Source organism: Taurulus bubalis (genome assembly GCF_910589615.1).
Source record: "Taurulus bubalis genome assembly, chromosome: 1".
In the NCBI taxonomy this organism is placed as follows: domain Eukaryota; kingdom Metazoa; phylum Chordata; class Actinopteri; order Perciformes; family Cottidae; genus Taurulus; species Taurulus bubalis.
The window spans coordinates 1,370,067-1,507,566 of NC_136589.1; the positions used below are offsets into that span (position 1 = coordinate 1,370,067).

General features: G+C 45.1%; 6 protein-coding genes across 6 annotated transcripts in view; 4 read left to right on the plus strand and 2 right to left on the minus strand.

Moving 5' to 3' along the window:
• Positions 1 to 11,836: 11,836 nt before the first annotated feature.
• Positions 11,837 to 18,940, plus strand: eaf2 (ELL associated factor 2; the record flags this gene model as incomplete). The annotated part of the gene is made up of 6 exons (XM_079222608.1): positions 11,837 to 11,960; positions 12,781 to 12,875; positions 12,950 to 13,086; positions 17,888 to 18,066; positions 18,196 to 18,462; positions 18,897 to 18,940. The coding sequence occupies exons 1-6, from the start codon at positions 11,858 to 11,860 to the stop codon at positions 18,938 to 18,940; spliced, it is 825 nt and encodes a 274-aa protein (XP_079078734.1). The 5' UTR covers positions 11,837 to 11,857.
• An 11,353-nt stretch (positions 18,941 to 30,293) lies between these two features.
• Positions 30,294 to 41,308, plus strand: cyp27a3 (cytochrome P450 family 27 subfamily A member 3). Its single transcript, XM_079218518.1, has 9 exons — positions 30,294 to 30,430; positions 31,781 to 31,971; positions 33,966 to 34,165; positions 35,646 to 35,843; positions 36,879 to 37,042; positions 39,385 to 39,551; positions 39,885 to 39,966; positions 40,056 to 40,262; positions 41,063 to 41,308. Exons 1-9 carry the CDS (start codon positions 30,317 to 30,319, stop codon positions 41,195 to 41,197), a joined length of 1,458 nt encoding a protein of 485 aa, XP_079074644.1. The 5' UTR covers positions 30,294 to 30,316; the 3' UTR covers positions 41,198 to 41,308.
• Positions 41,309 to 43,426: 2,118 nt separating this feature from the next.
• Positions 43,427 to 64,269, plus strand: slc15a2 (solute carrier family 15 member 2). Its single transcript, XM_079215508.1, has 22 exons — positions 43,427 to 43,524; positions 45,849 to 45,936; positions 47,844 to 47,985; positions 49,683 to 49,775; positions 50,138 to 50,237; positions 50,914 to 51,004; positions 51,080 to 51,157; positions 54,359 to 54,441; positions 54,592 to 54,675; positions 55,143 to 55,232; positions 55,792 to 55,836; positions 56,157 to 56,192; positions 57,040 to 57,128; positions 57,347 to 57,428; positions 59,012 to 59,137; positions 59,977 to 60,135; positions 60,863 to 60,909; positions 60,986 to 61,093; positions 61,765 to 61,864; positions 61,969 to 62,112; positions 62,483 to 62,587; positions 63,724 to 64,269. Exons 1-22 carry the CDS (start codon positions 43,516 to 43,518, stop codon positions 63,946 to 63,948), a joined length of 2,124 nt encoding a protein of 707 aa, XP_079071634.1. The 5' UTR covers positions 43,427 to 43,515; the 3' UTR covers positions 63,949 to 64,269.
• Positions 64,270 to 64,478: 209 nt separating this feature from the next.
• On the minus strand, positions 64,479 to 69,909 carry hspbap1 (hspb associated protein 1; the record flags this gene model as incomplete). Its single annotated transcript, XM_079225321.1, has 8 exons — positions 64,479 to 65,593; positions 65,741 to 65,842; positions 66,109 to 66,192; positions 66,646 to 66,817; positions 67,193 to 67,329; positions 68,625 to 68,809; positions 69,018 to 69,199; positions 69,830 to 69,909. 8 exons carry the CDS (start codon positions 69,907 to 69,909, stop codon positions 65,096 to 65,098), a joined length of 1,440 nt encoding a protein of 479 aa, XP_079081447.1. The 3' UTR covers positions 64,479 to 65,095.
• A 302-nt stretch (positions 69,910 to 70,211) lies between these two features.
• On the plus strand, positions 70,212 to 101,021 carry slc49a4 (solute carrier family 49 member 4; the record flags this gene model as incomplete). The annotated part of the gene is made up of 9 exons (XM_079220525.1): positions 70,212 to 70,521; positions 74,546 to 74,639; positions 76,217 to 76,482; positions 78,415 to 78,544; positions 83,254 to 83,362; positions 85,031 to 85,098; positions 92,758 to 92,885; positions 94,281 to 94,463; positions 100,125 to 101,021. The coding sequence occupies 9 exons, from the start codon at positions 70,212 to 70,214 to the stop codon at positions 100,238 to 100,240; spliced, it is 1,404 nt and encodes a 467-aa protein (XP_079076651.1). The 3' UTR covers positions 100,241 to 101,021.
• A 15,429-nt stretch (positions 101,022 to 116,450) lies between these two features.
• sema5ba (sema domain, seven thrombospondin repeats (type 1 and type 1-like), transmembrane domain (TM) and short cytoplasmic domain, (semaphorin) 5Ba) overlaps positions 116,451 to 137,500 on the minus strand; it is a gene marked incomplete at both ends in the record, with an annotated part of 86,212 nt that continues 65,162 nt past the window's right edge. Inside the window, 11 exons of the mRNA XM_079231688.1 lie at positions 116,451 to 116,627; positions 122,161 to 122,366; positions 122,785 to 122,829; positions 123,844 to 123,981; positions 126,222 to 126,392; positions 127,124 to 127,336; positions 128,866 to 129,091; positions 129,603 to 129,750; positions 130,299 to 130,442; positions 130,634 to 130,818; positions 131,176 to 131,293. Coding sequence (XP_079087814.1) covers positions 116,451 to 116,627; positions 122,161 to 122,366; positions 122,785 to 122,829; positions 123,844 to 123,981; positions 126,222 to 126,392; positions 127,124 to 127,336; positions 128,866 to 129,091; positions 129,603 to 129,750; positions 130,299 to 130,442; positions 130,634 to 130,818; positions 131,176 to 131,293 — 1,771 coding nt within the window. The remainder of the gene's footprint in view (positions 116,628 to 122,160; positions 122,367 to 122,784; positions 122,830 to 123,843; positions 123,982 to 126,221; positions 126,393 to 127,123; positions 127,337 to 128,865; positions 129,092 to 129,602; positions 129,751 to 130,298; positions 130,443 to 130,633; positions 130,819 to 131,175; positions 131,294 to 137,500) is intronic.

The window sequence follows — 137,500 nt, forward strand, 5'->3', positions numbered from 1 at the left end:
TCACTGACTGAGTCCCTGCTGAGATCAGAGAAGATCTGTGAGATTCTACAACATCATTCTGTCTTTAAAAGTTGAATTATTAATACATTTCTAAAAATCATGTTTTCCCTCAGTAAACATTGTAAACATGAGTTTATGTCTCAGTCTCTGGTTGTATAGAAGTATATGCTTCATGTGTTAAAGCTGGATTCTCTCTCCTGACCACCAGGGGGCGACTCCTCTGGTTGTATAGAAGTCTATGCAAAAAAAACAAGATGGACGGACAGAACGTTGAACTAAAGGCTTCAAAACGTCCACAGACCAACGAGAGATCTAATTCATGTTATGTTTCATTCTATATATATATATAATATATATATACACTCACTTAAAGGATTATTAGGAACACCACACTAATACTGTGTTTGACCCCCTTTGGCCTTCAGAACTGCCTTAATTCTACGTGGCATTGACTCAACAAGGTGCTGAAAGCATTCTTTAGAAATGTTGGCCCATATTGATAGGAGAGCATCTTGCAGTTGATGGAGATTTGTGGGATGCACATCCAGGACACGAAGCTCCAGTTCCACCACATCCCAAAGATGCTCTATTGGGTTGAGATCTGGTGACTGTGGGGGCCATTTTAGTACAGTGAACTCATCGTCATGTTCAAGAAACCAATTAGAAATGATTGGAGCTTTGTGACATGGTGCATTATCCTGCTGGAAGTAGCCATCAGAGGATGGGTACATGGTGGCCATAAAGGGATGGACATGGTCAGAAACAATGCTCAGGTAGGCCGTGGCATTTAAACCATGCCCAATTGGCACTAAGGGGCCTAAAGTGTGCCAAGAAAACATCCCCACACCATTACACCACCACCAGCCTGCACAGTGGTAACAAGGCATGATGGATCCATGTTCTCATTCTGTTTACGCCAAATTCTGACTCTACCATCTGAATGTCTCAACAGAAATCGAGACTCAGACCAGGCAACATTGTTCCAGTCTTCAACTGTCCAATTTTGGTGAGCTCTTGCAAATTGTAGCCTCTTGTTCCTATTTGTAGTGGAGATGAGTGGAACCCGGTGGGGTCTTCTGCTGCTGGAGCCCATCCGCCTCAAGGTTGTGCGTGTTGTGGCTTCACAAATGCTTTGCTGCATACCTCGGTTGTAACGAGTGGTTATTTCAGTCAAAGTTGCTCTTCTATCAGCTGGAATCAGTCGGCCCACACCAACAACCATGCCACGCTCAAAATTGCTTAAATCACCTTTCTTTCCCATTCTGACATTCAGTTTGGAGTTCAGGAGATTGTCTTGACCAGGACCACACCCCTAAATGCATTGAAGCAACTGCCATGTGATTGGTTGATTAGATAATTGCATTAATGATAAATTGAACAGGTGTTCCTAATAATCATTTAGGTGAGTGTATATATATATATATATATATATATATATATATATATATATATATATATATATATATATACATATATATGTATATATATATATATATATATATATATATATATATATATATACGTATATATATACATATATATATATATATACGTATATATATACGTATACATATATATATATATATATATATATATATATATATATATATATATATATATATATATGTATATATACATATATATATATATATATATATATATATATATATATTCTCTGGAACACATTCTCTCCATGAGGAAGATTCCTGGTGATATCTATTAGTTAAATGTAGCTAACGTGACTTCACATATATCCCTGAAAATAACCATGAAATTGTTTGTCCTTGAATGCATCACATGCCAATGTGCTGACTTCAAATAGCAGAGAGAGAGAGAGATAGAGAGATAGAGAGAGAGAAAGAGAGAGAAAAAAGAGAGAGAGAGAGAGAGAGAGAGAGAGAGAGAGACCTTGGTGAAACTCTTCCATCCTTCAGAAGGTTCTCAGGTCGAGACCTAGTCTCTGTTTTCATCAACTATTCATGTTTCTCCTGGAAAATAACACAAACTGCTCTAGAGAATAAAACTCCTCTACACACATGTTCACTAACATGATGAGATCACTCCTCTACACACACATGTTCACTAATATGATGAGATCACTCCTCTACACACACATGTTCACTAACATGATGAGATCACTCCTCTACACACATGTTCACGAACATGATGTGATGTCAGAACTCCCATCAGCCTCGGAGGTGCTTCAGTCACGGCTCTGGTTCACCTGCCTGTCTGCATCTGGTGAGTGAACTACTGGTTGTGTTACTGTGTTTACATCTGCAGTCGTATTTAATCACAAACAGCCACAGCTCTGTTGCTGCTGGTCCGCCTCTCTCCCCTCCAGCTGCTGGAGATGTCTTGTGTGTGCAGAGTTTTAGTGCCGCGGTTTTGTTGGATTGTTTTGTTTGAACTAAATGTGACTGTTGTTGCTTTGGACAACGGGCATTGTCCGTTAATGACGCAGCAGCCCGACGGGGTTGGGCTGGTCAGGTGGGTCAGCCGGGATGCACATCATCGCGGGGCGAGGTTGGAGGCATCCGACCGAGAAGCAATGTTAATAAAGCGCCTTTTTTTCTCGTCATAGTGGTTAAAATATCTCCGCAGGCCGGTCCACCCGTGTGACCTCCATGCCGTAATAGTGCACACAAATCGTCCGTACAGCAGAGTGAGCGTCTGCGTCGTACATGACCGTTTGGATGAACGTGTAGAGAGTGGGTCGGTCTGACAGAAACTCACGGGACTCTTTTCCCCCCAGTCCATCCCTGATGTGGACTACCGGAAAAGTCGGGTGACAAGCCGCTACTACCTTCTGTCCCCGCTTGCTCCCCGCTGTAGCCAGCTGGTGCTTATGCTAGTTCCCCCGCTAACCTCCGCTAGCTCCCAGACAACCACCGAAGCTAGCGGGACCAGCCGTGACTCGAGACCCGACTCGGGCAGAGGGGACACGGGCAGTAGCAGCAGCAGCGGGGAGATAGCAGCAGGAGCAGGAGCTAGCAGCAGTGCTAGCTAGCTCCTAGCTTGCTTTTACGTTATATGGCACTGAAGGCCTAGGTAGAAAACGCACGGCCCGCCACTGAGTCTGAGGGACGTTTAGTCTGAGGGACGTTTAGTCTGAGAGACGTTTAGTCTGAGAGACATTTAGTCTGAGACATTTAGTCTGAGGGACGTTTAGTCTGAGGGACGTTTAGTCTGAGAGACATTTAGTCTGAGACATTTAGTCGGAGAGACATTTAGTCTGAGACATTTAGTCTGAGACATTTAGTCTGAGGGACGTTTGGTCTGAGAGACATTTAGTCGGAGGGACATTTAGTCTGAGGGACATTTAGTCTGAGAGACATTTAGTCTGAGACACATTTAGTCTGAGACATTTAGTCTGAGAGACATTTAGTCTGAGGGACATTTAGTCTGAGGGACATTTAGTCTGAGAGACATTTAGTCTGAGACACATTTAGTCTGAGACACATTTAGTCTGAGACATTTAGTCTGAGACATTTAGTCTGAGACATTTAGTCTAAGGGACGTTTGGTCTGAGAGACATTTAGTCTGAGAGACATTTAGTCTGAGGGACATTTAGTCTGAGAGACATTTAGTCTGAGGGACGTTTGGTCTGAGAGACATTTAGTCTGAGAGACATTTAGTCTGAGGAACATTTAGTCTGAGACATTTAGTCTGAGGGACATTTAGTCTGAGGGACATTTAGTCTGAGAGACATGTAGTCTGAGGGACATTTAGTCTGAGAGACATTTAGTCTGAGAGACATGTAGTCTGAGACACATTTAGTCTGAGGGACATTTAGTCTGAGGGACATTTAGTCTGAGACATTTAGTCTGATGGACATTTAGTCTGAGGGACATTTAGTCTGAGACATATAGTCTGAGGGACATTTAGTCTGAGGGACATTTAGTCTGAGACACATTTAGTCTGAGGGACATTTAGTCTGAGACATTTAGTCTGAGGGACATTTAGTCTGAGACACATTTAGTCTGAGACATTTAGTCTGAGGGACATTTAGTCTGAGGGACATTTAGTCTGAGACACATTTAGTCTGAGACACATTTAGTCTGAGACACATTTAGTCTGAGACATTTAGTCTGAGGGACATTTAGTCTGAGGGACATTTAGTCTGAGACATTTAGTCTGAGGGACATTTAGTCTGAGGGACATTTAGTCTGAGACACATTTAGTCTGAGGGACATTTAGTCTGAGACATTTAGTCTGAGACATTTAGTCTGAGGGACATTTAGTCTGAGGGACATTTAGTCTGAGAGACATTTAGTCTGAGACATTTAGTCTGAGACACATTTAGTCTGAGGGACATTTAGTCTGAGACATTTAGTCTGAGACACATTTAGTCTGAGGGACATTTAGTCTGAGACACATTTAGTCTGAGGGACATTTAGTCTGAGACACATTTAGTCTGAGACATTTAGTCTGAGACACATTTAGTCTGAGACACATTTAGTCTGAGACATTTAGTCTGAGACACATTTAGTCTGAGACACATTTAGTCTGAGGGACATTTAGTCTGAGACACATTTAGTCTGAGGGACATTTAGTCTGAGACATTTAGTCTGAGGGACATTTAGTCTGAGACACATTTAGTCTGAGACATTTAGTCTGAGGGACATTTAGTCTGAGGGACATTTAGTCTGAGACACATTTAGTCTGAGACACATTTAGTCTGAGACACATTTAGTCTGAGACATTTAGTCTGAGGTACATTTAGTCTGAGGGACATTTAGTCTGAGACATTTAGTCTGAGGGACATTTAGTCTGAGGGACATTTAGTCTGAGACACATTTAGTCTGAGGGACATTTAGTCTGAGACATTTAGTCTGAGACATTTAGTCTGAGGGACATTTAGTCTGAGGGACATTTAGTCTGAGAGACATTTAGTCTGAGACATTTAGTCTGAGACACATTTAGTCTGAGGGACATTTAGTCTGAGACATTTAGTCTGAGACACATTTAGTCTGAGGGACATTTAGTCTGAGACACATTTAGTCTGAGGGACATTTAGTCTGAGACACATTTAGTCTGAGACATTTAGTCTGAGACACATTTAGTCTGAGACACATTTAGTCTGAGACATTTAGTCTGAGACACATTTAGTCTGAGACACATTTAGTCTGAGACACATTTAGTCTGAGGGACATTTAGTCTGAGACACATTTAGTCTGAGACATTTAGTCTGAGACACATTTAGTCTGAGACATTTAGTCTGAGACACATTTAGTCTGAGACATTTAGTCTGAGACACATTTAGTCTGAGACACATTTAGTCTGAGGGACATTTAGTCTGAGACACATTTAGTCTGAGGGACATTTAGTCTGAGACATTTAGTCTGAGACACATTTAGTCTGAGAGACATTTAGTCTGAGACATTTAGTCTGAGGGACATTTAGTCTGAGACATTTAGTCTGAGACATTTAGTCTGAGGGACATTTAGTCTGAGACATTTAGTCTGAGGGACGTTTAGTCTGAGACATTTAGTCTGAGACATTTAGTCTGAGGGACATTTAGTCTGAGACATTTAGTCTGAGGGACATTTAGTCTGAGACATTTAGTCTGAGACATTTAGTCTGAGGGACATTTAGTCTGAGACACATTTAGTCTGAGGGACATTTAGTCTGAGACACATTTAGTCTGAGGGACATTTAGTCTGAGACACATTTAGTCTGAGGGACATTTAGTCTGAGACATTTAGTCTGAGGGACATTTAGTCTGAGACACATTTAGTCTGAGACATTTAGTCTGAGGGACATTTAGTCTGAGACACATTTAGTCTGAGACACATTTAGTCTGAGACACATTTAGTCTGAGACATTTAGTCTGAGGGACATTTAGTCTGAGGGACATTTAGTCTGAGACATTTAGTCTGAGGGACATTTAGTCTGAGGGACATTTAGTCTGAGACACATTTAGTCTGAGGGACATTTAGTCTGAGACATTTAGTCTGAGACATTTAGTCTGAGGGACATTTAGTCTGAGGGACATTTAGTCTGAGAGACATTTAGTCTGAGACATTTAGTCTGAGACACATTTAGTCTGAGGGACATTTAGTCTGAGACATTTAGTCTGAGACACATTTAGTCTGAGGGACATTTAGTCTGAGACACATTTAGTCTGAGGGACATTTAGTCTGAGACACATTTAGTCTGAGACATTTAGTCTGAGACACATTTAGTCTGAGACACATTTAGTCTGAGACATTTAGTCTGAGACACATTTAGTCTGAGACACATTTAGTCTGAGGGACATTTAGTCTGAGACACATTTAGTCTGAGACATTTAGTCTGAGACACATTTAGTCTGAGACATTTAGTCTGAGACACATTTAGTCTGAGACATTTAGTCTGAGACACATTTAGTCTGAGACACATTTAGTCTGAGGGACATTTAGTCTGAGACACATTTAGTCTGAGGGACATTTAGTCTGAGACATTTAGTCTGAGACACATTTAGTCTGAGAGACATTTAGTCTGAGACATTTAGTCTGAGGGACATTTAGTCTGAGACATTTAGTCTGAGACATTTAGTCTGAGGGACATTTAGTCTGAGACATTTAGTCTGAGGGACGTTTAGTCTGAGACATTTAGTCTGAGACATTTAGTCTGAGGGACATTTAGTCTGAGACATTTAGTCTGAGGGACATTTAGTCTGAGACATTTAGTCTGAGACATTTAGTCTGAGGGACATTTAGTCTGAGACACATTTAGTCTGAGGGACATTTAGTCTGAGACACATTTAGTCTGAGGGACATTTAGTCTGAGACACATTTAGTCTGAGGGACATTTAGTCTGAGACACATTTAGTCTGAGACATTTAGTCTGAGACACATTTAGTCTGAGGGACATTTAGTCTGAGACACATTTAGTCTGAGGGACATTTAGTCTGAGACATTTAGTCTGAGACATTTAGTCTGAGGGACATTTAGTCTGAGACACATTTAGTCTGAGACATTTAGTCTGAGACACATTTAGTCTGAGGGACATTTAGTCTGAGAGACATTTAGTCTGAGACACATTTAGTCTGAGACATTTAGTCTGAGACATTTAGTCTGAGACATTTAGTCTGAGGGACGTTTGGTCTGAGAGACATTTAGTCTGAGACATTTAGTCTGAGGGACATTTAGTCTGAGACACATTTAGTCTGAGGGACATTTAGTCTGAGAGACATTTAGTCTGAGAGACATTTAGTCTGAGAGACATTTAGTCTGAGACATTTAGTCTGAGGGACATTTAGTCTGAGACACATTTAGTCTGAGAGACATTTAGTCTGAGGGACATTTAGTCTGAGACATTTAGTCTGAGGGACATTTAGTCTGAGAGACATTTAGTCTGAGAGACATTTAGTCTGAGGGACATTTAGTCTGAGACATTTAGTCTGAGGGACATTTAGTCTGAGACACATTTAGTCTGAGCGACATTTAGTCTGAGAGACATTTAGTCTGAGACACATTTAGTCTGAGACATTTAGTCTGAGACATTTAGTCTGAGACATTTAGTCTGAGGGACGTTTGGTCTGAGAGACATTTAGTCTGAGACATTTAGTCTGAGAGACATTTAGTCTGAGAGACATTTAGTCTGAGACATTTAGTCTGAGACATTTAGTCTGAGAGACATTTAGTCTGAGGGACATTTAGTCTGAGAGACATTTAGTCTGAGAGACATTTAGTCTGAGAGACATTTAGTCTGAGGGACATTTAGTCTGAGAGACATTTAGTCTGAGGGACATTTAGTCTGAGAGACATTTAGTCTGAGAGACATTTAGTCTGAGACATTTAGTCTGAGACACATTTAGTCTGAGAGACATTTAGTCTGAGGGACATTTAGTCTGAGAGACATTTAGTCTGAGACATTTAGTCTGAGAGACATTTAGTCTGAGAGACATTTAGTCTGAGACACATTTAGTCTGAGGGACATTTAGTCTGAGAGACATTTAGTCTGAGGGACATTTAGTCTGAGGGACATTTAGTCTGAGACACATTTAGTCTGAGGGACATTTAGTCTGAGAGACATTTAGTCTGAGGGACATTTAGTCTGAGACATTTAGTCTGAGGGACATTTAGTCTGAGACACATTTAGTCTGAGGGACATTTAGTCTGAGGGACATTTAGTCTGAGAGACATTTAGTCTGAGAGACATTTAGTCTGAGACACATTTAGTCTGAGGGACATTTAGTCTGAGGGACATTTAGTCTGAGGGACATTTAGTCTGAGGGACATTTAGTCTGAGACACATTTAGTCTGAGGGACATTTAGTCTGAGAGACATTTAGTCTGAGACACATTTAGTCTGAGGGACGACATCAAAAAGACATTTCATTCATTTTAAATAACCGTTGTTTAAAAAAGAGCAAACATTAACAACCGTTTCACTTCCTGTCTGTGTAACCGTGAGGCTGACTGAATAATCCAGAATAAACCCTTGAGGCGCTCTGGAGCTTTCACTCACAGCACATGGGCTTCCTCATACCGACAAGGAGCCGTACATTCATGTTCCACCTGCTGTCCATTCAACGCTGAGATGAAAGGAAAATATCACAAAATATCATAAAATGTGTCAAAGCTTGTCCACAAAAGAGACGCAGACGTTCTCCTCTCTGGTCAATAAGAGCTCCACGCTGGAGTATTATGGGATGTGTATCAGATGTAAAGACATTGATGATGCTGTGCGTTGCAGAGAGGAGAGGAGATGCTGCGCGGCCGCTTCAGGGACACCCGTACAGCAGAGCCTCCATGGAGCAGCGCGTCTCTGATGCTACCCCATTATAACACACTGAGAGCGGGTCTACTCACTCAGAGGCTGCAGGTCTCTCTCCTCCAGCAGTCCGGGAGGCTCCGCTGGGTCCGGGGGGCTCCGCTGGGTCCGGGGGGCTCCGCTGGGTCCGGGAGGCTCTGCTGGGTCCGGGGGGCTCTGCTGGGTCCGGGAGGCTCCGCTGGGTCCGGGGGGCTCCGCTAGGTCCGGGGGGCTCTGCTGGGTCCGGGAGGCTCCGCTGGGTCCGGGAGGCTCCGCTGGGTCCGGGTCCTGTCCCTCAGAGACCGGATGCGAGCTGCAGACCGGGATCGAACCCCCGACACGCAGCGCCGCTCCTCCGGGTCTCTGCACCGCCTCGTGCAGGTCTGAGGTTCTGAGGATCCCGGATGCGCGACCTCGTTCCGTTGCGGGGTTCTCCTTGGGAACTGTGCTGCCTTCACGTGTGGCTCGTAAATTCAACACTTACGGGTCCACATTGTGGAATATTCCTCTTCTGCCTTCACGTCGTCGTCTGATGATTTATTGTGTTGGAGATTTTAATATAAATATAATAATACATATTCACAAAGATGTGTTTCTATTTAGTTTTTGTCTTTTTGTCTTTTTATCTTTTTACTTTGTTTGTTGGTCAGTTACAGAAAGCTTCTCCTTATTATTAAATATTAACTCAGTTTTCAGATTCTATCTCAATACATGGAGATATTAACTCCAAATATTAACTTAACTCAACATATTAAGATATTAAATGATTATTTGTCCAATATGAACTCTTCATATCTGTTATTATCATTTGCATCGTTGTCTAGTTCCATTCAGAATATATTTGAGTTTTTTATTTGTATTTATTTGTTTGCACAATAAAACAAAATAAACACAACAACAAAAGAAAAGAAGTGAGTTGTGGCGAAGAGATTTATTTATTATTGGAAGAATCTCACCTCAAATAAATGAACAAGTCATATTCAACAAGAGTAACACTAATCTAAATAAAGTAAGCAACAGGAACACATAGTAATACTAATATATAATACATAACTTTATTTATAAAGCAACGCTCAACAAACTGCTCTGACAGACAAAGCAAAACAAAACAAAATATTCAGTGATATTCATATTTCCGACAGCAAGTGAAGGCAGCACTCACATAGCACCATCGCTCTCGCGCTGCTCCTGATTGGCTCAGACTGAAGACCCCGAAGAGCCCGGATCATGGTGGTCTTCATCACTTTTTCTTTTTGTGCAGAAAACTAAACAAAAGAAAAGAGATGAAATAAACAATAATAATAAAGTAATACGCAGATAGAATATGTTATTCATCCCATAATGTTTAACTAATAATAATCACATCTAAACAAACACAGCAACAGGTGTGAAACCGATTATAATACAATATAAATATCAAATTATAATATTTATCAGTATTAAGGATTAAAAGGTGATGCTACGTAGCGTTGAATTAAAATTATTTATCGTCCATAAATATTAAATGTGGTGGACAAAATAGTAGAAACACCTTTTTGGTAGAACGCAGTTCAGAAAAAAAATTATAATTAACAACAACTTTTGAGAAGTTGAGACTCAGATAAATAAATAAATATCAATAAATAAATCTGTGATCAGAGACCTGAACTTTGAACTTGAGACTGAAAGAAAGAATGAAGCAGAATATCTTTATGAGATAATAAAGAGATTCTAAAGAGATTATAACGATAATAAAGAGATTCTAAAGAGATTATAACGGTAATAAAGAGATTCTAAAGCGATTATGAGGACATTATAATGATGTCATAATGAGATAATAAAGAGATTATAAAGAGATTGTAATGACATTATAAAGATATCATAATGAGATAATAAAGAGATTATAAAGAAGACCCTGTGGGGCTCGGGTGCAGAACCAGAGACGTTCTGTTGGGTTCTCTGGTGTTGAGTGACCTGTGGACGGTTGCTAGGTGAACGGTTGCTAGGGGAACCTGACCCCTCCAGAGACAGACGATACCTCAGAAACGACTCCTGCAGGTCTCCTCCACACCAGAGGCCGGAAACAGGACCCGGTCCCTTCCTGGGATCTGGTCCCTTCATGGGATCCGATCTCTTCCTGGGATCCGACCCGGTCCCTTCTGGATCCGGTCCCTTCATGGGATCCGACCCGGTCCCTTCTGGATCCGGTCCCTTCATGGGATCCGACCCGGTCTCTTCTGGATCCGGTCCCTTCATGGGATCCGACCCGGTCCCTTCTGGATCCGGTCCCTTCATGGGATCCGACCCGGTCCCTTCATGGGATCCGTCTGAGTCAAAGCACAAAATTCCCCCCAAAATAATGAAATCCCGTTATGGTGGTGGTGACACAACATTCTGCTGTTTCCTCCTTCACTCGTCTGCTTTACTTCTGGAGGGAAATGAAACATTTATTTTATTTATTTGTCTGTTTGCGTTATTCCTGTGTCATTACTGCGTTATTACCACACACCACGAGCTCAGAGGATCAGGTTCACTGCTCGGCCTCGTGGGGTTGAGCTCCATGTCAGCGCTCAGGTTCACGGCTCAGGGACCGTCAACGTCAAGTCGTTAAATATGAAATACAATATGACAGAAACAACTAAAGCATGTCAAATATTACATGATAATCAAAAACATTTGAAGGAAAATTTAAATATAGGAAAAAGAGAGAAATGTTAGTGAGTTTCAGGCTCATTCGTGTTTAACATAAACTCTAATAATAATAATAATAATAATAATAACACATATTTAGGTAACACAAAAGAGCTATCAAATATAATTTATAAAACAAAACATTCACAACTAAATAATCCGAAAGTAAAACATGAATGGATTTATTTCTGAATAAATATAAATATTAAGTCATTTCTGGTTTATTATTAAAAGAAACACGACATTATTTTATGAGAAAACATGACGATTCCCTTCTGGCGCATCGTCACTGAAGATTCCTTGATTGACAGCCGTCGAACTAATCAAACAAGGGGACAGAGCGCTCGACCAATGATAACAAAGAGGAGGCGGGACTAGGCTCTGCCGTACATGGTGGTCGAATAAAGACGAGCAGCATAAAGTTTACGGCTCGTGGAACTCTCAGAATGAATGGGACCGCGTACTCCAACTTCGACAACCAAGAACACGTCTTGAAACTCGGAGACACGTTCGAGAAACACCCGAAAAGCGGATTCCACACGGTGCGATGTGAGTAGCGGGCTTCTGGAGCCCCGTCTGGCTCTTCACCGGAGCTAGCAGCAGCTAGCTAGCTGTAGCATGTAGCCTGCCTCACGTTACGTTAGCCAGGGTTACTCTATGGCAGCCGTCCTGCTTTACGTTAGTCAGCGTTACGTTAGCCAGCCTGCTTTACGTTAGACAGCCAGCTTTACGGCAACTCCAAACTAAAACGAACCGTTGATGAGCCAGCTGTAAAATGTAAGGCCCTCTGGTGGTATCGGCAGGGAACTGCACCACTAAACTAATATTGAGCATATATTATATTATGTATTGCGCATAATATATAGTATATGCGCAATATTAATGTAATTGTATATTATATAATGTACAAATACAACAATATTTGTAATTATAAATACAACAATGTTACTATTGTTAATATTGATCATATACTATATATATATATATATATATATATATATATATATATATATATATATATATACACAACAATACTATTGTTAATATTACGGACATCAAATATATTTAAATGTGTATAATATTTATAAATACAACTAAGCTACAGTTGTTAATATTGAGTATATCATATTTAAATATGTATAATAAAAAAAAAAATGCGACCGTGGTTAATAATGCGTGTTTATATATATATCAATTATTATTATTTTTTTTTTATGTGTACAATGTTACTGTTGTCATTATTGAGCCAATGATCTATATTTATATGCATGTATAAAACATAGAACAATGCTCTAGCTGTTAATATTGAGTGTCATACATATTTAATTGAGTGTAACGTTCATAACGTTTCTTTGTTTTCTTGGTGCAGATGACTTCAAGCCGGCCTCCATCGACACGGCCTGTGAAGGGGAGCTGGAAGTGGGCAAAGGAGAGCAGGTCACCATCACGCTGCCCAACCTGGAGGTCAGGAGGCCGCACACCGCTGACGTTCCTCCGCTCCCTGGGGAACGTTCTCTGACCCGTCCCTTCTGTTCTAGGGTTCCAGCGCTCCGGTCACGGTCTTCAAGGGCTCCAAGAGGCCGTACATGAAGGAATGCATCCTCATCGTGAACCACGACACGGGCGAGTACCGGCTGGAGAAGCTCAACAGCAACATCGCCGTGAAGAAGACCAGGTGGGCGACTGAGAGCCAGGAATCACCTCCTGTTGGAGGAGGAGGAGGATTGACACGCAGGGATTTGAGCAGATTTAAAGGACACTAGTCGCTATAGTCGGCTTTATTGATATTTTTGCGCAGCCCAGTGTTTCCCCTACCATCATATTAGGCCCCGCCCCCTACTATCATATTAGGCCCCACCCCCTACGGTTATATTAGGCCCCGCCCCCTACGGTTATATTAGGCCCCGCCCAAGGTCTTTTCTGCTGTTGCCTCTCAAACAGAATACAGATCTCGGCTCAACATTGAGCATGAATTGAAAGTGTTTTTAAAAAGATGTGTAGAGGAAAGCAGCTCATCACAGCCACTAATACTGATTCAACCTGATGCTCACACATCTGCTCTCATTGTTTTATTAGCTTATTGTTTTCCACAATAATCTATTTAGTACTAACTAAATATAACACAATGTTGTTAGTGCAATACAAATTCAGCGTGGTGGGGCGTGAACATTTTTCTGGTTGTGTGTCCGTCTCTCGTGTAACTGGTTGTGTGTAACTGGTTGTGTGTAACTGGTTGTGTGTCTCTCGTGTAACTGGTTGTGTGTCTCTCGTGTAACTGGTTGTGTGTCTCTCGTGTAACTGGTTGTGTGTCTCTCGTGTAACTGGTTGTGTGTCTCTCGTGTAACTGGTTGTGTGTCTCTCGTGTAACTGGTTGTGTGTAACTGGTTGTGTGTCTCTCGTGTAACTGGTTGTGTGTCTCTCGTGTAACTGGTTGTGTGTAACTGGTTGTGTGTCTCTCGTGTAACTGGTTGTGCGTCTCTCGTGTAACTGGTTGTGTGTAACTGGTTGTGCGTCTCTCGTGTAACTGGTTGTATGTAACTGGTTGTGTGTCTCTCGTGTAACTGGTTGTGTGTCTCTCGTGTAACTGGTTGTGTGTAACTGGTTGTGTGTCTCTCGTGTAACTGGTTGTGTGTCTCTCGTGTAACTGGTTGTGTGTCTCTCGTGTAACTGGTTGTGTGTCTCTCGTGTAACTGGTTGTCTGTAACTGGTTGTGTCTCTCGTGTAACTGGTTGTGCGTCTCTCGTGTAACTGGTTGTGTGTCTCTCGTGTAACTGGTTGTGTGTAACTGGTTGTGTGTCTCTCGTGTAACTGGTTGTGTGTAACTGGTTGTGTGTCTCTCGTGTAACTGGTTGTGTGTAACTGGTTGTGTGTCTCTCGTGTAACTGGTTGTGTGTCTCTCGTGTAACTGGTTGTGTGTCTCTCGTGTAACTGGTTGTGTGTAACTGGTTGTGTGTCTCTCGTGTAACTGGTTGTGCGTCTCTCGTGTAACTGGTTGTGTGTAACTGGTTGTGTGTCTCTCGTGTAACTGGTTGCGTCTCTCGTGTAACTGGTTGTGCGTCTCTCGTGTAACTGGTTGTGTGTAACTGGTTGTGTCTCTCGTGTAACTGGTTGTGTCTCTCGTGTAACTGGTTGTGTGTAACTGGTTGTGTGTCTCTCGTGTAACTGGTTGTGTGTCTCTCGTGTAACTGGTTGTGTGTAACTGGTTGTGTGTCTCTCGTGTAACTGGTTGTGTGTAACTGGTTGTGTGTCTCTTGTGTAACTGGTTGTGCGTCTCTCGTGTAACTGGTTGTGTGTAACTGGTTGTGCGTCTCTCGTGTAACTGGTTGTGTGTAACTGGTTGTGTGTCTCTCGTGTAACTGGTTGTGTGTCTCTCGTGTAACTGGTTGTGTGTAACTGGTTGTGTGTCTCTCGTGTAACTGGTTGTGTGTCTCTCGTGTAACTGGTTGTGTGTCTCTCGTGTAACTGGTTGTGTGTCTCTCGTGTAACTGGTTGTCTGTAACTGGTTGCGTCTCTCGTGTAACTGGTTGTGTGTAACTGGTTGCGTCTCTCGTGTAACTGGTTGTGTGTAACTGGTTGTGTGTCTCTCGTGTAACTGGTTGTGCGTCTCTCGTGTAACTGGTTGTGTGTAACTGGTTGTGTGTCTCTCGTGTAACTGGTTGTGTCTCTCTCGTGTAACTGGTTGTGTGTAACTGGTTGTGTGTCTCTCGTGTAACTGGTTGTGTGTCTCTCGTGTAACTGGTTGTGCGTCTCTCGTGTAACTGGTTGTGTGTAACTGGTTGTGTGTCTCTCGTGTAACTGGTTGTGCGTCTCTCGTGTAACTGGTTGTGTGTAACTGGTTGTGCGTCTCTCGTGTAACTGGTTGTGTGTAACTGGTTGTGTGTCTCTCGTGTAACTGGTTGTGTGTCTCTCGTGTAACTGGTTGTGTGTAACTGGTTGTGTGTCTCTCGTGTAACTGGTTGTGTGTAACTGGTTGTGTGTCTCTCGTGTAACTGGTTGTGTGTCTCTCGTGTAACTGGTTGTGTGTCTCTCGTGTAACTGGTTGTCTGTAACTGGTTGTGTCTCTCGTGTAACTGGTTGTGCGTCTCTCGTGTAACTGGTTGTGTGTCTCTCGTGTAACTGGTTGTGTGTCTCTCGTGTAACTGGTTGTGTGTCTCTCGTGTAACTGGTTGTGTGTAACTGGTTGTGTGTCTCTCGTGTAACTGGTTGTGCGTCTCTCGTGTAACTGGTTGTGTGTAACTGGTTGTGTGTCTCTCGTGTAACTGGTTGTGTGTAACTGGTTGTGTGTCTCTCGTGTAACTGGTTGTGTGTCTCTCGTGTAACTGGTTGTGTGTCTCTCGTGTAACTGGTTGTGTGTAACTGGTTGTGTGTCTCTCGTGTAACTGGTTGCGTCTCTCGTGTAACTGGTTGTGCGTCTCTCGTGTAACTGGTTGTGTGTAACTGGTTGTGTGTCTCTCGTGTAACTGGTTGTGTGTCTCTCGTGTAACTGGTTGTGTGTAACTGGTTGTGTGTCTCTCGTGTAACTGGTTGTGTGTAACTGGTTGTGTGTCTCTCGTGTAACTGGTTGTGCGTCTCTCGTGTAACTGGTTGTGTGTAACTGGTTGTGCGTCTCTCGTGTAACTGGTTGTGCGTCTCTCGTGTAACTGGTTGTGTGTAACTGGTTGTGTGTCTCTCGTGTAACTGGTTGTGTGTCTCTCGTGTAACTGGTTGTGTGTAACTGGTTGTGTGTCTCTCGTGTAACTGGTTGTGTGTCTCTCGTGTAACTGGTTGTCTGTAACTGGTTGCGTCTCTCGTGTAACTGGTTGTGTGTAACTGGTTGTGTGTCTCTCGTGTAACTGGTTGTGTGTAACTGGTTGTGTGTCTCTCGTGTAACTGGTTGTGTGTAACTGGTTGTGTGTCTCTCGTGTAACTGGTTGTGTGTCTCTCGTGTAACTGGTTGTGTGTAACTGGTTGTGTGTCTCTCGTGTAACTGGTTGTGCGTCTCTCGTGTAACTGGTTGTGTGTAACTGGTTGTGTGTCTCTCGTGTAACTGGTTGCGTCTCTCGTGTAACTGGTTGTGCGTCTCTCGTGTAACTGGTTGTGTGTAACTGGTTGTGTCTCTCGTGTAACTGGTTGTGTCTCTCGTGTAACTGGTTGTGCGTCTCTCGTGTAACTGGTTGTGTGTAACTGGTTGTGTGTCTCTCGTGTAACTGGTTGTGTCTCTCTCGTGTAACTGGTTGTGTGTAACTGGTTGTGTGTCTCTCGTGTAACTGGTTGTGTCTCTCTCGTGTAACTGGTTGTGCGTCTCTCGTGTAACTGGTTGTGTGTAACTGGTTGTGTGTCTCTCGTGTAACTGGTTGTGCGTCTCTCGTGTAACTGGTTGTGTGTAACTGGTTGTGTCTCTCGTGTAACTGGTTGTGTCTCTCGTGTAACTGGTTGTGTGTAACTGGTTGTGTGTCTCTCGTGTAACTGGTTGTGTGTAACTGGTTGTGTGTCTCTCGTGTAACTGGTTGTGCGTCTCTCGTGTAACTGGTTGTGTGTAACTGGTTGTGCGTCTCTCGTGTAACTGGTTGTGTGTAACTGGTTGTGTGTCTCTCGTGTAACTGGTTGTGTGTCTCTCGTGTAACTGGTTGTGTGTAACTGGTTGTGTGTCTCTCGTGTAACTGGTTGTGCGTCTCTCGTGTAACTGGTTGTGTGTAACTGGTTGTGTGTCTCTCGTGTAACTGGTTGCGTCTCTCGTGTAACTGGTTGTGTGTAACTGGTTGCGTCTCTCGTGTAACTGGTTGTGTGTAACTGGTTGCGTCTCTCGTGTAACTGGTTGTGTGTAACTGGTTGTGTGTCTCTCGTGTAACTGGTTGTGCGTCTCTCGTGTAACTGGTTGTGTGTAACTGGTTGTGTCTCTCGTGTAACTGGTTGTGTCTCTCGTGTAACTGGTTGTGCGTCTCTCGTGTAACTGGTTGTGTGTAACTGGTTGTGTGTCTCTCGTGTAACTGGTTGTGTCTCTCGTGTAACTGGTTGTGCGTCTCTCGTGTAACTGGTTGTGTGTAACTGGTTGTGCGTCTCTCGTGTAACTGGTTGTGTCTCTCGTGTAACTGGTTGTGCGTCTCTCGTGTAACTGGTTGTGTGTAACTGGTTGTGTGTCTCTCGTGTAACTGGTTGTGTCTCTCTCGTGTAACTGGTTGTGTGTAACTGGTTGTGTGTCTCTCGTGTAACTGGTTGTGTGTCTCTCGTGTAACTGGTTGTGTGTCTCTCGTGTAACTGGTTGTGTCTCTCGTGTAACTGGTTGTGTGTCTCTCGTGTAACTGGTTGTGTGTAACTGGTTGTGTCTCTCTCGTGTAACTGGTTGTGTGTAACTGGTTGTGTGTCTCTCGTGTAACTGGTTGTGTGTAACTGGTTGTGTGTCTCTCGTGTAACTGGTTGTGTGTCTCTCGTGTAACTGGTTGTGTCTCTCTCGTGTAACTGGTTGTGTGTCTCTCGTGTAACTGGTTGTGCGTCCGCAGGGCCGAGGGCAGCAGTAAGGTCCAGTCTCGCCTGGAGCAGCAGACTAGCCGCCTGAGCCAGCAGGTGAAGGTCACCACCAGCACCCCCAGCAGCACCAGTAAGACCCCCACCAGCTCCAAGAGCCCGCCCCCCAAGGAGAAGACGCCGCCTGCGTCCCCCATGGACGACATCGAGAGAGGTAACGCACTTCATCGTCCTTTCACGAACGGTGCTGATCAGACCTCCTCTCTTACCGCTGTTGTGCGTCCGTTGTGCGTCCGTTGTGCGTCTGTTGTGCGTCTGTTGTGCGTCTGTTGTGCGTCCTCAGAGCTGATGGCAGAAGCTCGCGTCATGGACCAGCTGAGCAGCGGCGACAGCTCCTCCGACTCCAACAGCTCCTCTTCCTCCAGCAGCGGCGACAGCTCCAGCAGCGACTCTGAAGACGAGCGAGCTTCTTCTTCTGTGGCTCCGCCCCCGGCTCCGCCCCCGGTTCCGGTTCCGGCCACGACCAATCACAGCATGCCTATCCTCACCAGCAGCGCCAGTAGCACCAGCCGCCAGCAGGAGAGCGGAGGAGGACTCATGAACACGCTGAGTGAGTCCAGACCGGAAGTTTAATCAGTATTAGATCATATTGATGTGACTAATATGTCTGTTTTATTTCGCCCTGATATTATTATTATTATAATAATAATACTAATAATAATATATCGACACACGTCACAGCGTACAGAAACAGGTTTTATTAACGATGTTTAGTTTCAATACAGAGAAAAGAATCTCGTGATCTTGAAGCTGCATCCATTACAGAAAAGAGCCTCCTCTGGGGGGATGAAATATCACAATTTAAAACGTGTAGTTTCGTCTGTGTTTTCTAATGGAAGCGCTTGGCACGCGCGTTGTGTTCAGGGACCTTCGGAAAGATGACAACCCGATAATCATGACGGTATTTACAGCTTCTGTGTGTGATGAACGATGGCGCTTTGGTTAAAGAAAACATTCTTGTGTGTTGTGTGTTGTGTGTTGCAGAGAGCGACCTCCAGCTCAGTGAGTCCGGCAGTGAAAGCGACTGAACCCGAGGACGCCGGCCTCATGAAGGAAGCCAGCGGCGTCTTCTTCCTCCTCTTCCTCCTCTTCGTCTTCTTCTTCCTCCTCTTCGTCTTCTTCTTCCTCCTCTTCGTCTTCTTCTTCCTCCTCTTCGTCTTCTTCCTCCTCTTCCTCCTCTTCGTCTTCTTCTTCCTCCTCTTCGTCTTCTTCCTCCTCTTCCTCCTCTTCGTCTTCTTCTTCTTCCTCCTCTTCGTCTTCTTCCTCCTCTTCCTCCTCTTCGTCTTCTTCTTCCTCCTCTTCGTCTTCTTCTTCCTCCTCTTCGTCTTCTTCCTCCTCTTCCTCCTCTTCGTCTTCTTCCTTCTCTTCGTCTTCTTCCTCCTCTTCCTCCTCTTCCTCCTCTTCGTCTTCTTCCTCCTCTTCCTCCTCTTCAGATTTGATGTTTCTGCAGTTCAGCTTCGCCAGGTGATGAACTTTACATCGTGCCTTAGCAGCTTTGAGTTGAGCTGCGTTAGTTTCCGGTGGAACAGAAAGTTTTAGTTTGAGGACGAGCCGTCGAGTCTTGCTTTGAGTTCTGAACCCAGCTACTGCAGGACCACGCGTTCCTTAAAGCTGCTTCATCAACAACAGCAGAGCAGCTGGACGCTAGCTGGACGCTAGCTGGACGTTAGCTGGACGTTAGCTGGACGTTAGCTGGACGCTAGCTGGACGCTAGCTGGACGTTAGCTGGACGTTAGCTGGACGCTAGCTGGACGCTAGCTGGACGTTAGCTGGACGTTAGCTGGACGTTAGCTGGACGCTAGCTGGACGCTAGCTGGACGTTAGCTGGACGTTAGCTGGACGCTAGCTGGACGTTAGCTGGACGCTAGCTGGACGTTAGCTGGACGTTTGGTCAGCAGACAGAAGTCGCAGCTCAGATCCTGATGAAGACGTCTGCAGCTGCTGTTTGACACCAAACCAGAAACTACAGAGCTGAAAGAAACTCCAATGTTGTGCAGCTCCTTAAAGGGACAGCAGCGTGTATGAGGTACTTCTACACGGTCTGTGTACTAGTACAATAGATGGAGTTCCTCACCAGAAAGGTCAAGAGGTGAAGATATTGTAAACATAGTCACTCATTATGGACTTGTTCTAATTAAGAAGCTCATGCAGCATCACTTCTGAAGACCTCTCCCTTTAAGGCTGCAGCTGGGTGATTATTGATTATTGATTTTTGATTATTGATTTTTGCAGCTTTTTCATTGTGATGTTTGAGTTGGAGCGTGGCTCAGTGAGGGTCATGGTTTGTAGCTTTAAACCTGCAATACTTGAATCAAATTATTTATATTTAGAAATATACTCGACCAACGGTGAATTGCTTAATATATTTGATATATAAATATATAAATATATATATATATATATTAATAGCCAAGCATCTGGATGTGAGTCTGAACTCGATGTGCCTTTTGTGAGCTGGAACACGGATCTACTTCCTGTTTGTCACGACACGGCTCGGCCTGAAGGACGGCGGTCCACTTGCTATGTGTCGAACAAAATAAAGATTTTAAATAATTTGTGTGCTTTTACATTCATTATTTTGAGCCATTGTTTGTGTAGGATTTTAATATTCTGAACACAAAGTACATTTTAGTTTAGAAAAATAGAGAAAGAAGTTTAGAATGTTTGAGATAAAAGACGTACATTCATGTGAAATCTGAATTTACGTTTCTTGAAAGTCCGTTAGCTGTTAGCCGTTAGCTGTTAGCTGTTAGCTGAGAAGATTCTGCGGTTTCCTTCCTGGAATCTGACTAAAAGTTTGATTTGATGGCGTCGTCCACAGAAAAGAGTGAAGCCAAAACCCACAAAAGCAAACAGACTTTCTGGAGCGTTTACTCCTAAATCTGTGACCTTATAATCTCAAAGATAATTCTATTTTTTTTTTTTTTTTTTTCTCCTAAATTTTGTTTTTTTTGGACATAATTTTCAAAAGCCTTCTCCAAGTGCACACAGCACATGCAGGCTGGTGGGGAGGACCTCCAGCTGCTCCTCCACCAGAACCCTCACGGCTCGCCTGGAGTCTGAGGATCCTCACGTTGAAGCATTGAAAAGACGTTTCGGCCCAGAGAGCCCAACAGATCCTTCGGCGCCTCAGGGCGGACCTCATCCCCCGGCGCCACCAAGGAGCTTCTTGTAACCACGAACCCAAACCCAACCCTCTCCACTGCCCGGTGGCCACCGGCGCCCCATCTGACCCGGCGCCCACAGGCGCGGACAGATGTGCTGCTCGTGTCCAAGACAACGGATCAGATGATGGCAAAGTGGAGCATGGTGTTCTGGTACCAGGTCACCCGTGTTTAGTGATTCATTGATCTTTTAGTTATTATCTGGTTTTATAGAAGTGATTGATCAGTAAAATGTGTTTGTGTTGCAGTTATTCTTTTTATTAACAATCTGGTTGAATAGTTTCAGTTAAACGTCAGTAGAGTTTCTGACTCGACGTCTTGTCTTTTCTTGTGTTCTCAGTCATACAAGAAGCATTTTCTGCCCCATCAGTTGGTGCTCATGTTAGCTGTCTGAAGTTTTGTTGGTGGCACACACACTCACACACACACACTCACACTCACACACTCACACACTCGCCCAAAGCCTCGCTGCTCTCTGTTTGTTTCTGCCTCCTTCCCAATGAAAGGAGAGAGGATGGAGGCGGTTCCTGGTTGAGTAGAACCCACTGTGACTCACATTTCTACCGGCCAGAGCAAAGTGTCCCATGGTGTCCTCTGCTCCCCGAAGGCAAACAGGCTTCAAGGTCGGGTTCTTTATCAAACTAGTTCAAGGTCACAGGCACTTCTGCAGACCACTGGTCTCAGTGCTGCATTGACACGCCGATCACGTCACATTTAAAGGTTTGACACGCGGTTCCCTAGGCGACACAATACACACCACTACTGCTCTACAATGCACACCACTACTGCTCTACAATACACATCACTACTGCTCTACAATACACACCACTACTGCTCTACGGTACACACCACTGCTGCTCTACAATACACACCACTGCTGCTCTACAATACACGCCACTGCTGCTCTATAATACACGCCACTGCTGCTCTGCAATACACACATCACTGCTGCTCTACAATGCACATCGCTGCCGCTCTGCAATACACACCACTGCTGCTCTACAATGCACATCACTGCTGCTCTACAATACACACCACTACTGCTCTGCAATACACACCACTACTGCTCTACAATGCACATCACTATTGCTCTACAATGCACATCACTATTGCTCTACAATGCACACCACTGCTGCTCTACAATACACACCACTGCTGCTCTACAATACACACCGCTACTGCTCTACAATGCACATCGCTACTGCTCTACAATGCACATCACTGCTGCTCTACAATACACACCACTGCTGCTCTACAATGCACACCACTGCTGCTCTACAATGCACACCACTGCTGCTCTGCAATACACACCACTACTGCTCTACAATGCACATCACTACTGCTCTACAATGCACACCACAACTGCTCTACAATGCACATCACTACTGCTCTACAATACACACCACTACTGCTCTACAATGCACATCACTACTGCTCTACAATGCACACCACTACTGCTCTACAATGCACACCACTACTGCTCTACAATGCACACCACTACTGCTCTGCAATGCACACCACTACTGCTCTACAATGCACACCACTACTGCTCTACAATACACACCACTACTGCTCTACAATGCACACCACTACTGCTCTACAATGCACATCACTACTGCTCTACAATGCACACCACTACTGCTCTACAATGCACATCACTACTGCTCTACAATGCACATCACTACTGCTCTACAATGCACACCACTACTGCTCTACAATGCACATCACTACTGCTCTACAATGCACACCACTACTGCTCTACAATGCACACCACTGCTGCTCTACAATGCACACCACTGCTGCTCTACAATGCACACCGCTACTGCTCTACAATGCACACCACTACTGCTTTACAATGCACACCACTACTGCTTTACAATGCACACCACTACTGCTCTACAATACACACCACTACTGCTCTACAATGCACACCACTACTGCTCTACAATGCACACCACTACTGCTCTACAATACACATCACTACTGCTCTACAATGCACATCACTACTGCTCTACAATGCACACCACTACTGCTCTACAATACACATCACTATTGCTCTACAATGCACATCACTATTGCTCTACAATGCACATCACTACTGCTCTACAATACACACCACTACTGCTCTACAATACACATCACTACTGCTCTACAATACACATCACTACTGCTCTACAATGCACACCACTACTGCTCTACAATGCACATCACTACTGCTCTACAATGCACACCACTACTGCTCTACAATACACACCACTACTGCTCTACAATGCACACCACTACTGCTCTACAATGCACATCACTACTGCTCTACAATGCACACCATTGCTGCTCTACAATGCACACCACTACTGCTCTACAATGCACACCACTGCTGCTCTACAATGCACACCACTACTGCTCTACAATGCACATCACTACTGCTCTACAATGCACACCACTACTGCTCTACAATGCACACCACTGCTGCTCTACAATGCACACCACTGCTGCTCTACAATGCACACCACTGCTGCTCTACAATGCACACCACTGCTGCTCTACAATGCACATCACTGCTGCTCTACAATGCACATCACTGCTGCTCTACAATACACACCACTGCTGCTCTACAATGCACACCACTACTGCTCTACAATGCACATCACTACTGCTCTACAATGCACACCACTACTGCTCTACAATGCACACCACTACTGCTCTACAATGCACACCACTACTGCTCTACAATGCACACCACTACTGCTCTACAATGCACATCACTACTGCTCTACAATGCACACCACTGCTGCTCTACAATGCACACCACTACTGCTCTACAATGCACACCACTGCTGCTCTACAATGCACACCACTACTGCTCTACAATGCACATCACTACTGCTCTACAATGCACACCACTACTGCTCTACAATGCACACCACTGCTGCTCTACAATGCACACCACTGCTGCTCTACAATGCACACCACTGCTGCTCTACAATGCACACCACTGCTGCTCTACAATACACACCACTGCTGCTCTACAATGCACATCACTGCTGCTCTACAATGCACATCGCTGCTGCTCTACAATACACACCACTGCTGCTCTACAATGCACACCACTACTGCTCTACAATGCACATCACTACTGCTCTACAATGCACACCACTACTGCTCTACAATGCACACCACTACTGCTCTACAATGCACACCACTACTGCTCTACAATGCACATCACTACTGCTCTACAATGCACACCACTACTGCTCTACAATGCACACCACTACTGCTCTACAATGCACACCACTACTGCTCTACAATGCACACCACTACTGCTCTACAATACACACCACTACTGCTCTACAATACACATCACTACTGCTCTACAATACACATCACGTGTGTTGTTGTGATGTTTGCATCAGTGACCGTTGACTCCTGAACCCAAACCAACGTCAGTTGCACTTTGACCTCTGGCTCCCTGACTGAGTCAGTTTACCGGATCGACCCCAGAAGCAGACGCAGGTCTGGACGTTCTTCTGTTGACCCTTCAGCCAAAACCCACAGCTGTGACTCGCTAATCATTACCTCTGCTTTCATATCGGAGAGGCTGGTCTTAGAGGTGAAGTTTCAGGACGTAGTCTTTGGTCTTTGATCTTTGATCTTTGTGGAAGTCGAATATTTGTTCTGTTTTTCTGATTGAAGTCATAAAAGTCTATGTTTAAGTCAGTGAGCTTTTTCACTGAACTCACCTGATCTGAACCCCAATAACCTGCTGAAGCATGAGCTCATTCTTGTGTGTACTCAGCACTAGGGGGTGTAATCTGTCCTGAGGGGTTCATTATGGCCTCGGCCCCTTTAGCCGGGTATACACTCACTTTCACATGACACTTCATTCCGTGTACTTTATTTTAATTTTAACTTTAATTTGAATATTCTGTATATTATTATTGCACTCTGTTTTATGTTCTTCCTTAAATGTTAAATGTTGTGCACCTCAGGACACATTCCTTGTATGTGTGAACATACTTGTCAATAAATGCTTCTGGTTCTGGTTCTGGTTCACAGGAGGCTGCGGCCCTCAGACAGCTCTGTCCTGAGGAACCGGCTCTGTGTTACTCACGGCTTCCTTTGTTCTGAAATAAGATCTGGTGCTACAAGTCACATACTTAGTGAAGTCCAGCTGTGTGTCACATGACCGGTCACATGATCTCAGGCTTCATTAAATCCATTAGAACAAAAAGAGCAAACCTTCTTACTGAGGACCAACACTTCTGTAAATCAGTCAACAAAGAGAGCAAAGGTGAACCATGAAGCGCCTCCTCACGCGAGCAGGTCCTTCACATACAAGCCAAATTACACATTTTAATTCCAGGCTGTAATGTAACATTAGTAAATCTGCAAATTTATCCAATTTAACATTCAATACTCGTCAGCATGTCCAAAGAAATAGGGCAAATATAGTTTTATACACATTAAACTTAGTTTTATTAAATGTCAGGTCTCTGTCAGGAAAAACATTTTTAATCAATGATTTCATTATTAGGCACAAACTTGATTTTTTGTTTTTAACCGAAACGTGGTTAGACCAAGATAACAGTGCAGCTGTTCTTATTGAAGCAACACCTCCCAACTTAAGTTTCATGAGTGAAACAAGAGCGCATAAGAAAGGAGGTGGAGTTATATTTTATATAATGAGTCTCTTCAATGCTAGCAGATGTCTTTTGGTCATTTTACTTCCTTTGAATATGTGGCTCTCAATTCCACGCAAGTTTTATTCCTCAACATTTACAGACCACCTAAATACTATGCAACCTTCTCTGATGAGTTTACTGAACTGCTGTCAAATCAGTCAACAAAGAGAGCAAAGGTGAACCATGAAGCGCCTCCTCACGCGAGCAGGACCTTCACATACAAGCCAAATTACACATTTTAATTCCAGGCTGTAATGCAACTAAATAGGAGAAAAGGAAAAAAAAAGGCGTTCCTTTATTTAACCAACAGAAAACCCAACTATTGTAGGCCTCTGCTTGAAAATGTTATCCCAAACTAAAAAGGGTGTATGTCTGCAACCACTAGGGCTGTTTGAATAATGTTGGTGTTATAATAAAAGGTACACATGTGAGATGTAGTTCAGATGTGTAAATATCAGTCTATATGTTACTGGTTAAGAGTAAATGAAGATGACACACAGAAAAAATTAAAAGGTTTCAGGTCCGCCTATAAAAAAAATCACTTTCAGGATGATTATTTCTTTGAAATGATGCAGCTGTAAGGTCCAACTCTAACCCAAATCATACACAATATGTGAACATTCTCTAACCCAAATCATACACAATATGTGAACATTCTCTAAGCCAAATCATACACAATATGTGAACATTCTCTAACCCAAATCATAACTCAATATGTGAACATTCTCTAACCCAAATCATACACAATATGTGAACATTCTCTAACCCAAATCATAGCTCAATATGTGAACATTCTCTAACCCAAATCATAGCTCAATATGTGAACATTCTCTAACCCAAATCATAACTCAATATGTGAACATTCTCTAACCCAAATCATACACAATATGTGAACATTCTCTAACCCTAATCATAGCTCAATATGTGAACATTCTCTAACCCAAATCATAACAATATGTGAACATTCTCTAACCCAAATCATAGCTCAATATGTGAACATTCTCTAACCCAAATCATAGCTCAATATGTGAACATTCTCTAACCCAAATCATAACTCAATATGTGAACATTCTCTAACCCAAATCATACACAATATGTGAACATTCTCTAACCCTAATCATAGCTCAATATGTGAACATTCTCTAACCCAAATCATACACAATATGTGAACATTCTCTAACCCTAATCATAGCTCAATATGTGAACATTCTCTAACCCAAATCATAACTCAATATGTGAACATTCTCTCTGCAAAGGTTGACTTTGATAAAGTGAAGCAGAACAAAGTTACAGAGGGTTTAGAACAGAGATCATTCAGGAGAGGACTCCAACATTTGCACATCTGTGACATTTGAATGTTCTCATGTACCAAACCATATATTTCGCTTGTATATTACTAATGGTGTTCAATACAACAGTCACTAGTTACGGATGAACCGCCGGTAGGAGTTTGGGAAGCTGGGAGAGCGTTGAGGTTCCTTGCGAGTGGAAGGAGGCAGTCAGCTGCTCTGCCGTTGGTAGAGGCCACCTGGATGTCACCAGCCCGGATGACAAAGCCCCAGAGCGATACCGGCGAGGTGTGGAACTCGTACTGTTTGCTGTTACGAAGAGGCGGTTCTCAACACGCCTTTGGAGGACTTGCCGACGTGTAGCACATGCACGCCAAGGCCCGGAGAACATCGGTGACGAGCCCCTGGTAAAGACATTATATTATCCTTTACATAATAAAAACCACTATGTATAGTTTGGAATTACATTGAGCTGAATTCAAGAAATGTTATTGATTTATTAATGAAATTCAGTGGCGGGTCGTGCATTTTTCTACCTGAGCCTTCTGATTGGTTGAAGACTATGACATCACGATAACATCTCCATGTACTTTAATCTAGAAGACCAGCCAGAAGCGCTCTGCTTCCATAGAGACACAGAGGTGGAATCTGATTGGATGAGAGCTCTCCTTAAAAAAGCTTCATGCGCTGCAGGCTGAAGCAGAGCAACAGAGGAAGAGGAGCTGTGACATGAGAACATCATGATAATACATTATAAAATATCTATAACTTTGTGATTCTGTCAGCAGAGAAGACTTACAGGCCCTGATGGCCACTGACTCCTGGATCAATAACAACTGGATCAATAACTACTGGATCAATAACTGAAGATAAATGAAGAGAATAACTAACCTCTTTATTGATCCTGTTTTTATTGATAACGTAGTTATTGTCTTTATTGATTCTGTTTTTATTGATGATGTAGTTATTGTCTTTATTGATCCTGTTTGTATTGATCCTGTAGTTATTGTCTTTATTGATCCTGTAGTTATTGATTCTAGTTATTGTCTTTATTGATCCTGTAGCTATTGATTCTAGTTATTGTCTTTATTGATCCTGTAGTTATTGATTCTAGTTATTGTCTTTATTGACCCTGTAGTTATTGATTCTAGTTATTGTCTTTATTGATCCTGTAGTTATTGATTCTAGTTATTGTCTTTATTGATCCTGTAGCTATTGATTCTAGTTATTGTCTTTATTGATCCTGTAGTTATTGATTCTAGTTATTGTCTTTATTGATCCTGTAGTTATTGATTCTAGTTATTGTCTTTATTGATCCTGTAGCTATTGATTCTAGTTATTGTCTTTATTGATCCTGTAGTTATTGATTCTAGTTATTGTCTTTATTGACCCTGTAGTTATTGATTCTAGTTATTGTCTTTATTGATCCTGTAGCTATTGATTCTAGTTATTGTCTTTATTGATCCTGTAGCTATTGATTTTAGTTATTGTCTTTATTGATCCTGTAGTTATTGATTCTAGTTATTGTCTTTATTGATCCTGTAGCTATTGATTCTAGTTATTGTCTTTATTGATCCTGTAGTTATTGATTCTAGTTATTGTCTTTATTGATCCTGTAGTTATTGATAACATAGTTATTGTCTTTATTGATTCTGTTTTTATTGATAATGTAGTTATTGTCTTTATTGATCCTGTTTTTATTGATAATGTAGTTATTGTCTTTATTGATCCTGTTTGTATTGATAACGTAGTTATTGTCTTTATTGATTCTGTTTTTATTGATAATGTAGTTATTGTCTTTATTGATCCTGTTTGTATTGATAACGTAGTTATTGTCTTTATTGATTCTGTTTTTATTGATAATGTAGTTATTGTCTTTATTGATCCTGTTTGTATTGATCCTGTAGTTATTGTCTTTATTGATCCTGTAGTTATTGATCCTGTAGTTTTTGTCTTTATTGACCCTGTAGTTATTGATTCTAGTTATTGTCTTTATTGATCCTGTAGCTATTGATTCTAGTTATTGTCTTTATTGATCCTGTAGTTATTGATTCTAGTTATTGTCTTTATTGATCCTGTAGCTATTGATTCTAGTTATTGTCTTTATTGATCCTGTAGTTATTGATTCTAGTTATTGTCTTTATTGACCCTGTAGTTATTGATTCTAGTTATTGTCTTTATTGATCCTGTAGTTATTGATTCTAGTTATTGTCTTTATTGATCCTGTAGCTATTGATTCTAGTTATTGTCTTTATTGATCCTGTAGTTATTGATTCTAGTTATTGTCTTTATTGATCCTGTAGTTATTGATTCTAGTTATTGTCTTTATTGATCCTGTAGCTATTGATTCTAGTTATTGTCTTTATTGATCCTGTAGTTATTGATTCTAGTTATTGTCTTTATTGACCCTGTAGTTATTGATTCTAGTTATTGTCTTTATTGATCCTGTAGCTATTGATTCTAGTTATTGTCTTTATTGATCCTGTAGCTATTGATTTTAGTTATTGTCTTTATTGATCCTGTAGTTATTGATTCTAGTTATTGTCTTTATTGATCCTGTAGCTATTGATTTTAGTTATTGTCTTTATTGATCCTGTAGCTATTGATTTTAGTTATTGTCTTTATTGATCCTGTAGTTATTGATTCTAGTTATTGTCTTTATTGATCCTGTAGCTATTGATTTTAGTTATTGTCTTTATTGATCCTGTAGTTATTGATTCTAGTTATTGTCTTTATTGATCCTGTAGCTATTGATTCTAGTTATTGTCTTTATTGATCCTGTAGTTCTCCTCTTTACTGATCTTGTAGTTATTGATCTGGCTGTATAAGAAGAGTTATGACCAGTCTCTCAGTGAAACGTTATGTCGCAGTTATTCTTGTTATTCTTGATCTGATCGTTTGTGTGTTTCAGGTAAACATCAGTAGAGTGTATGACTCTGCAGCCAATCAAAGTCCACCTTGTCTCAGAGGATTCATAAAGGCTGCGAGCCAGGACTCTTCATCATCCTCATCATCCTCATCATCAGGCGGACCAGCACCGCCCGCCTGTCGCACCACACCGCCGCGGAGAAACGGACTGTTTACCGGGGACCATGCTCAGGAAGCCCGCGGGGAGCGTCGTCCTCACGGCGACCCGCCAGCAGCGGGACCGGGTCCAGAGGCTGGCGGGTCCGGGTCCGGGACACCATGCGGACAAACACGCACCCAGCTCCGCCAGTAGACCCAGCAGCTCCGCCAGTAGACCCAGCAGCTCCGCCAGTAGCTCCGCCGTGATGGGGCCCAGCTCGGTACTGAAGACCATGGACCAGCTGGGCGGACCCAGCCTCCTGACGTCCCTGAACTGGCTCTTCGTGAAGGGATATTTCCAGACTACGCAGCAGCTGCAGGTGAGAGAGGAACGTGTTTGTTTCCTCTGACCTACTTTCCCCAGTGAGCAGGACTTCACACATATTTATTAAAGGAGCAGTTACAATACATGATGTGGTCAAAGGGAACAGACCATAATATCATCATCTTATTGTCATTGCAAATGATACAAATATACATTATTAATACATATGTGAGCTATGAGTTATCTATAGACAAGTAATGAATTAATATGAATATTAGAATAAATAAACCAGTATTTCTACATTCTAATATTCATATGAATTCATTACTTGTCTATAAGCAACTCGTAGCTCAGATCCCAGTCTGATCCTGATCAACCGTATTGATCAGGATCAGATCCCAGTCCCCATCAGCATGCTGTACCATCAGAGAATTTGATTAAAAAGTAAAAAGAAGAAAAAAAACTGCTTTCAAAGACTGAGAAAACTAAATGAAGGAACCCATGAAAGAAGGTACAGGTCAGCTCAACTGAGGAATGAACCTGATAACCAGCGCATAGGAGGAGCGGCTTCCTGGAAGTCTGAGAAAAATGTATTATGTGACTAAATGAGAGGGAGATACTGGACCTTAATTAATTCATATTTAAATCAAAGTTCGCAGGAAAGAAGAAATGTACATCTGAACTTGTTTACAGACGAATAAGAGGCAGTAAGGTCTTAATTATTACACAAGCTCCACTTAAAAAAAGTAAAATATCAGCAATATTCTGTTAGCTGAGGCACCAATACATTACTAGAAAATAACTGACCCATTAAAACCCTCTTAAAACTGTAATTTTGACTGTCCGCCTGGTCCATTTTGTCTTATTTTAAATTAATATGTCAAAGAAATGTATTTTGGCAAAAATTATTTTGCTCCTTTTTTCAGGAGAAATGTAGCTTTCAAAATGATTATGTCATAAAGGCTTAACACACTGTATAAAAAGTAAAGAAATGTATTTGAATTTTCATCATATTTCTCTTATTAACAATTGAAAATGAACATGAGCAAAGCTTTTGAGATTACAGAAATTAAATGTAACCTATTTTACATCTTCTCAAACAGTTTAGTTTGCCCAAAGCATTCAGTGTCCATGTTATAGGCTTTTATGTGTCCGTGTCCAGGCGTTTTAGAGATTTGTTTATCTTCCTGAAGCAGTTCCTGTCCAGCTGAAGACAGAACCCAGTATTGCCCTCCTCACACATCCAGGCAGCTTTTACAGGCAGCTAGTACACTGTTTCCTCCCAGAATGCCTTCTGTCTGTCCTTTACCCACTGTCCTTCTTTGTGTTTGTGGGGATCTGACCCTTTTAAAGTGATCGGGAGCTGATATGTTGAATTGATCATGTTGAGAACTTGGTCTGACAGATCGAGCACAGCAGGATCTACGGGCCTCTGTGGAAGTCAAATTACGGCCCTCTGGTGGTGGTGAACGTGGCCAGCGCCGAGTTCATCGAGCAGGTTCTGAGGCAGGAGGGGAGACTCCCGGTCCGGACCGACATGCCCCACTGGAGGAGCTACCGGGAGCTCAGGAAGCAGGCCCACGGCCCGCTGACGGAGTGAGTGATCCTCCACCTTCACATGTAGATCCTCTAATGCTGCGTTCACACCGCGACGCTCTTCCGCCTGACTTTACCCGCTCGACTTTATGTGGTAAATTCGCTTCATTCGCGGCGGAAAGGGGGCGCGGCTTTTCCGTGGCTTAACACTGTAAAAACCTTTTCCGCCATCCACCATTGAAATAACCACTACCGTAAAAGTCGGGTTACAAGCCGCTTCTACCTCCGGTGGTTGTCCCCGCTGTAGCAAACTAGCATTGCATTGACTTTACATGTAATCTACTCGCGTGGCAAATTCGCAACTCTTTTGTTGTGAACGCAGCATAACAATGATCCTCTGGTCCAGAGAAACAGATTTCAGATGAAGACATTATGATAATTCAGTGAGTTACACATGACGTTTCCACCATCTTTTATTTAACCTAACTATGTCTGACCCAGGCTTGCCTCTCACCCACAACGTGGTCCAGCTCATTCTGGAAGCGTTCCCAGTTCAGCTGGAAGATATTGTCCCTCCAGCGTGTTCTGGGTCTTCTAGGGTCTCCTACTAGTTGGGCTTGCATGAAAAACCTCTAATGGGAGGCGTCCAGGAGGAATCCTGATTAGATGCCCGATCAATGATCGACTTTGTAGTCGTATCATCTGATCTTCGGCCGTATGTCTTGGACACTCGGGTGAAGAGAGGAGCAGAGCTGATCACCACCTGGTGGTGAGTTGGATCAGATGGGGGAGTCGGCTGGAAAGACCTGGCAAGCCCAAACGTGTAGTGAGGGTGAACTGGGAACGTCTGGCAGAGGATCCTGTCCGGGAGGTCTTCAACTCCCACCTTCAGAAGAACGTCTCACATATCCTGATCGGTTGGGGAAATGGAATCCGAGTGGACCATGTTCAAAGCCACAATTGGGGACGCGGCCGCTAGGAGCTGTGGCCAGAAGGTCATCGAGTCGTGGCTGCAACCCGAGAACCCGGTGGTGGACACCGGGGGTGAGGGAAGCCGTCAAGCTGAAGAAGGAGGCCTTTCGGACCCGGTTGGCTCAGGGGTCTCCTGAAACAGCTAACTGGTACCGGCAGCTGTGGTGGTTGCGGATGCCGGTATTTGTCCGCGACCACCACAGCTGCCGGTACCTCTCAGCTGCTTCAGGAGGTTCCGGCAAATCATTAAACGGCTCAGGAAAGGGAAAGCAGGGCCTACCCCAAGCTGTTCTCAGGGGAGCGGAGCTGCTGACCCAGACGGGGACATCGCCGGGCGGTGGAAAGAGCACTTTGAGGAACTCCTAAACCCGGCCAACATGTCTCCTGGAGAGGGGGCAGCGCCTGAAGACTTGTTGCGGTTGCACCCATATCCCTGCTGGAGGCCACTAAGGGAGTCAAAAAGCTCCTTGGTGGCACCGGGGGGATGAAGCGCTGGACATTGTTGGGCTGTCTTGGCTGACACGCCTCTTCAATGTCGCATGGGGGTCGGGAACATGGACTGGCAGACCGGGGTGGTGGTTCCCATCTTCAAGAAAGTGAACCAGAGCGTGCTAAGAGGAGGCTCCAGGGTGCTAAGAGGAGGCTCCAGGGTGCTGAGAGGAGGCTCCAGGGTGCTAAGAGGAGGCTCCAGGGTGCTGAGAGGAGGCTCCAGGGTGCTGAGAGGAGGCTCCAGGGTGCTGAGAGGAGGCTCCAGGGTGCTAAGAGGAGGCTCCAGGGTGCTAAGAGGAGGCTCCAGGGTGCTAAGAGGAGGCTCCAGGGTGCTGAGAGGAGGCTCCAGGGTGCTGAGAGGAGGCTCCAGGGTGCTAAGAGGAGGCTCCAGGGTGCTGAGAGGATTTCCGACCGTTAGTCGAACCTCGGGTTCAAGAGGAGCAGTGTGGATTCCGTATTTCTCCGTCTTTTATGAAACCAAACTACGGTGTCCTGTTTGAACCTTGTTACTGTATGTTTTCAGAGTAAATAGAGTGATTGTTTGCGTTATCAATCGGCTCTATCTCATTGCATGTGTTGGTCCTGGTTTGTAGAATGGGGCCCAAATGGCAGCGGATCCGCAGCATCCTGAATCCTCGGATGTTGAAGCCCAAACACGTCTCCTCGTACGCCGACACCATCAACGAGGTGGTGAGCGACTTCCTCCACAGAGTGAGCTGGTTGAGGGAAACCAGCGGCGGCGGAGTGATGGTCAACGACCTGACGGCGGAACTCTACAAATTTGCTTTTGAAGGTCAGCAGAGAACAAAAGAACAAAGTCAGTTGTTTAAACATACTAATTATAATGTGGAGTGAGGAACGGCAGCTCGTATTTGGCTTGAGTCAAAGAAACTGCTGTTGAACAATGTGTTTTATTCCTGGTGATCTTCAGGGTTTATCAGTCATTTCATTATCTCAACTCTTAAAACACAGAATGAGAAGCAAACTATAACTCAGGTTCAATTTATGACTTAAGAGACATTTGTAATGCAGGTGGAAGAAGTACTCAGATCCTTTAATTAAGTAAATAGACATGAAATAATTATTAGAAGCGTTGCCATTTATTTTCACATTTATGTGTTCATTAGTTTCTTTATATGTTTATGTATATATATATTTTCAATATGGATATTTTTTCATATAAATTAATTGTGTATATAAGATTTTTTATGTATTAATTAATTATGTAATTTTTGTCCCTTTATTTTTCCTTAGGGGTAAAAATAATATATGAAATAAATATAAAAATGAATGAATAATAACAATTAAACATTTACTAATATCCTAACAAATAAACACAAATTGAAATACTTACATGCCTAATAAGAAGAAAGAAGCTAATTGAGTAAAAGCACAGAAGTCTTGCAGAAGAAAATGAACTTACGATATAAGTAAAAGTACTCATGATGAAGAAAGTCAAATGTAACATATATATGACGATATAATATAATGCAAGTCTTAGTAGTTTGTAAATGTGGATGTAAGGTTCTCTTCAGGAGGAGAGAGGATCCTGAGCTGTGAGATCGGTTCTTTCCGTTGGTCGACTTTGACGTTGAGTCTTTGGCCTCGACGGCTGATTAGATAATGACATGAACTTTAACCCTTTTCTCAAAGCGTTCACACATCAGACATTTTATCTTGCAGCAACACAGAGAAAATGATTCACGGTTTCATTTCCTCCCGACTGGACTGCATGCCTTGTTTCCTGGCCTCAGAGCCAGAGATGGAGACAGACCTCAGACTGTGCAGAGCTCTGCAGCCGGCCGCTACAGAGACCTCACATCACCCCAGCCCCACCCTGCATTGGTCACCAATTTCCTGTAGAATCCATTAAAATGTTGACTTATTATTATATAAATGTTGACTTAGCTTAGCTCTAAGCTTTGCTGGATCAATGCGCCGGAAGACATCCGTGAACTTTGAACTCCCTATTGTCCAGAGTCCAGGTTCAGGTCTCAGGCTGATCCTGGGTTTGCTTTGCCGGCCCTCAGCTCTGGGACAGGTTGTCCAGTTAGTAGTTCATTCCACATTTATTTTCATATTCTTCTGACTCCATAGGCGAAAGCAGAAGTCTGACCTCAAGACCCGACAGCAGCAGATTCATGTTTATTTAAAGACTTGTTCACCAAGCCCTTATAAGGGCATGGTGTCCACTTCCCTGTGTCCACAGTGTAACCAGTGCTCTGTCCCTCAGACACCTGCAGCCTCTCACCTCTATCGGCTCCTCTGTGCAGGGATCAGCTCCGTGCTGTTTGAGACCCGGATGGGCTGCATGAACCAGGAGGTGCCCGAAGAAACCCAGAAGTTCATCTTCTCCGTGGGGGAAATGTTCCGTCTCTCCCCCATCGTCGTCCTCTTCCCCAAGTCCATGTGGCCCTACCTCCCCTTCTGGAAGCAGTTCGTGGCGGCCTGGGACCAGCTCTTCAAAGTCGGTGAGCGGCCGATCGGACTGATGCTCGACTTCGGACATTTAGCTACAGAACGATATGAATGGATGTAATACGTTGACCGTCATGTTCATATGAAAACCCTGTGCTGTGGTCCGAGTATCTATACCGTGGATGTTTATGTCTCTATTCATAGTATAGCATCAAGTCAAGGCCACATTATTTAAACAACACGGCTTCAGTCACCGAGAATCATTATAATGCATCATTAAAACCACTGACTTGGTTTAATCAATACAAATACAATCTTTAATGTGCTAATCATTTGAATCGGGTGTTTTCATGAAGAAAAAATTATAAAAAAAAAATTATAAAAAGTATAATATTTAGTGTTTTTGATGGTTTACTGCAGGGTTGCCCACACTTTTAAAATGATCTACATATATATATATACTACATTAACAATGGTAAATACCTATATATAAATATATATATAGCATTATTAATGTATAAATATACAGAGTATACTTTATATTTACAATATTGGCGTACCTTGCAAAACTGCATGAACCCTTATGACACAGCATAATTATAATTCTGTAAATATTTGGTCATTACATGTTCCTCTGATGACGTCACTGAATGGACAGCAGGAGCTGCTGCTCAGCCTCAGGCTTCCACATGGTCATCAGTCATGGCGGAACGCTGTTTGGACTTATTTTTATAATATTATGATACAGTCGGCTCCAGATGCACACGGAACAGTCGTCTTTGAAGAGCTCTCGCTCGAACAGAACAGGCGATCTTCGTTGCGTAGTATATTTTTTAAAGGATATTTCTAAAGAACAAAGCGTCCCATGGTGTCCTCTGCTCCCTAAAGGTTGCGAGTGCTCAAGCTTCAAGGTCGCTTGCTTTATCAAACCATTTCAAGGGCACTAGACATTCGTGACTTCCTCAAAGTCACAAAGTCCACCTCCCTCCATGCGCTCCACGAGAAAGTGTGTTCTATGGCGCCATCTAGTGGCCCAGAGGGTGGCGTGCTGGTCATGAACCTCCTCCGGTGTCTCCGGTGTCTCGTAGCTGAAAGGCTGGTGCAGCAGAAGATGGAGGAGATCCAGGACCAGCTGCACCTGGACCAGAGCGTGGAGGGAGCGTACCTGACTCACCTGCTGCTCAGCGACCAGATGACGGTCACGGAGATCCTGGGCAGCATCACCGAACTCCTGCTGGCGGGAGTCGACACGGTGAGTGTGACACAACGAGACACAACGAGACACAACAAAGAGACAACAAAGAGACACAACAAAGAGACAACAAAGAGACACAACAAAGAGACAACAAAGAGACACAACAAAGAGACACAAAGAGACACAACAAGACAACAAAGAGACAACAAAGAGACACAACGAGACAACAAAGAGACAACAAAGAGACACAACAAGACAACAAAGAGACAACAAAGAGACAACAAAGAGACACAACAAAGAGACAACAAAGAGACACAACAAAGAGACAACAAAGAGACACAACAAAGAGACACAAAGAGACACAACAAGACAACAAAGAGACAACAAAGAGACAACAAAGAGACACAACAAAGAGACAACAAAGAGACACAACAAAGAGACAACAAAGAGACACAACAAAGAGACACAAAGAGACACAACAAGACAACAAAGAGACAACAAAGAGACAACAAAGAGACACAACGAGACAACAAAGAGACACAAAGAGACACAACAAGACAACAAAGAGACAACAAAGAGACACAACGAGACAACAAAGAGACACAAAGAGACACAACAAGACAACAAAGAGACACAACAAAGAGACAACAAAGAGACACAACAAAGAGACAACAAAGAGACACAACAAAGAGACAACAAAGAGACACAAAGAGACAACAAAGAGACACAAAGAGACACAACGAGACAACAAAGAGACACAAAGAGACACAACAAGACAACAAAGAGACACAACGAGACACAACGAGACACAACGAGACAACAAAGAGACACAAAGAGACACAACAAGACAACAAAGAGACACAACGAGACAACAAAGAGACACAAAGAGACACAACAAGACAACAAAGAGACACAACGAGACACAACAAAGAGACAACAAAGAGACACAACAAAGAGACAACAAAGAGACACAAAGAGACAACAAAGAGACACAAAGAGACACAACGAGACAACAAAGAGACACAAAGAGACACAACAAGACAACAAAGAGACAACAAAGAGACAACAAAGAGACACAACAAAGAGACAACAAAGAGACACAACAAAGAGACAACAAAGAGACACAACAAGACAACAAAGAGACACAACGAGACAACAAAGAGACACAAAGAGACACAACAAGACAACAAAGAGACACAACAAGACAACAAAGAGACACAGCGAGACAACAAAGAGACACAAAGAGACACAACAAGACAACAAAGAGACACAACGAGACACAACGAGACACAACGAGACAACAAAGAGACACAAAGAGACACAACAAGACAACAAAGAGACACAACGAGACAACAAAGAGACACAAAGAGACAACAAAGAGACACAAAGAGACACAACGAGACACAACGAAACAACAAAGAGACACAAAGAGACACAACGAGACAACAAAGAGACACAACAAGACAACAAAGAGACACAACAAAACTACAAAGAGACACAACAATAATAATAATAATAATAGCTAGGATTTATATAGCGCCTTTCATGAAACCCAAGGACGCACAAGACAACAAAGAGACACAACAAGACAACAACGAGACAACAAAAAGACACAACGAGACACAACGAGATAACAAAAAGACAACAAAGAGACACAACGAGACAACAACGAGACAACAAAAAGACACAACGAGACACAACGAGATAACAAAAAGACAACAAAGAGACACAACGAGACAACAAAGAGAAACAACAAAACTACAAAGAAACACAACAAGACAACACAAAGACACAACGAGACAACAAAGAGACAACAAAGAGACACAACGAGACACAATGAGACACAATCAGACAACAAAGAGACACAATCAGACAACAAAGAGACACAACAATACAACAAAGAGACACAACCAGACAACAAAGAGACACAATCAGACAACAAAGAGACACAACAATACAACAAAGAGACACAACCAGACAACAGAGACACAACAAGACAACAAAGATACACAACCAGACAACAAAGAGACACAAAATAACAGCAAAGATACTAAAACAATAATACAAAAAGCAACTACAACTTTTGTGTCGTTTTGTAGCTGCGTTGTTGCTTTTTGTGTGTCTTTGTAATCCTTTTGTGTCTCTCTTTAGCCCTTTTGTGTCTATTTGTAGTTATTTTGTTACTTTTTGTGTCTTTGCAGCGTTTTTTTCGTCTCTTTGTAGTCCATTTGTGTCTCTTTGTAGTTGCGTTGTTGCTTTTTGTGTCTTTGCAGCTGTTTTGGTATCTTTGCTGTTATATTGTGTCTCTTTGTAGTCTGGTTGTGTCTCTTTGTGGTTGTCTTGTGGCCATTGACACATATAACCTAGACACTAACAGCGTGTCCTCCTCTCTGTCGCAGACCTCCAACACCGTCTCCTGGTGTCTGTACATGTTGGCGAAGCAGCCAGAGATCCAGGAGCAACTATACCAGGAAGTGATGAGCGTTTGTCCCGGGGACAAGGTGCCGAACAGCGAAGACATCGCTCAGATGCCGTACCTGAAGGCCGTCATCAGAGAGACGCTTCGGTCAGACTGAGCAGCAAGTATCAGAATGTTTATGGAGGACGCTAGTTTGTGGCTAGAAGGGCTTTTATGAAGCTAGTGATCACATTGTGTCAAACAGAGACAATAAAGTCCTTCATGTGTGAAGTTAGTGGCAGTCCTAGAGCTGCTGGAGGTACTGGTTTCATGTGTGAAGTTAGTGGCAGTCCTAGAGCTGCTGGAGGTACTGGTTTCATGTGTGAAGTTAGTGGCAGTCCTAGAGCTGCTGGAGGTACTGGTTTCATGTGTGAAGTTAGTGGCAGTCCTAGAGCTGCTGGAGGTACTGGTTTCTAGCTGAAGCTGCTCTGTGGTCACCAGGCTGTATCCTGTGGTACCAGGAAACGCTCGGATGTCCGTTGATAATGAGATCGTGGTCGGAGATTATCTCTTCCCCAAAGACGTGAGTAACGTTCAGTGAGAAAAGGACCTTTTGATGCTTCATCTAAAATAATCTGACTGTAAGGACGAATGCTCGTTTGAGACCCACAGACGCTGTTCCACCTGTGCCACTACGCCGTGTCCTACGACGAGAGCATTTACCCCGACGCCCACTCCTTCCTGCCGCAGCGCTGGCTCCGAGGAGCCCAGGAGAAGTCCAGGCATCACCCGTTCGGCTCGGTGCCGTTCGGTTTCGGGATCCGGGCGTGTCTGGGGAGACGGGTGGCCGAGCTGGAGATGTACCTCCTGCTGTCCAGGGTGAGAACCTCTCCATTCAGTTCTGCTGCTTCTCTGGAGATTTGGAGATAGAAGTTTTGTTGGATCTTTTTCATTCATTTTCCGAAAATGGCAGAAAGTGGCAGAACTTCGGTCCTGGTATTACTGGATCTCAGTGCTGCATTCCACACGGTCCATCATGACATACTACTAGACAGACTGAAGTCTGGTAGGACTCTCTGGCGCAGCACTTAACTGGTTTGAATCCTACTTGAAGGACCGACAATACTTTGTGTCGGTAGCTAATTACACATCAGAGCTGACTAGGATGACATGTGGTGTTCCCCAAGGTTCAATACTGGGGCCTCTTCTGTTCACATCTACATGCTTCACTGGCTCAGATTATGAAAAACAACAACGTGTGTTATCATAATTATGCAGACAACACACACATCTACATAACTACATCACCAGGGGACTATGATCATATACAAGGGCTGGCTAAATGCATTGAATTTTCTTCAAATACATAAAGATAAAACAGAAGTAATTGTTTTTGGTCCCAAGGACGAACGATTGAAAGTCAGCGCTCAGCTTCAGTCACTAATGTTAAAAACCTCAAACCAAGCCAGAAATCTAGGTGTAGTTATGGATTCAGACCTCAACCTGAACAGCCATATCAAGACAATACAACATCACCTGAAGAACATATCAAGGGTTAGAGGACTTATGTCTCATGCTTCTCTCTGTTGTCTTTTTCATTCCAATGAGAATGAGTCCGTAGTGACACATCACCAGCACACGGAGGTCTGAACGTCCTTTCTTCTCTTCTCTTCCTCAAGCTGATGAAGACCTACGAGGTGAGGCCGGACCCGGCCGGCGGCGCGGTGCAGCCCATCACCAGAACCCTGCTGTGCCCCGCGACGCCCATCAACCTGCAGCTGGTGGACCGAGCAGCGAGGCGGCCGCTCCTCTGAAGCCCTTTAGTATTCACCGCGAGGCTCCTGCCGCCCAGCAGCTTTGCTCTGAGGAATGCACCTGATGCGGGTCAGAGCCGCCGGACGCGGACCAGCCGGCTCGTGAAGGGTTAGCAGGCCGGACCGGCTCTGTTTGTTGTTTCATGTAAATATGAACGGCGGCTCCAGAGATTTATTTAGCTTCAGACCCACACATGAAGTGTTTTTAGTTGTCAGGGACGACGTCTCGCAGCAGAAACTATGCAGAGTCCAAAGCTGCAGTTCTCTGTGTGCAGAACGTTGTTCCTGCAGATTCAAACCCGACAGGAGAGCATCTACGTCGTCTTATTACACTGTTTGCTTGTCCTGCTCTCCAGATATCATGAAAGAATCAATCAATCAATAAATGAGAATCAAAAGAACATATTCTCCATTCTTCTTTCTGTCAATACATTTCATGAAAAGTACTTTTCCAACACTGTAGCTCGACTTAAAAACAACTCACGGCAGTTTTTGTTCTAGTGGAAATAAAACTTTTATTTTACTACTTTGTCTGTAGTTTGTCTGTAGTTGTAGTTGTAGTACTTGTCTGTTTGTGTCTGCAGATTTCTGTTAACTTCACCAATTGTTCCCATTACGTAATGCCTCATTTGCATATTGAATCATGAAGCCTCATTTGCATATTTAAACATGACACTACATTTGCTTATTTAAACATTGCACCTCATTTGCATATTTAAACATGACACCATTTGCATATTTAAACATGACATTTCATAAAACTTGTAAAACAATAAATAATCATGTCAATGTCAGTAATGAACTGGTGAAGGTCCATATATTCAGTATGAGTACTTTTATAAAACATATTCATCGTCTTCTGTAGAGAAACATTACAGACTTCATAAATACCATAAAGTAGATGATCAATAAAATACAATTTACAATTGTAAAACTTAAATACAATTAAATAAGTAATTAAGGAAGCAACAATAAAGTATAATACAATTTCATAACTTAAATACAATTAAATAATTAAGAAAATAACAATGAAGTGTAATACAATCCCATATCTTAAATTCAGTCAAATAAGCGATTTGATGAAAATAATAAAATGTCACAATTCAAACACAATAAAGTAATTCAATAAAGTAAATATAATGTCTGTTCATCAGGAGATCAATGCTGCCGACTTGTGGACAGTTGAGGAACTACACGAAGTTCCTTTATGCCTCATTCATGAATATAAATAGATATTACTGTATTTGTGATTCAGCACATTATCACCCTCTGCTCTAAAAGAGGTGATGACTCTTTATTTATTATTATCATTTATGACCGTTGTCTCTGTTTACGTCATGATGAAGTCATTATTAATTCAGTCTGATGTTTTATTATATTTGAGATTAGGTTATATAAAAACACAAGCTTGTTTAATGTGTTCATTTTATTGCTGTTTTAATATTATTATTATTATCAGCTATTCAAAGGGTGAGTTTGTGTCTCTTTGAAGTAATTGAGTGTTTAATAACATTTGATGTCTTTTTAAGTTGTTTCTAAATGGATATTTGTTCTGCTTCTTATTTTTCTGTTCTTATATTTATTTCAATATATTCTGCACCTCTTTTATATATTTACCATGTATTCTCTTTCTTTAATGGAGCTGTAGGATTATTCTTTATTATCAGTGACAATAGATCCTCTTGAAAATATTTTTGGCATAAAAATGCAAAATAAAATAGTTTTCATAATTAGTTAGTAAAGTACTAAATGATGTATGTAACGTGATTGTGAGATGATGCTCTGCATTGCTGTGTTTATCACAGCTGCTCGTTATGAATCTGCGCATAAAGTCCTTCATCTCATTTAGTTTGGATCATAATTCAGATTCTGAAAATGCAAAACAATCCCAAAGTTGTCAAATAGTTTAGTTTTTAATAAAAACAACAATAATCAGAATGCCTTTCCTGCGTTGCTCATAAGTTAAACTAAATGTGGAGATGAAAGAAAAGGAGGAAGACCACGATGACCACAATGACGCGCACGCGCACAGTGAGCTCATGCGCGTGTTCGTGGTGATCAACATGTGGCCCCTCATCCCTCTGGGAGCCACACAGACTCTCCCGCGCCGCCAGAGAGGCTGCTGATCCCGGCTCCACCTCCGCGCCTTGCCCGGTCCTCCTGCCCGTTGCTCCCACCTGGAGAGGCTCCTGCTGCGGCCCGCGGGACGCTGACCGGCCGTGACTCCTCTCCTCCCAGCCTCCACACAGCGCACAGGACGCGCTGGACGCCGCTTCAGGAGCTCCGATCCCCCGCAGACCCGCACACAGAGAGCCGCCATGGCGAAGGTAAGAAGCGGCGCTGCGCGTGCGGGGACCCGGCGCTGCGCGAAATGTTTGTGTTTTATTTATGTATTTCTTTACTCCGTGAAAAGAAGTTGCATCGAGGTGGACGCGTGGCCGCGTGGCGCGCGCACAGAGGACGTGTTGCAGCCCTGAAGTCGGAGCGGGCGCGCGTGTGTTTCAGGGTCCCGCTGCCCGGGTCCGGGTCTCTGAGATCCACTATTTAACCAGAGAGATGACGCAACAGCAGCTCGGAGAGATCTGGTAGAGGAGACTTCTGATTGGCTCCTGGAGCCTTTTGATCTCAACACAAACTACAAGCAGAGGTTTCCATCATCTGTGCAGAAGACATTAGAATAGTCTGGTTTCACCAACACTGAGTACGCACTGCTGACGTGAACTAAACAACATCAAGGTCCATGTCACAGGTCACATGACCCGCTCTGTGTTTACTCAGCTGCATGAAGCTGTAAAAGGTTTCATGACTTCCTGATGATGCTGTTGACTGTAAACAAAGTCAGTAAACTCTATCGTAGCTCCAGGTCTGAGAACAGGAAAACAAACTAACACAAACCAATACTGGGTTTACACCAGAGACCAGAGACCAGCTCTAGTTCTGTAGGGACGCCAACGCTGCATTCTCTCTCCTGACCACCAGGGGCGACTCCTCTGGTTGTATAGAAGTATATGCTTCATGTGTTAAAGCTGCATTCTCTCTCCTGACCACCAGGGGCGACTCCTCTGGTTGTATAGAAGTATATGCTTCATGTGTTAAAGCTGCATTCTCTCTCCTGACCACTAGGGGGAGACTCCTCTGGTTGTATAGAAGTCTATGCTTCATGTGTTAAAGCTGCATTCTCTCTCCTGACCCCCAGGGGGAGACTCCTCTGGTTGTATAGAAGTCTATGCTTCATGTGTTAAAGCTGCTTTCTCTCTCCTGACCACCAGGGGGAGACTCCTCTGGTTGTATAGAAGTCTATGCTTCATGTGTTAAAGCTGCTTTCTCTCTCCTGACCACCAGGGGCGACTCCTCTGGTTGTATAGAAGTCTATGCTTCATGTGTTAAAGCTGCATTCTCTCTCCTGACCACCAGGGGGTGACTCCTCTGTTGTATAGAAGTATATGCTTCATGTGTTAAAGCTGCATTCTCTCTCCTGGCCACCAGGGGGCGACTCCTCTGGTTGTATAGAAGTCTATGCTTCATGTGTTAAAGCTGCATTCTCTCTCCTGACCACCAGGGGGCGACTCCTCTGGTTGTATAGAAGTCTATATAAATGACTCTACTTCTCTTGATGTATTCCCTCAGTAAACATTGTAAATATGAGTAAATAAGCTTAATAGACCTTTCTTAATGAACCCTTCTTAATGGACCCTTCTTAATAAACCCTTCTTAATGATCCCTTCTTAATGATCCCTTCTTAATAGACCCTTCTTAATAAACCCTTCTTAATAGACCTTTCTTAATAAACCCTTCTTAATAAACCCTTCTTAATAGACCTTTCTTAATAAACCCTTCTTAATGAACCCTTCTTAATGGACCCTTCTTAATAAACCCTTCTTAATGATCCCTTCTTAATGATCCCTTCTTAATAAACCCTTCTTAAACCCTTCTTAATAAACCCTTCTTAATGAACCCTTCTTAATAAAGCCTTCTTAATAAAGCCTTCTTAATAAACCCTTCTTAAACCCTTCTTAATAGACCTTTCTTAATAAACCCTTCTTAATGAACCCTTCTTAATGGACCCTTCTTAATAAACCCTTCTTAATGATCCCTTCTTAATGATCCCTTCTTAATAGACCCTTCTTAATAAACCCTTCTTAAACCCTTCTTAATAAACCCTTCTTAATGAACCCTTCTTAATAAACCCTTCTTAAACCCTTCTTAATAAACCTTTCTTAATAAACCCTTCTTAATAAACCCTTCTTAAACCCTTCTTAATAGACCTTTCTTAATAAACCCTTCTTAATGAACCCTTCTTAATGGACCCTTCTTAATAAACCCTTCTTAATGATCCCTTCTTAATGATCCCTTCTTAATAGACCCTTCTTAATAAACCCTTCTTAAACCCTTCTTAATAGACCTTTCTTAATAAACCCTTCTTAATGAACCCTTCTTAATGGACCCTTCTTAATAAACCCTTCTTAATGATCCCTTCTTAATTATCCCTTCTTAATAGACCCTTCTTAATAAACCCTTCTTAAACCCTTCTTAATAAACCCTTCTTAATAAACCCTTCTTAAACCCTTCTTAATAGACCCTTCTTAATAAACCCTTCTTAATGAACCCTTCTTAATAAACCCTTCTTGTTAAACCTTGTGTCCTCTCTCAGAAAGCGTGTGGGACCAACTACCCGGCCAGCATCTGCTTCATCGTGGTGAACGAGTTCTGCGAGCGCTTCTCCTACTACGGCATGAAAGGTACGTCCTCTGGGGAACCGGAGCAGGTCTCTGCTGGTTTAACTGGTTCCCAGAGTGGGAGTCACATGACGTCACCAAGAAGCTGCTTCCTCTTGGAGATGTTTAAAGAATGCTCACTCAGCAGATCAGTCACCAATGAACCTCATTCAATCATTCGTTCACAGCATGAATAACAATACAACATGTTACACATTATGTTCAGTGAACATTTTCAGCGTGTGAACAATGTGTTGAAAATAGTTTCTTTATCAGTTAATGTTTCATAGTTTTGTCTATAAACGGTAATAGGTAATGTGTTCTGTCTCATCACGTCCAGAAGGAGAGCCGAGCGATAACCTTCACTCTTGACCTTCCTTTACAAACATCTAATCTGGAGCTGCTTTGTGTCTCTATTATGCAGCAACTGTTTCATCGCAAGTAAATACATTCATGACTGAAGGCGTGTAAACAAAACGTGTTCCTGTGTGTTTGGAGAGGAATGACGTGGGCGTTTGGATTCTTTTTCTATGTTCTGAAAAACTAAACATGTAAATCAGACAAAAACTGTTGTGTGTTTCCGTGTGTTGTTGTGTGTTTCCGTGTGTTGTTTGTTTACGTGTGTTGTTGTGTGTTGTTGTGTGTTGTTTGTTTACATGTGTTGTTGTGTGTTTACGTGTGTTTACGTGTGTTGTTTGTTTACGTGTGTTGTTGTGTGTTTACGTGTGTTGTTTGTTTACGTGTGTTGTTGTGTGTTTACGTGTGTTGTGTGTTTACGTGTGTTTACGTGTGTTGTTTGTTTACGTGTGTTGTTGTGTGTTTACGTGTGTTGTTTGTTTACGTGTGTTGTTGTGTGTTTACGTGTGTTGTTGTGTGTTTACGTGTGTTGTTTGTTTACGTGTGTTGTTGTGTGTTTACGTGTGTTGTTGTGTGTTTACGTGTGTTGTTTGTTTATGTGTGTTGTTTGTTTACGTGTGTTGTTGTGTGTTTACGTGTGTTGTTTGTTTACGTGTGTTGTGTGTTTACGTGTGTTGTTGTTTGTTTACGTGTGTTGTTGTTTGTTTACGTGTGTTGTTTGTTTACGTGTGTTGTTGTGTGTTTACGTGTGTTGTGTGTTTACGTGTGTTGTTTGTTTACGTGTGTTGTTGTGTGTTTACGTGTGTTGTTGTGTGTTTACGTGTGTTGTTTGTTTATGTGTGTTGTTTGTTTACATGTGTTGTTTGTTTACGTGTGTTGTTTGTTTACGTGTGTTGTTGTTTGTTTACGTGTGTTGTTTGTTTATGTGTGTTGTTTGTTTACGTGTGTTGTGTGTTTACGTGTGTTGTTGTTTGTTTACGTGTGTTGTTGTGTGTTTACGTGTGTTGTTTGTTTACGTGTGTTGTTGTGTGTTTACGTGTGTTGTTAGTTTACGTGTGTTGTTGTGTGTTTACGTGTGTTGTTGTGTGTTTACGTGTGTTGTTGTGTGTTTACGTGTGTTGTTTGTTTACGTGTGTTGTTGTGTGTTTACGTGTGTTGTTTGTTTACGTGTGTTGTGTGTTTACGTGTGTTGTTGTTTGTTTACGTGTGTTGTTGTGTGTTTACGTGTGTTGTTTGTTTACGTGTGTTGTTGTGTGTTTACGTGTGTTGTTAGTTTACGTGTGTTGTTGTGTGTTTACGTGTGTTGTTGTGTGTTTACGTGTGTTGTTGTGTGTTTACGTGTGTTGTTGTGTGTTTATGTGTGTTGTTAGTTTACGTGTGTTGTTGTGTGTTTACGTGTGTTGTTGTGTGTTTATGTGTGTTGTTAGTTTACGTGTGTTGTTGTGTGTTGTTGTGTGTTGTTGTGTGTTTACGTGTGTTGTTAGTTTACATGTGTTGTTGTTTGTTTACATGTGTTGTTTGTTTACATGTGTTGTTGTTTGTTTAAATGTGTTTACGTGTCTCGTGTGTTGCAGCCGTGCTGACGCTCTACTTCCTGACCTACCTGCACTGGGACCAGGACCTGTCCACCGCCGTGTACCACGCCTTCAGCAGCCTCTGCTACTTCACGCCCATCCTGGGAGCGCTCATCGCCGACTCCTGGCTCGGCAAGTTCAGGTGAGTCCAGCTTGTTCTCCTCAGCAGCTCCAGAGGGTCAAACAGCTGACTCTGGATCTGCTGACTCTATGAGGCCACGAGGGTCGCTCTCCTGGGAGGATTGTTTGGTGTTGCTGTGTCGTCGCTGCTCATGTCGCTGTGTTGTGTCTCTTTGGTTGTTATATTTCTGTTTGTGGATGTTTTTGCCGGCTTTGTAGTAATTTTGCGTCTCACTGTTGTTTTGAAGCCCTTTGAAGTTTCCTTGTGTCTCTATGTCGTAACTTGGAGTCGCTTGTGGTTGTGTCTCTTTGTGGTTGTGTTGTGTCTCTTGGGGGTAATTTTGAGTCTCTGTGGATGTTTTGCCCTATTTGGAGTCATTTTATGTCTTTTGTGTCTCTTTGTGTCATCTTGTGCTTTTTTTGGTAGGTCCATGTATTTTGTAGATGAAGGCTCGAGGGGCCCCTGACACTTTGGGCCCCTGACACTTTGGGCCCCTGACACTTTAGGCCCCTGACACTTCAAGCCCCTGACACTTTGGGCCCCTGACACTTTAGACCCCTGACACTTTAGGCCCCTGACACTTTAAGCCCCTTACACTTTAGGCCCCTGACACTTTAGGCCCCTTACACTTTAGGCCCCTGACACTTTAGGCCCCTGACACTTTAGGCCCCTGACACTTTAAGCCCCTTACACTTTAGGCCCCTGACACTTTAGGCCCCTGACACTTTAGGCCCCTTACACTTTAGGCCCCTGACACTTTAAGCCCCTGACACTTTAGGCCCCTGACACTTTAAGCCCCTTACACTTTAGGCCCCTGACACTTTAAGCCCCTGACACTTTAAGCCCCTGACACTTTGGGCCCCTGACACTTTAAGCCCCTTACACTTTGGGCCCCTGACACTTTAAGCCCCTTACACTTTGGGCCCCTGACACTTTAAGCCCCTGACACTTTAAGCCCCTGACACTTTGGGCCCCTGACACTTTGGGCCCCTGACACTTTAAGCCCCTTACACTTTGGGCCCCTGACACTTTAAGCCCCTTACACTTTAGGCCCCTGACACTTTAGGCCCCTGACACTTTAGGCCCCTGACACTTTGGGCCCCTGACACTTTAGGCCCCTGACACTTTGGGCCCCTGACACTTTAGGCCCCTGACACTTTGGGCCCCTGACACTTTAGGCCCCTGACACTTTAGGCCCCTGACACTTTGGGCCCCTGACACTTTAGGCCCCTGACACTTTGGGCCCCTGAGTCTGTGCCTGGAGGTTTGTAAATCTATCGATGGGTTGGGCGCCTAGATCGGATGTTAATAGTTACACTACGGGTTGAAGGTTGTCAAACAGCTGTTATGTTGACGTAGAACTGGATGTTTGATTATTGATCAGTAAATATGGATTGAAAAGTTAAACTGTGAAACGTTCAGCTGATGTTCCAACATGGAAGTTTAAGAGGAGCTTTGATAAAGTTAACTCCAGCTTGTTCTCGGCTGCTTTTATTGTGAAACTCTTGAATCTAAGCTTCCTGTGTGTTTGACCTTCGGCTGCTGACCTCTTCTTTGTGGTTCCGCTGATGCTCAGAGAATCTTTGTGTCTTCCAGTTGATCATTAAACAGAGTTCTGTTCTCACCAGTAAATGACACGTTCCATCCCTCTGACGAGAGCTTTGTCTGAGCGTGTCACCGCGTTAGTGGACTGACTCACTGATAATGACCGCCTGCAGGACCATCGTGTACCTGTCCGTCATCTACGTGGTCGGCCATGTGGTGAAGTCGGTGGGGGCGATTCCCACCGTGGGAAACAGCAGCGTGCACATGTGAGTATCCAGCCGCTTCCAACCGGCTCAGCTCAGGTCCAGAGTTTTAGGTTCAGAGTCAGACTGAATTCTCTTTGAAGACAGGAACAGTGTCGTGAGAAGATTTACTCAAGTAGAGTTAAAGGTTCTTCTACAACATAATATATACGGTACTACACTTCTTGTTTCACTTTGCTTCATAAATGACTGAAATCATAAAGCGATGAACCACATGAATCACTAGATCAGTTCTCCTTTGGACCAGTTGAGAGGAATCAGAGGATCCAGCGTATAGATCTGATCATCTTCCAGATTAATAGTTTCACATCCTGCACATGTTCATGTGGTCCAGCACCAACCAGCAGGTCTTTTGTTCGCTGCAGCTCTCTGTCCATGTTGGGTCTGATCCTCATCGCCTTCGGCACCGGAGGAATCAAACCCTGCGTGGCGGCGTTCGGCGGAGACCAGTTTGACGAAGAGCACGTGAGAAATCCACTTCCTGTTTAGTCTGAACACACAACTGTTTGCTTCTGAAACGCCGTCAGCAGAACTCATTGTGAGGGAAGGAAGTCTTCCAAAGAAAAAGTGAGCTTCTGAAGAAGGTTGTATAATGTTGAATTCTGGGAAACCCTGTTTATGTTCTACTTTTCTGTCTTTATTATGAAGCAGCAAAACCTTCCACATTAATTCATTAAAACAAGTTTCATTCCAAATTTGTGATTCAAAAACATTGGTTTGCAAATCCAAAAGTTCACAAATTTGCAATAAAACTTTTTTTTTGCGTGTAACTCAAACCGATCAGTAACTCTTTGGTTCTTTATGGGCTGAACCATTTGAGTATCAACCAAAGAAAACAGGTTCATGAAATCCTAAGAAAAGAGGTAAAAATGAAACACCGAAGTCGGGCTTCCATTTTGTTCCACCTTGATCACGTCATAAAGACACAATGACATCTGCAGCTAAAGAGATGTTTAGTTTGAGAAGCTAAATCAGAGATCAAAGGATCTTATGAATCCATCAGGTCGACACGAACATGACTCCAAATGAAAGAGAACAAATGCAGCTTCACTTCAGGACGAGTGAAAAACGAGTCGAAGCTGCAACAGCGAGGTCATCTCACTGTGAAGCACAAGCTGACGGTCTCATCCATCACCTGCAGGGCCGAGAGAGGCAGAAGTTCTTCTCCATTTTCTACATGGCGATCAACGCCGGCAGCCTGCTGTCCACCGTGATCACGCCCATCCTGAGAGGTGAGCGCTCGCCTTCTGTAGCGCTGTGAACGCGGCGAGGAGGCGGAGACGTTAACGCCGGTCGTTCTCCTGCAGGAGACGTGCAGTGTTTCGGCGGCGACTGCTACGCTCTGGCCTTCGGGGTTCCTGCTGCTCTGATGATCGTGGCTTTAGGTGAGTGTGATGTCATCGACAGAGTGCATTCTGGGAGTGAAGCAGGCGACAACCTCCGGTTCTGCCGACGGAACCAATGCTTCATGTGTTAAAGCTGCATTCTCTCTCCTGACCACCAGGGGGCGACTCCTCTGGTTGTATAGAAATCTATGCTTCATGTGTTAAAGCTGCATTCTCTCTCCTGACCACCAGGGGGTGACTCCTCTGGTTGTATAGAAGTCTATGATTCATGTATTAAAGCTGCATTCTCTCTCCTGACCACCAGGGGGCGACTCCTCTGGTTGTATAGAAGTCTATGCTTCATGTGTTAAAGCTGCATTCTCTCTCCTGACCACCAGGGGGCGACTCCTCTGGTTGTATAGAAGTCTATGCTTCATGTGTTAAAGCTGCATTCTCTCTCCTGACCACCAGGGGGCGACTCCTCTGGTTGTATAGAAGTCTATGCTTCATGTGTTAAATCTGAGTAGCTGTGAATGTAAAAACAGAGCTGCTACTAAATGCACTTTTGCCTCCAGTAAATAATAATAATAATAATAAAGAAGTCTGCAACGGGGCTGAGCCGTGATATTCCAGAGCCAGAGGCTTGTTTGTGTGAAGTCCTCCCCCTCCCTCATTGGTCCTGACAGGCCGTTGTCTTTGCCCCTCCGATGCTCATGGGATTCCCGCTCGGCTGACCGCTCGCTGTGAAAGGAAGCGGTGACTTGATTACCACGGACAGAGAAGAGATTTATTAAGCAGCCATGAAGAAACGACACGTTCTGCTATTTCTGTTAGGAAATACACTTTAACTTCTGGCTTTAACTTCACTGACCCTCACTCTTCATCCTAACTCTTCATCCTCACTCTTCATCCTAACTCTTCTTCCTAACTCTTCATCCTAACTCTTCTTCCTAACTCTTCTTCCTAACTCTTCATCCTAACTCTTCTTCCTAACTCTTCATCCTAACTCTTCTTCCTAACTCTTCTCCCTAACTCTTCATCCTAACTCTTCATCCTAACTCTTCATCCTAACTCTTCTTCCTAAATCTTCTTCCTAACTCTTCTTCCTAACTCTTCATCCTAACTCTTCTTCCTAACTCTTCATCCTAGCTCTTCATCCTAGCTCTTCATCCTAACTCTTCATCCTAACTCTTCATCCTAACTCTTCATCCTAACCCTTGATCCTAACTCTTCTTCCTAACCCTTGATCCTAAATCTTGATCCTAACTCTTCTTCCTAACCCTTGATCCTAAATCTTGATCCTAACCCTTGATCCTAACTCTTCTTCCTAACTCTTCATCCTAACTCTTCATCCTAACTCTTCATCCTAACTCTTCTTCCTAACTCTTCATCCTAACTCTTCATCCTAACTCTTCTTCCTAACTCTTCATCCTATCTCTTGGTCCTAACTCTTCTTCCTAACTCTTCATCCTAACTCTTGGTCCTAACTCTTCTTCCTAACTCTTCTTCCTAACTCTTCATCCTAACTCTTGGTCCTAACTCGCCTTCCTAACTCTTCATCCTAACCCTTGATTCTAACTCTTCATCCTAACCCTTGATCCTAAATCTTGATCCTAACTCTTCTTCCTAACCCTTGATCCTAAATCTTGATCCTAACTCTTCATCCTAACTCTTCATCCTAACTCTTCATCCTAACTCTTCATCCTAACTCTTCTTCCTAACTCTTCATCCTAACTCTTCTTCCTAACTCTTCATCCTAACTCTTCTTCCTAACTCTTCTTCCTAGCTCTTCATCCTAACTCTTCTTCCTAACTCTTCATCCTAACTCTTCATCCTAACTCTTCATCCTAACTCTTCTTCCTAAATCTTCTTCCTAACTCTTCTTCCTAACTCTTCATCCTAGCTCTTCATCCTAGCTCTTCATCTTAGCTCTTCATCCTAACTCTTCATCCTAACTCTTCATCCTAACCCTTGATTCTAACTCTTCTTCCTAACCCTTGATCCTAAATCTTGATCCTAACTCTTCTTCCTAACCCTTGATCCTAAATCTTGATCCTAACTCTTCTTCCTAACCCTTGATCCTAAATCTTGATCCTAACCCTTGATCCTAACTCTTCTTCCTAACTCTTCTTCCTAACTCTTCATCCTAACTCTTCTTCCTAACTCTTCATCCTAACTCTTCATCCTAACTCTTCATCCTAACTCTTCATCCTATCTCTTGGTCCTAACTCTTCTTCCTAACTCTTCATCCTAACTCTTGGTCCTAACTCTTCTTCCTAACTCTTCATCCTAACTCTTGGTCCTAACTCGCCTTCCTAACTCTTCATCCTAACCCTTGATTCTAACTCTTCATCCTAACCCTTGATTCTAGCTCTTCTTCCTAACCCTTGATCCTAAATCTTGATCCTAACTCTTCTTCCTAACCCTTGATCCTAAATCTTGATCCTAACTCTTCTTCCTAACTCTTCATCCTAACTCTTCATCCTAACTCTTCTTCCTAACTCTTCATCCTAACTCTTCTTCCTAACTCTTCATCCTAACTCTTCATCCTAGCTCTTCATCCTAACTCTTCATCCTAACTCTTCATCCTAACTCTTCATTCTAACTCTTCATCCTAACTCTTCTTCCTAACTCTTCATCCTAACCCTTGATTCTAACTCTTCTTCCTAACCTTTGATCCTAAATCTTGATCCTAACTCTTCTTCCTAACCCTTGATCCTAAATCTTGATCCTAACTCTTCTTCCTAACCCTTGATCCTAAATCTTGATCCTAACCCTTGATCCTAACTCTTCTTCCTAACTCTTCTTCCTAACTCTTCATCCTAACTCTTCTTCCTAACTCTTCATCCGAACTCTTCATCCTAACTCTTCTTCCTAACTCTTCATCCTAACTCTTGGTCCTAACTCTTCTTCCTAACTCTTCATCCTAACTCTTCATCCTAACTCTTCTTCCTAACTCTTTATCCTAACTCTTGGTCCTAACTCTTGGTCCTAACTCTTCTTCCTAACTCTTCATCCTATCTCTTGGTCCTAACTCTTTTTCCTAACTCTTCATCCTAACTCTTGGTCCTAACTCTTTTTCCTAACTCTTCATCCTATCTTGGTCCTAACTCTTTTTCCTAACTCTTCATCCTATCTCTTGGTCCTAACTCTTTTTCCAAACTCTTCATCCTAACTCTTGGTCCTAACTCCCCTTCCTAACTCTTCATCCTAACTCTTGGTCCTAACTCCCCTTCCTAACTCCCCCTCCTTATCCTGCAGTCGTGTTCATTGCTGGCAGCGGGCTGTACAAGAGGAATCCTCCGCAGGGAAACATCCTGCTGGAAGTCTGCAATTGCATCGGGGTGAGTTATCTCCCAGTGGGAGCACACAGATGTATTCAGTTCTATCTACAGTCCACCAACATTTAGTCTGGGAATATAATATTTTGCTTCTGCTTCCTTACTTGAGCTGCACATGTATTTGCATTCTTGTTATTCTCTCTTGGTTTGCAGTTTGCCATCAAGAACCGCTGGAGGAGATCGCAGTATGACTCTAAGAGGAAGCACTGGTTGGACTGGGCCGAGGAGAAGTACTCGGTAACAGACCAGAGACGAAAGAGTTCTGCAGGTCCTAAAACCCAGGAATGAGTCGGCATTCATAACCTCCTGGTTCCCTCATCTGGAAGTCAAAGGGTTTTTGGTTCGATGCCTGAAAAAAGCACAAGATAAGATAAGAGATAAGAAGGAGAAGTCATGTGACCGTGGTGGAGTTCCTCTATAGATAACATTAGCTTCTTACTTCACACACTTTACTTCAAACATCATTAAATTTAACAAGTGAAGATTATCTCTATGAACTAAACCTTGAAGAATCATAAACGTTTGTTTCACACACAGATTATTTTGAAATTAAATAGTCCAGAATCACATGGAGGAATCTGATTGGCTGTTTGAAGAGGGAACCAGTGACGATGACTTCCTGTTGGACCGCAGAAACACAACACACCTGCAGAACTCTATCAACTCTTCAAAGCATCCTCAGTTTGTCCTCTGTGTGTCAACAGAAGCGTCTGATCGAGGAGATTAAGAAGGTCCTGAGGGTTCTGTTGCTCTACATCCCGCTGCCAATGTTCTGGGCTCTGTTCGACCAGCAGGTGACAAAGAGTCTCTTCATTAGAGCTCAACCTCACAGGTCAAAGGATCGGTAACCTCCTGGTGTTTATTCTGGACTCAAAATATATTTGGACTAAAAACATGGAGAGAATAGATTTTTTTTAAAGGCTGTTGACAACATTTTCTGATTTATGGAGTGACGCAAATATATCCAACATTCCCTCCTTTGACTTTAATATGTTAACATGAAACAAGAATGCTGAACCCGGCTTTATCCAATCTTCACATTTATGGAATTGAACAAGATGATGCACAGTTTTCATATCTTAACACGCGTGCAGAAAACATAATGTGCAGAATCAACTGGGGAGGTTTTGGTGTCGGTTCCTCATGAAGTCACACATCTGTTATCTCCTCTGGCCAACGCTCTACATCTAACGGTAGAAGACCTCAGAGCAACATTCCACATTCCTCTTGAACTCACTCCTTTAAACATGAAGTCATGCCAAAGGTCACGCCGCTCTTCAGTGCTGCGGTTAACGAGGCTTTATGCTAATCTAGCCGTTAGCTGAGTGACAGTCAGTGTTTCCTTCGTTGCAGGGTTCCCGCTGGACGCTGCAAGCCACCAGGATGAACATGGCGTTCGTAAGAGCTCCCGCACACGTCGACATGTTCTATAAAACAATCTTTTATTGCTCTCCGATATCGGAGGGTGGGGTTTTACACTCAAATGTCCTCTTTGTTAGGGTGTCGTTGCAATTTGTCGTTTTATTCCGATAAGATGCATCGTTTATGGTCTGAATAAACATGCACTCGTCAGGTGGAAGTGAATATTATTGAGCAATGAAAACTCATAAATCTGTCACATTGATCAAGTTAAAGATGTTTTATTGGGCAATTTGGGAAAAAACAATCAGGTTAAAGGTTAAATGTTGTTAAGATGAATTATTCTTGTTGTCTTTCAGGGAGAGTCCTTCATTATTAAGCCTGATCAGATGCAGGTAGGTCATATGTGCAAAAATCATATATTATCTTTAATCGTTCTTTAATCATGTGCAACTATAATATATTTAAATACGTGCAAATATCATATTACATTCTTTGAATATGTTAAAATATCATATCTACTTTAAGTACATGCAAATACATTTTTATATTCTTTAAATACGTGCACATATATCATGCTTCCAGGCTACGTGCTATGCTATGCTAAGCTAATCTCCTCCTTGTTCTTCTCGTTCAACTCTCAGAACGAAAGCATAAAAACCAACAATCTCTCAATGTATCAAACAATTCTTTCAATCTTTCGTCTACATGAAAAACATCTAACTTTTTGTTCATAAGACGTTCACCCTCGTCCTCCTCTTAAGTACCATTGTCTTAGCTCTACTCTTCATCGCTTCCACTCAATGTGCTATAAAGCAACAGGAAGTCTCCAGCGAAGACCACAACTCTTTTGCAGAAGTTCGTCTCTTGACTGACGACGCTCTTTTGTTCACGTCTGACTTATGAATCATCACATGAATCATCATAAGTCATCACATGAATCAACATTAATCATCACATGATTCATCATTAATCATCACATGAATCATCATTAATCATCATGAGTCATCGCATGAATCATCATTAATCATCACATGAATCATCATTAATCATCACATGAATCATCATTAATCATCATGAGTCATCGCATGAATCATCATTAATCATCATTAATCATCCCATGATTCATCATTAATCATCACATGAATCATCATTAATCATCATGAGTCATCACATGAATCATCATTAATCATCACATGAGCTAATGAATCCTTTTCGCTGAGCGCTTCCTCCCGTCATCAGATGCTGAACGCGCTGCTGATTCTGGTCTTCGTGCCGGTCTTTGAGCTCCTAGTTTATCCGCTCGTCGGCTTCTGCCGGATCAACGTCACGTGAGTAGAAGCCTGGAACCTTCCGTCTCCTTGCAGACATGAGGCGACAGGACGATGAGCCAGGGGTTCACTGCTCAGTGCTTTAACATATAGATAAATATATATAAATGCATATATATATATATATATATATATATATATATATATATGCATATATATATAAATGCATATATATAAATAACATGAATGAATGATCACAGGTCCTCTCTGTCCTGCAGGCCTCTAAGGAAGATGGCCACTGGGATGGTTTTCGCGGCCGTGGCCTTCGGAGCGGCCGCTCTGGTGGAGGTCAACGTGGTGGTGCGTATGAGCAGCAGACACAGCGACGCACACGGGAGCAACTGTACACCTGTAGACCTGTACACCTGTAGACCTGTACACCTGTACACCTGTAGACCTGAACACCTGTACACCTGTAGACCTGAACACCTGTACACCTGTAGACCTGTACACCTGTACACCTGTAGACCTGTAGACCTGTACACCTGTAGACCTGTACACCTGTACACCTGTAGACCTGTACACCTGTAGACCTGAACACCTGTACACCTGTAGACCTGTACACCTGAAGACCAGTAGACCTGTAGACCTGTAGACCTGTACACCTGTACACCTGTAGACCTGAACACCTGTAGACCTGAAGACCTGTAGACCTGTACACCTGTAGACCTGTACACCTGAAGACCTGTAGACCTGTAGACCTGTAGACCTGTACACCTGTACACCTGTAGACCTGAACACCTGTAGACCTGTAGACCTGAAGACCTGTAGACCTGTACACCTGTAGACCTGTACACCTGAAGACCTGTAGACCTGTACACCTGTAGACCTGAACACCTGTACACCTGTAGACCTGTACACCTGAAGACCTGTACACCTGAAGACCTGTAGACCTGTACACCTGTAGACCTGTACACCTGTACACATGTAGACCTGTAGACCTGTACACCTGTAGACCTGTAGACCTGTACACCTGTAGACCTGTAGACCTGTACACCTGTACACCTGTAGACCTGTAGACCTGTAGACCTGTACACCTGTACACCTGTAGACCTGAACACCTGTACACATGTAGACCTGTAGACCTGTACACCTGTACACATGCACACCTGTACACCTGAAGACCTGTACACCTGAAGACCTGTAGACCTGTACACCTGTAGACCTGTAGACCTGTAGACCTGTACACCTGTAGACCTGTAGACCTGTACACCTGTAGACCTGTAGACCTGTACACCTGTACACCTGTAGACCTGTAGACCTGTACACCTGTACACCTGTAGACCTGAACACCTGTACACATGTAGACCTGTAGACCTGTACACCTGTACACATGCACACCTGTACACATGTACACCTGTACACATGTAGACCTGTAGACCTGTACACCTGTAGACCTGAACACATGTACACCTGTAGACCTGAACACCTGTACACCTGTAGACCTGTAGACCTGTAGACCTGTACACCTGTAGACCTGTAGACCTGTAGACCTGTACACCTGTACACCTGTACACCTGTAGACCTGAACACCTGTAGACCTGTAGACCTGTAGACCTGTACACCTGTAGACCTGTACACCTGTAGACCTGTAGACCTGTACACCTGTACACCTGTAGACCTGTACACCTGTAGACCTGAACACCTGTAGACCTGTACACCTTCACACCTTACAAGCCTTAAGGTCAAGGTTTACGTGCCAGAACGGAAACTTCACAGTATCTCGATCCTCTTGGACCGATTTGTCTCCATATTCAATATTATCTCTTGATTTAATATTGCAAATGCATGCACAATATCCTTTAAGCAAAACAATGTGCAGCTTAAAAAGAAGAGCTAGCACACGTCCTTTTTAATTTCATATTTTCCTCCATATTTGCTAGAAATCGGTGGTGGACCCGGCGCCGGCGGGGTCGTGTCTGCTGCAGGTGTTCAACCTGGCCGACGGGGACGTGAGGCTGAAGCTGCCCGGCAGCGCCGCCTTCCAGGAGCCCATCCGCTACCTTCAGGTACCCGCAAGTAAAACAGAACTTCCTACGCTGCGCTACCTAACGGTGTTGATGCAGATGCATGCTTCACTTCTCTGGATCTTCTGACCCACAATTCTCTGCAGCATTTATGAGCACGAAGGTCAAAGTTTCTTTAAATGCACATTTATCTTCTTGTTTTTTCTTCTTTTTCATTCCAACTCGTCCGTATCGTGGAATCTGAAACTACTTTAGAGTTCGCTCAAAAACATGAACTTTAACCAACCAGGAAACTAGTTGGTTTTACAGGAGCAGTGAATATAAAGTTGCAAAACCTTTATTATGTGATTATATAATAAAATCAGTGGAGAATAAACAGGGATCAACTCATAAACACACAAACACATAACAACAGCCTGCATGCCGATGTTTACTGTCGGCTGGTGATGAGGGAACGAGAGAGGAAGGACTCTCTGTTCCTTCTTCCTCACCGTGAGGTTTATGGTTCCGCTCTGGAAACCATCCTCATCCATCTTGAAGAGCGGTTACATAATAACAAGACTGTTGGGATGTGGAATGGTATGAGGATGAGAAAGGAGTTGACAGATAAGTACAATCCCTCCTCTCCATCGTGGAGGTTGGTTCTTGGTTCTTCTCTGGAGTCTCAGAGGTGATGTAACAAACAGCTGTTGAGCGTAAACACAGATCCACAGAGAGAGGGAGGCTGAAAGGGAGCCAGTCTAAACACCGATCACTGTTTACTAGCGAAGGTCTACCGCCACTTTAAGAGCTCAACAGAGTCCGGATCCCCTTTCGTCTTCTCCTTCATGTCAGAGGTGTTTCAGGAACATAAACCCTGAACCCTCTGGTCTCTGTGTCAGGACCCTCCGACATACGAGACGCTTCCAGCATGCGGCGAGGAGATGAAGATCCAGGTCACCTTCAACGGGAAACTCTCAGAGTGTAACTTCACGTCTGAGCAGCAGGGGGCGTACAGTCTCCTCCTGCACTCAGACTCTACTGGGATCCACTGCACACAGGTGAGGGCCCTGTTGAAGACTCCTCTGGTTGTATAGAAGTATATGCTTCATGTGTTAAAGCTGCATTCTCTCCTGACCACCAGGAGGCGACTCCTCTGGTTGTATAGAAGCCTATGCTTCATGTGTTAAAGCTGCATTCTCTCTCCTGACCACCAGGGGGCGACTCCTCTGGTTGTATAGAAGCCTATGCTTCATGTGTTAAAGCTGCATTCTCTCTCCTGACCACCAGGGGACGACTCCTCTGGTTGTATAGAAGTATATGCTTCAGGTGTTAAAGCTGCATTCTCTCTCCTGACCACCAGGGGACGACTCCTCTGGTTGTATAGAAGTATATGCTTCAGGTGTTAAAGCTGCATTCTCTCTCTTGACCACCAGGAGGCGACTCCTCTGGTTGTATAGAAGCCTATGCTTCATGTGTTAAAGCTGCATTCTCTCTCCTGACCACCAGGGGACGACTCCTCTGGTTGTATAGAAGTATATGCTTCAGGTGTTGAAGCTGCATTCTCTCTCCTGACCACCAGGAGGCGACTCCTCTGGTTGTATAGAAGCCTATGCTTCATGTGTTCTCTGTGTTCTCTCTCCTGGGATGGGTGGTGGTCTGGAGCTGGGTAGGGGGTCATATGTTGTATAAAACTGTGAATTTATTTGCACGTTTCTTTATTTGAAACAACACAAATGAGTTCAGTATAAAATATATCTATTTAATTGACAGAAAGTCTGTTTTTAGGTCAATGACCACATCACCAAGAATGAAGACGGGAATCCTCTCCTGAGGTGAAGTGACTTTCATCTTTAAACATTTAAACGTTGGGGTCAACTTCACAAACGTAGAGCTGTTCTTCCTCCTCAGGTTCCTCAACACGCTCCCGGAGGCCATGAACCTCAGCGTGGGAGCCGTGACCTTCCAGGTGACCTCTGGCGTCAGCATGTCTCCCAACCGGACGGTGGACCGGGGCCGGTGAGTAGGACCGGCGGTTCAAATCCCTTCAAACCGCCACTTCCTGCTGTCCAACCAGGGCGCTGGAAGTGAAGTCATTTATAATATTTTATAAACATTTATAATATTTAATATGGAACCAGCTGGAGAACGAAGTGGAGCTTCTAGCAGCTGAAGCGGCGCATGTTTCTCTCTGGAGGTGGAAAACAAGCTGAAAGAGAAGATATTTATATTCATCAGAATCTCGTTTGAAGAGTTTTGAAATGTGACTTCCTGATGATTTTATACCTTTTATATATATTATATGTTTTAGGAGTTTTAGCTGATTACACAACTGTATCGACGATCGACCTTTTTGCCTCTTTTATATTCAACAACGGAGTCAGATCTTTAATCACGTTGAGGAAAAGCAGCTTCTGCAACAATAAACCTCCAAAAACCATCGTGTCCCCGACCGCTTTAGATGATGTTCGCCTGGAGCTTCTCTTTCAGGTCACTTCCTGCTTTCTGTCACTTCCTGCTTCCTGTCGCTTCCTGCTTCATTTCCTGCTCCCTGTCACTTCCTGCTTCCTATCGCTTCCTGCTTCATTTCCTGCTTCCTGTCACTTCCTACTTCCTACTTCATTTCCTGCTTCCTGTCACTTCCTACTTCCTACTTCATTTCCTGCTTCCTGTCACTTCCTGTCTCGTAGGTACCAGGACGTGAGGTGCTGCTCCCCCGCAGATGGCTGCTCTCTTCTGGACCTCGGCCTGCTGGACTTTGGAGCGTCGTACACCGTCGTGCTCACGGAGGTCAGGATGCTTATGAATGATAGTTTACATCTGACCCCGTTACCCCGTGACCTTGTTACCCTGTAACCCCGTCCCCCGTGACCCGACGTGTGTGTCCTGGTCAGGAATCGGGCGCCGTGGTGGCTCACAAGATGGAGGACGTGAAGGCCAACGACGTGCACATCGCCTGGCAGGTTCCTCAGTACGTCCTCATCACCATCGGAGAGGTCATGTTCTCCGTCACCGGCCTGGAGTTCTCCTACTCACAGGTGGGTCGTGTGTGTGTGTGTATATATATATATATATATATATATATATATACATATGTATATATGTATATATATATATATATATATATATATATATATATATATATATATATATATATACATATGTATATATATATATATATATATATATATATATATATATATATATATATATATATAAGAAATGTAACAGAAAAAGGGCGTCTTCTTAGACTGTGAAAATAAAGAAAAAGAAGATTTCCCTTATCAGGTGAATTAGTATTTTTATCTATGAATGATTGTGTCATGAAATAGTGAAGTGAAAGTACTTTTCTCTATCATGACGTTGATTATTGATTATTGATGATTAGTTATGTCTCTCCGCCTGCAGGCTCCAGCCAACATGAAGTCGGTGCTGCAGGCCGGCTGGCTGCTCACGGTGGCGTTCGGGAACGTCATCGTTCTGATCGTGGCTGAGGGGGCGGGGCTAGAGCAGGTAGGAGGTCACACTGAGGGGGCGGGGCTAGAGCAGGTAGGAGGTCACACTGAGGGGGCGGGGCTAGAGCAGGTAGGAGGTCACACTGAGGGGGGCGGGCCTAGAGCGGGCAAGTCACACTGAGGGGGCGGGGCTAGAGCAGGTAGGAGGTCACGCTGAGGGGGCGGGGCTAGAGCAGGTAGGAGGTCACACTGAGGGGGCGGGGCTAGAGCAGGTAGGAGGTCACACTGAGGGGGTGGGGCTAGAGCAGGTAGGAGGTCACACTGAGGGGGTGGGGCTAGAGCAGGTAGGTCACACTGAGGGGGCGGGCCTAGAGCAGGTAGGAGGTCATGCTGAGGGGGCGGGGCTAGAGCAGGTAGGTCACGCTGAGGGGGCGGGGCTAGAGCAGGTAGGTCACACTGAGGGGTCGGGGCTAGAGCAGGTAGGTCACGCTGAGGGGGCGGGGCTAGAGCAGGTAGGTCACACTGAGGGGTCGGGGCTAGAGCAGGTAGGTCACGCTGAGGGGGTGGGGCTAGAGCAGGTAGGAGGTCACACTGAGTGGGCAGGGCAAGAGCAGGTAGGAGGCCAAGCTGAGGGGGTGGGGCTAGAGCAGGTAGGAGGTCACACTGAGGGGGCGGGGCTAGAGCAGGTAGGAGGTCACACTGAGGGGGCGGGGCTAGAGCAGGTAGGAGGTCACACTGAGGGGGCGGGGCTAGAGCAGGTAGGAGGTCACACTGAGGGGGTGGGGCTAGAGCAGGTAGGAGGTCACACTGAGGGGGTGGGGCTAGAGCAGGTAGGTCACACTGAGGGGGCGGGCCTAGAGCAGGTAGGAGGTCATGCTGAGGGGGCGGGGCTAGAGCAGGTAGGTCACGCTGAGGGGGCGGGGCTAGAGCAGGTAGGTCACACTGAGGGGTCGGGGCTAGAGCAGGTAGGTCACGCTGAGGGGGTGGGGCTAGAGCAGGTAGGAGGTCACACTGAGTGGGCGGGGCAAGAGCAGGTAGGAGGCCAAGCTGAGGGGGCGGGGCTAGAGCAGGTAGGAGGTCACGCTGAGGGGGCGGGGCTAGAACAGATAGCAAGTCACGCTGAGGGGGCGGGGCTAGAACATGTAGGAGGCCACTCCCCAGTCCTCCCACTCTAACCAGTGTCTCTCTCCCCAGTGGAAGGAGTTCCTGCTGTTTGCCGGCCTGCTGCTGCTCGTCTCCGTCATCTTCTCCGTCATGGCGTTCTTCTACACCTACGTGGACCCCGACCAGCTGGACAGGAGGTACCGGCTGGACTCAGGGGGGGAGGAAGAAGAGGAAGAGGAAGACGAGGACGTGAAGAAGAAAACCAACGACGTCCAGCTGAACAGGAAGAGCACGCGGTTGCAGCGCGTCAGCTGACTGCAACTTCCTGTTCAGCTGACTGCAGCTTCCTGTTCAGCTGAATGCAGCTTCCTGTTCAGGTGGCTGCAGCTTCCTGTTCAGGTGGCTGCAGCTTCCTGTTCAGGTGGAACCAGGAAGTTAGAAGCTCAGTGTTGTTTATTTTGTGAAATCTTCTAAATCCTCGTCACATAAACATGTTTAACGTTTCGTGTTTCACAGGAAAGTGAAACATAACGTCTTCACCTCACCGTGTTACAAATTAATGTTAAATATTGTTTTTCTGTGTATTACTTAATGTCAAAATGTTTTTCTTTTCTTTGAAGCTGAATAATAATAATAATAACCCATAAAGGAAAATTGTAAAAAAAAACAAAGAAGGACCTGGTGGTTTTGTCTCGTGAACATAAGCGTTTAGAATAAACCGGCCAATGGCTGCGAGGGGGCGGAGCTTCAAGGAGGAAATCTGGAATTATTTTGCATTTTTTCCCCAGGAAAGTGTATAAATATATAAATAAATAGGGCAGAACTTTCATTAGTGAGCCGTATTATTTATTAAAAGGAAAATCCTCGATTATACATCATTAAAACTACTAAAGACCAGATTTATTCATCAATAAAAGTATAATATCCTCATCATTTGTATTACTATACCAAAGTAAAAGTACAACATTTAGTATTTTTGATGGTTTATTGACTTCAGATCAGTTGAAATCATAAATATTCTGGATCCTTAGACCAAACAAAGGGGTCTGGATCTGCTGATATGGATCATCAATAATCAATAAAATGCTTTTATTTTACTAGTTTTTGAGCCGTTTCATGATCAGTTTTCATGTTGAATCTCTCGTCTCACGTTGGAGGAAAACAGCGAGCGGGACGCAGAGATGTGTTTGTGTGTTTATTGGTTCTCGTCCCCATCAGCGTCTCGGAGACATCAAACAAACCAACGTCCACATGGCGGCTTATTATTGTTTATGACCTCGTTAGCATGCTAAACTGTTCTGGCCCTCGCTGCGGGGCCTCTGGGGGAAGCTAACCGGGTTAGCGCGACGTCACCAGGAGCCGCGTCACATCCAGATGATGCTCCTCGGGGCCGGGGGTTCGATCCCCGGAGACGCCGAGCAGACAGAGAGGCGTCTGAACCGTCCTGACGGCCAACAGGATGTCACGTCCTGTCACTTCCTGTCTGTCGGCCCAGCAGGAGCTCCGTGACGCGGGCGATGACGTCCGGGTGCAGCAGGCAGTCCAGCAGGTCGTCGGTGGTGACGGGGGCGTGGCCGGGGGCGTGGCCAGTGGCATGGCCGGGCTCCTCAGGGGCGCCGGGAGCTCGATGTCGAGGTAAACCACCTTCTTCTTCTTCTTCCTCCTCCTCCTCCTCCTCCTCCTCCCCGGATCTCGGCGCCGCTTCCTCTCCGGGTGACTTGACCTCGGGGTCCGTTGCGGTTTCTGTCGAGGCCAGGCAGCGCACCGGGACCAGATGCGGTCCGAAGGGGACCCTGAAAGGCCCGGAGGCCCCGCCCCTTTCCTTGACCCGTCCCCCAGAGTCCCGCTTGGCGGGGCGGGCGCCCCCCGGGTGCCGGGGCGGGGCGGTGCGTCCCCGGGCGCAGGCCCTCAGGGCCAGGTTCACGCTGTGCATGTTGTCCTGGTGGGACGCCGCGCCGGCCTGCAGACACCACGCAGGGCAAAGAGACGCTTTGAATACAGCTTCACACAAAAACACATTTGAGAGAATTCCTTTATTCGTCAAATCTTAAAAACTATGTCTGACATCTCAGCATTATCAGAATAAACACGGGAGTAATGTTTGTACCTCGGTCGGGTTCAGCCAGGCGTCCGTGTCGGCGTCAGCTTTCAGGGCGCAGACGACGGCCCTGGTGACGGCCTCGCCCACTCGGGCCACGTCGTCCTCTTCCTGCACAGAAAGTACACGAGGAAACCTTTTCAATTTCCCATTAATGAAACGGGTACAAATGTTTTACCAGCATCATGTTTCATACTTATTTTTAAATATGACGATACATTTTCAAAGTTACGTTTTGGTATTTTACATTTTTTGTGTGGAACAGTTAAAAAATAAAAAGTTTTACTAGGATAATTTTTCAAAGTTACTTTTTTCATTATTTTTTTAGTGAAACTAAAAGTTTCAGGAGGATAATTCTTCAAAGTGTTTCTCCTCACCAGCTCGATCCAGGAGTTGACGCTGACCGTGATGGGATCCAGAGACTCCACGTAGTGCCACCAGTGTCGGGGGACGTAGAGCACCTGAGCAGAGACAAGGCGTCACGCTCAGACCCGCCACCAGATGGCAGCAGACACCTTCAGACTATCAGCGGCAGTGTGAGGTCATGTGATGAGGTCATGCTGCAGGTCATGTGATGAGGTCATGCAGCAGGTCATGTGATGAGGTCATGCAGCAGGTCATGTGATGAGGTCATGTGATGAGGTCATGCTGCAGGTCATGTGATGAGGTCATGTGATGAGGTCATGCTGCAGGTCATGTGATGAGGTCATGCAGCAGGTCATGTGATGAGGTCATGTGATGAGGTCATGCTGCAGGTCATGTGATGAGGTCATGTGATGAGGTCATGCAGCAGGTCATGTGATGAGGTCATGTGATGAGGTCATGCTGCAGGTCATGTGATGAGGTCATGTGATGAGGTCATGCTGCAGGTCATGTGATGAGGTCATGCAGCAGGTCATGTGATGAGCTCCTACCTGTCCGGGCTGCAGGGTGACGACGTGGGCTCTGGACCCGCGAAACGCCGGGAACCTCCTCAGGTCCGGGCGGACCACGTGGACCCGGCTGAAGACGCTGGACTCCTCGTAGGGGATCCTGGTCGGGTAGAGCTTCCCGGTGTCCTCCGGGGGGAAAAGGTGCCATCGCTTCCTGCCGGAGGAAACATCAACGTTAAAGAAACGCTGAGGAGATCAGTCAGCTGCACCTCACCTATAAGCCCTAAAGACTTCTATACCACCTCACCTATAAGCCCTAAAGACTTCTATACCACCTCACCTATAAGCCCTAAAGACTTCTATACCACCTCACCTATAAGCCCTAAAGACTTCTATACCACCTCACCTATAAGCCATAAAGACTTCTATACCACCTCACCTATAAGCCCTAAAGACTTCTATACCACCTCACCTATAAGCCCTAAAGACTTCTATACCACCTCACCTATAAGCCATAAAGACTTCTATACCACCTCACCTATACACCTCATAGACTAATGATCTGTTTCTTATCGACAGCCCTCCTCACCGTCCCTGCACCTGCAGCACCAGGTTGCAGCCGTAGGAGTCCAGGTGGCACGGCGTGTTGGCGCCGGCGCCGCCGACCCACAAGGTGCTCTCCCTCCCGCCGCGGCCCTCGAAGCCGAAGTCAGACCACTTTACATCCTGCAACCCGAACACAACCAAACACAGGGGTCACTCATTCTGATGGTCCAGGACTTCACACCAAATGTCATGACAGACATGTAGTGAAGTCTGGGTGTAAACAGTAAGAAGTGAGTAAATGTAGTATTTAAACTAACAATGAGAACACAAAGCATACAGTAAACCTTAAATGACTCAAATGAATGAGACAATAGTTTGATTAAAAGAATAAACATTTATATAGATGCCTGTATGTATGCTGCTTATATTCTGAGTCTTTCTTTTAAAAGCATATTAATTATTTCAAACTCAGCGTAAATGAACGTCATGAACACATGAATATAACACATTTACATGAACACATGAATATAACACATTTACATGAACACATGAATATAACACATTTACATGAACACATGAATACAACACATTTACATGAACACATGAATATAACACATTTACATGACTTTTACTAAACTTTGGGGATTTTATATTTTTCAAGGACTTTTCCAGGCCTGGAAATAACCATTTTAACTCCATGACTGTTCCAGGTTTTCCATGAGCGTAACAACCCTGATAATAATAGAAGAAAAGCTGAATTATCATGGACACGTTCTCTTTGCGTCCCCATCAGCTGCTCTGCTCCCCTTCAGCCCAGTGCACAGAGAGCCTCTCTCAGCCGTCACTCACAGGTGCAGCGACCGGGACGCGTCCTGAGTAACGAGGCCGTTAGAAGCTGTAAAAGACCGACGGGTCAATCCCGTTTCATTCACCCCGAACAATAAATAAAGAAGGAGAAGGACCTCGTGTCAGAGCCGTGAAAGTCAGCTGCTCATAATTGCAGGAGGACGGCCAATAAAAATTTATGGACGAGATAAAATAAATTGGTGGCGGCGGTTTGAGAAAAGACGACACTTTAATGTCTTCAGCCGCCGGAGAGGAAGTCCTTCATCTTTTAATTCAAAATGTCAAAACAAGGAAAAGAACAATGAAACAATTTAGATGAGACAATAAAAATGAGTTTTTTGGCTCTTTGCATTTTTTTCCTTTAATGTTTAATTTGTTTGCTAACAGATCAGAAGCTAGTAGCACCAGAACCCCATTATGTTTATGATCATGACACACATTCTCCTCCATTGGGGAAGCTGAAGTGATCTAATTTCATTTAATGAATGTATCTTGATCACAATACGGAGAACGTTACTCGACGTGAAGACAAAAGCTCCACGACACACGACTGACCTCTGACCTCCTGAAAGGAAGTACAACTCTGCTTTTAAATCCACAAAGTTATTTTATTATTATGATGATGTTACCTCGAACATGGACGGCTGGTCCTGGAACAGCAGGGCGATGTACTTGTAGTCGGCGTAGGCCCAGTACTGGGAGCTGGGGAACTCGCAGAAGGGCCCCACCTGAGGGCCGGTCCGGCCCCGGGTCCAGCTGAGGAAGTGCTGCAGCCGGGCCTCCACATAGGAGCACTGGGTCTCGAACAGAGGCGCTGCAGAGGAGAACCGTGAGGTGAGGCTGCTTCTGGAGAACAATATGACAAAAACCCAAAGTCCGCTTCATGGAGCAGAACGAGCAGGAAATCTGACTTCAGACCAGCTGCTTGCTTAGAAACAAATGTCTGCGGCTGATTGATGGATATATATATATATATATATATATATATATATATATACATTGATATATCCATCTGTTCTTACCGTCTGTCTGCTCCCTCCTCCCCAGCCTGAAGCGGACCAGTCTGTCCCCCAGACAGTGAGACAGGTGCTGGGCGGTCCAGAGGAGAGCCGGCCAGCCGGCGGCCATGTTGGTGAAGACGGCCGGCGCCTGCAGGTGATGGAGGACGCGCCGGGCCTCCTGGGGGCTGAAGGCGCTCATGAGGCTGTGGAGGGTCATCAATGTGAGCAAATACTTATGAGCCAAATCAAATATTTAAAACATTTAATACTGGACTTCTTTCTCTACAGGGTTTGTTTTAATAAGAGTTAAATATATATAACAAAAATATGATTACTAGCTGAAGTGTTGTATCAGATGTTAACCCTCAGGTATTTTTACACTTTAGTATGTAAGTGTGTAATATGAGCCACTAAGTACAGTAACCTACAATATAATATACATTATAATGAATAATGATCTTCCTTCTGATCCAACTGGTTCCTCTTTAATGTCATCATAAAGATAGTACATAACTAACTGTATACGTGGATAGTTTTAGATAAATATACTTTATTCATCCCGGAAGGGGACGTTTTCCCGCTCCAGCAGCATTTATACAGACAGGTGAAGCATTACAATACACAAACACAACACATAGAGTAGAGTAATAAGAAACACGCGCAATATACACAACACATAGAGTAGAGTAATAAGAAACACACACAATATACACAACAAGCAGTAGAATAATAAGAAACGCGTAATCTGAGTGAATCGTAGTTAGAACGTCACGTTCTGAACCACGTGACCCGGTTATATGACGTTAGAGGTCTCTTTTCTACACACAACTCACCTTTCACTCCACGTGCAGCCGAGCGGCGGGCGGAAGTAAACAAACGTCACGTGACACGGCCCGCTGTTCCGTTCGCGCATGCGCAGAACGAGCCGCTGAGCCACGGCCCTCTGTTCCGTTCGGGCATGCGCAGAACGAGCCGCTGAACCGCCACAACAGTAGCTTCTGTTGTGGCGGCTCAGCGGCTCAGCGGCTCGTTCTGCTCATGCCCGAAGAGAACGGAAGTAAACAAACGTCACGTGACACGACCCTCTGTTCCGTCCGGGCATGCGCAGAACGAACTTCCGAGCCACCGCCACAACAACAGAAGCTACTCTGTATCCGCGCGGCAGCACGCGCGCACCTGACCCCCTCGGACCTTTACCTGACGGACACGGCTCCTATGGGCGCCGCGGGCTCGAGCTCCGAGGCCGCCGAGCGCGAGCCGCTGCTCGTTCCGTCGCACGCGGCGGCGGATAGCGACGCGCCGCCGCCGGTGCGCAGCCGCGTGTACGGCCGCCGCTGGCTCGTGCTCGGCCTGTTCTCGCTGCTGGGCTTCATGCAGGGCGCCGTGTGGAACTTCTGGGGGCCCATCCAGGGGTCCGCCGCGCGCGCGTTCGGCTTCCGTAGCTCGGACATCGCGCTGCTGGTGCTGTGGGGCCCCGTGGGCTTCCTGCCCTGGATCCTGTTCATGTGGCTCATGGACAAGAGAGGTCAGCGTTGTTGTTGTTGTTGTTGTTGTTGTTGTTGTTGTCTGCAGCTGCTTCGGTTGTTGTTGTTGTCTGCAGCTGCTTCGGTTGTTGTCACCGTCTGGTACACGGTGTCCTCACAGAGCCGCACGGTGTGGTGTCACAACTATAACATCAAGTTATATAATATCGTGATATGTGATATTAATAACAACAATAAGATAAGATAATGTCATATAATATAGTAATATGTGATATAAACAACAACAATAAGGAATGTCAACACTGTCAACATGGTGGTGTCTCAGGCTCCCACCAACTACAAGATAAAGTCATATGTGATATTAATAACAACAATAACGAATGTCATATAATATAGTAATATGTGATATACATAATAACAACAATAAGATAAAGTAATATAATATAGTAATATGTGATATACATAATAACAATATACAGTTATATAAAGTATACTATAGGATATCAACAATAAGATAAAGTAATATAATATAGTAATGTGTGATATACATAATAACAACAATAAGATAAAGTAATATAATAATGTGTGATATACATAATAACAACAATAAGATAAAGTAATATAATATAGTAATATGTGATATACATAATAACAACAATAAGATAAAGTAATATAATAATGTGATATACATAGTAACAACAATAAGATAAAGTAATATAATAATGTGATATACATAGTCAATAAGGAACGTCAGCACTACCAGCCTCCAGTAAAATCACTCAACAGTATGATTGTTCTTATCTTTTCATGTTTAACTCTTAACGCTGTGGGTGTAAAAGTCACAAAGTTCAAACAGTCAACATGTTTTATATTTAACTGAAGTGTGTGTGTGTGTGTGTGTGTGTGTGTGTGTGTGTGTGTGTGTGTGTGTGTGTGTGTGTGTGTGTTTTAAGATGTTTGAACCTCTGAAATCTTTCCAGCTGATTTAGTGTAAAGAAATGCAAGCTATTATTTTAATTGTAGATTTATCTGTTGTCACATTTTATTTAGTCTTTAAACAATAACAACAAATGACCAAAACCAAAGATATTGAGTTCTAAAAGTATGAAACAGAGAGAAGATGTTTGGTAACTCCAGAACGTCTCCAGAGGTTCCTCTGTCTCCTGCCCCATGTGACGTTCTGCTGACTCAGGATCAGTGGAACCCTCAGCGTCTCCGTCACCTGACCAGAGGAGAGGTCAGGGGACGACAGCAGCACAACACACACACACACACACACACACACACACACACACACACACACACACACACACACACTCAGCAGCAGCTCGTCAGCAGCAGATGACGCCCTGAAACCCTCGAGCTGAAACCAAGACATTGCACAACTGGTCTTGTGAGTTCAGCCGGTCGAGGGAGTCACCTGATGCTGCTAATGCTGCTAATGCTAATGCTGCTAATGCTAATGCTGCTAATGCTAATGCTGCAGCTCACCCTCTGACCCACAACACACCCGGGGGAAGCTTTTAGTTTTTCTTTACAGGATTAGAAAAGAAGCTGTAAAAACAAACGTTATGGTCCAATTCTCAACTTTCCGACACACAGCGTGCGCGACGAACGCTTCACAAGCAGCCAACATATATTTATTCTAAATGTGTCATTTAAAAGTTTGACCCAAAAATAAACCCTTTGTTTCAAAAAAATATATTAAAAACATTAAACTCTGAGCTCCTGAGAGAAACTATGACATCATCATTGACTCCTGAGACCCACAGTCATGTGACCACAGTCATGTGACCACAGTCATGTGACCACAGGACGTGAACACACAGGAGGAGAGAGGAGGCTGGAAACATGGAAATATTTCAGTACATAAAAATATGTATTTATAAAATTGTTAACACTGATGAACTGTAGGGAAAAAAGGTGTTTATAGTTTTCATTATTTTCTCTTTTTGTAAAATAGATAATCAATGATATTCAACTATTTTTACAATATTTTGTTCTTCTGCACTAAAGACGTGTTCTAGTTCTACCTGGTTCTGTTACAGGAGCAGGACTTTTATTTTGAAGGGACAGAACTGGTCCAGAGCGTCAGGTGACTCCTCACCTGTAAAGTAAACGCTCTGTGAGGCAGTTAAAGAGTGTGTGCTTGTTTAGAATAAAGCCTATGACACAGACACACACACACACACACACACACACACACACGCCGTATGTGTCAGACCGCTGGCGTGCACATTACACATTATTATGACACAATAGAAACAAAGTCTGCTCCTTAAATGTGAATATTATTCATTATTATTTGGATTCTTTCCTCTGAGAGATTAAAGTGAATATATTTGATGACGTCATCTTCAAAAAAAGTGATCAACATTTTATAAACCGAACAAATAATCGATTTATGATCATTAGGATTAAGAGCGTTGGTTTGCTGCTGCGGATTGATCAGGTCAAAGCTCCAGGAGGAAGAGAGGAAACAGGAAGTGGAGAGAGGTGAAACAGGAAGTGGAGAGAGTTTCTCTCAACGGGCGTCAGGAGGTGAAACCGAGAACAGAGACCGCTGTGACACAGACCGTGTTAAATATATATATTTATATAAGTTTCCAGAGTGTTAGCTACAGCTAGCTGAAGCTATGCTCATTGTTTTTGTTTTGCTGTTGAACTGTATTGGTTTATATTGACGGGCGTATCCATTTTTTAAATCAACGAGGGTTCAAAGACCTGAGCACAAGCTGCTTCCTCTGAGCGCCACGCTGCTGAAGAGACTCTTTACCAGTTTAATAACTCGACATCATAACCTTCAGGATCCAGGTGAAGCCCGTTTGTGACACGACAAACAGAAACAGTCAAAGGATGTTCCTGGAGAGATGATTTAATTTGCACCATCATGAATATACATTTATTTATTATTTAATATAGACACCAGCAACAGAAACAATTCTCTGTTCAGATGAAATGGCCGACATTAAAACATTAAAAACATTAAAACATTAAACACACTGCATGACCTCTGACTGTGTTGATGGTTACGAGGTTATTTATTATCAATAAACAACCGGCTTGCACAACGACATGCAGATTACGGCGCGCTACAAAAACAACAACAACAACAACAAAATCACAAGCAGAGGACAAATTATCTGTCTGTCATGTGACTCCTCCCCTCATCTGTCTGTCCTGTGACTCCTCACCTGTCTGTCCTGTGACTCCTCCCCTCACTTGTCTGTCCTGTGACTCCTCCTCTCACCTGTCTGTCCTGTGACTCCTCACCTGTCTGTCCTGTGACTCCTCCCCTTACCTGTCTGTCCTGTGACTCCTCCTCTCACCTGTCTGTCCTGTGACTCCTCACTTGTCTGTCCTGTGACTCCTCCTCTCACCTGTCTGTCCTGTGACTCCTCACTTGTCTGTCCTGTGACTCCTCCTCTCACCTGTCTGTCCTGTGACTCCTCACTTGTCTGTCCTGTGACTCCTCCTCTCACCTGTCTGTCCTGTGACTCCTCACCTGTCTGTCCTGTGACTCCTCCCCTCACCTGTCTGTCCTGTGACTCCTCCCCTCACCTGTCTGTCCTGTGACTCCTCCCCTCACCTGTCTGTCCTGTGACTCTTCCTCTCACCTGTCTGTCCTGTGACTCCTCCCCTCACCTGTCTGTCCTGTGACTCCTCACCTGTCTGTCCTGTGACCCCTCACCTGTCTGTCCTGTGACCCCTCACCTGTCTGTCCTGTGACTCCTCCTCTCACCTGTCTGTCCTGTGACTCCTCCCCTCACCTGTCTGTCCTGTGACCCCTCACCTGTCTGTCCTGTGACTCCTCCTCTCACCTGTCTGTCCTGTGACCCCTCACCTGTCTGTCCTGTGACTCCTCCCCCAGGTCTGCAGGCGGCCCTCCTCCTCTCACCTGTCTGTCCTGTGACTCCTCCCCTCACCTGTCTGTCCTGTGACTCCTCCCCTCACCTGTCTGTCCTGTGACTCCTCCCCTCACCTGTCTGTCCTGTGACTCCTCCCCTCACCTGTCTGTCCTGTGACTCCTCCCCTCACCTGTCTGTCCTGTGACTCCTCCCCCAGGTCTGCGGGCGGCCCTCCTCCTCTCGGCGTTCTTCATGCTGCTGGGCTCGGCTCTGAGGAGCGTCCCTCTGGCGGAGCAGCCGCTCAGGAGATGGTGAGACTTCTTTATGTCAAGACCTTTGTTCTCATGATGCGTTCAGGCTCCGCTCAGTAAAAATGAATACTGGCTGAAGGTAAATGATAATGTTCTCATGATGCGTTCAGGCTCTGCTCAGTAAAAATGAATACTGGCTCAAGGTAAATGATAACGTTCTCATGATGCGTTCAGGCTCTGCTCAGTAAAAATGAATACTGGCTCAAGGTAAATGATAACGTTCTCATGATGCGTTCGGGTGTAATCTAGTCAAATGTAGTGTTGGTGATGAACTAGAATAAATCGTGTTTTCACATATCAAAGCGATATTAGAGATGAACTATGAAGTTTAACTTCCTAAAGATCTTTGTTTCACTTCATCAACACCAAGAACAACTATAATATAATATCTGTAATTTACTTATCATTTAAATTGTGTGTTTTCATGAAGAATTACACGATAAATGAGTGTTTCTGTCTCTGGGAAACATGAATAAAGAATAAATCATAATTGTCAGCTTGATCAGAAGTGAACAAAAGGCCTCAAACATGAGATGATCTGTCTCATGAGATAAATATATATATATATATATATATATATATATATATATTAAAGCGCTTACAACCTTTCGCGACCTTCAGCTCCTCAACGAGCCGCGGCGACACGAATCACACGGTTATGTGTGACGCTAAGAGGTCACCGCTCTCGTTCTGCACTCGTGAACGGAACACGCGCACACACACACGCGCACACGCACACACACACGCACACACACACACGCACGCACACACACACACACGCAACGCACACACACACACACGCAACGCCCGGCACTGCCAGCAGATGTCGCTCTCCGCTTTACTTTGTGAGTGTGTGTGTGTGTGTGTGTGTGTGTGTGTGTGTGTGTGTGTGTGTGTGTGTGTGTGTGTGTGTTCTGCTCAGATGAAGACGTTAACTTCTCTTTTCTCCTCGTGATCTTTTAGTTTTGAGTTTCTAGGATTCTTTGTAGCAAATCAAAGGAGCTCCTGGAGGTCAGACGCCGTCGTCTGACCTCCCTCTCTTCCTCCTCCTCTCTTCCTCTTCTCTTCCTCCTCCTCTCTTCCTCTTCTCTTCCTCCTCCTCATCTCCTCTTTTCTTCCTCCTCTCCTCTTCCTCCTCTCCTCTTCCTCCTCCCCCCTTCTCCTCTTCTCTTCCTCCTCTCCTCTTCCTCCTCTCCTCTTCCTCCTCTCCTCCTCCTCTTCTCTTCCTCCTCCTCCCTTCCTCCTCCTCCTCCTCCTTTCCTCTTCCTCCTCTCCTCTTCCTCCTCCCCCCTTCTCCTCTTCTCTTCCTCCTCTCCTCTTCCTCCTCTCCTCTTCCTCCTCTCCTCCTCCTCCTCTTCTCTTCCTCCTCCTCCCTTCCTCCTCCTCCTCCTCCCTTCCTCCTCTCCTCCTCCTCCTCCTCCTCCCTTCCTCCTCCTCCTCCTCTTCTCTTCCTCCTCCTCCCTTCCTCCTCCTCCTCCTCTTCTCTTCCTCCTCCTCCCTTCCTCCTCCTCCTCCTCCTCCCTTCCTCCTCCTCCTCCTCTCCTCCTCCTCCTCCTCCTCTCCTCCTCCTCCTCCAGGCTGATCCACGGCGGTCACTTCCTGAACGGGCTGGCGGGCCCTACCATCATGAGCGCCGGCCCCTTCCTGTCCACCACTTGGTTCGCCCCGGACCAGCGAGCCACCGCCACGGCCGTGGCGTCGCTCTTCTCCTACCTGGGCAGCGCCGCCTCCTTCGTGGTCGGGCCCCTGGCGGTGCCGGCCCCCAACCGCACCTGGGCGGCGACCGGCGCGCCGGTTACCGACGACTCCATCCGAGACCGGATCCAGCTGGTCATGTATGCAGGTACGCAGGGGCCGGGGGGTCGGGGGCTCGATGCCGCAGCATCCTGCATCGCGTCAGGAGAAACAACTATTATGATGTTCATCACCGCCTCATTGCAAAACATTAAAGTAACCGTTCACTAAACCCTTGATAAGTACAACCCTGACGACGCGGGGTTCCACTAGCAGACACACCCCTAACCCCACGGGCTTCTGGGAGTCGAACAAATCTCCTATTAGTACCTGTTTTTTTTTTCTTCTTTCTTTTTCCCGGCGCACGTTTCTGAGTCCTGAGGCCTTCTTGGTCCGCTCAACTTTCTATAACCGTCATACAGCACATGCAGAAGCTGATGAACATTTTAATACCCAGCATGCCCCATTCAGACAATGTTTTGCCATAAAATAAGTGCTTTTTCCATTGTTCAACCGAACGACACAGTTTTTTGACTGAAACTCCTTCCTAACAGGCCAAGGCTTTGTTGGATTGTGATTTAGGTCCTAATCTTTCCAAAAAGGTGTCTTCTTAGAATGTGGGCTGTTGTTAAGGTCCTGAACCAGACACTTTGTAAAACTCAGGGACGCTCCAGGAGACATTTTTGGGGAATCTTGCTCATATCATGCTGGATGTTCATAGTTATGATCAAAATATGTTATAAAAGTGTTTTTTAAAACAAGACCAGTATTAGATCTCATGTGGGGTTCATACGACTACTGGGACACAAGGTACAGGAGGCGGTTAGACCCTTTTGGGGCTCTGAAAATGAAAAGCAACCGAGAAGAGAAACGAGCCGTCATGGACTTGCAGTGTTTGTTTAACCGGCGCTTCTGTCGTTATTAATGTTATTGAAGTTATTAAAGTTCGAGGACACCTTCAGCGTCCTGGAGGTCATGAAGAGAAGTCCAGAGGCCGGGTGGATGAGGCGGCACAGGAAGCTGCTGCTGACCCATAGAAGCAGCTGCAGGGGAATGATGGCCGCTCCTCCACGACTGGATTGTCCTCATGATTTGTTTTTCATTTCTCAGATTAATTTACCACAAAATAAACATCAAAAACTTGTCAGATTAATATTTCAATATTGTATTTAATCGTCTTCTCTTGGAAACAAACACAAGTAACGAGATGTCACACGTGTGGAGCGTTTAGGAGATTTATTAGCACATAATATAATATTCATACCTTTTCTTTCATTTCTCATCACCTGAAGCTTTTTAACAAAAATACTGACGAGGAAGATGATAATATAATAATGTTGATAATAATGAGACTCTCTGTCTCTCTGTCTCTTTGTCTCTTTGTCTCTCTGTCTCTCTGTCTCTTTGTCTCTTTGTCTCTCTGTCTCTTTGTCTCTTTGTCTCTCTGTCTCTCTGTCTCTTTGTCTCTTTGTCTCTCTGTCTCTTTGTCTCTCTGTCTCTCTGTCTCTTTGTCTCTCTGTCTCTCTGTCTCTCTGTCTCTTTGTCTCTTTGTCTCTCTGTCTCTTTGTCTCTTTGTCTCTCTGTCTCTCTGTCTCTTTGTCTCTTTGTCTCTCTGTCTCTCTGTCTCTCTGTCTCTTTGTCTCTTTGTCTCTCTGTCTCTTTGTCTCTCTGTCTCTTTGTCTCTTTGTCTCTTTGTCTCTTTGTCTCTCTGTCTCTCTGTCTCTTTGTCTCTTTGTCTCTCTGTCTCTTTGTCTCTCTGTCTCTCTGTCTCTTTGTCTCTTTGTCTCTCTGTCTCTTTGTCTCTCTGTCTCTCTGTCTCTCTGTCTCTTTGTCTCTTTGTCTCTCTGTCTCTTTGTCTCTTTGTCTCTCTGTCTCTTTGTCTCTCTGTCTCTTTGTCTCTCTGTCTCTTTGTCTCTCTGTCTCTTTGTCTCTCTGTCTCTTTGTCTCTCTGTCTCTTTGTCTCTCTGTCTCTCTGTCTCTTTGTCTCTCTGTCTCTTTGTCTCTCTGTATCTTTGTCTCTTTGTCTCTCCGTCTCTCACAGAGTTGTCTGTGATCGCCGTTCTCTTCGCGGCGGTGCTGCTCTATTTCCCGTCTCGTCCGCCGATGCCTCCCAGTGTGGCTGCTGCCAGCCAGCGCCTCAGTTACAGGAGCAGCATCTGCAGACTGCTCAGGTGAGACCACACACTCACACACACACACACACACACACACACACACACACACACACACACACACACACACACACACACACACACACACACACACTTGTCAGTGTGTTGGAGATGACTGTCTGTAATTCTTGTTTTAGTTCCTGCTGCAGTTCTTGCTGTAGTTCTCTCTGTAGTTATTGTAGTTATTGTAGTTCTTGCTGTAGTTCTCTCTGTGGTTATTGTAGTTCTTGCTGTAGTTCTCTCTGTAGTTATTGTAGTTCTTGCTGTAGTTCTCTCTGTAGTTATTGTAGTTCTTGCTGTAGTTCTCTCTATAGTTATTGTAGTTCTTGCTGTAGTTCTCTCTGTGGTTATTGTAGTTCTTGCTGTAGTTCTCTCTGTAGTTATTGTAGTTGTTGCTGTAGTTCTCTCTATAGTTATTGTAGTTCTTGCTGTAGTTGTTGTAGTTATTATTGTAGTTGTAGTTCTTGTTGTAGTTCTAGTTGTTGCTCTTGTTGTAGTTCTTTCTGTAGTTGTTGTAGTTCTTGCTGTAGTTCTTGTTATAGTAGTTCTTTCTGTAGATCTTGTTGTAGTTCTTTCCGTAGGTCTTATTGTAGTTCTTGTTGTAGTTATTTCTGTCGTTCTTGCTGTAGTTCTTATTGTAGTTCTTGTTGTAGTTCTTGCTGTAGATCTTGTTGTAGTTCTTGCTGTAGTTCTTGCTGTAGGTCTTATTGTAGTTCTTGTTGTAGTTCTTATTGTAGATCTTGTTGTAGTTCTTGCTGTAGTTCTTGTTGTAGTTCTTGCTGTAGTTCTTGTTATAGTAGTTCTTTCTGTAGATCTTGTTGTAGTTCTTATTGTAGTTCTTGTTGTAGTTCTTGCTGTAGATCTTGTTGTAGTTCTTGCTGTAGTTCTTGTTGTAGTTCTTGCTGTAGGTCTTATTGTAGTTCTTGTTATAGTTCTTGCTGTAGGTCTTATTGTAATTCTTGTTGTAGTTCTTGTTATAGTTGTTGTTGTAGTTCTTGTTGTAGTTCTAGTTGTAGTTCTTGCTGTAGCTCTAGTTGTAGTTCTAGCTGTAGTTCTTGTTGTAGTTCTTGTTGTAGTTCTTATTGTAGTTATTGTTGTAGGTCTTGCTGTAGTTCTAGTTCTAGTTCTTGCTGTAGTTCTTGCTGTAGTTCTTGTTGTAGTTCTTGTTGTAGTTCTTGAGTGTTTCCTTCACCAGTGCAGGACTCGGTTCTCCTACTTGTTGATGCATAACGCGCTTCTCGTCTGGGAAAGTTAAATTTAAAGTGACAGTGACGTGGCGCCGCAGAATGATGTGGAATCTCAATGAAGGGGTTCTGCCACTCACCATCTGCTGTGGTTTGTTATCAAAGAGGCTCCCTGCAGATTAATTACCCGGCTGTGATGTTCTGCTGCGCGTGAACCCGCCGGGTCAGACGGCAGCCCGTCCTCCAGAAGAACTTTGGATTTAAATAATTTTCATGCTCATCATTATCTCTTCTGGATCTTCCTCATTGTCACTGTTTTGGTTCCATTTTGTTAAAAAGATAAAGTTTAATGAAATCTTAGAGGAACAATGTGTCAGATTTAGGTGGATTTATTGCTAGAAATCTAATAAATCATTCATATCAATGTTGTCATTAGTGTATAACAATCTGAAACTAAGAACCGGAGTTCTATACATATATTTCAAAGCAATGATTTTGTCGTGAAGAAGTGTTGATATTGATCAGAGCAGCTCCTCGTTGGAATAACATAAAAGTGTGTTAAAAAGCTGGAGAAGAAGAAAAAGAAACAGATTGAATGTCACTGCAGCATCGCTCCACTCCGCCTGAGCAGAGAGTCCTCTGGCCGGCTGGTGGAGGAATGAAGCCCATGGCCAGGGAATAAAGGAGGGGGGGGGGTCTGGCCTCGCTCTGCTGGCTGTGTGTGTGTGTGTGTGTGTGTGTGTGTGTGTGTGTGTGTGTGTGTGTGTGTGTGTGTGTGTGTGTGGGTCTGGCCTCGCTCTGCTGGCTGCACTCCGCCCCCTGCAGGAGGAAATATCTTCACTGCAGCGCCGTGCGGCCCTCAGGCCTCCGACCAGCACAGAGGGGCTTAACGGCCGTTAGGAGCTGGACACACACACACACACACACACACACACACACACACACACACACACACACACGACCAGCTGAACTAGGTCATCCAGCTCTTGTGATAGGCGGCCTTACAGAGGCCTGTTTGGGCGCCGTGCGGCGTCTCGGTCCGGCAGCGGCGAGCTGAACAATCCTCTCCCTATATATATTTATATATAGTACAATCCTCCCACTTTATATATTTATATATAGTACAATCCTCCCACTGGTGGACGAGATGCGTCCTCAAACAGGAAGGAGACGAGTTGAGGATCTGCAGGACACACACATCATGATGTGTGTATGTGTATATATATATATATATATATATATATATATATATATATATATATATATATATATATATATATACATACATATACACACATCATCCATTCACTAGAAGAACTACAGATACAATATCATGTTCACATGTATGAGAACGTCTCTACATCGCTGAACCTGATTGGTCGATACCTGCTCTGCTCGTAAAGGTGATGCCGGTGGATTGGACCTGATGGACCTGATCAGATCCTGATGGACCTGATCAGATCCTGATGGACCTGGTCAGACCCTGATAGTCCTGGTCAGACCCTGATAGTCCTGGTCAGACCCTGATAGTCCTGGTCAGACCCTGATAGTCCTGGTCAGACCCTGATCTGGTCTGATTGTCGGTTATCGATCTTCAGCCTCCAGCTGTTCACATCTGGCTCCACAGCGTCCGTGTCGTGAGGACCCTGGATGTGAGCACGAGGCAAAAAGTCCTCCCTGTGTTCGGCTCTAAGGGGACCGCTAAGCCCCGCCCCCTCCACTAGTCACGCTCCCTTTAGCTCCAGCGCCGTCATCCTGATGCATCGATCTCCAGCCGGGTCTGCCAAGGACGAATGGCACTTAGCTGATGACACCGCCAGCTTTGAGACTTCTTGGGAAGCATTTCATCACCAGCAGGATGAAATGAAGAAGGAGAGGTCTTCCTCGATGGGAGCGTCTCCGCTCACAGCCGGTCGTCTAAAGAAGGAGAGGGAGCATGAATATGGATTTGCTCCAGTTATGGCAAGGTTAATGAACAGGGAGCAGAGAGGCTGCTCCATCAGCGCCTTATGTCCCTATGCAGCCAGAGACGCTCCAGACTGTGTGTGTGCGTGTGTGTGTGTGTGTGTGTGCGTGTGCGTGCGTGCGTGCGTGCGTGCGCTGAACTCTCACTAGTTTCACAGAATAATCTGAAATGGTACTAAAGACTATTTAATAGGGATGAAGTAAGCAGGTTAGCATGTTAGCACTAGTATGGTAGTCATCAATGCTAAGCTAAGCCAACTAATTAATTAATTGATGTTTCCGTCGCAGAAAGCTGCAACACTGACATCCTCTGATCAGTGGTACATCCAACTGCTGTGACCGATCCCACGTTCATAACCGTTAATGCAGAGGAACACACATCCACGTCAGCGCCGGCACTTCCTGTGATTAATGCGTCAAAAGCTTTTAAAGCTCTGGTGCACTTTGTCCCTTCATTAAGTCATTAAAAGAGTGTGACAGCAATAAACCCTTAATCACGAGTCATAACTCAGGACATGCGCTCGATTTGCAGTCTAATAATGCTGATAATCTGTTTATTCTCTGTCAGCTGCGTGACACCAAAACACCATAAATCCATTCGTTGGAGGTATTAAAGAGCTGCAGGAGCTCCTGGTGCTCCTTTAGCTCCTGCAGCTGCAGGATGACGGACACAGAGAGCGTCCAATCAACGGGCTTCCTGAGTGTTTCACTTCCTGCTCGCTCCTCTGGTTTGTTGGTGAAACCAGAAGTAAACACCTCGGCTCAGAGCAACACAGCTTTAGGGGAGAAGTATCGGGTACTGTACTATACTGTACTATACTGTACTATAATGTGCTGTACAGTACTATACTGTACTATAATGTACTGTACTATAATGTACTGTGCTATACTGTGCTATACTGTACTATAATGTACTATACTGTACTATAATGTACTGTACTGTACTATACTGTACTATAATGTACTGTATTGTACTATACTGTACTATAATGTACTGTATTGTACTATAATGTACTGTACTATAATTTACTATACTGTACTTTAATGTAATGTACTATCATGTACTATAATGTACTGTACTGTACTATACTGTACTTTAATGTACTGTACTATACTGTACTATAATGTACTGTACTGTACTATAAAGTACTGTACTGTACTATACTGTAATATACTGTACTTTAATGCACTATACTGTATTATACTGTACTTTAATGCACTATGCTGTATTATACTGTACTGTACTATAATGTACTATACTGTACTTTAATTTAAGGTACTGTAATGTACTACACTGTACTATAATGTACTGTACTATAATGTACTGTACTATAATGTACTATGCTGTACTATACTGTACTTTAATGTACTGTACTGTACTACATTATACAGTACTATATACTATGTACTGTACTGAGTTCCAGAGAGACTTGACCTCCTGCTGAGCGTTGAGCTGCAGGTTAAATGAGTGACGACTGATGATTGTTGTGTTGGATCTGTTTTCAGGAACATGAATAAATAAATGAAGTAAATAAACGTCCCACTTCTCTGTCTCCGTAGCAACTTGCGCTTCCTGATGCTGGCGCTGGCCTATGCCGTCCCGTCTGGAGTCATCGCCGGCTGGGCGGGCGTCCTGGACCTGGTGCTCACTCCAGCTAAAGTCAGCCAGGTGGGACACACACACACACACACACACACAGGAGTGTGTTCTAGCCCGTTTATTAAACCGCTCTCGTGAAATCACTCCAGAATCTCCTCCTCTGTTTTCCACTCGTTGAACTCTCTCAGATCCTCGTGAGGCTCCAATCAGCTGCTGGCCACCATCTGCTTTCCTGCTCTCTGTCTGCAGTCCACCTCTCTCTCCATCTCTCCATCTCCCTCTCCACCTCTCTCTCCATCTCGTGAAGAGCTGCTTCTCAGCATTTCTTCTGACTGCTTTTGTTTCTCTCTTCTTTTATCCGTGAGTGAAGGAGTGACCTGCGTTACAGGAGATCCCCATGTGCAAAAGCTAGTGCTTGAAATAAATAAATAAATAAACACTGCAGGAGAACCAGCTTGTCTGTTCTTCAAGTGGAGCCCAACAGAGGACGAGTGAATGCATCTGCAAGTTCCTGCTGCGCTGTGAGCTCTGTGGCTTCAGTCGGATCCACCAACACATCGCTGCACACGAGAAGTCTAAATATACACATGAAGGTTGTCGCTCCGGTTCTAAACCCCTCGAACAACCAATGCTGCTCTCCTTTCAATCTCAACGGAAGAAGTCCCAGTCCGTCATGCGTCAGTCCTCACTGACGCATGTTCACCGTACTGCTCCATTGTTCTGCTGGTATGAAGTCTACCTGCAGCTCTCTGCGCAGACCAGACCCGGCTCCGAGCGCTACACCTCATCTGATGTGATGAGGTGCCGCCCAGCTTCCTGCCAGCTTCCTGCCAGCTTCCTGCCAGCTTCCTGCCGGCCTCCTGCCAGCTTCCTGCCAGCCTCCTGCCAGCCTCCTGCCAGCTTCCTGCCGGCCTCCTGCCAGCTTCCTGCCGGCCTCCTGCCGGCCTCCTGCCAGCCTCCTGCCAGCTTCCTGCTAGCTTCCTGCCAGCTTCCTGCCGTTCTCCTGCCAGCTTCCAACCGGATTCCTGCCCTCTTCCTACCAGCTTCCTGCCCTCTTCCTACCAGTTTCCTGCCAGCTTCCAGCCGGCTTCCTGCCCTCTTCCTACTAGCTTCCTGCCAGCTTCCTGCCCTCTTCCTACCTTTCCTGGGCAGTTTACTTTACTTCTTGTTTACTTGTTGCGCCCCTGAGTTTAGTTCAGCACAGCCAGGAACGTCCTCTCCGGTAGCCATATGGCGGCGGAATGAGTCGTAGTATTTCACTTCTGTCTTCCTGCAGAGCGACGTCACAGCATCCGGCTGGAAGGTCAAACTGAAGGTGAAGAGCAGCAGTCAAACTCCTGTGAGGCTGGAAATCATCATCATCATCGTCATCATCGCAGTGTACATGCTTTGGTCGCTTGGTAGCACAACCTCCAAACATCTGAGATCAAAAGATGGAACAAGACACACAGAAGAAGAACTCTGTTCCAGCTGTCAGGGTTTTATCTCAAGACTTTTAAATATGCACCTGATTGGTTGTTTACAAAGTCACACGATCAGGGACCAGAGAAACATCCAAGATGTCATGATCACATGATCTACTGGATACCGGAGGATAAACTTTATTTACTCTGTGATGATTGACGTTAGACTGAGAGTTTGCAGAACTGATCAGGGATCAATAACGACCCGTTACACCTCTAATGTCAACATTCTCTTCCTCCCTCTCACCATCACCTGCTCTTCTTTAACTTGCAGGTGGACGCCGGTTGGATCGGTTTCTGGTCGACTGTTGGTGGATGTGTGTTTGGCGTGGCGATGGCCAGGTAAGCTCCGTACACCTGGATGTGTCTGCCGTGTCACGGAATCAAAGCTCTGCTGCAGTCATCGTGATTAACACATAAAGGTCAGCTACCATCCAACAGCAGGTCCAGAATACGCCTCGAACTTCATCTAAAGTGCAGAAAGCTACTTGTGTTTCTGTTGGTTCTCTGTTAGCGGTGCTGCTAACGTCACTAGCTCTCCTCCTGTTGGTTCTCCGTTAGCGGTGCTGCTAACGTTACTAGCTCTCCTCCTGTTGGTTCTCCGTTAGCGGTGCTGCTAACGTTACTAGCTCTCCTCCTGTTGGTTCTCCGTTAGCGGTGCTGCTAACGTCACTAGCTCTCCTCCTGTTGGTTCTCCGTTAGCGGTGCTGCTAACGTCACTAGCTCTCCTCCTGTTGGTTCTCTGTTAGCGGTGCTGCTAACGTTACTAGCTCTCCTCCTGTTGGTTCTCCGTTAGCGGTGCTGCTAACGTTACTAGCTCTCCTCCTGTTGGTTCTCCGTTAGCGGTGCTGCTATTGTCACTAGCTCTCCTCCTGTTGGTTCTCTGTTAGCGGTGCTGCTAACGTCACTAGCTCTCCTCCTGTTAGTTCTCTGTTAGCGGTGCTGCTAGCGTCACTAGCTCTCCTCCTGTTGGTTCTCTGTTAGCGGTGCTGCTAACGTCACTAGCTCTCCTCCTGTTGGTTCTCTGTTAGCGGTGCTGCTAACGTCACTAGCTCTCCTCCTGTTGGTTCTCTGTTAGCGGTGCTGCTAACGTCACTAGCTCTCCTCCTGTTGGTTCTCTGTTAGCGGTGCTGCTAACGTCACTAGCTCTCCTCCTGTTGGTTCTCTGTTAGCGGTGCTGCTAACGTCACTAGCTCTCCTCCTGTTGGTTCTCTGTTAGCGGTGCTGCTAACGTCACTAGCTCTCCTCCTGTTGGTTCTCCGTTAGTTGTTAGTTGCTAGTTAGCTGTTGTGACTCTTTATCGCCACTCAGGTTACAAGTTGTACTACAGGGCGGGGCTAGCTGGTTAGCATGCTAACTTTAGTAGACACTTTATAAAGGAGATAAAATAGAGAGCAATTTAAATCACAGAAACAGATAAATAAACAAGTATACAGAAGTTTGTGGTTTTTGTGAAGGTTGAGAGGGAATGTTGAGTTCCTGATGGATCAACACTGGAACCTCTTCACAGTCTGGTGGTGAGCTTCATTCATAACAGTTTGAGACACATATTTGCACCTTTTGAATAGAGTTTGCATAGTTAAAGAAGGAGGACGGTCTTTTTTTACTTTCATACTAACAGTTGGCAGGTTGTCAGAAAGCTGCTGCAGAACAATGTACCTCTGCAGCAGCGTGACACACAGACAGCTGAGAACAAAGTGCACTTTAATGTTTAAGAGCATGGCAATAATCAATCTGTGTTGTTGTGCTCGCTCACAAACAAGATTAGAATCTAGAGGTTTCCTCACTGGAACCTCCAGTCTGCACAACCCTGAACTCTGTACCTTAGCTTCATATGATTAATAACTGAGAGAGAGAGAGAGGGAGAGAGAGATGTAGAGAGAGAGGGGGAGAGAGATGTAGAGAGAGAGGGAGAGAGAGGGGGAGAGGGCGCCTTTGAAGGTTGAGGGGAGGAGTGCCTCTCTCTACCTCTCTCTCTCTCTCTACCTACCTGTCTCTCTCTACCTCTCCCTCTCTCTCTCTCTCTCTCTCTACCTCTCTCTCTCCCTCTCTCTCTCTGTCTCTCTCTCTGTCTCTCTCTCAATAATTCCCGCTCTTTTACTAAACAACCTATGCCTCCATGCTGGATATATATATATATATATATATATATATATATATATATATATATATATATATATATATATATATATATATATACAGGACTGTCTCAGAAAATTAGAATATTGTGATAAAGTTCTTTATTTTCTGTAATGCAATTACAATCAACTGAAATATTGCAAGGCTTTTATTGTTTTAATATTGCTGATTATGGCTTACATCTTAAGAAAACTCAAAAATCCTATCTCAAAAAATTAGAATATCATGAAAAAGTATACTAGCAGGGTATTCAACTAATCACTTGAATCGTCTAATTATTCTAATTTTTTGAGATAGGATTTTTGAGTTTTCTTAAGATGTAAGCCATAATCAGCAATATTAAAACAATAAAAGGCTTGCAATATTTCAGTTGATTTGTAATGAATCCAGAATGCATGACATTTTTGTTTTTTTAATTGCATTACAGAAAATAAAGAACTTTATCACAATATTCTAATTTTCTGAGACAGTCCTGTATATATACATATATATTTAATCTAACGCAGTGGATGCTAATGCAGAGGTTGCTAATGCAGAGGATGCTAATGCAGAGGTTGCTAATGCAGCGGATGCTAATGCAGAGGATGCTAATGCAGAGGATGCTAATGCAGCGGATGCTAATGCAGAGGATGCTAATGCAGAGGATGCTAATGCAGCGGATGCTAATGCAGAGGATGCTAATGCAGAGGATGCTAATGCAGCGGATGCTAATGCAGAGGATGCTAATGCAGCGGATGCTAATGCAGAGGATGCTAATGCAGAGGATGCTAATGCAGCGGATGCTAATGCAGAGGATGCTAATGCAGAGGATGCTAATGCACTTCTCCTCCCCTAATGGATCGAGAGCCACAAAGATGCGGGTCGCAGGTCGAGACCCAATCAGCACTTTCAGGCGAGCCGCCATTTTCTTTAAAAGCTGCAATCAGGGAATTGATCCCATAACTCGCCGGCTAATCAATGAGCCGTTAGCGGCAGGAGAGGAAGGCGTCTGTAAACAGAGCCGCTGAGTCACAGTCCATCACGAGGAGGATCCTCTCTCTGGAGCAACAGTTGGGACTGCAACTTGTTAGTTTAATTTCCGGTTTATCACTGCCAGAAAATGAGCATTTTAATAATGACATTGTTCTTCTTAAGGGGCCAAAACGATGTCAAATATAAATATAAGTCTAATTTATACTGCATAATAAGTGTAAAGTAATCATAGAGGGAAACAGTCGCTCTACAACATTATAGCTAATTTTGGTCTTTATTGACAACATGAGGAGCTTAAATACATTCTGAACCGTACAGGCGGCCAGTGGAGAGGCCAGGGTCACAGGGTCACATGGTCACAGGGTCACATGGTCACATGGTCACAAGGTCACATGGTCACAAGGTCACATGGTCACAAGGTCACATGGTCACAAGGTCACATGGTCACATGGTCCCTCTGCCAGGTGCATGACAGGAGTCTGGTTCTGGAGTTCTGAACCAGTTGCATGCTCCCTCCTCCTGCACCCATCAGACCCATGAAGAAGACATCTGGATCCCTCTACGGCGATGGGTTCTGACTGAACCACACACGGATCCGCAGGCCGAGCCGCTCTGTTGGCAGGATCTTTCAGGCCGAGCCACATGTTGAGTCCTCAGGCTGCCTGCAGTGTCTGGGATGTTGACGTCGGGATGTGACTCATGATGAGCCGTGAGCCTCCCGGCCAACAGAGCCTCGGGCCGAAGCTCTCTGTGCCGCAGGTGCTGCTGCTCCACATCTTTATGGCCGACACGCCGCAAAGGTGCTTTTCTCTGGGGAGTCGTACTTGCCCTTTGCAGCAACAACAAAAATGAGAAGAAGAAAAACAATCAGTGGCTCCAAACAGGGGAGTCGAACCCGTGATGCTCTCGTCCGTCTGCAGAAAATTACTGGTGTGGATCAGACTGAAGCTGAGTGGACCGTTGTTGTTTTTCTCCACTGATGGAGGAGGAGCGGCCATCGTTATCTTCTATTACAACCAGGAGGAGGAGGAGGGAGGAGGAGAGGAGGAAGAAGAGGAAGACGGGGCAGCACACTCAGGTCCATCCTCCAGCCTCTGAGGGCTTGGAGCAGACATCCTGTGTTGGGCTCAAACAGAGCGCTCTGTTGTTATTCCCTCTCCGTCTCTCCGGTTATTTACTGCCAGTTCCTCTCAGGAGACGCAGACTAATTTATGACATCGTACTGAAGAGCATATTTCATAACTCCCCGCGGCTCGAGGCAGAGCGGAACATTTAATCTGATCCTACACGACTTAAACGCTCCGTCTTTATGGCCCATAAATCCTGCTGGAGATGGACTCTAATTCTGCAGTTACCTCCGAGATGACACGACCCTCTTTACTCACAGGCCTCGTCTTATGAGTACCTTTATTATTCTGCACAGGCCTCGTCTTATGAGTACCTTTATTATTCTGGACTCTTTTTCTACTGCGGATGTAAAGATGTGAAGGAATCTGTGACATGCAGTTGTTTCTGAAGGCAGATCACTGAGGTCTCAGGCTGTTTAGAGTAAACTGAAGTGTTTATGGTTATCGTTTAAGAGGAGGAGGAGGAGGATGAAGAGAAGGAGGAGGAGGATGAAGAAGTGGAGGAGGAGGATGAAGAAGAAGAGGTGGAGGAGGATGAAGAAGTGGAGGAGGAGGATGAAGAAGAGAAGGAGGAGGAGGATGAAGAAGTGGAGGAGGAGGATGAAGAAGAAGAGGTGGAGGAGGATGAAGAAGTGGAGGAGGAGGAGGATGAAGAAGAAGAAGAAGAGGAGGATGAGGAAGAGGAGGAGGAGGAGGAAGAAGAGGAGGTGCAAAATGGTCCAAAGTTTCTGTAATAATGAATAAATAATGAAGCGTTTCCTCACCTCGTGTGATATGATTATAGAAAGTTATGTTTAGGAAATGATCCACTGTGACGAGGAGGGATTATAATAATAAACTCATATCTCATGTCCATGAACTACTTTACTACCTTTAAACAAACCCTGTAGACAAGTCAAGTATTACACGTGTTATGAAGAAACTACATTTTAATATCCTGTAACATTTGATTTGGCTTCTGAATATTGACTGAATGGAGATGTGTAGCACTTCCTGTTTCTAAAGCGGCTTTTAAAATCCTCAGAACTGTAAATATTGTTTTTATCTCCAACAGTGAGAGCGTTGACCTGAAGAAGGAAATGTATCTCAGGTTTAGTGTAACACATCTCAGAGTTATGATATCAATATTAATCACAGGACTTATCTCTTCAATCACAGACAGAGCTCTTAATCAAGTAACTCAGGGACGATGGATGAGCTACTTATGGAGGGAGGGAGGGGGAGAGAGAGAGGGAGAGGGAGCCAGAGAGGGAGAGAGGGAGAGAGAGAGAGAGAGAGAGGTGATCCTCTCGTCTGTGGGGAAGCTGAGGATTCATCCTTTCTGGCACCAGAAGAGGAGTGTTGAGTCTCTGGCAGATGGACGATGCAGATAGAGGGGAAGAGAAACTGAGAGCTGACAAGGCTTCATGTTAAAGCTGCATTCTCTCTCCTGACCACCAGGGGGCGACTCCTCTGGTTGTATAGAAGTCTATGCTTCATGTTAAAGCTGCATTCTCTCTCCTGACCACCAGGGGGCGACTCCTCTGGTTGTATAGAAGTCTATGCTTCATGTGTTAAAGCTGCATTCTCTCTCCTGACCACCAGGGGGCGACTCCTCTGGTTGTATAGAAGTCTATGCTTCATGTGTTACAGTTGCATTCTCTCTCCTGACCACCAGGGGGCGACTCCTCTGGTTGTATAGAAGTCTATGCTTCATGTGTTAAAGCTGCATTCTCTCTCCTGACCACCAGGGGGCGACTCCTCTGGTTGTATAGAAGTCTATGCTTCATGTGTTCAAGCTGCATTCTCTCTCCTGACCACCAGGGGGCGACTCCTCTGGTTGTATAGAAGTCTATGCTTCATGTGTTCAAGCTGCATTCTCTCTCCTGACCACCAGGGGCGACTCCTCTGGTTGTATAGAAGTATATGCTTCATGTGTTAAAGCTGCATTCTCTCTCCTGACCACAAGGGGGCGACTCCTCTGGTTGTAAAGAAGTCTATGCTTCATGTGTTAAAGCTGCATTCTCTCTCCTGACCACCAGGGGGCGACTCCTCTGGTTGTATAGAAGTTTATGCTTCATGTGTTAAAGCTGCATTCTCTCTCCTGACCACCAGGGGGCGACTCCTCTGGTTGTATAGAAGTATATGCTTCCTGTGTTAAAGCTGCATTATCTCTCCTGACCACCAGGGGGCGACTCCTCTGGTTGTATAGAAGTCTATGCTTCATGTGTTACAGTTGCATTCTCTCTCCTGACCACCAGGGGGCGACTCCTCTAGTTGTATAGATTCCTGCTTCATGTGTTAAAGCTGCATTCTCTCTCCTGACCACCAGGGGGCGACTCCTCTGGTTGTATAGAAGTCTATGCTTCATGTGTTCAAGCTGCATTCTCTCTCCTGACCACCAGGGGCGACTCCTCTGGTTGTATAGAAGTATATGCTTCATGTGTTAAAGCTGCATTCTCTCTCCTGACCACAAGGGGGCGACTCCTCTGGTTGTAAAGAAGTCTATGCTTCATGTGTTAAAGCTGCATTCTCTCTCCTGACCACCAGGGGGCGACTCCTCTGGTTGTATAGAAGTCTATGCTTCATGTGTTAAAGCTGCATTCTCTCTCCTGACCACCAGGGGGCGACTCCTCTGGTTGTATAGAAGTCTATGCTTCATGTGTTAAAGCTGCATTCTCTCTCCTGACCACCAGGGGGCGACTCCTCTGGTTGTATAGAAGTCTATGCTTCATGTGTTAAAGCTGCATTCTCTCTCCTGACCACCAGGGGGCGACTCCTCTAGTTGTATAGAAGTCTATGCTTCATGTGTTACAGTTGCATTCTCTCTCCTGACCACCAGGGGGCGACTCCTCTGGTTGTATAGAAGTCTATGCTTCATGTGTTACAGTTGCATTCTCTCTCCTGACCACCAGGGGGCGACTCCTCTAGTTGTATAGATTCCTGCTTCATGTGTTAAAGCTGCATTCTCTCTCCTGACCACCAGGGGGCGACTCCTCTGGTTGTATAGAAGTCTATGCTTCATGTGTTCAAGCTGCATTCTCTCTCCTGACCACAAGGGGGCGACTCCTCTGGTTGTATAGAAGTCTATGCTTCATGTGTTAAAGCTGCATTCTCTCTCCTGACCACCAGGGGGCGACTCCTCTGGTTGTATAGAAGTCTATGCTTCATGTTAAAGCTGCATTCTCTCTCCTGACCACCAGGGGGCGACTCCTCTGGTTGTATAGAAGTCTATGCTTCATGTGTTAAAGCTGCATTCTCTCTCCTGACCACCAGGGGGCGACTCCTCTGGTTGTATAGAAGTCTATGCTTCATGTGTTCAAGCTGCATTCTCTCTCCTGACCACCAGGGGGCGACTCCTCTGGTTGTATAGAAGTCTATGCTTCATGTGTTAAAGCTGCATTCTCTCTCCTGAGTGGAGCCTCTTCCAACTCTTCTCCTCCTTCTTCTTCTCTGGTGTTAACTTGGTGTCAGGTTGCTCTGCTTTTCCTCTCAGCGTCTCGTCCGTGAGCTTCCAAACAAAAGTAATTAGTGTCTCTGCTGCTGCGAGGCTTCTGCAGCTGCTTCTAATCTCTCTGCAGCGTATGCACACACCCTGCAGCTCCTGAACTATGAGGCTTTAGGAGGGAGGGAGGGAGGGATAGAGAGAGAGAGAGAGAGAGAGAGAGAGAGAGAGAGAGAGTGTCTGGGAATCAGCCTGGTTGCTCGTCTTCCTCAATATTTCACAATGTCTCTCTCTCTCTCTCTCTCTCTGACCCCTCCTCTTCCTCCTCTTCCTCTACAGGTTTGCAGACTCTATTCGTGGGATGCTGAAGCTGATTCTGGTCCTGATGCTGGCGGGCGCCTCTCTGTCCTCCACCTGGTTCACCCTCACCTGTCTGAGCTCCTTCACCCACCTGCCCTCCACTGCAGGTGAGTCTCTGCCTGGTGCACCATGATGTTGAAGCAGCTCCTGGTCCCTGGTCTCCTAGTCTCCTAGTCTCCTAGTCTCTAGCCTCCTGGTCTTTGGTCTCCTGGTCCCTAGTCTCCTAGTCTCTAGCCTCCTGGTCCTTGGTCTCCTAGTCTCCTGGTCCCTGGTCTCCTAGTTTCTAGCCTCCTGGTTGCTGGTATCCTAGTCTCCTAGTCTCCTGGTCCCTAGTCTCCTAGTCTCTAGTCTCCTGGTCCCTGGTCCCCTGGTCTCTATTCTCCTGGTCCCTGGTCTCCTAGTCTCCTAGTCTCTAGTCTCCTGGTCCCTGGTCTCCTATTCTCTAGTCTCCTGGTCTCCTGGTCTCTAGTCTCCTGGTCCCTGGTCTCTATTCTCCTGGTCCCTGGTCTCCTAGTCTCCTAGTCTCTAGTCTCCTGGTCCCTGGTCTCCTATTCTCTAGTCTCCTGGTCTCCTGGTCTCTAGTCTCCTGGTCCCTGGTCTCTAGTCTCCTGGTCCCTGGTCTCCCAGTCTCTAGTCTCCTGGTCCCTGGTCTTCTATTCTCTAGTCTCCTGGTCCCTGGTCTCCTGGTCTCTAGTCTCCTGGTCCCTGGTCTCCTAGTCTCTAGTCTCCTGGTCCCTGGTCTCCTAGTCTCTTAGTCTCTAGTCTCCTGGTTCCTGGTCTCCTGGTCCCTGGTCTCCCGGTGCCTAGTCTCCTGGTCCCTAGTCTCCTGGTCCCTGGTCTCTGGTCTCCTAGTCCCCTGGTCCCTAGTCCTGGCTCCTAGTCTCCTGGTCCCTTGTCTTCTAGTCCCCTGGTCTTTGCTCCTAGTCTCCTAGTCTCGGGCCCTCGGAGGCTCCCTGTCTAAAGGACCTGATGGACCAATCGGCTGTGAGGACCTTCATCTCAAAGTGTTTTATGAATGGAGGCTGAAGAACAGCTTCAGACACAGAGGAGGAGGAAAAGTAACGTGTCCTTCCTCTTCGTCGCTCTTCACAGTAACGTGTCCTCCTCTTCGTCGCTCTTCACAGTAACGTGTCCTCCTCTTCGTCGCTCTTCACAGTAACGTGTCCTCCTCTTCGTCGCTCTTCACAGTAGCGTGTCCTCCTCTTCGTCGCTCTTCACAGTAACGTGTCCTCCTCTTCGTCGCTCTTCACAGTAACGTGTCCTCCTCTTCGTCGCTCTTCACAGTAACGTGTCCTCCTCTTCTTCGCTCTTCACAGTAACGTGTCCTCCTCTTCGTCGCTCTTCACAGTAACGTGTCCTCCTCTTCGTCGCTCTTCACAGTAACGTGTCCTCCTCTTCGTCGCTCTTCACAGTAACGTGTCCTCCTCTTCGTCGCTCTTCACAGTAACGTGTCCTGCTCTTCGTCGCTCTTCACAGTAACGTGTCCTCCTCCTCTTCCTCAGCCATCCTGTACACCTCCTGCATCCTGGTGGGCATCTTCATCAACAGCAGCGTTCCCATATTCTTCGAGCTGCTCATCGAGACCGTGTATCCGGTCCCTGAAGGCATCACCTGCGGCGTGGTCACGTTCCTGGGGAACCTGGTCTCCGGCACGCTGCTCGTCTTCCTCACCTTTTACTCCACAGGTACTCCACATATATCCACATGTGTATATATATATATGCATACATATATATATATATATATATATATATATATATATATATATATATATATATATATATATATATACGTATATATATATATATATATATATATATATATACGTATATACATATATATATATATATATATATATATATATATATATATGTGTATATATATATATATATATATGTGTACGTGTGCGTGTGTGTGTATATGTGTGTGTATATGTGTGTGTATATGTGTGTGTGTGTGTGTGTCAACAGAACGGTTTGACTGCAGTCACCTTTTTTTTTTAAGGCTCAACGTGAACAAATACGAAGCAGAATATTGAGTTGGCGTTCGTCTGTTTTAATAATCAACACGCAGAACAAACCTTTAGAGCTGTGCGTTTGTAAAGGCCGCGGAGAGAACAGACATTTTTTTTCTCAACATGAAGCAGATGGAGGATTTCCGTCTTTGCCGACTTCTCAAGGACGTTTTCACTTTTAGTTCTCAAGGCCTCGGCTTCTCCCTTTGACCTTTGACCTTTAGTCGGCACAGAAACACTCAAAACGGCAGACGATACTCGGCTAACGCAACCTCTGCTGAGCAGGCAGCTAGCTGCTCGTTAGCGGCACGCTGACATCACAGCCTGCAGCCGGAGGGACGCTTCCTGCTCGTCTTCCTCCTCTCAGCACACACATACACATACACATACAGACACACACACATACACATACAGACACACACACATACACATACAGACACATACACATACAGACACACACACATGCATATGCAGACACACACACATACACCATAAAGAGATATAAACCAACAACCTTCGCCTCGAGTCAGAAGATGCTCCTTCATTCTCAACGCTCCTTGAAGTAAGACCTCAGAGACCTCAGAGTCGGTCGTCTGGGCGGACAGCGGACCTGAGAGCAGCCGCAGGTTCGACTCCCAGTGTCTCACAGGAGGAGAGTCAAGCTGCAGGGTTTAAAACGACCGAGCTGATGACAAGCGATGCGTTCAGGGTCCTGCAGCATGTCAGAGGGTGTCCCGCTGAGCGGAGGCAGCAGCTGCAGGTCAGGAAGACGGTTCCTCTTTGTCCATGAGGATCAGCAGTCTTCTAGACCAGCGGCCCTCTTTAGTTTGTAGCCAACATCACTCACACACAGAGTGTAGGGTTGAGTCTGAGTGTAGGGTTGAGTCTGAGTGTAGTCTGAATGTAGGGTTGAGTCTGAGTGTAGGGTTGAGTCTGAGTGTAGGGTTGAGTCAGAGTGTAGTCTGAATGTAGGGTTGAGTCTGAGTGTAGGGTTTAGTCAGAGTGTAGGGTTGAGTCAGAGTGTAGTCTGAGTGTAGGGTTGAGTCTGAGTGTAGGGTTGAGTCAGAGTGTAGTCTGAGTGTAGGGTTGAGTCTGAGTGTAGGGTTGAGTCAGAGTGTAGTCTGAGTGTAGGGTTGAGTCTGAGTGTAGTCAGAGTGTAGTCTGAGTGTAGGGTTGAGTCTGAGTGTAGGGTTGAGTCAGAGTGTAGGGTTGAGTCAGAGTGTAGTCTGAGTGTAGGGTTGAGTCTGAGTGTAGGGTTGAGTCAGAGTGTAGTCTGAGTGTAGGGTTGAGTCTGAGTGTAGGGTTGAGTCAGAGTGTAGTCTGAGTGTAGGGTTGAGTCTGAGTGTAGTCAGAGTGTAGTCTGAGTGTAGGGTTGAGTCTGAGTGTAGGGTTGAGTCAGAGTGTAGTCTGAGTGTAGGGTTGAGTCTGAGTGTAGGGTTGAGTCTGAGTGTAGGGTTGAGTCAGAGTGTAGTCTGAGTGTAGGGTTGAGTCAGAGTGTAGGGTTGAGTCGGAGTGTAGGGTTGAGTCTGAGTGTAGGGTTGAGTCAGAGTGTAGTCTGAATGTAGGGTTGAGTCAGAGTGTAGGGTTGAGTCAGAGTGTAGTCTGAGTGTAGGGTTGAGTCAGAGTGTAGGGTTGAGTCTGAGTGTAGGGTTGAGTCAGAGTGTAGTCTGAGTGTAGGGTTGAGTCAGAGTGTAGTCTGAGTGTAGGGTTGAGTCTGAGTGTAGGGTTGAGTCAGAGTGTAGTCTGAGTGTAGGGTTGAGTCAGAGTGTAGTCTGAGTGTAGGGTTGAGTCTGAGTGTAGGGTTGAGTCAGAGTGTAGTCTGAGTGTAGGGTTGAGTCTGAGTGTAGTCAGAGTGTAGTCTGAGTGTAGGGTTGAGTCTGAGTGTAGGGTTGAGTCAGAGTGTAGTCTGAGTGTAGGGTTGAGTCTGAGTGTAGGGTTGAGTCAGAGTGTAGGGTTGAGTCAGAGTGTAGGGTTGAGTCTGAGTGTAGGGTTGAGTCTGAGTGTAGGGTTGAGTCAGAGTGTAGTCTGAATGTAGGGTTGAGTCAGAGTGTAGGGTTGAGTCAGAGTGTAGTCTGAGTGTAGGGTTGAGTCAGAGTGTAGGGTTGAGTCAGAGTGTAGGATTGAGTCAGAGTGTAGGGTTGAGTCAGAGTGTAGGATTGAGTCAGAGTGTAGGATTGAGTTGAGTCAGAGTGTAGTCGGAGTGTAGGATTGAGTTGAGTCAGAGTGTAGGGTTGAGTCAGAGTGTAGGGTTGAGTCAGAGTGTAGGGTTGAGTTGAGTCAGAGTGTAGGATTGAGTTGAGTCAGAGTGTAGGATTGAGTTGAGTCAGAGTGTAGGGTTGAGTCAGAGTGTAGGGTTGAGTCAGAGTGTAGGATTGAGTTGAGTCAGAGTGTAGGGTTGAGTTGAGTCAGAGTGTAGGATTGAGTTGAGTCAGAGTGTAGGATTGAGTTGAGTCAGAGTGTAGGGTTGAGTCAGAGTGTAGGGTTGAGTCAGAGTGTAGGATTGAGTTGAGTCAGAGTGTAGGGTTGAGTCAGAGTGTAGGATTGAGTTGAGTTAGAGTGTAGGGTTGAGTCAGAGTGTAGGATTGAATCAGAGTGTAGTCTGAGTGTAGGGTTGAGTCAGAATGTAGGGCTGAGTCAGAGTGTAGGGCTGAGTCTGATTGTAGGGTTGAGTCAGAGTGTAGGGCTGAGTCAGAGTGTAGGGCTGAGTCTGATTGTAGGGTTGAGTCAGAGTGTGGCTGCAGAAACACTGAAGAGTTCGGAGATCAGCTGCTCTCTTGAAGAGATTAACGTGATTATTCTGTAAATTCCTGCTGGGCGTATTCTAGCGGGTCTCATTACTCTAAATTCCTCTCCGTGAGCCGTAATGGATTTAGCAAATAATACGCCGACTTCAGAACTGATGAATTCTGCATGAGCCTCGTCTCTTCCCTCCCCGCCCACCTCCTGGTGTTGAAACCCGGCCTTTTAAAGATTTCCACCAATTTCCAGTTTCCAGTTCATTTCATTATTATTTTAAATTCTTTTATTTTTTTCCTCTTGGCTGCCTGCGGCCTTGTTATGGATTCTGAGTTATGTCTCCGTCTCCCTGCGAGCGGAGAGGCGTTCATGGATTTATCTCCGTGTCTAAAGGCCGGTCTCGGTTCGGTGAGCCCTCCTCTAGACCGCGGTCCTGTTTAGGACCCTGCAGGTCTTTAGAACCCTACAGGTCTTTAGGACCCTACAGGTCTTTAGAACCCTACAGGTCTTTAGAACCCTACAGGTCTTTAGGACCCTGTAGGTCTTTAGGACCCTACAGGTCTTTAGGATCCTACAGGTCTTTAGAACCCTGTAGGTCTTTAGGACCCTACAGGTCTTTAGGACCCTGCAGGTCTTTAGGACCCTACAGGTCTTTAGGATCCTACAGGTCTTTAGAACCCTGTAGGTCTTTAGGACCCTACAGGTCTTTAGGACCCTGTAGGTCTTTAGGACCCTACAGGTCTTTAGGATCCTACAGGTCTTTAGAACCCTGTAGGTCTTTAGGACCCTACAGGTCTTTAGGACCCTGCAGGTCTTTAGGACCCTACAGGTCTTTAGAACCCTGTAGGTCTTTAGGACCCTACAGGTCTTTAGGACCCTGAACGTCTTTAGGACCCTACAGGTCTTTAGGACCCTGTAGGTCTTTAGGACCCTACAGGTCTTTAGGACCCTGAACGTCTTTAGGACCCTGTAGGTCTTTAGGACCCTACAGGTCTTTAGGACCCTGTAGGTCTTTAGGACCCTACAGGTCTTTAGGACCCTACAGGTCTTTAGAACCCTGTAGGTCTTTAGGACCCTACAGGTCTTTAGAACCCTACAGGTCTTTAGGACCCTACAGGTCTTTAGAACCCTGTAGGTCTTTAGGACCCTACAGGTCTTTAGGACCCTACAGGTCTTTAGAACCCTGTAGGTCTTTAGGACCCTACAGGTCTTTAGGACCCTACAGGTCTTTAGGACCCTACAGGTCTTTAGAACCCTGTAGGTCTTTAGGACCCTACAGGTCTTTAGGACCCTACAGGTCTTTAGGACCCTGCAGGCCTCCTCGTCAGAGTGACTTGTTCACCCCGTGCAGACTGTTGAGGCGTTAAAAGCACAGCAGAAAGAAAGCGCCTTCCTTTGGAGAGCTCAGTCACTCCTGAGAGAATAAAAGCGCTTTTTCATTTCCTGTTTTGTTTTTGACACACTTTTAAATCAAGAGTGAGAACATTGACCGTAAATGAACAGCGACACGTCAATTTATTGACCTTCACAAGGTACACTCAGTGGTGGGATGAGGGTAACCCCTCTAAGAGCAGAATGCATGACCCTGGTGGTCAGGAGAGAGAATGCAGCTTTAACACATGAAGCATATACTTCTATACAACCAGAGGAGTCGCCCCCTGGTGGGCAGGAGAGAGAATGCAGACAGGAGCTCCTCTCCTGAGCTTCTTGGATCCTGAAGAGAGAAAAGCTGCTTGAGGTTCAAGAGAAGGTCAATGATGACGAGCAACGCGACCAATAGCACTGAATAATTCAGAATCATTATGAACGACAGCTTTCCTTTACGGTATGTCAGGAATCTCTATTGATCGGTCATTAGTTCTACGATCAATGGATCTATAGATGATGTCATTATGGAGGAACATGAGGTCATCACTTCCTGCTCAGGTGGAACGTTTCCTCTGAGTGAAGTACGAACACAATGACAAATACTTTATTCAGCCCCGATATTATATATATGTATGTAAAAATATGTCCATTATACTACAGTATAATATGTATTATTGGTACACAATAATATGAAAATATGTACATATTACTGCAGTGTAATTAACAATAATGCTGAAAATGTGTGATCAAGTATAAATAAATAATCTCCCCCTCTCTCTCCCTTTCCCCTCTCTCTCTCTCCCTCTCTCTCCCCTCTCTCTCTCTCTCTCTCTCTCTCTCCCTCTCCCCCTCTTTCTCTCTCCCTCTCTCTCTCCCTCTCTCTCCCTCTCCCCCTCTCTCTCTTCCTCTCTCTCTCCCTCTCTCTCTCTCTCTCTCTCCCTCTCTCCCCTCTCTTTCCCTCTCTCTCCCCTCTCTCTCTCCCTCTCCCCCTCTTTCTCTCACCCTCTCTTTCCCTCTCTTTCCCTCTCTCTCCCCTCTCTCTCCCCTCTCTCTCCCCTCTCCCTCTCTCTCCCCTCCCCCTCTCTCTCCCCTCTCCCTCTCTCTCCCCTCCCCCTCTCTCTCCCCTCTCCCTCTCTCTCTCCCTCTCTTTCCCTCTCTCTCCCCTCTCTCTCTCCCTTTCCCCTCTCTCTCTCTCTCTCTCTCTCCCCCTCTCTCTCTCTCCCCACAGACGTGTCCTGGTTGAACTGGTGTCTGACTGGTTCCTGCCTCTTCAGCCTCGTCCTCATCCTCTTCTTCAGGGAGTCGTACGACCGTCTCTACCTGGACGTCTTTGTGGCCGTGTGACGCTGCTGACGACAAAACTAAAAGTAAAACAATCTAATGACGTAATAAAGAACTGAATAATAATAATAATTGCACAAAGAAGAGGAAAGCAAAAGGGACGAGACTCTTTCATCCGTTGTGTTGGTGAGAACCAGACGGACTCAGTCGTTGTTTACAGAAGATGTTTAACGCCGGGAGTCGGCTCCTAAACAGGAAGTGAACGGGGCCGATGCTCCGGCCAATCAGCAGGCCCGATGCTCCGGCCAGTCAGCGGCCCCCCGGGGTGCTTAGTGCTCCAAAGTGACCTTCAAAGGATTTTATCACCCGCTCAAGAACAATAATATGCAAACACGAGGAGCCGAAACCTGCACTTTGTTTTAGTTTTCTTCCTCCGGCCGCGTGGCCGAAGACGCTGCTTCTGTTCTGTGTCAAATGATGTTTTTAGAGTGTTTTTTATTAATGCGTTTTCAGCCAGTATTTATATACGTGTCTCAACACTAACGCGGTTAGTTCCCCTGATGTTATATATATGTATATATATATATCTCCAGCTGAGCGTCTCCTGACTAACGGAACCTGAAGGGAACACAAAGGGTTCCTTTGGAGATCAAACTGGATCTGAGGCTCAAACAGCTTCAGACAGGAGAGACTTCTTCTTCGTCTTCGTCTTCGTCTCCTCGGCTCTGAGGAGTTGAAGCAGCGTTCATGTTCCTGGTGCTTTTGTTGTTTCCTTTTGTTTTTTACTCTCCTTGTACAGAGAAAGGTCGTTTCACCTGCTGACGTGTTGCCTTAACTACCGCTGTCTGTGGATTTATATGTATATATAACAAAATATATATATATTTATCTATATATTTATATATATATATATATATTTATTTATATGTAAAAATATGTATAAACATATTTATATATATATATATATATATATATATATATATATATATATATATATATATATATATATATATATATATATATATATATATATGATGTTAAAGGTCATGTTCTCCTGTCCCACACACACACACTCTCTCTCTCTCTGTGGTTTTAAATGTCTTGTGGAAAAGGAATATAAATGTGACTGTTGAATATTTCCAGCACCTTATTGAAATAAAGTTTTTTGAGACGATGTGAAGTGTTTTGTCTCCTGACCTTTGACCTCAGGGGAAGCTTTCTACTCCTGGAAGCTCAACGTATCGTCACACAGTCTGTTTTAAACGTCTGAGTTTCTGCTCTTCACAGGAAACGACTCACAGCTTTAAACAACCAGGAAACCTCGTTCTGTTGAAGAGAAGCTGCTGGTTGGAAGTAAGAACACTGGAGAAGTTACGTTATATATTTAAACCAACAGTCTCCTGGAGGAACGATCGCTTTTTATTGAAGTTAGTTTAAAAGAATGTTTTCACCACTTTAGATTCTGGTCTATTTCTCAAGTTGGTCAGTTTGTCCCAATAAAAATGATTGAAGTGAAAACTTTATCTTAATAGATCAAATATGTTGACAACATTTTCTTTTAGGGACAATTTGCGGATGAAAAAAGGTAATAAATCACAATATATTGCAATACTCAATATATCGCAGTATCGTGATAATATCGTATTCTGACTTAAGTATCTTGATAATATCGTATCGTGATAATATCATATCTTGATAATGTTGTATCTTGATAATATTGGATCGTGATGAAATCGTATCTCCACAATATCGTATCCTGATAATGTCGTATCGTGATAATATCATATCTTGATAATATATCGTGATATTGTCGCATCGTGATAATGTCGTATCGTGATAATATTGTATCGTGATGAAATCGTATCTTCACAATATTGTATCGTGATAATATCGCATTTTGATAACATCGTATCTTGATAATATTGTATCGTGATAATATTGTATCTTGATAATATCGTATTGTGATATTATCGTATCGTGATAATATCATATCGTGATAATATTGTATCATGACGTAAGTATCGTGGGTGATTCCCACTCCTATTTATAAGACGAAACGTCATAAAATAAAACATTTATTTGACTACTTTTGTCTGTTTGCGTCTGTAGATTTCTCATAAATTCACCAAAAGTTACCATTACATAATGGTACATAATCTAACCCAAATCATAACTCAATATGTGAACATTCTCTAACCCAAATCATAACTCAATATGTGAACATTCTCTAACCCAAATCATAACTCAATATGTGAACATTCTCTAACCCAAATCATAGCTCAATATGTGAACATTCTCTAACCCAAATCATAGCTCAATATGTGAACATTCTCTAACCCAAATCATACACAATATGTGAACATTCACTAACCCAAATCATAGCTCAATATGTGAACATTCTCTAACCCAAATCATACACAATATGTGAACATTCTCTAACCCAAATCATAACTCAATATGTGAACATTCTCTAACCCAAATCATAGCTCAATATGTGAACATTCTCTAACCCAAATCATAGCTCAATATGTGAACATTCTCTCTGCAAAGGTTGACGCAGAACAAAGTTAGAGAGGGTTCAGAACAGAGAACATTCAGGAGAGGTCTCCAACATTTGCATTGGGGCACATCTGTGACTTTTGAATTTTCTCATGTACCAAACCATATATTTCACTTGTATATTACTTATGGTGTTCAATACATACAAATACAGCAGTTTGGGGCTTTTTTTTCCACAAAACAAGCTATGATTTACAGTTTTATATAAGAATCACTCAGTCTTGGTTATAAAAAGGTAGCCTCGCTGTGAAATATTCTCACATTGTCCCAATAGCAGAGGACATCTCAGAGGACACTCAGATGACATCTCAGAGGACACTCTAAGGACGCTCTCTAAGAAAGCGCTCTAAGGACTCTGCTTTCTAGGAAATGTCTTCCTTTCCTGCGTCTCCTGACGCAGTTTTAAATCCACTGGAGACAAGCTCATCTTCTCTGAAGCGACTCTTCAGTCTGCTTCCAATTAGCACCAGTGTGTGTTTGTGTGTGTGTGTGTGTGTGTGTGTGTGTGTGTGTGTGTGTGTGTGTGTGTGTGTGTGTGTGTGTGTGTGTGATCCAGGACTTTAGTCAGGAATCAAAATTGACAAATGACATGAAAATTAAAGAGAAGAACGAACAATAATGCGCCGTAATTCTTAGATATCCCACCAGATGATTTAGCATCTAATACATATAATCATGAACATCTTTTACTAAACATTAGTGATGGAGAGATGAAGCTTCCTGAAGCATTGAAGCTTTCCATCCAATTGGTTCACTCATGTGCCGAAGCTTCATGGAGCTTCATCTGCTCTACTGCGCCACCAAGTGGACAATAGATGTAAAACAGGCAGAGTGATCATAACGACACCATGGCTTTGGTGTGTGAAGCTTTACATTGAATAAATTATGTTTGTGACGCCAATACATCAATTATTAACTTATTAATATTGTGTCTATCTTGATGATATAATGGCCTATATATATGGCCTGCTTTATAAAACCCCCTTTCACAGACACACATGAAGCTGTTAGAGAGGAAGGGGAAATCCATTGAGTTTCGCTGCCCCTTATATTTCAAATCGCACGGCAAACCCAAGTATTTAACATGTTTTTGGGACTTTTTATAAAAAACATCATATGAAGATAAGTTGATTATGACTCTGTGAGGATGTGAGATGAATATGAAGGTTTTTGTTGATCACATGACCTCATCATGAATCCTGCAGTGAGAAAAAAATAGTTTTTCTTCAAATTTCAGCTATGTCTTCTGTGCCCTCATTAATGTAATAAAACCCAATGATCAGAAACACAATATCATATATATATATATATATATATATATATATATATATATATATATATGTATATTTAATATTTATTTATTCATATATATATTAATATACGTATATATATATATATATATATTTATGAAGCTGTTTATTTATCTGCAGCGTTGGACTCGTTGAGTTGATCTTTTCATACTAACTGTTGTTTTCTTTGACTTTGGGAACGTTGCAATAACAGATCTCATGAATCATCATCTTCGTGCATCATAACCTCTGGAGATTTATTCTGTCCTCTGCGTCGATCAGATTATGTTAAATTGTATAATCGAGGGACGAACCAATCAAAACACTTTGTCACTTGTTGACGTTTTAAAATCCTGTCGGAGACGAAGGTGATTCTGTCTGTTTTCATGTGAGGGAGAAATACAACAAACAGGATGTTTACGAGGTAAACAAAGTCCACTTCCCCTCGAGGAGCTGGTGTTTCCTGTCAAAGAAACAGCTACTTCCTGTTCGGTCCAATCTGGAAGCGACTTTTATTTATTCATGTTTTAATTCATCTATATGTTTGTAAAAATGTGCGCAAATGTGCACGTATTTATTTTCATGTTTACTTGGTAAAAGTCTTTGATGCTCATGTGAAAGTCCATATATGGTCACTTCCTGTTCACCGGTTGCAAAAAAAACAAGACCGCGACGAAGTGGGCGCCACGATGACGACGTCCTCTTCATATGAACAGTCTAGATTTAAATTGTCCTTTTCAAAATGAGCATCAAAGAGTTTTCACAGACATGAAAAGAACAAAGGAGAGAATACAATGCTGCTTTCACAGCAAACACCGGCCCAAATTCCCCCAGGGCTTGTGGGTAAAAGAAGGTTAAAAGGCTCTTTGAGATCAGACGGAAGCAGCAGGAGACGGCGACGAAAACCTGAGGTACAGTTGGACGCTTCAAAAGAATAAACAGGAAGTCACAGAAACAGTGACTTCCTGTCGGAGCCGATCTGTCGTTTTCAGACGGATTCATTCATGTTTGTAAATATATAATTTTCGGCGTCTCTTGGACGTCTCTTCAGCGTCTCTTTGCATCTCTTTGTGTCTCTTCGGCGTCTCTTTGCTTCTCTTTGCTTCTCTTGGACGTCTTTTCGGCGTCTCTTTTCTTCTCTTCGGCGTCTCTTCGGCGTCTCTTTGCTTCTCTTGGACGTCTCTTTGGCGTCTCAATGGCGTCTCTTTGGCGTCTCAATGGCGTCTCTTTGGCGTCTCAATGGCGTCTCTTTGGCGTCTCCTCTGCGTCTCCTCTGTGTCTCCTTCTGTCTCCCTCAAAGCTCCATAAGTAGTGCCTTAATTGACTTCTCCAGGATTATGAAAAATGAGCCGTGCTTCTTCAAACGGCTCATTTAGCAGACGTTACTTTATCTCCGACATATGAAAAAAATGCAAAAGTGCTGCTGATGAGGAGCGATGGGCTGCGGAGTCCAAGATACCGGCGTCTGACAGCCGGCAGCTAATTTGCAATTCATCATGAATTTAGAGGTGTTCAGTTCCTCCTGTGGGGAAAAAAACACAACATGTATTAAAAGGACGTGGCCCCAAAGGGGACGGCAGGAGGACTTGGACCTGAAGGAGACGGCAGGAGGACTTGGACCTGAAGGAGACGGCAGGAGGACTTAGCCCTGAAGGAGACGGCAGGAGGACTTGGACCTGAAGGAGACAGCATGAGGACTTGGACCTGAAGGAGACGGCAGGAGGACTTGGACCTGAAGGAGACGGCAGGAGGACTTGGACCTGAAGGAGACGGCAGGAGGACTTAGCCCTGAAGGAGACGGCAGGAGGACTTAGCCCTGAAGGAGACGGCAGGAGGACTTGGACCTGAAGGAGACGGCAGGAGGACTTGGACCTGAAGGAGACAGCATGAGGACTTGGACCTGAAGGAGACGGCAGGAGGACTTAGCCCTGAAGGAGACGGCAGGAGGACTTGGACCTGAAGGAGACAGCATGAGGACTTGGACCTGAAGGAGACGGCAGGAGGACTTGGACCTGAAGGAGACGGCAGGAGGACTTGGACCTGAAGGAGACGGCAGGAGGACTTGGACCTGAAGGAGACGGCAGGAGGACTTGGACCTGAAGGAGACGGCAGGAGGACTTGGACCTGAAGGGGACGGCAGGAGGACTTGGACCTGAAGGAGACGGCAGGAGGACGTGGGTCCAGACCCGGTTGTGACCCAGAGGGTTCGTCTCCAGAGGACTTCCTGCTTTCCTCCGTCGCTGCAAACTAAACATGTTTTGTGTATTTTGACTTCTTGGACGAACAAAGCGAGACAATTGAAGACGTCTGGATCGGTTTCTGAGTGCTCTTTAAAATCACTCCAGCATTTTGATTGTTGCTCTGATGACCGACTGGAGGGAGAGGAGGCTGAGGCGTGATTATCAGAGAGAATGTGTGTGTGTGTGTGTGTGTGTGTGTGTGTGTGTGTGTGTGTGTGTGTGTGTGTGTGTGTGTGTGTGTGTGTGTGTGTGTGTGATGAATACTGTAGAAACAAAACAAGATGGAGCTTCTACTTAGAAACAAAGTGACAGTAAAACTGTCCGCAATCGTTTCCTTTGTTGCAATGAAGGAAACGGATTTCATATTTATTCTATGATTGTAAAGGATATACATATATATATATATATATATATATATATATATATATATATATATATATATATATATATATATATATATTTTACATATACAGCGGGGAAAATAAATATATATATATGTAAAGAACGTATATATAAAGAACTATATATAAATAACATAGAATCAGAATCAGCTTTAATGTACGTTTACACATACATGGAATTTGTCTCCGGTTTCCCTTTGCTCTTCTTACTTATCCACAATATGCAGTAAACAAGATGCATATGAAAAGACACAAAAGACATGAAGGACACAGTAGTTTAGTAGCACGAGGTGCAGATGAGGAGTCTGATAACTGTTCATCAGAGGGAGGAACAGCTCCGTAAAGGAGGAGAGAACCCACACCTCATGCAGACTCAGTTCAGTGGAGGAGCTGTTGTTGGCTCACAGAAGGGCATCACGCATCCACTGCTGTCACCGAGGTTCTGGGTTCTCTCTCCTCCACAGAACCAGACCGCCGGCTCTGCAGCCGCTCAGAGACGCAGCCTGACTCATGCCAGCTGATTGCTGGACAGAACCTCTGAGGTACTAAAAGAGTCCTGCAGGTAACGAGGAGGAGGAGGAGGAGATGTTGAAGAAGCACCTCCTGGTCCCTTCACCTCCCGTGAATAAAGGTTTTTGTCCTCGTGGACTCTGTGAGATTAAAACTGATCTGAGCTCCAGAACCAGAGCAGCTTTTCTTTCAGAGGAAATTGTTCAGTTATTGGAATACAATGGCTTTGTGTGTGTGTGTGTGTGTGTGTGTGTGTGTGTGTGTGTGTGTGTGTGTGTGTGTGTGTGTGTGTGTGTGTTTCAATGACATTGCAGGAAAGAGGCATCAAACAAGCACAAGGACAGGGAAATTGCTTGAAAGCCTGTCCCAGTGTGTCGACTACACGGCCTGAAACCGCTTTGCAATTACTCTGTCACTTTCCTCATTTTTTGTATGTGTTTTTTTTTTTTTTGATGTGATGTTTAAATACTTTTATATTTCCATGCTTCAGACGCCGGCCTGTGAGCTCAAACTGTCGTAGGACCAGAAGCCCCGTCGCTCCAGAGACAATTCAAGTTAAAAAAAACGTGTTTCCATCTGAGAAGAAACATCTTCTTTGGGTTCGTGCTTTAACGTTCTCATGATGCATTCAGGCTCCTCTCAGTGAAAATGAGTACTGGCTGAAGGAGGTGGTTCCTGAACGCACCATCGACGGTAAGCATATTTGCCTCACTTCCGGTTGCCACCGTGTGTGTTAGCCGATAACGTAGCTGTTGCTGTCAGCTCCAGCTAAACAGAGCTAATTGTGTAATATTTTTCAGTACAAGCGGCTGATCACCTGCTGTACATCTTTCACATCTAAACACTCGACTCTCTTCTTTTAGCGACTCGTCGTTTAAATTCAACTGTCTTATTTTCACTTTGTTAGTTCTTGGGCTACCTTACTTTAGCTTAGCTGCTAGCAATGTCTTCCCTCTCTCCCTCTCCTGCTCAGCGTGTCACATGTTGGTCTTTACTAACGGGTCATATACCAGTCTTTCAAAGTAGCTGTAATTAAACCTCAGATAAAGGACTTGTCTCTGTTCTGGTCTTGTTAGACCTTAGTGCAGCCGATGATACTCAACTATATCTGTCGACATTTGCAGAGAGAATGTTCACATATTGAGCTATGATTTGGGTTAGAGAATGTTCACATATTGTGTTATGATTTGGGTTAGAGAATGTTCACATATTGTGTTATGATTTGGGTTAGAGAATGTTCACATATTGAGTTATGATTTGGGTTAGAGAATGTTCACATATTGAGTTATGATTTGGGTTAGAGAATGTTCACATATTGTGCTATGATTTGGGTTAGAGAATGTTCACATATTGAGCTATGATTTGGGTTAGAGAATGTTCACATATTGAGTTATGATTTGGGTTAGAGAATGTTCACATATTGTGTTATGATTTGGGTTAGAGAATGTTCACATATTGAGTTATGATTTGGGTTAGAGAATGTTCACATATTGAGCTATGATTTGGGTTAGAGAATGTTCACATATTGTGTTATGATTTGGGTTAGAGAATGTTCACATATTGTGTTATGATTTGGGTTAGAGAATGTTCACATATTGAGTTATGATTTGGGTTAGAGAATGTTCACATATTGAGTTATGATTTGGGTTAGAGAATGTTCACATATTGTGCTATGATTTGGGTTATGTTCGGTGAGTTTCTGGACGGTCAACCTGCTTGTTGACTGGACGACTCCCTGATGTCAAGACTAAAGCACTTGTTACTTTGTTTGTGATCAAGGAAAATAAATTCAGAGAACAAGAGAAGTTGTTTTACTGAGTTCTTGCGGACGCTACACCAGGCATCCAATAATTAGCACGTGCTAACAGTAGTTATCTGGATCGTTCTACATGTGTATATGTTCTGTCATATTCATGTAATGTGCTGTAACTCTGTTACCTTATTAATTCTGGTCACATGACATCATTCTGTCCATCCGGGGAGAGGGATCCTCCTCTGTTGCTCTCCCTCAGGTTTCTTCCTGTTTTCCCTGTGAAAGGGTTTTTACTATCTTTATTTTTTGAGTTTTTCCTGATCCGATGTAAGGTGAGATGTTATGTTACAGATTGTAAAGCCCTCTGAGACAAATTTGTATTTATGATTTTGGGCTGTATAAAATAAACTGAATTGAATTGAATGATGCGTTCAGGCTCTGCTCAGTGAAAATGAGTACTGGCTGAAGGTAAATCACCACCATAGAAATGAACAATCCTATATTTTGAAGGTTTTATTGACTTTATGAAGGGGTACATGACTCCTCCCCTCCTTCTCTCACTCCTCCCTCCGTCCTCACGGGTTTCTGCGGCATCAGCCCTTTTCCTCAGGACGCCGGCATCATTACGGCTCCACTCGCTGCCAGACTCTAAAACCTCCGTCAGCTGGCTGAGGAGAATAAAACAGAAGGACTCCCCTCCCCCGCTCTGGAACGGGGAGGCCGGCTCCTGAGAGAGAGACCGCACTCAGAAGGATTCCATGTGTGTGAGCTGAGAGTATAACATATATATACATATACATAGTATAAAGCTAGGTAGGAAGTGGGCGTAGTCACGGTGACGTCACCCGCTGGTTTGTGGACTCTTTTTTGGCGTCGCCATCTTTGTTTTTGGCGTCTGTTAGTGGGTAGTATTTCTGGATGCCTGGTGTAGCCTCCGGAAGAATTCAGTTCGACAACTTCTCTGGTTCTCTGAATTTATTTCCCTTGATCACCAGTAAAGTAACAAGTGCTTTAGTATCGACATCAGGGAGTCGTCCAGCAACACGCAGGTTGACCGTCCGGAAACACCCCGAACAGCCGGGAGGTCGGCTCTTTAATACACGGCTCTTTAATACACGGCTCTTTAATACACGGCTCTTTAATACACGGCTCTTTAATACACAGCTCTTTAATACACGTTCTTTAATACACGGCTCTTTAATACACAGTTCTTTAATACACGGCTCTTTAATACACGTTCTTTAATACACGGCTCTTTAATACACGGTTCTTTAATACACGGTTCTTTAATACACGTTCTTTAATACACGGCTCTTTAATACACGTTCTTTAATACACGGCTCTTTAATACACAGTTCTTTAATACACGGTTCTTTAATACACGGCTCTCCGTCATGAACGTCCTAAGAGGAGGAGAATTATGTTCTCATCTTTCCTCACAAGACTGGAACGCAACGACCAGTCTGCTTCTCTAATGTCAACATACTGATAACAGGTGTGAGGGTTGTGGTGCAGAGCGTGGAACCTTGAGGAACGTTGAGGAACCTTGAGGAACATTAGGAACCTTTAGGAACCTTGAGGAACCTTGAGGAACCTTTAGGAACCTTGAGGAACCTTGAGGAACCTTAGGAACCTTTAGGAACCTTGAGGAACCTTGAGGAACCTTTAGGAACCTTAGGAACCTTAGGAACCTTTAGGAACCTTGAGGAACCTTTAGGAACCTTAGGAACCTTAGGAACCTTTAGGAACCTTGAGGAACCTTGAGGAACCTTGAGGAACCTTGTGGAACCTTGAGGAACCTTGAGGAACCTTTAGGAACCTTGAGGAACCTTGTGGAACCTTGAGGAACCTTGAGGAACCTTTAGGAACCTTGAGGAACCTTGAGGAACCTTGTGGAACCTTGAGGAACCTTGAGGAACCTTGTGGAACCTTGAGGAACCTTGTGGAACCTTGAGGAACCTTGAGGAACCTTTAGGAACCTTGAGGAACCTTGAGGAACGTTCCTCACAGACAGTATCTGTTGAACTGACTTCGCACAACCTGAACATAACTCATAGAGATAAGAATAATGAAATGAAGAATATCTACTGAATATAACAATTTATATTATCAGTCACCATCTTTGTTTTTGTCTTCCAGACACAGACATGCCGTGGTCGTTCAGTCAGACGTCTTCGCCTTGAGGGAGAGAAAGCAGGTTTGAGGCTCTTCAGACTCCGAGGTCGGCGCTTGAGCCCGAAAGGTCACGATCACTTCCTGTTGAGCCCATGTGTGCGTCGTTTCTAAAGATATTGAGGAGTAAGAACTGAGAAGAGGAAGAGAATGACCGGCTCTGCTGGAGCTCATGACTGCTGGTTCTGCTGGTTCTACTGGTCAGTGGATGAGAGCCAATCAGATTAGAGGAGAAGAGAGGAGAAGAGGTATAGAGGAGGAGAGGAGGAGGAGACGGCTTCATCGTGTTCCTCAACAGATTAACTTCCTGACTCTGATTACATTTCCAATAGAACCAATTCCCCCCGAGTTCCTCCAGAGAGCTGATGGGTCACATCCCACGAGGAGAGGAGGAGGAGGAGAAGGAGGAGGAGAGGAGAAGAGGAGGAGGAGAGGAGAAGAGGAGGAGGAGGAGAGGAGAAGAGGAGGAGGAGAGGAGAAGAGGAGGAGGAGAGGAGAAGAGGAGGAGGAGGAGAGGAGAAGAGGAGGAGGAGGAGAGGAGAAAAGTAGGAGGAGAGGAGAAGAGGAGGAGGAGGAGGAGAGAGGAGAGGAGAGAAGAGAAGAGGAAGAGAAGAGAAGAGAGGAGAAGAGAGGAGAAGAGAGGAGAGGTCCCGCCTCCCGGGACGTGATGCACGACAACACATGCATCATTTACATCAATAGGATGATAACAGATAATAACAGATGATAACAGATAATAACAGATAATAACAGATGATAACAGATAATAACAGATAATAACAGATGATAACAGATAATAACAGATAATAACAGATGATAACAGATAATAACAGATAATAACAGATGATAACAGATAATAACAGATGATAACAGATAATAGCACAAAGCTAACCAAGTACCGTCAACACAAAGCTGACAAAGAACCGCTAGCACAAAGGCAAACAACGTAGCGTTAGCACAAAGGCTATCCCACTAGCGTGAGCATAAACCCATAAAAAATAACTCGTTGTGGGAGAGGATGTTAACAACTTTACCCAAAGATTTTCTGTAAAAGCTCTTATTAATAGATCAATAAACATAAATAATGATTGAACATGCAAGAAGCCTGTTGTGGTAATTAATAAAAGTGTTAAAGCATAAAGTATGCACTGACATAAAACATGCACACACACTTTTAATACTTCTAATCACTGATATGATAAGAGCTTATTACTTCTTATTATTATCGTACTTCTCATCATCTTCTTTAACGTAAAACATTTGCAAACAGCGGCTTTCAGGAGCCAATCAGCTCACAGATAACTGGCCGCCTCATCCTTCACCTCCTATCTCCTTTTCCGTTTCCTCCAGAGCTGCTCTCATTCCTCACTGTCACACTGTAGAGCCCAGTGTGTCTCCTCCTCTCCTCCTCTCCTCCTTTCCTCCTCTCCTCCTCTCCTCCTCTCCTCCTTTCCTCCTCTCCTCGTCTCCTCTTCTCCTCCTCTCCTCCTCTCCTCCTCTCCTCCTCTCCTCCTGGCCGCCTGCCAGTGCGCCGCTCTTCGTCCTTCAGCAGAATGCCGGCTGATGGATGCGTTCACTGCCCCCCGTTAACAACGCCGCCAAGAGGCTAATAGAGCGCTCTGGTGAAGGAGAAGGATGAAGCTGCTTCGAAGCAAAAACACCAACGGGTGCTCTCGTTAGTTTTAAGCGAGGGCGCGTCAGACTTCACTCCTCCACCGTGACAGCAGCTTCTGGTCGGGACTCTTCTGCACGGCGTGGTGATGGAGAGCCGGGGTCGAGGCCCGCCGGCACCGCCGCTGATCCACGGGCCGCCGGGCCGGACGCGCCCGAAACTTGGCTCGGTCGGGCCGTCCATCTCGCCTCACTCGGACGAAGGGAGAGGGAACGTCTCCGATGAGGCTGCAGCGCCTTCACCTGCAGGCTCCGGGCTCTGGGCGGATCCAGACTGTAAGGAAGCGCACATAGCCGTGCCCGACGTAGCCGTGTACGGCGTAGCTGTGCCCGACGTAGCCGTGCACGACGTAGCCGTGTACGACGTAGCTGTGCCCGACGTAGCCGTGCCCGACGTAGCCGTGTACGACGTAGCTGTGCCCGACGTAGCCGTGCACGACGTAGCCGTGCACGACGTAGCCCTGCCCGACGTAGCCCTGCCCGACGTAGCCGTGCCCGACGTAGCCCTGCCCGACGTAGCCGTGCCCGACGTAGCCGTGGTAGCCGTGCCCGACGTAGCCCTGCCCGACGTAGCCGTGCACGACGTAGCCGTGCCCGACGTAGCCGTGCCCGACGTAGCCGTGCACGACGTAGCCCTGCCCGACGTAGCCCTGCACGACGTAGCCGTGGTAGCCGTGCCCGACGTAGCCGTGCCCGACGTAGCCGTGCCCGACGTAGCCGTGCACGACGTAGCCGTGCCCGACGTAGCCGTGCACGACGTAGCCGTGCCCGACGTAGCCCTGCCCGACGTAGCCCTGCCCGACGTAGCCGTGCCCGACGTAGCCGTGCACGACGTAGCCCTGCCCGACGTAGCCGTGCCCGACGTAGCCGTGCACGACGTAGCCCTGCCCGACGTAGCCCTGCACGACGTAGCCCTGCACGACGTAGCCCTGCACGACGTAGCCCTGCCCGACGTAGCCGTCCACACGAGGCTTCAGAACGGCAGCCCACAAACCAATGAGAGCTCTCATTGGTTTGTGGGCTGCCGTTCTGAAGCCTCGCGTTTGCAGGTGTGGCCGCCGCCATCTTGGCTTTTTGCAACCAGGTAATAGAAAGTGAACGTGTGGACATTGCTGCTAGAGACCTGTCAATCATGAGGTCGCCCCGCCCCTAAAGACGGTTTTAGTTGAATTTGCAGATCCTGTGAATATGTTTTGTTCTGTTTTAAGGAAGGTACAAAAGAATTCAAAGAGTTTATTAAAATGATAAAAACAACTATACATTATCAAACTATACTCTTTTATGACTTTTATCGACTTTTAGTAGATTTTCATGACCTTTATGACTTCCTTTACCACACATTGTATGACTACTTTATTACAGTGCCACTGATCTCATCGGGTCTTTAGTATTTCCACAACATCTGGAAGTATTGAGTCTGAACAAGAAGCTACAGAGATCATCACATTGTGTTGGCATCAAGGTTTATTATCCTTTAATAATGTACAATATACAAAAATATAGGGTACCAAAAAGTTCACAGTGTCTAAAGGCAGTGATTCCCGTCTGGTGACATCACAGGACCCCTGGGGAGTTGCATAGAAGGGCCAGAGCCTCACATCTCAGGGGGCGGAGCTCAAAACGGACCAATCGGACGACCGGCTTTTCAGACGGAGGCGGAGTTTCATTTCTCCACCATATGCAACTCATTTGCCTTAATATTGGATGAGTTGTTTTCTGTCACATCCCGGAGCTCCGCCCCCAAACTAACCTCATGTGGGTGGACTTAGCTGCTGCACTTATTTATTTAAACACCTACTAAGCTTTTTTTTTGTGTTTTTCTTTTCTTTTTTAAACAAACAGTGTTAGCTATACAATAACAGAAGAGCTGCTATATACAGATGGAGCTCTCGGCGGCTCGTGCACGTCCAGTAGCTGAGTTAGCATTCATCCATCAGGCATAACAATAATATCAATAATAATAAAATATAGCTGTGAAAATGCCCTTTATAAACCAAGCTTCGACTATAAATAGTGTCGTTGCCTCGGCAGGAGCCGCGATGCTTCAGCTGACAAGATCAACATCTTTATTTATGAAATATAGAAAAACGAAAACCAGTAGCCAACGACAGAATGACGTCCTCGTACATAATCATGTGTATGAAAGCATTTACATTGTAGAAAACACACACACACACACACACACACACACACACACACACACACACACACACACACACACACACACACACACACACCAAATGGATGTTTTGTTTCAGTTGTTCTTTATAAAATGAAAAAAAGCCTCATCTTTTTTATTGTTTTATCTTTGTGTTAACATTATGTTAAGATGTAATGGTTACCCCAACTTCTAGAAATAAACAATAAAAAAATCAAGCAAAACAAAAGTGTTCGTCCGCTAGAGAAACAAGAATTTATCATCTATCTTTTTATTTCACAAAATATCTCCTCCTATGCTACAGAGCTCGACTGAGAATAAAACAAATATCTTAAAAAACAAACATTATAAAAACAACAGAAGTGTCTACTTGCTTATTCTACGGCCAGAAGCTCCGCCCTCCTGCCCGTCAGAAGCCCCGCCCAGCTGCTCGTCAGAAGCCCCGCCCTCCTGCCCGTCAGAAGCCCCGCCCAGCTGTCCGTCAGCACACTGGCCATATGTGATATGACCAAAGGGCTATTAGCAGAACTGAAGCGTCCGTCGGACATTGGACTGGAGAACCACTGGACTGGAGAACCACTGGACTGGAGAACCAATGGACTGGAGAACCACTGGACTGGAGAACCACTGGACTGGAGAACCATTGGACTGGAGAACCATTGGACTGGAGAACCACTGGACTGGAGAACCACTGGACTGGAGAACCAATGGACTGGAGAACCACTGGACTGGAGAACCACTGGACTGGAGAACCAATGGACTGGAGAACCACTGGACTGGAGAACCACTGGACTGGAGAACCAATGGACTGGAGAACCACTGGACTGGAGAACCACTGGACTGGAGAACCAATGGACTGGAGAACCATTGGACTGGAGAACCATTGGACTGGAGAACCACTGGACTGGAGAACCACTGGACTGGAGAACCAATGGACTGGAGAACCACTGGACTGGAGAACCACTGGACTGGAGAACCAATGGACTCCTCTCTGAAGTCTTTATTGTTCTTGAAAAAAATAATAAAAGTGAAAAACAGACGGAAAATAAATCTTCGCCTCCGGCCCTCTGTTGCATTCAGGCACCCAAGGAATTCCCAAAAGCTTTATGTACAGTTCAGACCGCCTCTCACAATCCCCGTTCTCTTTTCCCTCTTGTTGTTGTTGTTGTTGCTCCTCTGTGGTGAGTAAGGGGGAAACGGGGATCCAGATCCACAGAAATGTCATTAAATGAAATGTTCTGTTCGTGGACTCTCGTCTCAGCAGCCGAGGGGTTCTGGTCCCAACAAGAGTCTCGAGCCGAAGCCCCACACCAAACCCCCCCACACCAAAGCCCCCCCCAGCTGGTTGCATAAGACCCTAAATGCACCAGGACTCGGGCCTCGTGGTCCAAACCCACATAACTCCTGATGGAAAGGTCCAGAAACGTTCAGCTCAGGTTATGTCCCTGTGGGTCAGCGGGGGTCTGTTGGGGGGTCTGTCGGGGGTCTGTCGGGGGGGTGGTGGGGTCTGTCGGCGGGGCTCAGCTGTTGTTGTTCTGGTTGTAGGTCCGGCACGGCGAGGGGGAGGAGTTGGGCTGGTAGTCGAACTTGCCCAGCGCCGCGGGGTAGTAGGTGGTGGTGTAGACGTTGGGCTGCTGCAGCGCCGTCGGGAAGAAGTTGGGCCGCTCGTCCGGCAGCAGGTTGTTCTTGTTGAGCGTCTGCAACGACACAGAGAGAACCAAGGAGCTTAAGTAATACTAATACTCATATTTAACTCATACATACTCATAAATAATATGTTATTTAACACATTAATACTTTCACATTCGCTCTTCTGAAGGAAAACATTCAACACATGAAACATGCTGCAGGACGTTTAAAGATAAAGTTTAAAGATAATCGTTTTCTATCAAACTACACGATGATCAGCCAGAAGATGAAAAACAAATTAAAAAACGTCCTTATCGTCAGAGTCCCGTCTTTCTGACGGTCCTTGAACGCATCATCTGCGACGAACGCTTCAGTCAGAAAAAGCAGCCGAACGCTTACACCTATTTTTTTATTTTCTCTAAATGTCTCATTTAAATCTCTCCTCAAATAAAGAGTTCACTTTAATCAGATTGTGTAAAAACATTAAAGTCTGAGCTTCTCAGTGAAACTATGACGTCATGATTTATTCACCTGAGAACAACAGTCATGTGACCACATGAGGAGAAACTGTGACTGCACTTCAGGAAGTGAACACAGCAGAAAGAGAGGCTGTAAGAACCTGGGTTCTAAAGACGTGTTCTAGTTCTCTACTTCTAACACAACAGGTCTGAAACACACTTCATTCTGGTCGCTGAGTCTCAGGTGAAGCGTCAGGTGACACGAGGACATGAGGTCACATCCCTCAGCTCCACCACGGTGTTAGCACCTCCATAACTATATGATGGTGACTGTAACACGACCGGAAGAAGAAGAAGAAGAAGAAGAAGAAGAAGAAGAAGAAGAAGAAGAAGAAGAAGAAGAACCGTCACCTTCTCATTCACACACAGTGGCGGGCCGTGCATTTTCTACCTGGGCCTTCTGTGCCGTCTGATATCGTTTACATAAATACGTGCATGACGGGATGCGGCGTCATTAAAGGACAATACATGTAGTCCACATCAACAAGAACCATCACATTTAGTTATAACAAAACAATCCAACAAAACTGCAGCACTAAAACACTCAAGAGAACGAGCTTCCATAGAGACATAGAGGTGAAATCTGATTGGATGAGAGCTCTCCTTAAAAAAGCTTCAGGCGCTGCAGGCTGAAGCAGAGCAACAGAGGAAGAGGAGCTGTCACATGATAACATCATTATAATACATTTAGTGTATTTGTGAAAAACAATGAAATTATAAAATAACTATAACTTTGTGATTCTGTTTAGGCAGCAGAGAAGACTTGGCCCTGACGGCCACCACTGGTCACTCATTCACCTTCTCACTCACTCATTCACCTCCTCCCTCCTGAACTACCCGCCCTGTCGAGTCAGATGTTGTCATTTGTTCACAAGCGGGTCATTATCTGGTTCTTGGGTCTCTAACCGCCGGCCTCTTACCGACAGAAGCTCCCGAGTCTCATCCTCTCATTTCGCGCCTCCTTCTTCACCCTCGGAGGTTTGTTTGCTTCCAGGTTTAGCGATGAGGAGATTAAAAGAGGAGACGCATCACATACACATGCGCAGTCACAGGGCTCTGTTTGAAACATCACATCACATTCACTGGACCCCAGAACGTTCTGTGAGGCCCGACGCTGTCTGGGTTCTCTATCGTGGAGCTCGGACTCCAAATGGTGTTGATGTAAGACAACTTCTTAAAGCTACGACAAGGAACTTTAACTTAGTGCTGGTTCTGGCGCCCCCTGTGGACTAAAGAGGTAGTGTCTCTGAACACCAGGGTCCTTTTAGAAAACCTCTCATTCTACTGCAGCAGGTCTGGTTCTGGTTCTCTCGTGCCCCCCTTCCCTCCAGCGGGTCCTGAGCTGAAGGAGGTTCTGGTGAACCTGCATGATGTCATCTGGTTTCACCAGAATACGACCCGGTGGCTCTGATGAGGATCTTTAAGAAGAACTCTCTAGAACTAGAACATCTTCTCTTTGGTGGTCTGGTTTCTGATGGAGGTCTATAGAGGACCAGGACTACACTGAGGTTTATAGAGGACCAGGACTACACTGAGGTCTATAGAGGACCAGGACTAGACTGAGGTCTATAGAGGACCAGGACTACACTGAGGTCTATAGAGGACCAGGACTACACTGAGGTCTATAGAGGACCAGGACTACACTAAGGTCTATAGAGGACCAGGACTAGACTGAGGTCTATAGAGGACTAGGACTACACTGAGGTCTATAGAGGACTAGGACTAGACTGAAGTCTATAGAGGACTAGGACTAGACTGAAGTCTATAGAGGACCAGGACTACACTGAGGTCTATAGAGGACCAGGACTACACTGACGTCTGTAGAGGACCAGGACTACATGAGGTCTATAGAGGACCAGGACTACACTGAGGTCTATAGAGGACCAGGACTACACTGAGGTCTATAGAGGACCAGGACTACACTGACGTCTGTAGAGGACCAGGACTAGACTGAGGTCTATAGAGGACCAGGACTAGACTGAGGTCTATAGAGGACCAGGACTAGACTGAGGTCTATAGAGGACTAGGACTACACTGAGGTCTATAGAGGACCAGGACTAGACTGAAGTCTATAGAGGACCAGGACTACACTGAGGTCTATAGAGGACCAGGACTACACTGACGTCTGTAGAGGACCAGGACTACATGAGGTCTATAGAGGACCAGGACTACACTGAGGTCTATAGAGGACCAGGACTACACTGAGGTCTATAGAGGACCAGGACTACACTGAGGTCTATAGAGGACCAGGACTACACTGAGGTCTATAGAGGACCAGGACTACACTGAGGTCTATAGAGGACTAGGACTACACTGAGGTCTATAGAGGACTAGGACTAGACTGAAGTCTATAGAGGACTAGGACTAGACTGAAGTCTATAGAGGACCAGGACTACACTGAGGTCTATAGAGGACCAGGACTACACTGACGTCTGTAGAGGACCAGGACTACATGAGGTCTATAGAGGACCAGGACTACACTGAGGTCTATAGAGGACCAGGACTACACTGAGGTCTATAGAGGACCAGGACTACACTGACGTCTGTAGAGGACCAGGACTAGACTGAGGTCTATAGAGGACCAGGACTAGACTGAGGTCTATAGAGGACCAGGACTAGACTGAGGTCTATAGAGGACTAGGACTACACTGAGGTCTATAGAGGACCAGGACTAGACTGAAGTCTATAGAGGACCAGGACTACACTGAGGTCTATAGAGGACCAGGACTACACTGACGTCTGTAGAGGACCAGGACTACATGAGGTCTATAGAGGACCAGGACTACACTGAGGTCTATAGAGGACCAGGACTACACTGAGGTCTATAGAGGACCAGAACTACACTTAGACTGGTTCAGGACCAGTTTGAAGTTCCTCGTCTGTGTGAAGTTTTCCAAACACAAAAACAAAGACAGTGGAGTTCAGTGTTCATGAACAATATGAACAATATGTGTTATAACTATATATTAATGTATCTGATATTAACTCTAACAGAACTGATGCCGCGCCGGTACGATGTCTACGTGATGTTTCTATTAAAGCGCCGCGAAAAAACGGCACAACACTATGGTTGCGATGCTGCTGGACGCTGCAGACTCTCCACTTCCTGTCTGAGCTCCTACGGGACTCTCCACTTCCTGTCTGAGCTCCTACGGGACTCTCCACTTCCTGTCTGAGCTCCTACGGGACTCTCCACTTCCTGTCTGAGCTCCTACGGGACTCTCCACTTCCTGTCTGAGCTCCTACGGGACTCTCCACTTCCTGTCTGAGCTCCTACGGGACTCTCCACTTCCTGTCTGAGCTCCTACGGGACTCTCACAGGACGCTCAGCCCGAGGAGTCGAGCTCCGCCTTTCACCGTGATTTGTCGATTCAGGTGTCCGCCGACATTTTGTGTGAAACTAACCAATGAACACAAATCAGAAAAGGTTTAAATATATATCAAGATATTTGAAGAATTTAAATTTTTCAGCTTTTTTTACACTTGTGCCTGAGGACAATGGTGCCTCATTATATAGAGAGCTGGGATGGTTCTGCACATTTTGATATACAACACATGAGTATGATGGGAGACATTAATAAGGACTGTGTGTGTGTGTGTTGAGTGTGTGTGTGTGTGTGTGTGTGTGTGTGTGTGTGGGTGGGTGTGTGTTGAGTGTGTGTGTGTGTGTGTGTGTGTGTGTGTGTGTGTGTGTGTGTGAGAGCGGCGAGGAATAAAAACATGAAGGTCCATTCGTCTTCGGCGCTCCATTGAGATGAATAGTAGCGTCTCCGTTATGGCTGAAGCAGCATTGATGTGATATCATATTCATAACTATGTTTTAATCGTTGTATAATGACCTGAAACTAAGAACCTTTGTGTTTTATTTAGCTGAGAGAAAGACATTCATGTCTACAGGCAGCGGGTCGTCTGCCACGAACACAGAGAGACTTTGACCTCGAGACGACACCTGAAGGTCAAACACAGAAACGGGCGAAGTCGTGTCAACACTTCTGTTCACCAACAGCAACATGGAGACACAATCAACCTAAAGCGTCTGCCTCTAGCTCCTTTTGCTTAGTATAGAGGACATGAGGACAGAGGACAGAGGACAGAGGACATGAGGACAGAGGACATGAGGACATGAGGACAGAGGACATGAGGACATAGGACATGAGGACATGAGGACAGAGGACATGAGGACATGAGGACAGAGGACATGAGAATAGAGGACATGAGGACATAGGACATGAGGACATGAGGACAGAGGACATGAGGACATGAGGACAGAGGACATGAGGATAGAGGACATGAGGACATGAGGACAGAGGACATGAGGACATAGGACATGAGGACATGAGGACATGAGGACAGAGGACATGAGGACATGAGGACAGAGGACATGAGAATAGAGGACATGAGGACAGAGGACATGAGGACAGAGGACATGAGGACATGAGGACAGAGGACATGAGGACATAGGACATGAGGACATGAGGACATGAGGACAGAGGACATGAGGACATGAGGACAGAGGACATGAGAATAGAGGACATGAGGACATAGGACATGAGGACATGAGGACAGAGGACATGAGGACATGAGGACAGAGGACATGAGGATAGAGGACATGAGGACATAGGACATGAGGACAGAGGACATGAGGACAGAGGACATGAGGACATGAGGATAGAGGGCATGAGGACAGAGGACACGAGGATATGAGGACATGAGGACATGAGGACAGAGGACAGAGGACATGAGGACAGAGGACATGAGGACATGAGGACATGAGGATAGAGGACATGAGGACATAGGACATGAGGACAGAGGACATGAGGATAGAGGACAGAAGGACAGAAGGACAGAAGGACAGAGGACAGAGGATAGAAGGATGGAAGGACATAGGACAGAGGACAGAATGACGATGTCTCGCTTTATATATATAAAATAAAAGCAATAATTTATTCATGAGAAGAGCAGCTCCTTGTCGTAATAAAATAATAATAATGCAATAACTCTCCACATGGGGCAGCAGAGGGTATTTCTGGCCTGCGATACGCAGTCTGGCCACTAGAGGCCGCTGCAGCTCACGCGCTCCTACCTTGAACTCCATGGGCGTGTACTTCTCGTTCTTGGGGGCGGCGCCCTTGTTGTAGTTCAGGTGGTTGGGCGTCGTCGGGTGGATGACGGCGGACTCCTGCGACGGCTTGTGGACGCGCTGGCAGTAGACGTAGACCAGGAAGGACAGAAGCCCCGCCCCCAGGAAGCAGGACACGCCCGTGGCGATGAGGTGGATGGAGGTGAACGCTGGGAAGCGAAGGAGGAGGAGACGTTTAAATGAACAGTACACCCACAAAATGGCTTCTTTGAATAAATCATTCACACTTTTCTTTGAGGTGAGCGGTGAAGGCGTTTTGTTCCACGTTTCTAACTGTAAACATTCACCCTCCACAACATCTACATTCATGTGTTCACACCTCGGCACCCCTTGAAGAAAACTCTGGGAAAAGAGTTTTGAATGTTCCGGTTTCAGACGACGTGTTCGTGATGTTTTACTTCCGTTTACTTCCTTTTATCAGGATTCAATTCTGCTTTTTATTTTTATTGGTCTCAAATTGTTGAAATTATTGAAGCCGTTCGATTTAAAACACACACACACACACACACACACACACACACACACACACACACACACACACACACACACACACACACACACACTTACCTCCACAGTGCTGGTCCTTATCAAAACCAGATGCAGGGAGGATGACTGCAGAGAGGAGAGGAGGACAAGGTCAGACACAGACGAGCATGCACACACACACACACACACACACACACACACACGTGCACATACACACACACACACATACATGCACACACACACACTCTCTCCCTGGAGGAGCAGCCTTCAGAACACATCGGGGAGTCGAGGTGCAGAAACACAAACAGTGATTGAGAAATTGAAATGTTGTGAAGAACATTCACCGTCCAGAGAAAACCCGACTGCAGCTTTTCTTCTAGACAACACTCAGACAGCAGCATGAGACCAGAGGCTCTGACTCCTCTGGAGACGCTGCGTCTTTAGAGCGGAGCTCCCTGTCGCTCTGCAGCGGGACGTGAACCCATCACTCATCCTTAATAACGGTGGCGAGGAGCGCTGCACCAGACTCCATGGAGACAGCAGACTTTTAAAAGCTGTGTTCTCCTCGTGTGCAGTGAACGCACCATAATGATGCTGGTCTAAGAACACTCTTCTTCACAGGAGCAGGACATAGGAAGTGTCTGTGTGTGTGTGTGTGTGTGTGTGTGTGTGTGTGTGTGTGTGTGTGTGTGTGTGTGTACGAGGGAGAAGCCAACCGGGGTCAACCACTCACTTGTTGGATTCACATGGACTTAGTTATGAATAATTAACAGAAGACACACACACACACACACACACACACACACACACACACACACACACACACACACACGAAGATGAAGAAGATAAAGATGATGAAGTTGCTTTGTCCTCGCAGAAATAATCGATCCTCTCTGTTTCTCTATTAATCACATATTTGAGTTCTATGTTTTTGTTTCACACCTGTTTATTATTATTATTATTTATACCTTTATTTCTATATAATGTCATATGTTGTTATATTATGTCATGTGCATCGGTCTCATTTCTTCATCTGTTGCATTCAGGGACACTTGTTTTGTTTTACTTCCGGTTCGGCAGAAGGCAAACCCAGAAGTTGCCACAGTGCATCTTGGGATATTTCCCCCCTGACGGACTCACCTGGGATCTCGTTGCAGTCTCTGCGCTGGGTGCCGTTCCCGACGCAGGGCCCGCCGCCCTGGGCGCCGCACGCCCGACTCCTCGCCTGCAGGCCCGAGTCGTCGCAGGCCGCCCACAGCGACCAGGCCATCCAGCCGCCTGCAGGCAGAACGCAGGGCTCAGTTCACACAATGCACGAGCCAAAGATGCAGCAGCAGACAAAGCAGGGGAGAGTAAAAATCACAGCTTTTTCCAAAGGAACACGTGTTGCACACGATGTGTTCGAGGGCCGTGGTAAAGATGAGTACCGGAAGATGATGTGTATTTTTACAGCTTCTGGCTGAGATTAGACGCAGCAGTTTTTATCCGATCATTGGGTTCAGAGGTTACCGCCCCTTCAGCTTTCATCCACCTTTCATTTGGTCACCTGCGTGATGGAGCTGTTGAGTCGGACCGGAGGCTCCTCGTTAGTATTCCGTCCTCCATAACTGTCCTCCATTACCGCCGGAGGCTTTTATCAAATGAGCTGCGACGGGAGCTTCAACTGTCCCCGTGACGGACAGCCGGCTCGCCTCCAATTACCCACCGAGAGAGGACCGCTAACCGGAGGTCAGAGGGGTTGTTAGCAGACAGTCCACAGGGATGCGTGGGCCCACATCCCAACATTAATAATCAACATTTGAATGTCTCTTTGTAGTCTTTTCATATCTCTTTGTAGTCTTTTAATGTCTCTTTGTAGTCTTTTAATGTCTCTTTGAAGTCTTTTAATGTCTCTTTGTAGTCTTTTAATGTCTCTTTGAAGTCTTTTAAAGTCTCTTTGTAGTCTTTTAATGTCTCTTTGAAGTCTTTTAAAGTCTCTTTGTAGTCTTTTAATGTCTCTTTGAAGTCTTTTAAAGTCTCTTTGTAGTCTTTTAATGTCTCTTTGAAGTCTTTTAAAGTCTCTTTGTAGTCTTTTAATGTCTCTTTGAAGTATTTTAATGTCTCTTTGTAGTCTTTTAATGTCTCTTTGTGGTCTTTTAATGTCTCTTTGTAGTCTTTTAATGTCTCTTTGTAGTCTTTTAATGTCTCTTCAAAGTCTTTAATTGTCTCTTTGAAGTATTTTATTGTTTCTTTGTGGTCTTTTATTGTCTCTTTGTAGTCTTTTAATGTCTCTTTGTAGTTTATTGGGCCTCTGTGGTCATCGTGTCTCTTGCTGGTTGCTAAGTGGGTATTTGAGGCCCCTGAGAGTTCGGGCCCCTGGGCCTGAACCCTGCAGGACAGTTCATCCACCACTGAACACACATGTGAACACAAACTGTGAAGATTTCTCCATTTTGGTTTTCAGCAAAATGAATAAAGAAAAACCACATTGTGTTGTTTGAGGTGAAACTATTTCTGTCTCCGGGCGGATTAGCCGACTCGTCTCTCATGAATATTTAGTGTCCTTGTGCAAATGCTAATAGATGGCGGGGGGGGGGGGGGTGTTGTTTTATATCTCATCATCATCATCATCATCATACGTGAGGAAGGCCAACCTTCAACCATCACAAACTTTTTAATTCAATGTAACTTTTAACCGTAAGCAACTCTTGAATCATTTGCCTGGACCGACTCTTTAAAACCACATTTCCTCATTTAAATGGCAATTTATAGTTTTATTTTTTATTCATCCAGGTTTTTTTTAGGAAATATAGCTCTGAGATGTTTCTCTCCTCCCAGGCAGAGGCAGAATAAATTACATTAGTGCTGCGAACAGCATTGAAAATATAAAAAAAATCAATAGCAATGCGTCCAGAAAGCAGTTAAAAGAGTTCTGTGGACGACCTCGCCAGTTACAGCCGCTAGAGGAGCACGAGCACTTCCTCCAGTGTTCACCGATGTCCACAAGTGTCCACCAGTGTTCACCAATGTCCACCAATGTCCACCAATGTTCACCAATGTCCACCAGTGTCCACCAATGTTCACCAGTGTCCACCAGTGTCCACCAATGTCCACCAATGTCCACCAGTGTCCACCAATGTTCACCAATGTCCACCAGTGTCCACCAATGTTCACCAGTGTCCACCAGTGTCCACCAGTGTCCACCAATGTCCACCAGTGTCCACCAACGTCTACCAATGTTCACCAATGTCCACCAGTGTCCACCAATCTACACCCATGTTCACCGGTGTCCACCAGTGTCCACCAGTGTTCACAAGTGTCCACCAATGTCCACCAATGTCCACCAGTGTCCACCAACGTCTACCAATGTTCACCAGTGTCCACCAGTGTTCACCAGTGTCCACCAATGTTCAACAATGTCCACCAGTGTCCACCAATCTACACCAATGTCCACCAGTGTCCACCAGTGTCCACCAGTGCCCACCAGTATCCACCAGTGTCTACCAATGTCCGCAGCTGCAGGCCGTGTGTGTGCTCACCGTCACAGGTGTGTGTGCTGCACAGAGCCTCCTCGGTGTGCAGCCCCAGGCAGATGTCCCCCCCGCTGGCCGGCGCCGGGCTGCTGCAGGAGCGCGTGCGTTGGTAGTGACCGCCGCCGCACGGAACGGAGCACTGGGACCAGGACGCCCAGCAGGACCAGGACCCTTTAACTGGCAGAGAGCCGTCATCAACGGAAGAAACCAACAATAGAATCTAAACATAACAGATATGAACGACAGTCTGGTGCCGATGATGACGTCACAGCTGACGCATATACTAATATACTAATATATCATAATAATAATAATACTTCAGATAGTTTCTAAATACTAACTTTACTCTTTCAGGTCAGACGTTCTCATCGTGAAACTAATAATTGAACTATGTGACTTACCGACTGACACCAGGTGTGCCTTTCATCTCACACACACACACACACACACACACACACACTATTCATTTCCATCTCCTCAGTAATCTATATTGCCTCCGTCCTTCTCTCTAATCTCATCATCAATTACTATTTGGTGCTCATTGTCTCCTTTGTCTCCTTTGTCTCCTCTGGCCTTGTCCTTGTGTCCTCCTCGGCTGCGTCTCCTTCCAGGACGCCGTGAGGCCGGCGGCTGCACGTGACTCACATGGCAAGCAGCTTCCTGATTGGCCGCGGGTGGAAGTGACCAAGGTTGCTAAGCTAACCGCTATTTCCCTCATATCTAAAGAGAGTCCAGCTCCCAGAATACATTGCTGCTCGTTCAGATTCACACACACACACACACACACACACACACACACACACACACACACACACACACACACACACATGATGGAAAGTGAAGAGATGAATTCACTTGAAGGTGTGTTTAAAAAAGTAAATACAAAGAAATGTAATGATGAAACTCACCGGGACACGCCTGCACGTTGCAGTCCTGGTACTCCACCGGCGACCCCCGGCACGCCACCGGGGCGCTCCTCCCCTCCGGGCCGGAGCAGCTCCTCCGGCGGGTCCGGTAGCCCTTGTTGCAGCTCTGCGAGCAGCCGGACCACGTCTCCCACGACGACCAGCCGGCGCCCGCCACCCTCACCGGCGGCGTCTTCAGGAGCTCCTCCACGAGCGCTGCAGGGGGAGAAGAACGGGTTAACACACATGTTTCATCAGTTCATGTTTCATCAGTTCACGTTTCATCAGTTCATGTTTCATCAGTTCATGTTTCATCTGTTCATATTTCATCTAGTTCACGTTTCATCAGTTCATGTTTCATCTGTTCATGTTTCATCAGTTCATGTTTCATCTGTTCATGTTTCATCAGTTCATGTTTCATCTGTTCATATTTCATCAGTTCATGTTTCATCTGTTCATGTTTCATCAGTTCACGTTTCATCAGTTCATGTTTCATCAGTTCATGTTTCATCTGTTCATGTTTCATCAGTTCACGTTTCATCAGTTCATGTTTCATCAGTTCATGTTTCATCAGTTCATGTTTCATCTGTTCACGTTTCATCAGTTCATATTTCATCAGTTCATGTTTCATCTGTTCATGTTTCATCAGTTCATGTTTCATCAGTTCATGTTTCATCAGTTCACGTTTCATCAGCTCATGTTTCATCAGTTCACGTTTCATCAGTTCATGTTTCATCTGTTCATGTTTCATCTGTTCATGTTTCATCAGTTCACGTTTCATCAGTTCATGTTTCATCTCTTCATGTTTCATCTGTTCATGTTTCATCAGTTCATATTTCATCAGTTCATGTTTTCATCTGTAGGTCGATGCAGCCCCCTTCCTCCAGGAGGCTGACAGGAGGAAACGAGGAATCGATTCAGCAGACAGAGGTGTGAAAAGCAGTAGACTGTGACCCTGTGTGTGTGTGTGTGTGTGTGTGTTTTGTGTGTGTGTGTGTGTGTGTGTGTGTGTGTGTGTGTGTGTGTGTGTGTGTGTGTGTGCTGAATCTGTCTCTAACAGAATGTTGGGGAGCTTAAGGGTCTAAGGTCACGCTCTTCTTCTCTTCTCACTGTGTTTTTCTGTATTTCTGTAGACACACACACACACACACACACACACACACACACACACACACACACACACAGCTGGCATACCAACAGGAGGAGAGCTAGTAACGGAGAACCAGCGGAGGTTCACTTCTGTTACATTGTGATGCGTTCAGGCTCTGCTCAGTGAACATGAGTGCTGGCTGAAGGTAAATGATAGCGTTCTCATGATGCGTTCAGGCTCTGCTCAGTGAACATGACTACTGGCTGAAGGTAAATGATAGCGTTCTCATGATGCGTTCAGGCTCTGCTCAGTGAACATGACTACTGGCTGAAGGTGAATGATAGCGTTCTCATGATGCGTTCAGGCTCTGCTCAGTGAACATGAGTGCTGGCTGAAGGTAAATGATAACGTTCTCATGGTGCGTTCAGGTTCTGCTCAGTGAACATGACTACTGGCTGAAGGTAAATGATAGCGTTCTCATGATGCGTTCAGGTTCTGCTCAGTGAACATGACTACTGGCTGAAGGTAAATGATAGCGTTCTCATGGTGCGTTCAGGCTCTGCTCAGTGAACATGACTACTGGCTGAAGGTAAATGATAGCGTTCTCATGATGCGTTCAGGCTCATGATGCGGTCGTGATGAAGCGCTCTCTTACTGTCCGTCTCGCAGGACGCCGTCCCGTCGTTCGGGCAGAAACGCGTCTCCACCTTGCGGCGTCCGATCTGCAGCTCGTGTGGGTCGGACAGCTGAGCGCGGCACATGAAGCGCACACGCTGCTCCTGGCGGGCGCCGCCCTGCGTCACGTTCACCGGCATCCACGGAGTCCAGGGCGTGTTCCTCTTCACCTCAGGACACGCCTCCAGGTTACAGGCCTTGTACTCCTGGAAGAGGAGAAAGAAGAGGAGGAGGAGGAGGAGGAGGAGGAGGAGGAGGAGGAGGAGGAGGAGGAGGAGGAGGAGGAGGAAGAGGAGGAAGAGGAGGGTTACGAGTCATTCATCAGTAAAAACAAAATTTTGGTGTGTGTCCTCTAGCGAGGTGGACAGGTGTGTGTCCAGGTGTGTGTTCTCTAGTGAGATGGACAGGTGTGTGTCCAGGTGTGTGTCCAGGCGTGTGTCCTCTAGCGAGATGGACAGGTGTGTGTCCTCTTGTGAGGTGGACAGGTATGTGTCCAGGTGTGTGTTCTCTAGCGAGGAGGACAGGTGTGTGTCCAGGCGTGTGTCCTCTTGTGAGGTGGACAGGTGTGTGTCCAGGTGTGTGTCTTCTAGCGAGGTGGACAGGTGTGTGTCCAGGTGTGTGTCTTCTAGCGAGGTGGACAGGTGTGTGTCCAGGTGTGTGTCTTCTAGCGAGGTGGACAGGTGTGTATCCAGGTGTGTGTCCAGGTGTGTGTCCTACCAGTGCACATCCCGGGCAGCTGTTTCCGTTCTCGCAGGTGCGGACCCGTGAGTGGACTCCGCCCCCGCAGGCGGTGCTGCACTTGGTCCAGGACCCCCAGGGGGACCAGAAGATGGGCTGAGGACACGGGACGCCCTCGTTGCAGAACCTGAAGAGGAGAGTCAGGGCAGTGAGACAGGTGGGTCAGTGAGACAGGTGGACCTGAAGGAGCCGTCATTCCCGACAGTTACGTGCACAATAACGTGCACGGTATTGTGCAATAATAGTCCTAATAGTTCGGTGTGTGTGTCACTTTAAATACAGACATGAGGAGCGACCGCTCCACAGTCGCTCACGGTCACATTTTTAACTCCACAAACATAACAAGCATATCAGCGCGTCCGGCTGCGTCTTTCCTCTCTGTTAGTTGTACTATTTTGGTGATTTGCCTCTGAAGCCGTTGTTTAACAGATGGTTTTGTAGACAATCCACTCCCAGTCTTAAGAGCTCGTCTGCCCAATCACCATGGTAACCAGTGACCTGAGTCTATGAAGCAATAACTGCTCTCAAGTCCATCACAAATACAGAAATGACTCCTCAATAACCTCAATAACAATCTTACTACTGGTAATGTCGTTACCTTATATATATATATATATATATATAAGAATATATATATATTATTATTATTATTGCTAATAACAAAGCGCCCCTCACCGCTCGTCGCGGCCCGGCCCCACACACACTCGTCCTCCGTGGCGAGGCGACGGGTTGTTGCAGGAACGCTGACGCAGCTCGAAACCCGTACCGCAGGTCGTGCTGCACTTTCCCCATGACGACCACGGCGTCCAGCCTCCGTTTCTACGGCAACAGACACACACACAAAATATATAGATATAGATATACGTATTTCACAACGTTGTTATTGTGACATAAATCATAAAGAAGATAAAGAAAAGTAAGTTTAATTTCTTTGATAATTCTTTTATGAAAATGTTTTAAACAATGGAATCCATAAATTCAAAAAGGTGATGATGTCATGTGACTCGTACCGTGAGCAGTTGGACACTTCGATGGTCGGGCCGCCGCAGCCCCGCCCCCCGCACCTTGGGGCGGGGTTGTCACATGACCTGGAGCGGCACGAGCAGGAGCTCACGCCGTCAGGGCCGTCGTCGTTGTTGCACGGCTGCCACGGCGACCACGGCCCGAAGCCCCCGTGGGTGGTCTGGTTCCGAAGCTGGAAAAAAAAAATATATATATATTTATATTCATATATATTTATATATCAGAGAACTAAACAACAGTTCAGCTTCTTTAAACTCAGACTTGGTTTTCTAACCAGAAACACTTCTGGTGTTAGGATTCACTTTATATATGTCATTATAGTTTATAGTTCATAGTTTATTGTTCATAGTTTATAGATTATAGTTTATAGCGTTGCGCTGCCAGACTTTTAAGTGGATCTCAGTGGATGTAACTCCTTCTTCTCCTCCTCCTTCGTCCTCTAACACACACTGAGGAGTCATGATGATGATGATGTCGCACCCTATGACATCATCATCATCAGGATGACACCATCATCATCCTTAGTTACCGGGCACACGGAGATGTTCTGCTTCCACTGGCTCATGTTGGAGCTCTCCTCCAGGGTGCTGCAGCGCCGCTGACGGGAGTCCCACCCACAGTACGGGTCCCTGGCCTCCAGACAGGAGCTGGGGGAGGAGGAGGAAGAGGAAGAGGAAGAGGAGGAGGAGGAGGAGGAGGAGGAGGAGGAGGAGGAGGAGGAGGAGGAGGAAGAAGAACTTAATTACAAAAGCTTTCAGAAGAAACTTCACTTTGAAGTGTTCAAAACTCAAATATGCAGAAAGATTTCACTCCATATGAGAATCACGTCTGGAGGGTTAAAGGTAACATCATGATGCATTCAGGCTCTGCTCAGTGAAAATGAGTAATTCAATTCAATTCAGTTTATTTTATATAGCCCAACATCACAAATACAAGTTTGCCTCGGTGGGCTTTACAATCTGTAACATGACATCCTGTCCCGGGACCTCACATCGGATCAGGAAAAACTCCCCCAATAAAGATAGTAAAATGAAAGGGGAAAAAACCTGAGGGAGAGCAACAGAGGAGGATCCCTCTCCCCGGATGGACAGAAGCAATAGATGTCATGTGGCCAGAATGAATAACGTAACGGAGTTACAGCACATTACATGAATGTGACAAATTATTCATATAATGAGTAGTATGCATGGTCCATGATCCAGATAACCACGACCCATTAAGCAGAAGGAGGTAGAGAGGAGGGGCATCCCAGGGGCAGTGGGAGAAGAAAGCAGGGCCATGGCAGCTGGCAGGACCGGCTCCAGGCCAGTTGCATCAGCAGGGCCATGGTTGCATCAGCAGGGCCAGGGGGAGGACCGTGGTCCTCCCCCTGGTTCCAGGCAGCCACGAATCCATGGAAAAAGAAAGTAGAGTTTGTAATATGCATTGAAGAGACAATCATTTATCCAGAAGGAGAGAAAGAAGAGGTGAAGAGGAGAGGAGGAGCGAAAGACGAAGAGAAGGAAAGGAGGAGCTCAGTGTATCCTAAGATGTCCCCCAGCAGTCTAGGCCTATAGCAGCATATCTAGGGGCTGGACCACGGCAAACCTGAGCCAGCCCTAACTATAAGCCTGAAACAGCCCTAACTATAAGCCTGAAACAGCCCTAACTATAAGCACCATCAAAGAAGAAAGTCTTAAGTCTACTCTTAAATGAGGTGACTGTCTGCCCCCCGAACTGAAAGTGGAAGCTGATTCCACAGAAGAGGAGCCCGATAACTGAAAGCTCTAGCCCCCAACCTACTTTTTAACACTCTGGGAACATTCAGTGAGCGTAATGCTCTCGTGGGGTAATATGGCACTATAAGGTCCTTAAGATATGATGGTGCATCACCAATTAAGACTTTGTAGGAAAGGAGAAGGATTTTAAATATGATTCTCGATCTTACAGGAAGCCATTGGAGAGCAGCTAGTACAGGAGTAATGTGATCTCTCTTCCGCGTCCTCGTTAGTACACGAGCTGCAGCATTCTGGATCAGTTGGAGAGATCCAAGGGATTTACCGGAGCAGCCTGATAATACGGAGTTACAGTAATCCAGTCTTGAGGGAACAAATGCGTGGATCAATGTTTCTGCATCGCGTTGAGACAGGATGTGCCGGATCTTTGAGATGTTCCGTAGGTAAAAAAAGGCGGTCCTTGAGATCTGTTTCACGTGAGAGCCAAAGGACAGGTCCTGGTCAAAAATAACTCTGAGATTATTACGGTGGTGGTAGATGCCAGAGCGATGCCATCCAGAGAAACCATATCATCAGATACTTGATTTCTGAGGTGTTCTGGTCCGAGTAAAATAACTTCAGTCTTGTCCGAGTTCAGCAGCAGGAAGTTGCAGGTCATCCAGGTTTTGATGTCATTAAGACACGCTTGAAGTTTGGCAACCTGGTGGGTTTCATCTGGCTCGACAGATATAGTTGAGTATCATCGGCATAACAGTGAAAGTTTATGGCGTGTTTTCTGATAATATTGCCTAAAGGAAGCATATATAAGGTGAATAAAATTGGTCCAAGCACAGAACCCTGTGGAACTCCATGGCGAACGGCAGTGGTCACCGAGGCCTCATCGTTTACAAATACAAACTGAGATCGATCTGATAAATACGACTTAAACCAGCTTAGTGCTGTACCTTTAATACCAATCAACTGGTCTAGTCTCTGTAATAAGATGTCATGGTCAATGGTGTCAAACGCTGCACTAAGGTCTAACAAGACCAGTTCAGAGACAAGTCCTTTATCAGCACTAAGGTCTAACAAGACCAGAACAGAGACAAGTCCTTTATCAGCACTAAGGTCTAACAAGACCAGAACAGAGACAAGTCCTTTATCAGCACTAAGGTCTAACAAGACCAGAACAGAGACAAGTCCTTTATCAGCACTAAGGTCTAACAAGACCAGAACAGAGACAAGTCCTTTATCAGCACTAAGGTCTAACAAGACCAGTACAGAGACAAGTCCTTTATCAGCACTAAGGTCTAACAAGACCAGAACAGAGACAAGTCCTTTATCAGCACTAAGGTCTAGCAAGACCAGTACAGAGACAAGTCCCCTATCTGATGCAACTAGAAGGTCATTAGTAATTGTCACTAGTACTGTCTCTGTGTTATGATGCTTTCTAAATCCTGACTGAAACTTCTCAAAAGAATCATTGTTATGTAAAAAGTCACACAACTGGTTTGCGACTACCTTCTCCATTATCTTAGAGAGGAAGGGAAGGTTAGAGATAGGTCTGTAGTTAGCCAACACCTCTGGAGGAAGACTCAACAGGAGGAAGACTCAACATGAGGAAGACTGAACATGAGGAAGACTCAACAGAAGACTCAACTGGAGGAAGACTCAACAGAAGACTCAACAGGAGGAAGACTCAACAGAAGACTCAAAAGGAGGAAGACTCAACAGGAGGAAGACTCAACATGAGGAAGACTCAACATGAGGAAGACTCAACAGAAGACTCAACAGGAGGAAGACTCAACAGGAGGAAGACTCAACAGAAGACTCAACAGGAGGAAGACTCAATAGAAGACTCAACAGGAGGAAGACTCAACATGAGGAAGACTCAACAGAAGACTCAACAGGAGGAAGACTCAACAGAAGACTCAACAGGAGGAAGACTCAACATGAGGAAGACTCAACATGAGGAAGACTCAACAGAAGACTCAACAGGAGGAAGACTCAACAGGAGGAAGACTCAACATGAGGAAGACTCAACAGGAGGAAGACTCAACATAAGGAAGACTCAACATGAGGAAGACTCAACAGGAGGAAGACTCAACAGAAGACTCAACATGAGGAAGACTCAACAGAAGACTCAACATGAGGAAGACTCAACATGAGGAAGACTCAACAGGAGAAAGACTCAACAGAAGACTCAACAGAAGACTCAACATGAGGAAGACTCAACATGAGGAAGACTCAACAGGAGAAAGACTCAACAGAAGACTCAACATGAGGAAGACTCAACATGAGGAAGACTCAACAGAAGACTCAACATGAGGAAGACTCAACAGAAGACTCAACAAGAGGAAGACTCAACATGAGGAAGACTCAACAGGAGGAAGACTCAACAGAAGACTCAACATGAGGAAGACTCAACAGGAGGAAGACTCAACAGAAGACTCAACAGGAGGAAGACTCAACAGGAGGAAGACTCAACAGGAGGAAGACTCAACAGAAGACTCAACAGAAGACTCAACATGAGGAAGACTCAACAGAAGACTCAACAGAAGACTCAACATGAGGAAGACTCAACAGAAGACTCAACAGGAGGAAGACTCAACAGGAGGAAGACTCAACAGAAGACTCAACAGGAGGAAGACTCAACAGAAGACTCAACATGAGGAAGACTCAACAGAAGACTCAACATGAGGAAGACTCAACAGGAGGAAGACTCAACAGAAGACTCAACATGAGGAAGACTCAACATGAGGAAGACTCAACAGAAGACTCAACATGAGGAAGACTCAACAGAAGACTCAACAGAAGACTCAACAGGAGGAAGACTCAACAGAAGACTCAACAAGAGGAAGACTCAACAGGAGGAAGACTCAACAGAAGACTCAACATGAGGAAGACTCAACAGGAGGAAGACTCAACAGAAGACTCAACAGGAGGAAGACTCAACAGGAGGAAGACTCAACAGGAGGAAGACTCAACAGAAGACTCAACAGAAGACTCAACATGAGGAAGACTCAACAGAAGACTCAACAGAAGACCCAACATGAGGAAGACTCAACAGAAGACTCAACAGGAGGAAGACTCAACAGGAGGAAGACTCAACAGAAGACTCAACAGGAGGAAGACTCAACAGAAGACTCAACATGAGGAAGACTCAACAGAAGACTCAACATGAGGAAGACTCAACATGAGGAAGACTCAACAGAAGACTCAACAGGAGGAAGACTCAACAGAAGACTCAACATGAGGAAGACTCAACAGAAGACTCAACAGAAGACTCAACAGGAGGAAGACTCAACAGGAGGAAGACTCAACAGGAGGAAGACTCAACAGAAGACTCAACAGAAGACTCAACATAAGACTCAACAGGAGGAAGACTCAACAGGAGGAAGACTCAACAGAAGACTCAACATGAGGAAGACTCAACAGAAGACTCAACAGGAGGAAGACTCAACAGGAGGAAGACTCAACAGAAGACTCAACAGGAGGAAGACTCAACAGAAGACTCAACATGAGGAAGACTCAACAGAAGACTCAACAGGAGGAAGACTCAACAGGAGGAAGACTCAACAGAAGACTCAACAGAAGACTCAACAGAAGACTCAACAGGAGGAAGACTCAACATGAGGAAGACTCAACATGAGGAAGACTCAACAGAAGACTCAACAGAAGACTCAACAGGAGGAAGACTCAACAGGAGGAAGACTCAACAGAAGACTCAACAGAAGACTCAACAGGAGGAAGACTCAACATCTACTGGATACTGAGGAGAACACTTTACTCTGTGACGGTTGCGGGTGGCAGTACGAGCGCTTTGACCTCTGACCTTCTGTCGATTTAATGGAGCGACTCCAACGCAGATGAAAGAATATGAAACAATAATCATCAAACCCACGGATCACAGCGCTGCCATTCGGGCTCAAGGTCGACTACGTTGTAGTGACGGCTGGTTTGCACGGTCACCATGGCGGAAGGGTCCTCACACACACACACACACACACACACACACACACACACACACACACACACAGAGTAATCAGCTAAGCGGAACAATAAACATGTTCATATTTGTCAAGGATGGAATGAATAACGCCGTATGAAAAGGAGAGGGCGGGGCCTAATTATCTCTGGGTAAAGACGTCCTTTAGAGTCTCCCACAATGCATCATGTTCACGGATGTCTTTCACACCAACAGTGGAACCAGAGGAGCATCCGGCCTGTAATATATTTATATATATATTGTAGTCAGTGATTTAATAGGAGCTGTGCAGCGTCAGTATTTCCTCACCGTTTAATAAAGGATGACCTCTGACCTGTTTGTCTGCATCAAACAGCAGCTTCCTGCCGCGTCGGCATCCAGATGAATGTGCTGGTTCTCTGGAGGAGGGTTGAAGGGTTGGGGGGTAATTGGCGTTTTAAATCGTTTGTGGACGTTGTAAAAACCAGCGTCTCCATTTATTATGGCCCTTAAACAACCAGACGTGAAAACAATAGCTCACCTCGTTCTTAACGGCAGGCCGTCGGGGTGTAATTGCAAATATGATCGCCAGAACTGATAAATTATGGATTTTTGAATGGGCCGTTATTAGCCGGCGCGCTGTCACTCTGGGAGTGCATTAGCGCCGGCTGTCTGCAGCCTCGCACCTCCCTCTATGTCAGTCATCATTACGTGCTCTGCAGCCGCTCTCTGCAGCCGCTCTCTGCAGCCGGCTGCAGGCTGAGGCCTCTTCCCCGGAGACGAGCTCGGGTTTGTCCCGCTGCTTAGGAAGTCTGCTGGTGATGAATGGGAAACACAGACAACCGCAGCTAGCGCTCAGCGCTAACACATCCAATTAGACCCATTGGAGCCGGGCCCGAGGACTGATGGCGCCTGGTCCAGAGAAATATATAAAACAGTCTGGAGAATAAAAGGAAGATGGCCGCCTGCCAGAACAAGCCGGTTTCCCCTGGTAAATAAAAAGGAGAAGTAGAGAAACACTTCTACAAATAAAGTGAATTATTATCTAGACGCAGACGGAAGAGGAGGAGGAATATATAAATATATATGCTAGAACTAGACCGACAGGAAGAGAACTACTGTTGGTTAGACATCTATTTCTACGTTTTAATGTATCTCTTAATTTGTTTGCTTCTCGTATTTTATTTTTATTG

Excerpts from the sequence above, each read along its gene's own strand:
- cyp27a3 (XM_079218518.1), top strand. The coding sequence starts at position 30,317 with ATGGGGCCCAGCTCGGTACTGAAGACCATGGACCAGCTGGGCGGACCC. Across the intron at positions 35,844-36,878 it reads GGACCAGCTCTTCAAAGTCG|CTGAAAGGCTGGTGCAGCAG; the intron begins GTGAGCGGCCGA and ends GGTGTCTCGTAG. Across the intron at positions 39,967-40,055 it reads ATTATCTCTTCCCCAAAGAC|ACGCTGTTCCACCTGTGCCA; the intron begins GTGAGTAACGTT and ends TGAGACCCACAG.
- slc15a2 (XM_079215508.1), top strand. Across the intron at positions 51,158-54,358 it reads TCTGATGATCGTGGCTTTAG|TCGTGTTCATTGCTGGCAGC; the intron begins GTGAGTGTGATG and ends CTTATCCTGCAG. Across the intron at positions 55,233-55,791 it reads GGGCTCTGTTCGACCAGCAG|GGTTCCCGCTGGACGCTGCA; the intron begins GTGACAAAGAGT and ends CCTTCGTTGCAG.